Below are 144,179 nucleotides of genomic sequence, written 5' to 3'. Positions count from 1 at the left end.
GCATTGCATTTTGCGTGCAATGCATCCCGCCACTCACCACTGCAGGTATATCGCGGCAGGGGGTGTTTGGAGCAACTGGATCTTTCTCCAAGATAAGGGCAAAGAGAAGCCCATAGGCGCCTATTGGGTAGCTACACCTAAAGATGGTGTAACTCGTCCGGTCCAGACTCTGGGATGCAAAGCAGGGTGCATAAGTGTCCAAACTTTCAAAAACTGCATTTTCGGGGGCTGTCCACAAAAACAGCTTTTATGCATTCATACATAAGACACAGGGGTATATTTACTAAACCTTTTTTTTTTTTAAAGGGGGAAAGTGGAGCTGTTTCCCATGGCAACCAATCAGATTGCAGCTCCCATTTTATTAGGTAGATTTGATTGGTTGCAGTAGGTAACGCCTCTACTTTTCCTTTTTAGATGTTTTAGTATTAGGTTTTGGTTTGTATGATTTGTTTTTACTTTTTTATTTTTCAGACCTCCCAGTATCTCCCCAGTAAGAAATGCCTGCATGGCCAGGTCGGTGTGTGATTACCACTTGGTAATTAGGAAAAAAATGTATTGTAAAGAATAAAATATCTCTGACTGCAGATCACTACTGATATTAGGGATACATTTACTAAAGTTTCTTATAATGAAAATAGGAGATGTTGCGTTATCAGTTATAGGGGAAACTGACTTATGTTTGTTCAACCAATGGGAAGCAAGGCTGTTGCAGTGAGTGGCCAATAGGAAAGCAGCAATGTGAAACGCTCATCCCACTGCGCCTCACGGTGAACAACTGTGGCTGTCTCACTGCCAATGTCGCCACCCCCTTCCCCAGCACAAAGAACTAAATAATATGTCTCCTACATCAGGAATATGGTAATGGCAGACTGCGCTCAAGGTGATTGGAGTTGACAAAACGTAATCAAAATATTTTACCCAATTTACATGCAGTTATAGTTCTCTTCGAGGAACTCCGGGAAATGATTTAATCCAGGAGATACTGACTTTAGCATTTCATTTTTGGAACGTCTGAATATTGAAGAAATATACAGGGTGGGTGTTTATAAAGTCCTTATGCAATCTGAAACTGTAATAACTTGGGATATTCACTGTGCTGCATGTAAAGCTTAAACCTTACAGCACAAAAACAGTTTGATCTATATATACGGGCAGTACGGACGGTGTAATGGTTAGCATTACTGCCTCACAGCACTGAGGTCATGGGTTCTATTCCCACCATGGCCCTAACTGTGCGGGGTTTGTATATTCTCCCCGTGCTTGCGTGGGTTTACTCCGGGTACTCCGGTTTCCTCCCACATTCCAAAAATATACAGATAGGTTAATTGGCTTCCAACAAATTAACCCTAGAAGGTCTGTGTGTGTGTGTATATGTGGTATGGAATATAGACTATAAGCTCCACTGGGGCAGGAACTGATGTGCATGGTCAAGAGAATGGCAACTACAGTTTAATGCTAAAAAAGGCAAAATTATGCACTTGGGACTCAAAAACCCAAAGGCTTAATATAGTATCTAGGGTACAATAATGGAAACTACTGAGGAGGAAAGAGATCTAGGATTCACTATTTCAAGTGACTTAAAGGCAGGGAGGCAATGTAACAAAGTAATGAGGAAGGCTAGTCAGATGCTTGGTTGCATAGGGAGAGGAATCAGTAGCAGAAAAAAAGACGTAATAATGCCACTTTATAGGTCATTGGTACGACCTCATCTGGAATACTGTGTCCAGTTCTGGAGACCATATCTTTAGAAGGATATAAATACACTAGGTGATTCATCGCGCCCTACGGGCGCTCTTCACACCGTCGTAAGGGGCTGCGCCCCCTTAATTTGTGAACGTTTGTATATGAGAAATATGGTTAGAATTGTATGAAAGATGCCTGTATTGCAACTTAGGTGTCCGCGAATCGCGGGAGGGGGGGTCGCGGAGGGTGCCGCGAATTGCAGGAGGGGGGGTCGCGGGGGGTGCCGTGAATTGTAGGAGGGGGGTTGTGGGGGGGTGGATGCTGCGAATCGCGGGAGGGGAGGGATTGCAGAGAATCGCGGGAGGGGGGTCGCGGGGTGGGTTGCCGCAAATCGCGGGAGGGGGGTTACGGGGGCGGGGGTTGCGGCGAATCATGGTAGGGGGGGTCGCGGGGGGTGTGCCGTGAATCACGGGAGGGGGGGTCACGGGGTGGGGTGCCGAGAATCGCGGGGGGGTGTGTGTGTGCCGTGAATCGCGGGAGTGGGGGTTGTGGGGGGGTGTGACGCGAATCGCCACAAGAAAAAATCAACACAGAAAGGTCAACACATGTAAATGTTGACATAAGTGTGGCACTTCATTGGTGTCCATGTCGACACATGAGAATGAATATGAAAACATTCAAAAAATGAAAAAAAAAAAACTTCAAAAACTCATGTCAACCTTTTTCATTGTCGACCATAGCCATGTCAGTGTTTTCCATGTGCAATTTAATTCTGGAGCTGCCGCGAATCACGGGGGGTGCCGCGAATTGCGGGGGGGGGGGGGGTCGCGGGGTTGGGTGCCGCGAATCGCGGGAGGGCGGGGTTCACAGGGGTTCCGGTGGGGGGTTGCCGCGAATTGCGGAAGGTTGGGGGGTCACGGGGGGTGCCGCGAATCGCGGGAGGGGGGGTTGCGGGGGGGTGTGACGCGAATCGCCACAAGAAAAAATCAAGGCAGAAAGGTCAACACATGTAAATGTTGACATAAGTGTGCCACTTCATTGGTGTCCATGTTGACACATGATAATGAATATGAAAACATTCAAAAAATGAAATAAATCTTCAAAAACTCATGTCAACCTTTTTCATTGTCGACCATAGCCGTGCCAGTGTTTTGCATGTGCCATTTAATCCTGGGGCTGCCGCGAATCGCGGGGGGTGCCGCGATTTGCGGGAGGGGGGGGGTTGCGGGGGGTGGGTGCCGCGAATCGCGGGAGAGCGGGGTTCATGGGGGTTCCGGTGGGGGGTTGCCGCGAATTGCGGGAGGGGGGGGGGCGCGGGGGAGTGCCGGGGTGCAGCGAATCGCCACAAGAAAAAAATCAACACGGAAAGGTCAACACATGTAAATGTTGACATAAGTGTGGCACTTCATTGGTGTCCATGTCGACACATGAGAATGAATATGAAAATATTCAAAAAATGACAAAAAAACTTCAAAAACTCATGTCAACCTTTTTCATTGTCGACCATAGCCATGTCAGTGTTTTCCATGTGCAATTTAATTCTGGAGCTGCCGCGAATCACGGGGGGGTGCCGCGAATTGCGGGAGGGGGGGTCGCGGGGGTGGGTGCCGCGAATCGCGGGAGAGCGGGGTTTACAGGGGTTCCGGTGGGGGGTTGCCGCGAATTGCGGTAGGTGGGGGGTCACGGGGGGTGCCGCGAATCGCGGGAGGGGGGGTTGCGGGGGGGGGGTGTGACGCGAATCGCCACAAGAAAAAATCAACACAGAAAGGTCAACACATGTAAATGTTGACATAAGTGTGCCACTTCATTGGTGTCCATGTCGACACATGACAATGAAAAAATTAAAAAAATTAAAAATAAATCTTCAAAAACTCATGTCAACCTTTTTCATTGTCGACCATAGCCATGTCAGTGTTTTGCATGTGCCAATTAATCCTGGGGCTGCTGCGAATTGCGGGGGGGGTGCCGCGAATCGCGGGAGGGGGGTCGCAGGGGGGGTGCCGCCAATCGTGCAAGGGGGGGTCGCGGGGGGGTTCTTTTTGCCGCGAATCGCGGGAGGGAGGTCGCGGGGGGGGGGTGTTTTTTCCACGAATCGGGGGGGGGTCACGGGGGAGGGTTTGCCGCGATTCGCGGGAGGGGGGGTTCGCGGGGTGGTGGTTATGCCGCGAATTGCGGGAGGGGTCGTGGGGGGGGTTATTTTTACAGCGAATCGCGGGAGGGGGGGTCGCGGGGGTGTTTTTGCTGCGAATCGCGGTAGGGGGGGTCGCGGGGGTGCGGGAGTTTTTGCCGCGAATCGCGGGGGGGGAGGTTTTGCCGCAAATCGCGGGAGGGGGGCGCTCACCTGGTGGCTGTGGAGTAGCAGTGCTGGGCAACATGGGAAGGCAGTGGGTGTCTGGCACTGTCTGTGGGCTCACTGGGCTGGTTCTCTGTCACATACCTCCCAACATAACCCTCTCCAGGAGGGACACAATGCTCTGTTTCTAGACTTCCCCTTAATGTATGATTGCCATCACCTGTTTTAAACAGGTTAATTTCTCAGAAAGGTGTTCAGCACAGATGAAGGCAATCACACATTAAGAGGAAAGTCCAGGAACAGAGCGTTATAGACACAGACACCCACTTTGAGTGACAGATGTAGCCAAATATATAGGAGATTAGAGAGTGTACAAAGAAGGGCAACTAAAATGGTTCATGGCCTACATCACAAAACTTACCTGGATAGACTAAAATATCTTAACATGTATAGTTTGGAGCAGAGAAGGGAAAGGGGGGACATGATAGAAATCTTCAAATATATCAAGGGTTTTAACATAGTACAGGAGGGAAATTTTCTTCAAAGGAAAACAAGTAATAGAACACGAGGACATGCACTGAAACTGGAGGGAGGAAGGTTCAGGGGAAATGTGAGGAAGAATTACTTCACAGAAAGGGTAGTGGATCAGTGGAATAGCCTCCCATCAGAGGTGGTAGAGGCTAAGACAGTAGAACAATTTAAACATGCTTGGGATAGGCATATGAATATCCTTACAAAGGAATAAGGATTAAAAAGGGTTGAGTTTACCTAAAGGGTTAAAAAAGGGGCAGACTAGATGGGCCAAATGGTTTTTATCTGCCGTCAAATTCTATGTTTTATGTTCTAATGTTCAAATATTCTCTGTAAAGCGCTGCGGAATCTGTGTGCGCTATATAAGAAACTGCTAATAAATAAATAAATATAAAAGACAAAAAAAACCTCCAACATAACCGCTGGGATTTGTGACGCATTGTTCAAAATAACACAAAGTTAAACTTTCCTTCCACTGTCAGCTATATCCAGTCTGTTATAGCAGTGGTTCTCAACCTCAGGACCCCCCAACAGTGCACATTTTCCAGGTCTCTACACAGAATCATAGGTTAAATAATTAGATCCACCGGTAATATGTTAAAATGTGTCAGTGAATAATGAGTGCAACTGTGCACCTGCCTGGACCGAAGTTGAGAACCACTGTACTAAAGGATCATAAAATGATGTATTTATTTATTATTACCAATTTTTTTTATAGCGCACACATATTCCACAGCGCTTTACAGAGAGAATATTTGAACATTCACATCAGTCCCTGCCCCAGTGGAGCTTACAATCTATATTCCCTACCACATGTACACGCACACACAGACATTCTAGGGTTAAGTATGTTGGGAGCAAATTAACCTACCAGTATAATTTTGGATTGTGGGAGGAAACCGGAGTACCCAGAGGAAACCCATGCAAGCACGTGGAGAATATACAAACTCTGCACAGTTAGAGCCATGGTGGGAATTGAACCCATGACCTCAGCGCTGTGAGGCAGTAATGCTAACCATTACACTGTCCGTGCTGCCCGAATAATCCCCAAATGAACAACATTAAAACAGCAATCATAAATAAATAAAAATTCAACTTTTATAAGCAGTTTGCAGCATGTGTCTGTCATGTGCACATAATATAGGTTATTGAAGATGAAAGTTCTAAGGACCTTAGAACATCCTTGTATTTCTCCAGCCATCTTCTTGGACAGGTAATGCTATGACAATGTACATAGAATAACGTACTGCTACAGCATGACCTGGATCTCTGCATTGCTGGACCTCATAGTAAAATATGGGTAGTGTTAATATCTAAGCCATAATATAAACCTATGTGTGTCCCAAGCATGATCAAACTCTATGAGTCCCCACCACAACTGCTGGGATACACACAGAAATGGTGTAATGGCTAGCCTCAGGTCTCTGAGGTCTTGGGTTCCCTTCCCACCATGGCCCTAAATATGTGTGGTTTATTGCGTGGGTTTCCCCCGGGGATTTCGGTTTACTCTCATGCTATATTGTTAGGTGAAGTGGCTCCTGAGCAAAACATTAACCCTTGTGTACACGTGGCAGGACATAAAGATTGTAAGCTCTACTGCAGCAGGGACTGATGCGAATGGCCAGATATTATCTGTTAAATGCGCTGCAGAATATGTGTGCGCTATATATAAATAACCGGTAATAAATTACATCTATACACCTCTGTACCTGTTCTCTCCTATATAGAGCGTGCCCCATTTTCTGCTGACTGATAGACTGAGAAAGCCTAGGGTAGTGATACAGTGGAGAGAGATAAACTCCCAACCAACAACCAATAGCTGTCATTTTTCAAACGCAACCTGAAACATGACAATTAGGAGCTGATGGACTGTTATCTCTCTTCACTTTATCACTTAGTACAGCTGTCCCTTGTTATACCGTTCCGGTCGCATCACCTTACCTCTTCATGTAATAACCCACACTTTATTCCTCCATATAATATAAATCCCTTGGGGCCAAATGTATCAAGCTAGAAACAGTGATAAAGTGGAGAGTGATAACTTACCAGCCAATCAGCTCTCCTTTTTTTAAACCCAGCCTGTAACATGACAGGTAGGAGCTGATTGGCTGGCTGTTTATCACTCTCCATTTTAGCACTTTTTGAAGCTTGACACATCTGGCCCTAAACATTTGTTTTTCTCCTTCTGGGGTATAAAATGAATTTACTCTCCCTCGGACAAAAGACCACATTGTAGACCACAAGTGTCAATAATTGTAGACCCCATTGTAGACCCCATTGTAGACCACAAGTGTCAATAATATTTATATTCAAGATTCCAGTACTGGAACTTGATGTCCTCTGCTGGTAACCAGTCTGTTACATGTGCTATAAAGCTCTTTCTCCTCTCTAGTATTTATTCCTTTATCCAAATGGTCACCACGCCATTTTTATGGTGATCTGCGCATAAGCAATGGAGTCACACTGCTGGCAGTGTGGAAATCACTAGAAAAATGGCCGTGGAGTCATTTTTCTGAAGAACTGCACATGCGCAATAGGGTCTGTGTGCTGATGCTCGGACCCTTCTACTCCTGGTCTCCTCTTCTCTTTAAATGCCCTGCACTAAATGAATATATTGTGGGTAACAGTACCAAATACCTTGCTAAAATGTAAGGACCCCTTTTGCGCTGATCCACCCTATCACTTTTGTTTTAGATTCTATGATATCCCTTTAATCAGTGACACATATGAAATGCATAAATTTTGTTTAAGGGTCAACCAGACACAGAACCTGTGTGATTCATATGTATCCCTGATTAAACAGATGATCTAGCAACCATAATTTCGTTCCAGGATCTTCCCCACCTTCCGATCACCTGGAATTATCAATTGGTACTAATGGCGTAGTGGGCACGACTCGCTACTAACACTGTTGGCGTAACGAGCAGGACTCTTCGTTCCCCTGATGCTATCACCTCCACACCACCTGCAGACATCTTGTCCCCTATTAATTCTCTGAGTTTAAGTTAACACCTCTTATGGAGTAACTATTTTTCGGCCCACATTACGGCAGGGTGTACAATAAATGTTCTGCTCTCGCTGACTCTTTATACAGAATATAACTAGTTCCCTCAGCACCTGCAAATGCTTTGTCTCCTCGAACGTATCCCCAGTATTTCGTTTTTATTATTTCCATTCATTCCTTTGTATGTTTAAAGTTCAATAATGTGTCTGCAGGACAATGTATCAGCCTTTATTTGACTCTGCAGTCCTTTCTGTGCGATCTTTTCTGCTTTGTGTTGTTGTATTGTGTGTATTGTTTTATTGTCTGTGTCATTTCATTATACATATTGTTTTATCCTGTTTGGTCACTTTTTAGATAGCTTTATACACAGTAAGATGCTTTTTCCTCCTTCGCTGATTGCGTATTTATAAAGTGTTGGGTCGTAAAACCTGGAACTTCTGATTTTTAAAAAGAGCAGCACTTTTTCCTAGTCGTTTTTTGCTGGGTAAAATAAATATCGGGCATAAACACAACCACAAGTGCCGGGTTTTATAACCCAATGCTTCGGAAATCAACCCCTTTGTATTTCATTATGCTTATTCTGAGTGTGTTTCACTAATGTCTGGTCTGCAAAGGAGTGAAAGCTTCGCCCTTAATCGATCTCATACCTCAGTAGCTATTGCAGGCTTTCTAGAGGGGGGGTTTCCAAATGCAGTCCACAATCTTCGACGCTACAGAACATTGTAGTAAGTACGAGAGTCTGGGGGACCGGAAGAAGAACCAAGCTCTACTCTGTCCCTTAAACTTTAAGATGTGGTGGCAGCTCTTGTAATCGGATTATATACCATTGCAAGTGTTGTTATAATTTGAGCCGTTCGCCAAGTGAAAGGGAGTTTCTGGGCAAGTGGAAACCACCTACGTTTTTGTTTTGTATCTCTTTTATTAAACGTAACATGTATTTTAGGCACAGAGTCCCCTAAGTTGTGTCTATCACCAACAGTCAATGGAAGCAGCCAAGTTAGCTAGTCAAAAAGCTGGTACGCAACTAACATTACTAGATTGAACTATCCTTGAGGTTTGAAGCTTTAGAATGTGTCCTGTATTTCATTATTTCAGGTGCTGGATTATCGGCCGGCTGACGATGAAGATATTCACATCTATCGTTGAGGAACACAAGTTCTCCAGACATTTCTGTCTATTCTCTTTGAGGACTGAACACAAATGACTAAATACTCAATGCTTTGTTTCAATTCCTGACATTATAAAATGATTTCCGTTTAAAACCATTAATGGGGAGCAATAGGAACCTGGGCGGCCATGAGAGGGGGACTGATTGGACTCCAGTCGGGCCCAGGTAGAAAGGGGGCTCAGGACTGGAGTATAGCAAGTATAATCTGGCATAAACAAAGTTCACATTGCCTTTAAAGTAGAGATAAAAGCACTGTGGACACTGGGTGTCTCACCAGGCATGTTGGGGGTTTGAGAAAGGAAGGAGGCCCTGTCTATTTTGTCAGTCCAGGGCCTCACAATTTCCGATGGAAGCCCTAGTAAGACATGGACTAAGGAAAGATGGAGGCTCTCATGTGATATCGACTGAGGCACGGGCTACACAAAAATGGCAGCATTCATATGTTTTGTACAGTTGCATACTAAATGGCGGACATTGAACTTGCGCTCTTGAAACAGGATGCAGTTAAAATACCGGCAACCGAGATCCCGCCGGTCAGGATCCCGACACTGTCCAGAATCTCCACACCAGAATCCTGACCAGGGTCGGTATACCAGCGCCGTAATCCCAAAAGATGAGATCTCGATCGTCTGGCCACCAGGTGAGGTGAGTATCTAGCTGGGAATGGGGGAGGGGTTAGGTTTAGGCACTACCTAGGGTGGTTAGGGTTAAGGTACCACCAAGGGCGGATAGGGGGGTTAGGCACTAATGGGGGAGGGTTATTTTCAGGCTGCGGGGAGGGTTAGGGTTAGTCACTGATGGGGGAGGTTAAGGTTAGGCTGTGGGAGAAGAGGGTTGAGGGGTAGGGGGGATCTTACCTTCCGACCCCTGTTGGCATTGCCATTGTTCAGGATACTGGCATGTGGATGTAATTTGCCGATTTTCTGACCATCGAGAAATCACATTGATCCCCTTGAAATTTAGGAGGGGAAAAAATAATCACACAAAGTGCATTTTGCGGTTTGGGGGTTTTGTAGTGTTTATACAATGTGCAGTTGTTATCTCCGCTGGTAGGTGTCATTGTTTCGTTGTGCATTAGCCGTCTCTGTCACTCATGTTCAGGAACTGAAACAAAATAATTCAATACTCAATATTTTGTGCTGAAAAAATGTGTCTCTGTTAAAATCCAGAAACACTGTCTATACATTTACACATGAAAGGAGAACACAATTAATAATAATTTGCAAAATGTAAATTTTAGTTGCCCGATTGTTTTTTATAAAGGAAAATTTCTTAAGATTTCCGTGTAGAAATGACATCTGGTGTCAACTCATTTTGAATTTCAATTCTCTGTCAGTTCTTACCTCTGTATTGTGCTTTTTATAAATTTCACCCCCCTGGATTTCCCTGTGTGCGGTTCCTCTCTGCGGTCTATTGTACGGGTCTCTGTGAATACAATCTGTGCAGGCTTCCCAATGCGTCGGCTGTAAAATTCACAATAATTACCGGCACCTTCTATTTTTGTAAGAATTCTCCAGTCTGGTTGCTTTGTATGGAAGGTGTAAAATGTAGTTTATGCCATTTTATATATCCATTAAAAAATGCTTTGTTGAACATATATGTATGCAAAATCTAAGTAAAAATCTTCTTAAATTAATTTTATATATTATTATTATTATATTTATTTTTATAATAATAATAATTATTATTATTAATAATAATAATAATAATAACAACAACAACAACAACATCATATTAATATACCAAAGTTTCTATATTGCAATAAAAAATATATATAAATCTGGAATAAACACAATAACTTAATGTAGCATTTGCTCTTTTTGTCCTGTACCAAAACTTTTCTAAACAGTACAATGGATGGTTAAATAATGGAGAAAACAGAAAATACTCTAACATTAACAAAGATCTGTTTATATTTATCTTAATAAAGGAAGTGCAATAAAAATGCAATAATTATTATGTAGCTGTCCAGCATTGCCTCAGCTGTTCCTTGCATGCTATGCTTTGTCGTTTGAGCTTTTTGCCCTATGCCAGAACTCTTCTACACACACAATGTCATCTATAGATTAACAATGGAGAAAGCAGAAATATTCTCCACCATTAAGTAAGAATCTGTTTCTATTAATCTTGAAAAGGAAGCCAATCTAGTCCTATGTATTAATATAGGAAAAAATATTGTATTAAAGAAAAAAAAAAAAACAATGTTTCTGGAATAAATGCAATCCTTATATGTAGCTGTCCACCATTGGGAATGTCTAATCTCTGCGCTGTATGCTGTGCTTTGTCATTTGAGCTTTCTTCCCTAAAATGACAAATAAAATATAAAATACTACACCACCAAGAAATCTTTCATACATTGCATTAATATTAAAATTAAAAAGGTAAATAATCCAATCCTGGATATTAACATATACAAGTGTGTATAATAAAATAAAACACAATCAAATATGATAAATGCAGTCATTATATGCAGCTATACAGAATTGTGTCTGTTTCATGTCTGTACTGCATGCTGTGCTTTGCCATTTAAGCTTTTTGCCTTACATTATTATTATTGTCTTCTAGCAACACTATAATGGCTGATTTGGTCCCTCCACCAAATATTGCCTTTTACTTTTAATAGCTAGAATATTTAATAAGAAGGTTTAGAGATCCTCTAGTTGTATCATCGCAATACGAGGGGGTTTATTTGCTAAGATGGGCATTTTATTTCCCATGGGATGTTGCTATGGGAAACCACTATCTATAATCTTCTAGAAGGTGTTAAATAAATTAGAAGTAGATTCTGATTGGTTGCCCGTAGCAACATACCATGGGAAATAGAAGTCCCAAATTAGTAAATTAACCCCTATGACTCCAGTGCGGTTACTGAAAATATCAGATTTTGTAATTGAGGTTTTAATTCCTTAAAATCTTACAGCACTGTTATAAATTCTAACGTCTGCAGTAAACTGAGAGTAGGGAACGCACTGTCCTATGCAGAGTTCCCAAAACTCCACCATTACAGTCCAAGTTTTAAGAATAATACAGGGGCAGATGTAATAAGCCTTAAAAACAGATAAACGCAAGGGTGATAAAGAGAGATAAACGTCCAGCCAATCAGCACTGTCATGTTACATGCTGTGTTCGAAAAATTTCAGTTGGGAGCTGATTGGCTAAGTTCCATTGCGCTCAATAATTACGTATACTCTAGTACACTGTGGGGCTCATTCAGGTGTGGTGCTGCTGATTCCACAGAGGCAGCAGTGCTAGCACTTATCTGTTTATACAGCAGAGGGCACCACACCTCCTTCCGCATTACTGATCCTAACTGCGACCAAGAGTCTTCCTCCATCTTGGACTATTCCCTCCCCAAATGGTGCCGATACACCTCAGTTTTCATAAATGGGCCATTGCCACGTATCCCTGCCCCCAAATGACATCAGACTATCATATAGTATGGATGGTGTAAGGCTTAGCATTACTGCCTCATAGCACTGAGGGGATTCGGTATGAAATCCCAACGGTCAAAATCCCGACAGGGTCAAAATCCCGAATGGGTCATAATCCCGACAAGGACAAAATCCCGACAAGGACAAAATCCCGACATTTAAAATCCTGACATGGTCAAAATACCGACATATACAATGTGCAGGTGAAACTGTCAACATGGCTTTGGAACGAAAGGTCGCGAGGTTGACATGGGTTTTTTCACTGTTTTTTTTACCCGAATGTCGACACAGTCGACATAGACACAGTTGGAGGTGAACCGCAGCCGCTCGCAATGCTTCGGGCACGGTGCCTCGCTGCGCTCAGCACACTATTTTATTCTCCCACCACGGCCTAGTGGATGATAGGGCATGAAATACCGCCTGTCGGCACATATCGGCTCAAAAAACTGAAAATACCCATGTCGACCTCGCGACCTGTCGACCCAAAGTCATGTTGACAGTTTCACCTGTACATTGTATATATCGGTATTTTGACCTTGTCGGGATTTTAAATGTCGGGATTTTGTCCTTGTCTGTATTTTAAATGTCAGGATTTTGTCCTTGTCAGGATTTTGTCCTTGTCGGTATTATGACCCATTCGGGATTTTGACACTGTCAGGATTTTGACCGTTGGGATTTTGACTGCATCCCCACTGAGGTCATGGGTTTGATTCCCACCATGGCTCTAACTGTGCGGAGTTTGTATATTCTCCCCGTACTTGCATGGGTTTCCTCCGGGTACTCCGGTTTCCTCCCACAATCCAAAAATATACTGGTAGGTTAATTGGCTCCCAACAAATTAACCCTAGAATGTCTGTGTGTGTGCGTGTACATGTGGTAGGGAATATAGATTGTATGCTCCACTGGAGCAGGGTCTGATGTGAATGTTCAAATATTCTCTGTAAGGCGCTGCGGAATATGTGTGCGCCATGTTAGAAACCGCTAATAAATAAATAATAAATCACTGCCAGTCTGATGCCGGACTGCTCCTGATGTCATACATATAAACAATGACATCAGATTCCACTATATATATATATATATATATATATATATATATATATATATATATATATATAGTAACCCGCGGCAGTACCCAGCTCCGCTCGGGTGGAATTTGGTGATAACGGAAGGTGGTTACCTAGGATTTTATAGGCCGAGAGGGGTGTGCAGGACCACTCCCTGCGAAGCCCTGTCCATAGTCGTGGTGGTACCGAGCCTGAAACCTGCCTGGGAAAAATAACCTACACAAGGGTTCCATCGGTTCAGTGATTTTAGAGTTAATCGCAATCAGACAAACAAAGGTTTTATAGATAGATTACCTGTAACGCAGCCTATATATATATATATATATATATATACTATGGAAGCTCCTGTGTATTGTGCTCTATAGCAGGGTGTGAATGTGCTGACAGGATTCTATTACCCCTCACACTAAGTACATCCCACACAACCCACGGACAGGACAGAGGAGCGATTTGTCCGTCCACAATCCCAGCGCTAATCACAAGTGAGCATCACAATTACCCTCTGACTTCTATAACACCCACCGATATGGCAGGACATCTCTCTGGTCACATAACAGGCGGCTGAGGCCTCGCCTAACGCTTTGTGTGACAATTGGGCACAGCAGGTGGACCTTGTTACCTACTGCAGCCGGAAGATTGTCCCTGCCGGGGGAGGGAGTCAGGCATTGAGTACTTAAGTCCAACGTTACAAGTTGCAGCACTTATAACAATGCATCTTCCATTGTGTCGGCTAATGTTATAATTGCACGCTGCGGGGAAGACTTTACTGCCCACCCAACGCCCCCCATTCTCTGCATTCTGTGTACCTAACGGTGACGTCAGGGAATTATTGTTTATTGATTACGTCTTGCACTAATGAGGATGCTGTCATTACCTTAATGAGGCGCTGCCTTTCCGAAACACAGGAACCTGAACAATGGGAAACAATGTAACCTGTCATTATGTGATACACGGGGTCAGCACATCCCCCCTTATACCACGTTACTTATACATGGCTCACAGGAGACTTATATCAGGAAATGTCCACCAACTTATATATACATTATATATAGATAATACCACCTGGTACATAGGACAAGAGAAGTGATACTGTGCCATCACAATACATAGATAGAACATTATATATAGATAATACCACCTGCTACATAGGACAAGAGAAGTGATACTGTGCCATCACAATACATAGATAGTACATTATATATATAGATAATGTCACCTGGTACATAGGACAAGAGAAGTGATACTGTGCCATCACAATACATAAATAATAGCTTATATATAGATAATGCCACCTGGTACATATAACAAGAGAAGTGATACTGTGCAGACTCCATACATAGATAGTACATTATATATAGATAATGCCACCTGGTACATAGGACAAGAGAAGTGATACTGTGCAGTGACCATACATAGATAGTACATTATATATATAGATAATGTCACCTGGTACATAGGACAAGAGAAGTGATACTGTGCAGACTCCATACATAGATAGTACATTATATATATAGATAATGTCACCTGGTACATAGGACAAGAGAAGTGATACTGTGCAGACCCCATACATAGATAATACATTATATATAGATAATGCCACCTGGTACATAGGACAAGAGAAGTGATACTGTGCCATCACAATACATAGATAGTACATTATATATATAGATAATGTCACCTGGTACATAGGACAAGAGAAGTGATACTGTGCAGACTCCATACATAGATAATACATAATATATAGATAATGCCACCTGGTACATAGGACAAGAGAAGTGATACTGTGCCATCACAATACATAGATAGTACATTATATATATAGATAATGTCACCTGGTACATAGGACAAGAGAAGTGATACTGTGCAGACTCCTTGCATAGAGAATACATTATATTTAGATAATGCCAACTGGTACATAGGACAAGAGAAGTGATACTGTGCAGTCCCCATACACAGATAATACATTATATATAGATAATGTCACCTGGTACATAGGACATGAGAAGTGATACTGTGCCATCACAATACATAGATAGTACATTATATATAGATAATGTCACCTGGTACATAGGACAAGAGAAGTGATACTGTGCAGACTCCTTGCATAGAGAATACATTATATTTAGATAATGCCAACTGGTACATAGGACAAGAGAAGTGATACTGTGCAGTGACCATACATAGAAAATACATTATATATAGATAATGTCACCTGGTACATAGGACAAGAGAAGTGATACTGTGCAGACCCCATACATAGATAATACATTATATATAGATAATGTCACCTGCTACATAGGACAAGAGAAGTGATACTGTGCAGACCCCATACATAGATAATACATTATATATAGATAGTGCCACCTGGTACATAGGACAAGAGAAGTGATACTGTGCCATCACAATACATAGATAGTACATTATATATAGATAATGTCACCTGGTACATAGGACAAGAGAAGTGATACTGTGCAGACCCCATACATAGATAATACATTATATATAGATAATGCCACCTGGTACATAGGACAAGAGAAGTGATACTGTGCAGACCCCATACATAGATAATACATTATATATAGATAATGTCACCTGCTACATAGGACAAGAGAAGTGATACTGTGCAGACTCCTTGCATAGAGAATACATTATATATAGATAATGTCACCTGGTACACAGGACAAGAGAAGTGATACTGTGCAGTCCCCATACATAGATAATACACTATATATAGATAATGTCACCTGGTACATAGGACATGAGAAGTGATACTGTGCAGTCTTCATACATACATACATAATACATTATATATAGGTAATGTCACCTGGTACATAGGACAAGAGAAGTGATACTGTGCAGACTCCTTGCATACAGAATACATTATATATAGATAATGTCACCTGGTACATAGGACAAGAGAAGTGATACTGTGCAGTCTCCATACATACATACATAATACATTATATATAGATAATGCCACCTGATACATATAACAAGAGAAGTGATACTGTGCAGTGACCATACATAGATAATACATTATATATGTCACCTGGTACATAGGACAAGAGAAGTGATACTGTGCAGACTCCATACATAGATAATACATAATATATAGATAATGCCACCTGGTACATAGGACAAGAGAAGTGATACTGTGCAGTCCCCATACATAGAGAATACATTATATATAGATAATGTCACCTGGTACATAGGACAAGAGAAGTGATACTGTGCAGTCCCCATACATAGATAATACATTATATATAGATAATGTCACCTGGTACATAGGACAAGAGAAGTGATACTGTGCAGCCCCCATACATAGATAGTACATTATATATAGATAATGCCACCTGGTACATAGGACAAGAGAAGTGATACTGTGCAGTCCCCATACATAGATAATACATTATATATAGATAATGTCACCTGGTACATAGGACAAGAGAAGCGATACTGTGCAGTGACCATACATAGATAATACATTATATATAGATAATGTCACCTGGTACATAGGACAAGAGAAGCGATACTGTGTCATCACAATACATAGATAATACATTATATATATATAATGCCACCTGGTACATATAACAAGAGAAGTGATACTGTGCAGACTCCATACATAGATAATACATAATATATAGATAATGCCACCTGGTACATAGGACAAGAGAAGTGATACTGTGCAGTGACCATACATAGATAATACATTATATATGTCACCTGGTACATAGGACAAGAGAAGTGATACTGTGCATACTCCATACATAGATAATACATTATATATAGATAATGCCACCTGGTACATAGGACAAGAGAAGTGATAATGTGCAGACTCCATACATAGATAATACATTATATATAGATAGTGTCACCTGGTACATATAACAAGAGAAGTGATACTGTGCAGACTCCATACATAGATAATACATTATATATAGATAATGCCACCTGGTACATAGGACAAGAGAAGTTATACTGTGCAGACTCCATACATAGATAATACATTATATACAGATAATGCCACCTGATATATATAACAAGAGTAGTGATACTGTGCAGACTCCATGCATAGAGAATACATTATATATAGATAATGCCACCTAGTACATAGGACAAGAGAAGTGATACTGTGCAGACTCCATACATAGATAATACATTATATACAGATAATGTCACCTGGTACATATAACAAGAGAAGTGATACTGTGCAGACTCCATGCATAGAGAATACATTATATATAGATAATGCCACCTGGTACATAGGACAAGAGAAGTGATACTGTGCCAGGGCAAAACATCAATAATACATTATATATAGATCATGCCACCTGGTACATAGGACAAGAGAAGTGATACTGTGCAGTGACCATACATAGATAATACATTATATATAAATAACGTCACCTGGTACATAGGACAAGAGAAGTGATACCGTGCAGTGACCATACATAGATAATACATTATATATAAATAACGTCACCTGGTACATAGGACAAGAGAAGTGATACTGTGCAGACTCCATAAATAGATAATACATTATATATAGATAATGCCACCTGGTACATAGGACAAGAAACATAGAAACATAGAATTTGACGGCAGATAAGAACCACTTGTCCCATCTAGTCTGCCCCTTTTTTTAAACATGTTACCTCAAACCATATTTGATCCTTATTTTTTTGTAAGGATATCAATATGCTTGTCCCAAGCATGTTTAAATTGTACTACTGTATTTGCGTCTACCACCTCTGTTGGGAGGCTATTCCACTTATCTACTACTCTTTCTGTGAAAAAATTCTTCCTCACATTTCCCCTGAATCTTCCTCCCTCTAGTGTCAGTGCATGTCCTCGTGTTCTGTTGCTCATCTTCCTGTGAAGAATGTCTCCCACCTGTACCTTGTTAAAGCCCTTGATATATTTGAAAGAGAAGTGATACTGTGCAGTCTCCATACATACATAATACATTATATATAGATAATGCCACCTGGTACATAGGACAAGAGAAGTGATACTGTGCAGTCTCCATACATACATAATACATTATATATAGATAATGCCACCTGGTACATAGGACAAGAGAAGTGATACTGTGCAGTGACCATACATACATAATACATTATATATAGATAATGCCACCTGGTACATAGGACAAGAGAAGTGATACTGTGCAGTCTCCATACATACATAATACATTATATATAGATAATGCCACCTGGTACATAGGACAAGAGAAGTGATACTGTGCAGTCTCCATACATACATAATACATTATATATAGATAATGTTACCTGGTACAGAGAACAAGAGAAGTGATACTGGGCAGTGACCTGTGCTGTGTGATGTCATACAAACATAAATAGGGCCCATTCTGACATATACGGCTAGTTCCACCTAGTATATACAGCAAGAGAAGTAATACTGTGCACCCACCTCCATACACATGCAGAGTTATGTAAGTACACATCAACAGATGACTCCAGCTATAAGCATCTCAGTTACTGTGATAATAGTGTTGGTTTATTGCAATATAGGTACAGCTGTACTCACTGTTGTATACACACATGTTCCCATGGATCAAAGCTTCAGCAGAGTGGGGTTCTATTCAGCGGACTAACCTGTGAGTGTACGCTGCTTGCAGGTTGTGGTGCAGGATGCTGGAACAGCTTTATGCAGGTATTCACTAGGGTGGAGACTCGTGTCGCCATAATGTCTATTCTCATACCCTCAATCGGTACTAAGGAAGGATCTACAAGATGGCTGCAGTCACATGGTGCAGCATCAGGTTGAAGGACAGACCTCCCTATGTCCTAATGACCAGAATGTATGCACAGTGGGGGGCATACTGCTTCCTAAAAGAACTGGGTTTTCAGTTGGGCATAATACAAACTGGGGGTCCAAGACTGTGCTTAACATATTTGTCACATTGGGGGTACTGTATTTACACATTATACTTTTAATAACATCAACAGCATATCATATTGACAGATTTTTTGTTAGGAGCCCATACAGTTTAGTTGCCCTGGGGCCCCACAAACATTAGTCTGGCCTAGCTCGAACCTCATATCTGCCAACTCTGCCTCACGCTCTCTCCACCCATCTTCTTACCAGCGCCACTTCCACACCCTGGTCTCTTCCCCTTACATTCATTTCAAGAATACACTCAACTTATACACCCATCCTATGGAACTCATTCCCTCGCACTGTCAGACTCTCAAACAGACTCACCAAAGGGATGGCCATCAGTTATCCATAGATGGTACCATAGAAAGTATGAAACCATCTGCAAAGGAACTATCAATGGTTTCACCCACCCATTTCAGTAAGCTGCGAGACAATATTCATTGCTTGTGCATCATCTAGTTCTCCCCCATCGATGGCAAAAGTATTCAACATTGTTCATAGACTATCGATGATTTGGGGCTATCAATGGTCGATGACCACCCCCAGTCTCACAGCTTCAAACAGGCCCTTAAAATACATATTTTTATTAAAGTTCACCAGAGCTCCTTCTTGCTCGTTACTATAAATCTACTATACCCCTCTACCTGGAGCTGAAAATGTTCTAGCGCCTATTATGAGAAGTAGAGGAGGTGAGGCCAGTGCCATGTCGACATCTAGAACCCATACATTATCCCATACATACATCCTAATGTCTCCCTAAATATATAAAGTACAAAAATAGAGATACAATTTTAATGCTTATCATTTATGGCTGACCCTGTGGCAACTGGTGTCTCGTGATCATCATCATTCTGTCATGGTGAAGGACCTATTTTTATGTGGAGGCTTGGAGCTGCAGCTCTATCTGCCCCATTGTTAATATGGGCCTGTGCTCACCCCATGGCGGTACTCCCCTTACCATTAGTATACTAGGCCCGATTCAGACCTGATTGGCCAGGTCTGAAATTGGACGCTGGCCAATGTTTGGGATACTATTGCCCGCAATGCTCCTGCGCGATGCTGGCTGCGTCTACGCGGATTGCAGGGTGAGTGACGGGGGTGGGCATGGATCCCAGCTGTTTCATGGGCATGCCCGTAAAAACACGGTGGGTGTGCCCAATAAAATGCTGGGTTGCCCAGGAAAACGCAGATGTTCTTAAGCCTGCTAGGGGCAGGGGGATGACGCCAGCAGCTGCCCGGAAGCGTTGAGTAAGTCCTGTGCTATGCAGTGGCTGCGAACAGCAAAGACCAACGAAAAAGTAATTCGTTGGTGAGTTAAAATCAAATGATTTTTCCACACGGGACGTCCAGTTCCGTACACATCCAATCGCAGCCCCTGCAAACCTATTCACAAAGCGGGATTTTGAGCCCAGGTGTAAGAAAACATAGACATACAGTAGATCCATTGTTTGTGCTGGACACATCAGCAAGAGTCCCTGGGACCAACAACAATGTTGTAGCTGAGGCTTTATCTCGGTTTTGTTGGGATGAGTTTAGAGCAATGTCTCCTGGAGTCAGTCCATGTGGTGAGAGGTTCTTATCTCTGGCAGGTCATTGAGCCAGGATGGAGCGTTTTGCCAACCATCGCTTGCCCTGACCAGTTTATAGGAGCGAGGCATGAACGAGAGGATGCTTCCATAATGCAGGCACGTGCAGGTAGGAGCAGGCAACACACAAGGCTGTCTTATATTTGGCAACTCTGATTGGCTAACTGGCGGCATTCCAGGGCTACAGGGCTAGCAGGTTCTGGCCAGCTGCTGCTAGGTCGTTTGAAGACATTTCCATTTTCTCCAGTATTTTCTCTAACTTCACTAAGAGCTTTGTTATAGTTTGAGCTTCGAAAGGTTGTGCTAAGGTGTCTCCGATTGTCCACCACCAGAGGGGTCCAATTGCTTTTCCTTTGCTCACTAAGCTGCTGCAAGTGGTCCAGTTGGCGTCTTTTCTCACTTTCGAGATGTTGCTCTTAAGATTGGCCTTCGCTGTGGCTTTCTAATGGATCTTCCAGGTGCCAGAGCTAGTTTTGCCCTACAAGATGGCAATAGTGATGCTTGTCCATGACAATATCATTATCAATCAGTTGGGCAGGGATTGATGGTATTGGCTGATGCAGGTGTGTCCTGCTGCGCTGGCCCGTGTATATGCGACCTGCCGGCCAGTGGGACTTGGTTCCTGTCTCCTGCATGCCAACGGGTCTTCTTTTCTCAAATGTGCTGTTTCTCCTCGGCTTTTATCTCTCCCACAACGTTCACCTATGGGCCTTGTCTCGCGGCTTGGCCTTGGTCCCGGTTTGTTTGGTCGCACATCGCTTCTACACTACTTCCGTCTGTTGCTATTGACAAGGACCATGGCTGTTTTGAATTTCTCGTGGCCCGTGGGGGATTCATGTTCCTGATCCTGTGACCTGTTTTCACTATAACGGTATATTTACACTAGTGTTAGTTTTTAGTAGTGGAGATGTTGCCAGTAGCAACCAATCAAATTTTACCAATGATTTTTTATGAAAAAGGTGATAGTTAAACAAAAATAATCTGATTGGTTGCTCTAGGCAACATCCCCACTTCAATAAACCAGCACTTTAGTAAATATCTCTTTTGGTTCGAATAGAGTGTATGATAGTGAGGAGGGTTAATGGGTTTCTTGTGTGATCTATGGGGTGGGTTAGCGAGTGTACGGTGGTGGTGGTGTGGCGGTTCTGTAGCCGGAACTTTGGTGGGAAAGTATGGTAAGACAGAAAACAGGGTACAAATACAGTTGGGGATGTATCAAAGCTTGGTGTCAACCGTCTGCTCCTAACTGCCATTTTATAGACTGGATTTGAAAAATGACAGCAGCTGGTTGGTACTTTATCCATACCTCCCAACTATCCCCATTTCGTGGGACGGTCCCATTTTTCTATTGCTTTATTGCTCTCCACTTTATCCCTCTCCAAGGCTTAGTGCATCTGGCCCATCATGCGGAGAGATATAAAGTACCAGCCAATCAGCTCCTAACTGCCATTTTCAAACACTGCCTTTAATGTGACTGTTGGAAGTGGATTGGTTGGTTGAGTGCCGGATGACGCTCCAACAGTCAGGATTCGACATCGGAATCCCGACCATTAAATGCCCGACAGTTGGGATCCCGAATGACAGGGGCTATTCTTCCTTGTGGGAGGGTCCACAACGAGCAGCGAGAGTGCACGTGTTTCATAGCGCTTGCCCACTGTCGGAGTCCCGACAGTCTGAGCGTCATACCACGCCCGGCTGGTTTTGAGTCTGTGTGTATATGGTATTGGCGTGGTGTTATTCATTTCTGTGATTGGCCTGATGGCACATCCCTATCAGCCAGAAGTAGGTCTGCCATCGGTGTGTGTGTATGGCATTGTATGACATAAGTGGGAGTAATAAGCTATGTTTTACAGTAACTTGTACACGGATATCAGTACTATTATTATCATCACCATCATAAACTGGAAGTGTTGCTCTTTGGCTGTTGTACAATATAGCAATGAACAAAGGTGCCAGACTCCCAAACAAAGGTCTCTGAGGATATCTGGGGCATTCAGTCATTAACAGAGCTCTCGTTATAGGCCAGACTCGTCGCAGGATAAACAAGGTTCAATTAGCAACAATGAGAACAGCAACACACACAGTAGAGAAGTTTGGAAGGTGTAATTTAAAACGCTAATTGAAAAGTTAAATCCCAGATCTGTGCCACGCAACAACAGGGTCGGCTGTGCCTGGTACGTCAGTGAGCGGCGGGACGGGCAGACTGGTGTTGTTATAATGGCGGTGTAGTTTGGTCTATAGTGTAATGTGAAATGTAATACTGCGGAATGGGGCCTAGTTATAACAAACCGGCGATAATGATGATGTGTTGGGGGAGGGGGTTATTATCACATACCAAGGAGATAAGGAATAAATAAAACCCATTGCCTTGGCCACACCATAGTGGATGGTAGGGCATGAAATACCACCTGTCGGCATATGTCAGCTAAAATAAAAGGTGAAAAACCCATGTTGACCTTTTGACTGTTGACCTTCCCAATGTTGACCTAATGCATGTGTCGACCGTCCGTCCTGTTGACCTTAGCCATGTCAACCTATTTCAGGTGTTGACCTAAGGCCTGTCGACCTTTCTTTAATAGGGTGACCTAATGACCTTATCCCATGCAGAACCTGGTGCAGGTTGCTGGGGGAACATTACAGGGGTGCAGGTGCGTTTCCTGTAAGAGGAGATGTTTTTCCAGCTCCCCCAACTTACTGGTGTTCGGGCATTATCACAGTCTTGTAATGGGAGATGTTTTGTATCCTGTATTTTCTGAGTGCACCACATACGATGGTGTTTCACGGCGGCTGTTTACAGCATTTAACAAGGACAAAACAGGCGACCGTATCATCCGGTCACATATTGGGCCTAATTTGTCATAGATCGCTTATCAGAGGGTTCCAAAGTCAAGTAAATATCGCACAACTGTGCGTGTGCCAGTAGAAATAGCGAATGAATGAAGTGTATATGGATCGTAAACGCAATGTGGCCAGAGCTTGCCTGACAGGAATCCAACGTCTTGGGGTGGTAACCTGCCGTTTTCTGGGTTTGTCCAAAAAAAACGCAGGCAGGAGGAGGGTCTGTGACATCAGCAAAGACCATTCCACCCCGTCTCAGTTACAGATTAGTGGAAGCCTCCTGAGATAAGAGCTGTCCTTTGCGGTGCGGCCCTGCCTTACCCCTCCGCGTCTGTGGCTGGGACCCGCAGGTCTACTAGTCTGCGTCCCAGAGCTCCTCCTGGCTCCTTATGAAAAATGTCCCTCACAAAATGGCTGCCCCTAACAGTAGACCATTTTTAAGGATGCTAGAGGAGCCGCTAGCATCCTCAAAAAATGATCTGCTGTAAGGGGGCGGCCATTTTGTGAGGGACATTTTTCATAAGGAGCCAGGAGGAATGCTGGGACACAGACTAGTAGATCTGTGGGTACCGACTCCCAGCCACAGATGCGGCGGCAGGCGGCAGCGTAACAATAGCCCCCACAGACCCCCGGCGCCCACACTAACTCAGCACCTCTGCGGTGCTATTGTTACACCACTGCTAGGAGGGATCTGTGACAGATCCCTCACACAGCGCTGCAGAGAGAAGCCCATAGGCCTCCATAGGATAGCGCCGTCTTTTTTCCAAGGTGAGGTAAATACTGACACCTGTAAAGTTGGACACGAGTTCCTGCCCAAGAACGACGAGTGATATTTCTGTTTCCCGGATTAAGGAATCTATGTAAGCTGATCCGTAGGTTCACATGCACTCACACATTCCCATACACACATGGGCCACACAGTACACACAGATACACTAGCATACGGCAATGGTACACTATATACACACAATGGGAAGTCTGCCCCAACCGCGATGTGACAGGTAACTCTTTCTCTCTGCTAAAGCAAACATTTTTCTGACAGGAGATACTGGGAAATGTAGGATGCGTTTTCCAGCTCCGCTAGGTCATGTGAGGCGAGTACGTGACACAGCTGTGTGTGTCAGAGCGCAGGATATTAGCACAACGCAGCGGAGTGGGAGCGCGCTTGCGTCCAAATCTACAGGGCACGTGCAAACAAAGGTCTAATCGCAAAAGGTGCGCCGGACATTACACTGCGTGCTGGGTTCACGCCTTGCGCCAAAAAAAAAAAAATCCCCAAAAATCGTGCAAAAATGTACTCACTATGCACCTGAGGAAACCCCTATCAGCCCTCACAGGAGATGTACCAAGGGGTCAGATGTATCAAGCTTCAAAAAGTGATAAAGTGGAGAGTGATAAACAACCAGCCAATCAGCTTCTGTCATTTTCAAACCCAGCCTGTAACATGGCAGGTAGGAGCTGATTGGCTGGCTGTTTATCACTCTCCATTTTATCACTTTTTGAAGCTTGATACATCTGGCCCTATGTTTACGCAGCTTTAGTACATAGACCCCATGGGGCTCTAGGATTGTACTTGTTTGGGCCTCTGGGGTGTGGTATACTGTAGCTCACAGACAATGTCTAGGCTGACAGACCACGAGGTCGACAATGAGGAAATGGTACTAACAGGAGGTCAAAATGGTCGACCTTGAAAAGCTTGACGCGTGGAATTGTCGACATGTGTTTATTTATTTGGTCAGTGTCGACAGCTGTGCGGGTGGACACCGTAATAATCTACCGCCATCGTCACATGGGCTCTGTGTGCTGTCTGTAGCCCGTGACTTGGAGACCGGAGTCTGCGCTGTGGGCGGTATAAGGGTTAGAACCTTTACCGTACAGCGGCTTTGCATTGAATGAGAGTCAGGCAGCAAGTGAGGAAATTCCAGCTGTGACTTGTCGACTTTCAGTCAGATAAAAGCCACTGGCCTATTGTAATCCTGGCATGTGCCCCCCCCTGCCCCCCCCCCCCTCCCAGGAAGCTCCCTGCTGCAAGACCCCCTTGCTTGGGAGAGGTAACTGCTGTACACCTGATACACAGGCCTGGCCGTCTAGACACTGCTCACCGCAAGGATTACAGGCTAACTGCTAGTTTAAGGCTTAGGAGGAATACAACGCTCCTGGCCGTGAAGGTGGAATTGTTTGAGACAATGAAAATGTATTTCCTCACCCAGGGCAAGGTACACCTGTCACCTGGGAGGGAGACCTCCGGGGGGTGACGCCAGGCAGGCAGAAGGCGGCAGAGGTGGGGTTCAGGCCTTGGACATGTGCCAATACACCATAGGGAGCTGTGTGTCTCTGTCAGCGAGGTCACCGAGGATCCAATACCTGACTGTACCATCAAAGGTTATTGATTTCAAAGGAATACAGATAGACTTGCCAAGCTTTGTTATACATGTGACATGTTGTGGGATTGCAGGGTCTGGCTACATGTAATCTGCTTAAAAATGTCCTACCAAAAATGTCCGCCGCCTTGAATGAGACAGTTGAGAAAGAGGTCCTTCTGGGTGTCTAGCGTCTGTCAGAGGAGCGCAGTGCTGCCCGAAAGTGTTGGAACCCGGGAATGCTGGCACACTGTGAACACCTGCTTCCTGGCAATGAGTAAGAAATCCTTGCTAATGAACATGTAACCGCTGGAAATGAGCATAAACACATGGGACCTCTGTCAACAAGCGTGTAACCCATGGCAATGAAAAAGTAACCCCTGGCAATGTCACAGACTGTGTTTGAAAAATGACAGACAGGTGCTGATTGGTTGGTTGCTTATCACTCTCCATTTGATCGCTTAGTGCATCTGGCCCATTAGTCTGATTGAAGTTTATCAGCAGCCGAACAAGAACGCTGTCTGCATGTATAATAATAAATCCTTCTCAGAACAGTGGTTGCAATATCAAAAGTGCCATTTTGGGATGGGAAAGTAACTGTGGTGGAAATTTACTGTCACGAATACACATGTAATAGACTTATTCATATAAAAATAAACGCCTATTTTATACGGATTCGTATATTTTCGGGATTTACTATCAATTCGTATTCATGGCACATTCGTATTTGCAAAAACAAATGTATACGCCATCGACAGAATACAAATAGGAATCACCATTCAAAAGACTGGTGATTCCTAATTTACTAAGCGGCCGTATTAAAAATACGCCCGCTGATTAGCCGTAAACGGCAGCTAATTACTGGCCAAATATGCCTGGAAAATACACTTCATTTTCCTGGAGTATTTGGTAGAAACCTGCATGGATAAGTCAGATCCGTGCAGGCTTCAGTATAAAAATAAAAAATAAATAAAAAAATTGAAAAAACGGCGTGGGGTCCCCCCCCCCCGTGACCATAATCAGCACCAGGCTCAAAGAGCCAGTCGTGGTTTAAAAAAAATCAGGAAACCATTTAAGTAGGGGTCTCTATTTTTTTAAACCAGTACCAGGCCTCAGGGCCAGTCCTGGTTCCCAAAATACGGGGGACAAAATGAATAGGGGTCCCCCGTATTTTTAAACCAGCACCAGGCCCAACAAGCCAGCAGGGTAATATCACACTTTTTATACAAGTCCTCTTGGCCAAAGCATTCATCCCTAATGACCAGTCAGCCTGGGCAGGGGTCCTGGGAAAGTGGGGACCCCCCCAATAAAGGGGTCCCCCCTCCAGAACTTACCTGCCCAGGCTGCAGCCTGGTACTGTCCCCGCTGCCCCTGGGTTGTGTGCTTATCTGTGTGTAAAAATTAGTAAAAACCATTGGGTTCTGCATGATTTCCTATGGTATATGAATTTTTATGTGGCATAAGCCACCGATGTCAGTTGTATGCATTCATATTGAGAATACGAATACGAAAATTCGTATTCTTAGTAAATTTCTTCCTGTGACTCCATTTGTGCTCTCTGAGAACTCTGCAGCTGGGCCCATTGCAAAATAACACCTATAATTGCCACAAGGAGATAGGCGGGGAGTGATTGCCCACCACAGTAGCGGATAACAGCCGTGGGTAATGGATAATCTCACCGGCATTGGACAGTCTTTCTCTAGTTACAGCCAGCTGCCATGCTAGACGCAATCACATAGTTGCCGACTTTTACGCTGCCCTCTCCGGGAGGTTGTATGATAAATAAAGTCAAAACAGCGAAATTGCTTATTTTTGCTTAATAATGTTTAATTCGTTTTTTATTCAATGTTGCAAACGTTCACTTTCTTTTAGATATAAAAGTCTAATAAAAGTTATGTTTTAAATCATCGAATCATACAATTATTACTGTACTAGATGATTCATCGCGCCCTCCGGGCGCTCTTCACACCGTCGTGAGGGGCTTCGCCCCATTTGAAGTGGAAATATATGTGAGTGTGAGATGTAGTGTAATTTGGTGAATAATGTTCTGAAAGGGAATTTGAGTGACAGCATAAATGTTTAGAAATGAAAGTGCATATAATTGCAAAGGTGGTGTAGTCTGTGATAGTGTGGGGAGGGGGGTTAGGAGGCAGCGTTTGTGTCTTACCTGGGAGCGGACAGAGTTCGGTGTGAGCGTCAGGCAGCGGGTCCCCTGGGCGGCAGGTAGCGTTGTTTGGCTGGGAGTCAGCTGGGAGTGTCAGGCAGCGGGTCCCCTGGGAGGCAGGTAGCGGTGTCCGGGTGGGATTGTTGCTAACTCATATCCGACCAGGCTGGAGAGCATGCAATGCCATTGGGGTTCACATAGGTCAGTGTTGGCTAGTGCAAAGGGATTCTCTGGATCAACAATAGAGCAGCCCATTGGCTTCTAAGTGCTAGTGCCATCTGAAGTTCAAGATGCCATAAGCTGCTTGGTAAACCTCACATTATACTGTAGCTGCTCCCATAGAAACTTTTGGGGGCTGCTTCTGCAGATATATGCTGCAGTTACCCCTAAATGTAGATGCATCATCATACACTGAGGCTGCAGTTGCTCCAAACAGCCCTCTTGGCATATCAGGTCCTGTACTACTCGTCCAGACATCTTATTCACTCAAAATATACGTATTCCCCACAGTAATAAAATTATCAGTAGTAACAAAATTAATTTGCTACAGCGCATTGATCAGTTTAATGTGCGCCGTATGTACATATGTGTTTGAGTCTATGGCCGGGCGAAGGGGGGGGGCTCTCACGGACGGAGCTCCTGCAACAAAGCGGAAGGGGGACAGAGACGGAGCTCCAGCGCTGGGCCACGGGGGGAGGGGCGATTTTTCCTCCATACACTCGCATGCGAATGGATGTGTCAGCATACACATCCAATCTTGTGCTTCTGCGGGGATATATGGGGTGGCAGGAAGTGGAGGTTCATTTGCCTGGTGGGAGGCGTTAAGCTGACCAATAAGCAGGGAAGGAACGCTGCTTAGCAAGCAGTCCTGAATCACCCCCCACAGTACATATCAAAACACACAACAGAAACACAGACACTTACATTTTTAGAGTGCCCTGGAGGATGCCATTGCCACAGATGATCATTATTGGAGTACTGGGGAACATCACTTTTCATCATTAGGACCTGCCTCCACGGCATTTAGCCGCGAATCGCGGGTCGGCGGGAGGGGGCGGAGCCAAAGTGACGCAATTTAATGGGACCTTGTGTCATGATATTTGAATCACACCCTCCCCCCTCCCTTCACAGACCAGCGATTTACGGCATATAGCCGTGAAGGGGCGGTTCTACAATGAAAACATAATGAGAAGAGGAGCTGCTGCTGGTCAAGCACAGCAGCCCTCCTCGTCCCGCAGACATTTTTAAACCTCCCCTGCTGCCCTAACTTGCTGCTGTAGGGTCCGGGCTGAGCTGCCTGATCCCAGCCGAGCTGAGAGTCCCAATCACGACAGCCAGCCTAAAGCAGGACTGTGAGTGGATGGCAGAGGGGAAGAGTGGGCGGGGGTGATGGATGAAAAAGAGAGGATATCCCTTTCAAGTTGCCGGTGCTGCTGTCATATAGATACACTGACAGGCGCAGCGCAGCACAGCCAGTAGCAACCACGGACATGCAGCAGGCTCTGCATGTCCGTGGTTGCTGCTGGCTGTGCTGCGCCTGTCAGTATATCTATATGACAGCACAGCAGCACCGGCAGCTTCAAAAGCATATCCGCTTTTTTCCACCCATCACCCCCGCCTACTCTTCCCCTCTGCCATCAACGGGCGGTATCCAGAGGGTGGACCGGCGGGCAGGGAGTGTGGTGCCGGGCGCCCTGCTAATCTTCTGCGCCCAGGGCTGACGTTCCGCCGGCTCCACCCTCGCTACGCCTCACGGAGCTCCCGCAGCAGGGTGTAAGGGGACGCAACTCCGGCGGCCGGGCAGGGGCTGAGCTGCTGGCGGTAAGCAGTCTCTCCCTGATGGGACCCACGGGCGCCGCTCTAACATGTTGACACGGGCAGCTGGGAGAGTGCATCTTCTTATACCAGCCTGTTCCTGACACAGGCTGGCCGGGGACCACGCTGCGCTGGCTTGATATGACGGGGAGACGGGTGGTCGGGCTGCCGACGACCAGATTCTGCTTCTTCCCTCCCTGCAAAATATCTGGTCGCCAGGAAGCAGAATCTGGTCGCCGTGGCGACCTGGCCCCCGGTATTTGTCGAGCCCTGGGTTAGAGGCAGAAGGGGGGCGGGCGTTGTGTTATTATTGGTGCCGGAGGCAGGGACCGTTGTCAGGTGTGAGTCAGAAGGGGGGGGCGGGCGAAATGTCCGGCGGGGCGGTCTATGTGGGGGGGGGGGCTGGGCGTGCGGTGTGTAGATGCCCTATGGGCGGTCAGGGGATGAGTGTGTTGGGGGAGGGGTTGTGGGTGGTGAGCAGCCGTGGATGGAGTTAGTGGGCAGGCATGGGGAGTGTTGGGCGAGGAGGGGTGTGTGCTTGTGGAGAGCATGTAGGACGGAAGTGCGGAAGTGCCTTGCTTCTGCAGTGTGGCTGACGGTGGATGGGCCTGTCAATCACCCGTGAAACCCCGCCCACCGTTTGCCACACTGCGTTGACTGACAGATCTGGCCAAATATATGAGATTTAAGATTGTGCCCAAAAGACACATTTGTGTTTCTGTTTGCGTCTGTGCAAACAAACCCCCTTGTATTCAGTCACAATTTCTGAATGTTTTGGGCGCACCACCAATTTTATTTATATTGGTTCTTTCTATGAGCAACAAAAAAACAATTTTTCACTATTGTGTCTGTGCGGATCCACACACTCCTAGCTATAAGCAATCACATAGTTGCCGACTTTTAGGCTGCCCTCTTCGGGAGAGGGCAGCCTGCTCTGTGAAGCAGGGGGTGGGGCCATCGCCGGGAGGGGAAAAGGGGCGGTTTGGGGGTGAAGCCATGGATGTACTGCTCTATTGGGGGCGTGTCTAGAGCAATCGCGTCATTTTAACCCTGCCCCCCACAATACAATGCCAGTATTTCAGGCATTGCACTGCAGGGGGTGGGGCTAAAATGTTGAGATTTCATCATCTAACCCGCTCTCCCCCCCCTTGCTGATGCCCGAGGGGAGGTTTAGGAGATGGATGGCAATGCGGGATGGTTGCCCTCATTTCCGGGGGGGCCGGGAGGGGGACCCAATGTCCGGTAGGGTAGGCAACCCTGCGCGGCAATCAGCAGGAGATGGAATGTTCTAGGCTGCCACTGTCATTGATGAGAAGTTCTGGACACTTCTATGCTTATACTCTGCAGTATTTCCTTATACGCTGGCAGGATTTGTACAGCCCCAGGTAAATGAATTACCAGTGATAGAATCATCAGTGGTAAGTATGCAGTGAGGGCTATTTCTCAGAGCTACCGCCACTGCACAAGAGCTGTTTGACCCCTGATACTGAATAGGACCCTAGTTTAGAACCGGTGTGGAAAAAAAAAAAGAGAAATCAATGTGGAACATTTGAGACCAAACTACGCTGGAGGCGAATGTGTGAGATTCTGCAGCCGAATGAGGCGACATTAAGCTGAACAGCAGCTATGATGAAAGCTCTTCTCCTCACACATAATCATAGCACAATATGACAGCACCACCTGGTGGCCATTGCACTGATTGCAGCCCTTAAAGGTTAGCTGGGAGACAGTGCACTGACTTTAAGGGCCCATGATTCATGGAAATGGATGCTGCAGCTCATTTACTTTCATCTGGGAGCTTTCTTGGCACCTGCGGAAAATTGGGCTTAATCAAAGTGGAGATGTAAATAAAGTCAATTAGCATTAACGTTGTTTCCACAAACGTAGCGGGGGATGCCATGCAACACTGTGCAACTGGCAAATTGAGACTGATGGCAAGAACCTCAGGGTGCCCTTTATATGGGGAGAGGCAGCCAAAGGCAGGGACGGAGCACGGAGTGATTATATAAGTATTTTATTATTATTATTATTATTATAAGCTTAGCTTGTCTAGCTTGAGCTAATGACCTTCTTCTAAAATTATATGGAGAGCACTGCCTTAGAGAAATGGCCTGATCTACCCCCAGCAGCCTCCATGATCCTCCTTGCCCAGCTATCACAGGGATTTTTCATACAGCCATACACAATAGCACTTTTTTCGGGAGGTGGCGGGGCTAAAAAGATGCAAAACGCCATAATTGAATACTATCTCCTCCCGAAGAGCCGCGAATCATGGCATTTACAGGGCTTGGCGGGGGCAGGGCTTAGCGTTGACAAGTCCCACCCCCAAGAAAGCTGCACAGAGAGTCCATACCTTCCAACTTTTACTGTAGCCAGGGAGGGGCATCTTCGCGTGGCGAAGGCGTGCCGCTGAATATAGGCCACGCCCCCATTTCCCGCCACTGTGAGGGCATGGCTAACAGCTCTGTAAGCTGCTGGCCAGCCCCCAGCCCCTCTGCTTGCGGGAATAGATGCAGAGCACATTCGCAAAACGTCTATTCATCAGGTGACAGGGGGAACTCCCAACTGGCCCCCACCATGGGACACCGCCGGCCCCCAAAGACCGCGGAAAGAGGGACAGTTGGGAGGTATGTAGAGTCTCCTCTCCGGAAGAAGCCTGGACTCCAAAGGTTGGCAAGTATGGGGTAATGTACTGGCAGCCGCAGCCTGTATTAGTCCGGATAGACCATTGTATAGTGTACAGTGTAGTCTAGTTCTGGTGCCCATATTATGTATATACTAGGGTTTATTCCTCTTCCCAAAACCAGCACAGAGCTGGTGTACCCGGTGGAAGATGTCACGGTAAGTGCCAGCCAGGGCAGAGGAGATAATTCATCTCACAGGAGAGAAACAAACGGCCTAATTCAGACCTGATCGCAGGGCACATTTTGTTTGCAAAATGTGGACATGCAAATTTTTGTGGACAAAACCATGATGCACTGCAGATGGGGCAGATGTAACATGTGCAGAGAGAGTTAAGGGGTGCCAGCATACACACTTGCCGATGCCAGCTCCGAAGTGAGTTAACAATGCGCGAGGGTGTGTATTGTTAATGATATTGACTGAGTGTACGCACTAGAAGATAAGGTGAAAGATATCTTTATCATCTAATGTGTATGGGGCCTAATATAGAGCCTAATTCAAATATTTACGCCGTGCCCAAATAGCTGAGCATTTATCGGTAGGAATCTAGTGCTATGGATGGATAGAGGGCTCCAAACCAGCATCTTGCCTTTGGCCGCGTGGGGTCTAAATCCGCCTCTGCTGATGACCCCTCATTCCCAGGTACAGTCACAGGTTATACTAGTAGTGTACAATATACACACATAATGCCCTTCCACGCACAATACGAGCCTCCAAACTTTTAAGTGTTCCCTGAAAACTCACCTCTTCAGGCAAGCCTATCATAGTCAAGTTCTGCACGCATAACCCTCTGAGGCACTTATGTATTATATAGCTTCCCTTCTGGACCTACAGCTATGCTATTACTGGTGCCTGTCCTTGTGTTTCCCTCCTATGTCCCTATAGCTTGCAGCAGGGCCCTCCTACCTCCAAGTCAGTCTGTTGTTACCCAGTTTGTTTTATCACTGTTTACTATTGTAAAGAGCAACGGAATCTGCTGCGCTATATAAGAAACTGTAACGGAATCTGCTGCGCTATATAAGACGCTGTACCGGAATCTGCTGCGCTATATAAGACACTGTAACGGAATCTGCTGCGCTATATAAGAAACTGTAACGTAATCTGCTGCGCTATATAAGACACTGTAGCGGAATCTGCTGCGCTATATAAGACACTGTAACGGAATCTGCTGCGCTATATAAGACGCTGTAACGGAATCTGCTGCGCTATATAAGACGCTGTAATGGAATCTGCTGCGCTATATAATACACTGTAGCGGAATCTGCTGCTCTATATAAGAAACTGTAACGGAATCTGCTGCCCTATATAAGACACTGTAACAGTACCGGCTGCGCTATATAAGACACTGTAACGGAATCTGCTGCGCTATAAAAGAAACTGTAACGGAATCTGCTGCGCTATATAAGTAACTGTAACGGAATCTGCTGCGCTATATAAGACACTGTAACGTAATCTGCTGCGCTATATAAGAAACTGTAACGTAATCTGCTGCGCTATATAAGACACTGTAGCGGAATCTGCTGCGCTATATAAGACACTGTAACGGAATCTGCTGCGCTATATAAGACGCTGTAATGGAATCTGCTGCGCTATATAAGACGCTGTAACGGAATCTGCTGCGCTATATAATACACTGTAGCGGAATCTGCTGCACTATAAAAGAAACTGTAACGGAATCTGCTGCCCTATATAAGACACTGTAACGGTACCGGCTGCGCTATATAAGACACTGTAACGGAATCTGCTGCGCTATAAAAGAAACTGTAACGGAATCTGCTGCGCTATATAAGTAACTGTAACGGAATCTGCTGCGCTATATAAGATACTGTAACGGAATCTGCTGCGCTATATAAGACACTGTAACGGAATCTGCTGCGCTATATAAGAAACTGTAACGGAATCTGCTGCGCTATATAAGACACTGTAGCGGAATCTGCTGCGCTATATAAGACACTGTAACAGAATCTGCTGCGCTATATAAGACGCTGTAACGGAATCTGCTGCGCTATATAAGACGCTGTAACAGAATCTGCTGCACTATATAATACGCTGTAACGGAATCTGCTGCGCTATATAAGAAACTGTAACGGAATCTGCTGCGCTATATAAGACACTGTAATGGAACCTGCTGCGCTATATAAGACACTGTAACGGAATCTGCTGCGCTATATAAGTAACTGTAACGGAATCTGCTGCGCTATATACGTAACTGTAACGGAATCTGCTGCGCTATATAAGATACTGTAACGGAATCTGCTGCGCTATATAAGACACTGTAACAGAATCTGCTGCGCTATATAAGACGCTGTAACGGAATCTGCTGTGCTATATACAGTAAGACGCTGTAACGGAATCTGCTGTGCTATATAATACACTGTAACGGAATCTGCTGCGCTATATAAGAAAATGTAGCGGAATCTGCTGCGCTATATAAGACACTGTAACGGAACCTGCTGCGCTATATAAGACACTAACGGAATCTGCTGCGCTATATAAGACACTGTAACAGAATCTGCTGCGCTATATAAGACACTGTAACGGAATCTGCTGCGCTATATAAGACGCTGTAACGGAATCTGCTGCGCTATATAAGACGCTATAACGGAATCTGCTGAGCTATATAAGACGCTGTAACGGAATCTGCTGCACTATATAAGACACTGTAACGGAATCTGCTGCGCTATATAAGACGCTGTAACGGAATCTGCTGCGCTGTATAAGACACTGTAACGGAATCTGCTGCGCTATATAAGACACTGTAACGGAATCTGCTGCGCTATATAAGACACTGTAACGGAATCTGCTGCGCTATATAAGACACTAACGGAATCTGCTGCGCTATATAAGACACTGTAACGGAATCTGCTGCGCTATATAAGACACTGTAACGGAATCTGCTGCACTATATAAGACACTGTAACGGAATCTGCTGCGCTATATAAGACACTGTAACAGCATCTGCTGCACTATATAAGACACTGTAACGGAATCTGCTGCGCTATATAAGACGCTGTAACGGAATCTGCTGCGCTATATAAGACACTGTAACGGAATCTGCTGCGCTATATAAGACACTGTAACGGAATCTGCTGCACTATATAAGACACTGTAACGGAATCTGCTGCGCTATATAAGACGCTGTAACGGAATCTGCTGCGCTATATAAGACGCTGTAATGGAATCTGCTGAGCTATATAAGACGCTGTAACGGAATCTGCTGCACTATATAAGACACTGTAACGGAATCTGCTGCGCTATATAAGACACTGTAACGGAATCTGCTGCGCTGTATAAGACACTGTAACGGAATCTGCTGCGCTATATAAGACACTGTAACGGAATCCGCTGCGCTATATAAGACACTGTAACGGAATCTGCTGCGCTATATAAGACACTGTAACGGAATCTGCTGCGCTATATAAGACACTGGCCCTTATTCTGATCGGTGCGGATATTCCCGCTTGCGTACGGCCCGCCGATGTTTATCGTCTGCGCATGTGCAGAGGTCACTCTGCGCATGTGCAGGCGATTTCGCCGCATGGATTCTTTATACGCCGCACAGGGGGCGTAGAGGGGCGTGAGGGGCTACTTAGCCTCATTACCCTATGCATACGCCCCCCGTTTCATGGGCGTTCCCATGCAAACGCGGGGCGTATGCATGGTAATGAGGCCGTGACGCGTGGGTACGGGGCGGGCATCTGACATCGCCGGATGTCAGCTGCCCGCCCCCATACATGATTTCACACGGACAAGTGTCCGTGTGGTCTTGTGTTGCGGGACCTGGTGGAGCGTGCGGCCCTGCATTCGATGTTCGGCGACCATCGAATGCAGGGGCAGCTCCCAAGACGGAGGCGTATCCCCGTCCAATTTCATGCGGATCGCCACATATCCGCGTACGGACGGCAGGTGGCGATCCGTATGGAAGGCGGGGATTCGCCTGCACGGTTGCGGCCGCATATTCTGATCGGCCCGCACCGATCAGAATAAGGGCCAAAGTAACAGCATCTGCTGCACTATATAAGACACTGTAACGGAATCTGCTGCGCTGTATAAGACGCTGTAACGGAATCTGCTGCGCTATATAAGACGCTGTAACGGAATCTGCTGCACTATATAAGACACTGTATATAAATAAATAAATAATTGTAGGTCTATATATTGTGCTTTGCTGCCATCCAGTGGGTATTCCAGTCGTTGCAATGCCTTGTACATTTTGTGTTCTCTGCTGACATCTTGTGGAAGATTTAAAAATAGCATGAATTAGTGTTAAAAAAAAAAGTACACAAATCCTTATACACTGTATACAGGGGGTTATTATGACTGGATTGTATAACAGGTTCTGTGATCGCATTTAAGAAATACGAATGTGCTTGCAGGGTAAAATGTGGGCAGACGCGGACAGGGTTTAGAGGCGTGGTGAGTTCAAGGCATACTTGCCTACTTTTGAAAACTAGTTTCAGGTAGATTATAGTTGGTTGTAGAATTTTACAAAGCGCCCCACTGAGGGGGCGTGTCATGCACCACCCAAAGGGCGTATCTAGTTCCATATATGGAATGATTGTAAAAAGAGATTGTGAACGTGACACCTAGCGTGGGTATGTAATTTAAAATGACACATCCAAATGTAGATGAGCCCCAAAGCAGTTAGTAAGAGCTACTATACTTGGTAAAGTGCTGGGAAATGGTGATGATGATTCAATGTAACTGTATCTGATTCCTTTTTCCCCCAAAAAATGTAAGTGTAATGTGGGCAAGGGGAAATGAGGGAGATTGCTAGACTAATGAGGGAGAGAGGGAGATTGCTGCTATTTCAGGGAGTCTCCTGCAGAATGCAGGAGGGTAGGCAACTATGGTTCAAGGTCTGCGTCTGCAAAGCAGTTTCCTTGGCCTCGCATCTCCCCCTGTGACTGCGTAAGGTCAAACTGAACTGGGATTGCAGTTTACCAATCGCAAATGCAGGATGGAGGTGGTATCTAGGCAGGAGATGGTATGCACCCTATGGATTCTACCAAAAAGAGTGCTGGAGGGGTATGGGGGATGTAGGTAAGTATGTGTGAGTGTGTCAGTATGTATGTATTACTGCAGAGGTGTGCAATAAAACTATATGTCACGTGTGTGTGTACTGTGTTTATTGTAATATTTGTTCTAGAGGTGGAACTACAGGTAGCAGCAGGCCCGTTAATGACCTATATGCTGGTATTTGTGGTTCTCCAAATACTTTTATGTGGGGGAGGTTTGGTGGGACCTGTAGTTCCATGGATAAAACATATATTAACCATACCTCCCAACTGTCACGATTACAGCGGGACAGTCCCGATTTTCGGGTCCTGTCCCGCTGTCCCACCCGTGGCAGGCATTGTCCCGCTGCGGGGGGTGGCAGTTGGGAGACCCCCCAATCTAATAGAATAGACGCTGTGCGCACGCGCACAGCGTCTATTCTCGTATGAAAATGAGGTTGCGGCTAATTAGCATAAGCCGCACCCTCATTTGCATATGCCCGCCCATGAAACGCTGGGCGTTCCCATGGACATCTGACTCCACCGTCATACGCCCCAAGGCTGCTCCGCTCCGTGCAAAGAGCTCGATGACAATGCAAGTCACTGAGGCCATTCGCTCCGGGACCCTGCGCATTCGCATAAACCATTATGCACATGCACCCAAGAAAAACATTGGTCCCCCACGCGAACACGTGGGGGACTGATGTAATCAGAATGAGGTCCTTAATGCTATGGTTGCAATGACTGGTATAAAATGACCCCCGGCTTCAGCATTAGAAACATAGAAACAGAATTTGACGGCAGATAAGAACCATTTGGCCCATCTAGTCTGCCCCTTATTTATCCTTTAGGTAATCTCGACCGTTTTTAATCCTTATTTCTTTGTAAGGATATCAATATGCCTATCCCAAGCATGTTTAAATTGTTCTACTGTCTTAGCCTCTACCACCTCTGATGGGAGGCTATTCCACTTATCCACTACCCTTTCTGTGAAGTAATTCTTTCTAACATTTCCCCTGAACCTACCTCCCTCCAGTTTCAGTGCATGTCCTCGTGTTCTATTACTTCTTTTCCTTTGAAGAAAATTCCCCTCCTGTACTATGTTAAAACCCTTGATATATTTGAAGATTTCTATCATGTCCCCCCTTTCCCTTCTCTGCTCCAAACTATAAATGTTAAGATCTTTTAGTCTTTCCAGGTAAGTTTTGTGATGTAGGCCATGAACCATTTTAGTTGCCCTTCTTTGTACACTCTCCAATGTATTTATATCCTTCTGAAGATATGCTTTCCAGAACTGAACACAGTATTCCAGATGAGGCCGTACCAATGACCTATAAAGTGGCATTATTACGTCTTTTTTCTGCTACTGATTCCTCTCCCTATGCAACCAAGCATCTGACTAGCCTTCCTCATTCCTTTGTTACATTGCTTTCCTGCCTTTAAGTCACTTGAAATAGTGACTCCTAGATCTCTTTCCTCCTCAGTAGTTTCCATTATAGTACCCTTGATACTATATTGAACCTTTGGGTTTCTGAGTCCCCAGTGCATAATTTTGCATTTTTTAGCATTAAACTGTAGCTGCCATTCTCTTGACCAATTCTCAAGTTTACTTAGATCATCAGTCATTTGATTTACCCCTCCTGGTGTATCTACTCTGTTGCATATCTTCGTGTCATCTGCAAAAAGGCATACTTTCCCTTCAATACCATTTGCAATGTCACTAACAAAGATATTAAAGAGCACTGGTCCAAGTACAGATCCCTGGGGTACTCCACTGGTAACATGTTTCTCCATAGAATGCACTCCATTTACTACAACTGTCTGTTTCCTATCCTGCAACCAGGTTCATTACCTTACTGACTAGTGCAGCTCTGTTCTGGTGACTAAAATACAGGGAACCCCCACTTCCCCTATATTTTTGGAACCAGGACCTGTCCAGGAGCCCAGTACTGGTTCTTTAAATACAGAGAAACCATGCACAATTTCCCCTAGTATTTATAGATCCAGCAACTGCTCAAATAAACTAGGGCTGGTTATGCATATTAGGGCCGGCGACAGGGGGGGGGTCAAGAGGGACATGTGTGATTGGCCCCAGCAATCTGTCTGTGTCAACCCCATTGCTGCGGCCCAGGCCGCGGCAGTCTGGTGTCTGTGCTGGCTCTGTCCGGCCGACTCACTTGTGTTGTGTGCGCTGCCCCCCGGGTCTCTTCTCCTGCCACAGCACTGATTGTCACTCTGTCTGCCCGCCGTCCAGGTCAGCTGGCAGCCACTCAGCGATCGGAGGCTGAGCCTGAGTCGGCTGTCTCCTATGCAGCACTGCGCAGCGCGTCACTGACCTTACTGCGCATGAGCGGCACACTTAATCTGTGTTCCGCACTGTGGTGGCTGCCTTCAGAGTCTTGTCCTGCTGCTGTGGTCCTCCTGTGGATGGAGATTGTATTCTACTACACAGTTGAAGACTGAAGTGTAAAAGCCCCCTGGATCCTCAATGGTATAGGTAAGGAGTGGACTAAGGAGGGAAGGAGGCAAGGAACTGCCTGGAGCTCATCTCAGAGAGAGCCAGGCATGGCCGCATGCCAGATAGGGGGGGGTTGAAGGGCGGGGGGCCCCAGAAATATCAGTGTACAGGGCCCCAAGATTTCTGTTGCCGGCCCTGATGCATATGAGGGGAAACCCCATGTAGTTTTTTTAATCATTTCATTACACACAGAAGCACTGCATGGATCTGAAGGATCGGCGTGTGCTCCATGTTCCGCATGGTTTGGCTGCCGACAAGCTTTGCAGCGATCCATGACTGAGTTCACCATCAGCAAACACAAATCTTTTAATACAGAGGTAGAACTCTGGGAGGCAATGGAGTCATCTGCCGCCGGGCTCCTGTTCCCAAGGGGGCACCTCTTCTTCCCTTCAAGTTTGAATCAGTCAAATGAAAGCAGCTGATATTGCTAATGTGGTTGACTCCCCTTCTAACATCATTTTTGCAAGTGTCACACCCTGTGTTAGATCCCATGACCCTACTGGAGACAGGGGGAGGGGGGCACCAATACTTATCTTGCCTCCGGGCAACTGGGATGAACTTACGCCACTGTTTTAATAACAGACCTGTGTACATTTGTAACCAGACGTGCTGTAACTCAGCTGAAACTCGCGAGCTTAGAAAATGTACCGCTCAGTGGGGGACATTTACTAAGATGGGAGTTCTGTTTCACATGGCATGTTGCTATGGGCAACAAATCAGAATATACTTCTCATTTAAATAAATAACCTTCTAGAAGATAAGAGATAGTATCTGATAGTATCTCAGTGTGAGAGGGTCATGAATAGTAGAGAAAACCATGGTTCTCAGTCACGGGTACTTACCAATCTCCAGGAAAGCATGTAGGGCTGCAAGAGGCCTACAAAGATCAGAGTGGCAGCATGTCAGGTCATGAGAAGAAGACAATACCAGCTTGAAGCACATGACTGGAAACTGAGGTTCCAACAAGGAGGTAGTCATTATGGGAACAGATATATGAGAGCTGAGTAACATAGGAACATAGAATGTGACGGCAGATAAGAACCATTTGGCCCATCTAGTCTGCCACTTGTTTTGACATATAGCTACCTCAAACCCTAGTTGAACCTTATTTCTTTGCAAGGATATCCTTATGTCTATCCTAAGCATGTTAAAATTGCCACATTGTCTTAGTCTCTACCGCCTCTGATGGGAGGCTATTCCACTTGTCTACAACCCTTTCTGTGAAGTAATTTTTCCTCAAACTTTCCCTGAACTTATCCCCCCCCCCCCCCCAGTGTCGGTGCATGTCCTCGTGTTCTACTACTTCTCTTCATTTGAAAAATGTTTCACTTCTGGACCTTCTGAAAACCCTTGATATATGAGACAGTCTCTATCATGTCCACCCTTTCCCTACTCTGCTCCAAACTATACATGTTGAGATTTTTTTAGTCTTTCTGGGTAAGTTCTGTGATGTAGGCCCTGCACCATTTTAGTTGTCCTTCTTTGTACCATCTCTAAAGTATTTCAATTCTTCTGGAGATATGGCCTTCAGAACTGGACCCCGTATTCTAGATGAGGTCGAACCATTTACAAGAGTAGAATGTGAATTCCCTTACCTCACCATTGTCTAGCCACCAAACATCAGCCAAGGAATATTCTCTGAGTAGTGGAACACAATGGGCAGTGGGAGTAGATGGGATATCTTTGATGGTAGGGTCACTAGATCCAAACCTACTGTATTAAGAAGTGGGTCCAAAACATTGATGAAATCTCTGCTTAAGATTAAATGGCCCTCGCATTAGGTTCTATCCGGCCATCCAGGGTTACTCAGAGATGTAGTGGTGACCAGGGGGGTAATCATTAGATTGTGAATACATTTCCTAGCTATACTGTACATATCTATTCACACAGTGACTACATTCATTTCCAAGGCAAGATTTCACTCTGGCGTGGCGGCATTTACCTGATCCCTGGCCGTTGATAATTGAAATCAGGTCTGAATCAGGCCCATGGTTATAGCACAGTATACACATCTGCCACTGACGCTAAAGGTGCATACACACTGTACAATTTTTTTGACCGAAGACATTTTCCTTGAACCCAGTGTCCTGGACGAAAGATGTTGACGACAGACGAAAGACGAACGATCTAGCCACAGTTTTTAGGCTCTTTTTGAAAGATATCCAAATTGAGCTGCATGCACAGTTGACGAACAACCTTGATGAAAAACTGGCGGGTATGCGCATCATTCATCTTTCGTCGCAAACACACTGAAAGATATTTTGACCAATTTCGTTCAGAATGCCGAAATTGGTCAAAAAAGTTGGTAAAAAAAATTGTACATTGTGTATGCACCTTAAGAAACGATGGTACTTTATACTGAATTTCTCTATGAGAAACATTTGGCCTCGGGGTTCTGTGAATGAATGCTGAAACTCGAGAGCACTGTGATTCAAGAAAGGGAACCACTGGTATATAATAATACAATATATCAATACAATTATTATTACAGACACCAATCAGTGTAAAGACATAATATACTTAATTTATATTGCAAAATCTGTACTAGCTATGTTCATATTGGCCCTTATTCAGGTTGACTCGGTCGGGCGCGAATTCGCACCGGGATGTTTTGCATATGCGCATGCGCAGCAGCATTTTTGCACATGTGTATACTTTGGGAGCGTGCGAACTTGGCGCCCTGCCTTTCGAGTGGGCCCTGCACCGATCCACCACCGCCCTGCACCACCCCCCGCCGCCCCCCCCCTCACCTGTGTCCAGGCAGCACAGAGGTGTGCTGCCCGGACCTGTGACCTCCTCAGAGCCAGCAACCCCCCCCCCCCTGCAGCAGCATCCAGGCCGGGTAAGAGAGGGAGGGGGGACACGCCGGGACTCGCCGCTCATCGTCGGGTCAACGCAAAAGACAGCTCTTAACGCAAGAGCTGTCTTTTGTCATAATTATCGCATATGTTACAGCATATGCGATAATTATGTTTGCGGTAGCCGGCGATGGGCGGAGGTAAGGGAGTGCGGATGTTAGAGCATCCCCCTACGTCTTTAGCACATGTGAACGCCGGGCGTGCACATGCTAATGAATTCATGACGCATATGTGGATGTCAGCTGCCCGTCATAGTCCCTGTACGAGTGGTGTGGACCACCCTTACATATGCGTGCGCCTTCACCATCATTCCATGGTCGGTGACCATCGAATGATGTTTATGTAAAACATCCATTCGCATGCCGGGCGAACGAACCTGGGGTGCGATGGGGGGGTTTCTGGGTGTCTTGCAAGGGTGCGAATTCGCGCTTGAACGAGTCAACCAGAATAAGGGCCATAGTGTCCAGTAAGAGTAACAAGAGCAGCTGCCATGTCGATTATTCCATCTCTTGGAAAGTGTCTACAGCCAGTAGCCAGATGGGCTGGTAAGTTGGAGTGCCAGACACCAGAGTAGCCAATGGTAGGGTCTCGCGTGGTTACGCAGTGCTGCTATAGGAGATATACTGTATGGCGTCTCTGGCAGGTTGGTGCTTTGCGGCTCTTCCTGTTCTGGCCGGCAGAGTATTTATATACATCGTATACAAGTTCTTGTCCCCCACCCAGCCAGCCAGACAGATGGTGCTGACTTCGGATCACACGGAAGGAAACCGTCACTCTGGAAACGCTTCCTGGAAATTTAAATTCTAGGAAACAATTCAAACAATCAATATCTCATGGGCAAGTGTAATATCACCACCCGACATAACATAGAACATTGTCATTTCAGGGCTGGTGCAGGGTCGGAGACATGTCAGTCGTAACTAGGAGGGTGATTCAGACCCGATCGCACAGGTCTGAACCCGCTACCCCGGCCAATGGTGGGGGTTTGCACATGCGCAGTGGGCGGATGCAGGGGCCTGGCCAGCATTTTATGGGCATAACCCATAGAAACACTGGGTGTACCATTGCGAATGGGGGTGTGCCCATGCATCCTCGTCGCGGGCGGCTGATGTCACATGATTTCTGATTCAGGAGTTACATGTAAGTGCATCGAACCCACAGCAGCGATCAGGTCTGATAGACTAGTGTTCAACTCTGCAGCCAAGTCCCTTTGTATGCAGCTCGTTACTGACTAATCTAATGACATCGCTACTGTACCTGTAACATTTCCTTATTGTCCAGTTCCATTGATTCTTTGTGGGGTTTTTTCATATACTTGTCTCTGATTCTGCAAAATGTAATATATGTATATATAAGTGTTCATTATAAGTAAAACCTATGGTGTTGTAGGTGACCGCAGTGTGTAAAGGAGGTCAGTCCTAACCAGGCTTAATGTTTTTTTAACCAGCTGATAACAGGAAGCAGGATAACCAGAGACAGATTCAGGGGAAGTGGCACAGGGGGTAAGTTCTTCTCTCTTGAGGGCCCCCATCCATAGAGCTGCAGGACTGCTCTGAGAGCAGGACAAGAGATGGGATTGCGCCGTTTCTTGCAGTGACGCAGCCTGCCTCTTCCTTGCGGCTTGCACCTCCAGTGACTGATTGCTGATGTCATCAGGGGGTGGGACTTAAGGCAGGCAGTTTCAGGGCTTAAGGCTGGGAGGTGCAGTTTAAAGTTAAGAGGCATGGTCTAAGGCAAAGAGGTGGAGCTTAAAGTTGAGATGCAGAACTTATGGCTAATAGGACAAGGTTTCCTTTCCTCCTGGAATGGCCGAGAGAGTCTTGGAAATCAGGTTCTCCTCCAGGAAAGGGCAACCCTCCCGGAGAGCTGTCAGACTTTTGGAACCCCCCTCCCTCGGCGTGGGGTCCGTGGGTCAAATTACACAATCGCGTAATTTTAGCACCGCTCACCACAGTGCAATGCCTGATATAATGGACAGCCGGTGAGTAGGCAAGTATGCCAATAGGAGGAGCTTAAAGTTGAGTGCTTAGGGCCAGGGTGAGGTTATACATGGATGGGATGTTTCTATGGGCAACCAATTAGAATCTACTTCTTATTTATTTAGCACCTTCTAGAAGATAATACTTAGTAGCTGATTGGTTGGGCTACTGAGCCCTTTCAACCAACCCGGGACTACCCACCCCATTCTTTGCATTGCTACTGGCTGAAGAGGTGGGGGCAGAGGAAAGCTAACTCCCCTCAAAACACGTATAGAGCGGATTGGATGATGCAGTAATAATTTCAGAACCTATAGTAAAAAATCTAATTGTATTTGAAAATAAACGCATTCAACATTTAGCCGTGTAATTGTATAATTGCAGAATCCTTCAGAGTCCTCCCTCCTGCCACAATAGCAGTGAGAATAGACTGTCATTGTCCCAGGTGATATGGTACCAAGAGACTGGCGTATAGCAAATGTAGTACCTATACTGAAAAAAGGGAGTAAAACAAACCCTGCAAATTATAGACCGGACAGCCTAACATCCATTGTAGGGAAAATATTGGAGAGAATAATCAGAGATGGCATTTAGGATTTCTTAGAACACAAGGTGATAGGTAAAGCACAGCATGGGTTCGTTAAAAATAGATCATGCCAGACAAAACTAATTAGTTTCTACAAAGAGGTCAGTAGGAATGTGGATTTAGGGAAACCAGTGGATGTAATCCTTCTTGATTTTGCAAAGGCATTTGACACGGCATCACATAGGAGGCTGTTATTGAAAGTAGGTAAAATAGGGATGGGAAAAAAAATTGTACTTGGATAAATAATTGGTTAGACGATCGGGAACAGCGAGTAGTTGTTAATGGGAAATTTTCAAACTGGAGAAAGGTGGAAAGTGGTGTCCCACAGGGTTCAGTATTGGGTCCAACCTTGTTTAATATTTTCATTAATGACAATACAAAATTATATAAAAGTTATATTGCGATATTTGCAGATGACACAAAGCTGAGTGAGGTAATTAACTCAGAAGGGGACGTGGAAATACTACAAAACGACTTGGTTAAACTTGCAATGTGGGCAGCAAGGTGGAAGATGCAATTTAATGTAGATATATGCAAAGTAATTCATTTCGGGAGCAAAAATACTCACGCTAGTTACAAATTAAATGAGGTTAGTATTGGGAGCTCTGCAGTGGAAAGGGATTTAGGCATTTTCCTAAATGATAGAATTTATTTATTTATTACCAGTTTCTTATATAGCGCACACATATTCTGCATCACTTTACAGAGAGAATATTTGAACATTCACATCAGTCCCTGCCCCAGTGGAGCTTACAATCTATATTCCCTACCACATGTACACTCACACACAGACATTCTAGGGTTAATTTTGTTGGAAGCCAATTAACCTATCTGTATATTTTTGGATTGTGGGAGGAAACCGGAGTACCAGGAGTAAACCCACGCAAGCACGGGGAGAATATACAAACTCCACACAGTTAGAGCCATGGTGGGGAATGAACCATCACCTCAGCGCTGTGAGGCAGTAATGCTAACCATTACACCATCCGTACTGAGAATGAGTAACAGTGCACACTGCTCAAGTGCGGCAGCAGAGGCAAACATAATTAAAGGGGAATGGAATCAAGAGACGCCAGCTTGGATAGTACCACTTTACAAATCGTTGGTAAGGCCTCATTTAGAGTACTGTGTCCAGTTCTGGGCACCTCACCTTAAAAAAAGATATAAATGAACTTGAATTGGTTCAGAGAAGGGCAACTAAATTAATAAAGGGTCTAGAGTCGACAGAATATAAAGATAGGCTAACCAGGCTGAATATGTATTCACTTGAAAAACGTAGACTGAGAGGTGATATGATTAGTATGTTCAAGCACAGGATGGGAATTCATAAGGAGCTTGGAGATGACTTATTCAGTAACAGGGCGGTACTTCGGACACTTGGGCATGCACTAAGGATTAAAGAGACAAAATTTCATACGGAATTAAGAAGAGGTTTCTTCAGCGTGAGAGCGGTTAAGTTCTGGAACGCTTTGCCAGGAAATGTGGTAACAGCCAACACAGTAAATGAATAAAAAAAAAACTGAATATTTTAGTTATTTGCTAGTCTGATATAAAATTAGATAGGTTGAACTCGATGGACTAACGTCTTTTTTTCAACCTAAATTACTATGTTACTATGTATATCATAGACTGAAGGTTCTATATAATGGAGACACTATACAATACCCTGGGGAATGGAGACCCGCTCAACGGAACATTGGCGGTGACTCTACACCAGCCCCATAGGGATCAGTCATCCGTCATATAGAACCAAGACTCTGCCACCTGATGGAACTCCTCTACTGGGCCCATTAGTGGACTGATGTGAATGTAGATGCGAGATAAACTGAAGAAGCCCCTGTGCTGCAGGGAGCCCCTGAGATCTGAGTCTTAGTACTTACGTCTTCCAGGACAGAAGTACAACAATCCCGGTAACCAGCAGCAGGATGCACACTATGGCCACCCAGAAAACGATCCTATAGGGGAGAGCTTCTCCGTCTGTGTAATAGGAGACAGGAAGGGAGCGAGGATTAAAAAGTAAATTTACGTCCCGTCTTGTCAAACAGCTCATTACTACTGGGAGGAAGCATTGCAGCACCGCGTGTTCCAGCGATGAGCAGTGAGGCCACAGGATATTATTAACCTGTCCACACATGGAAAGATATTTTAAATGATTTGGCTGTTTTTGACCGATTGGAATGACCAATCATTTAAAAGCTAACCGTGTGTGGGCATGATAATGATGGAATGGTATACGGTCGTTCGGCCGACAGCACTAAGGTCGACATGCATTGGGTTGACCACTGAAGGTCGACATGAACCAAGGTCGACACATGGGATGGCAAGTCCTGTAGTGAGAGAACACTTACCCTTAACAGTGAAGACTATGGATGACGTTGCGGTGCCGATCGTGTTGCTGGCGGTGCAGATGTAGCTCCCGGAGTCCCCATCTGTGACAGCTCTTATCTCCAGCCTTAAGTGGTTGTATGACGCAGAGGACCGATACTTGTACCCCTGGCCAGCTTGTGTTAGCGCTGTGCTGCCCAGAAGGATTTTATTCCGGTATAGGCCAATGGAAGACGGGGGGTCGCTGTCCGCACCGCACAGTATGATTCCCATCTCCCTCCCGTGTGTCTCTAAGAAGGAGGACATCACCAGGTGTCTGGGGCCATCTAGAACAATAGATCTAATATATATCACAACTGTAGGTATATTGATGGGTTCTATATAGAACAATTGGCTTCATCTCTCTGATCATGAACATATTTAGAGAACACACTTTGTGTAGGTATATACCTTTCAGGTAAGTGCTATTCTAAAGGTTCAACAATGAATCTAAGTTGCTATTTGGAAGAGCAGATGCATCATCATCATTGTCATGGACATTAAACCCTGTTAGCCGGGATTTGATCAGCTATAGCTACATAGGATATTGGTGGCAGATACAAACCTATCAGATCATCTGCACTCATTATTATCAAGCACAATGGATAATCTATAGCATGTTTGTTCCATGTTATGTTGAGTTTGTACATCAGACAACTGGTTCTTACATAGGACACTTATTCCAACAATGGGGGAGACCTTGTTTCCTCTTTGGTGCATTGCCAGGCAATTGTAGGCGCCTGTGTCTGCGCTGGACACGTTGGACAACAGTAGAGATTTCTCTGGACCCTCATGGAGCCACTTGTTGTTTTTGTACCAGGTATACGTCACATTGTCCATGCTGGGGACCTCACACGTCAGATTCACTGATTGACCTTCATGTACCTTCTCATGTGGACTGACCAAGACTCTGGCAGCTGGAACACAAGAGAGGAAACCTTCAACCTAATGACCATCATGGGGTCCAACAAGGACCTTCAGTAGATGGTGATGATCGGCCCCTTAGTACTAACAGTCATCTAGTACATGGATATGTGTTTCAATCTAAAGTAGCTGCCATCATTTTCCGAGCTCATTTTCACCAGCCCAATCCTTGGCGAGAGAGATCAGTCTAAAGAGCCCAAAGTTCCTTCTACACTGCACCCACAGGACAGTTATCTGTATGCCTAGCTGCCACCCGCTTGTAGATCCTAATGGAGATGTGGTGGAGATGCATATTGCTGATGAAAATGGCAATAATCGTGCACAGTTAATAAAAATTGTGAGATCCACTCAAAAGCGGACTTGATCACAACTCTAGAAATAGCCCAGTATATAGAAAAAAACAACAACAACAACTCTATTTGATGTCCCGAACCATTAGGTACAAGGATAGAGAGTGTTTCTAAAAACTTATATCTGACACCAACTACAAACAACTACGTTTTTACTGAGGACTGATGATAACCACCTAGGTTGCTCTGTAATCGGAAATCCAAGATGGCCACCTACAGTGGTCATACTAGCCCAAATCTGATGGGTGCGGAGCCGGTTATTCCATGAAGAGATTAAATGCAATAGCCAACAAGCCCCTCCCCAAAGAGGCCACCAATCACACACTGAGGGGGAAATTTACTAAAATTTGAGTTCTATTTCACATGGGATTTTGCTATATAAATTTTCCCCTGAAAGTTCTGGGATAACAAATCATTATCGCGGGTCCCTCTAAACTAAAAGAAAGACAGCCATAATCCACCATTTTGCTCTTACACAGTGACAAGATGGCACCGCACAAGCGTTTATACCCTATCGGTCACCAAATTAGTAAAGCAATTACTTTTCTCTAACGAAACCACTTCTTGCAATAATAACCTTAATACATTTTACTTGTTCAATTGGGCTGCTGTGCTTAGAATTGGGAATAAGGGTATAATCCCCAATACTTACTTTGAACAGAGAAGTGTACGGTTTTTATTGACATTCCAAGGGAATTATTGGCCTGACAGGTATATTCCCCCTGGTCACCCAGCGTGATGTCTCTGATTTCCAGTCTCAGAGCGTTGCGCGAAGCTGAGAGTGTGACCCGTGTGGGAGAGTCGGTAGCATTGGAGGGGCTCACTTCTTCCTTCCCTCTCAGCAGGGTCATGTGTGAGGGAGGCTCACTGTCCACACTGCACAGGATGACTCCCAACTGCCTCTGCTGCACTTCTAGGAGAGTCGTTAGTGACAGGTTCCTTGGGGGATCTATCGGAAAATAAGAAAAAAGTGAAGAAAAGGCCTCGTTCTGAAATGTGAGATAAGGTGACAGATCGGAGAGCAGCGTATACCAGTATTCTGCCTAATGGGGCTCAGTTGGTGAGTGAGAAGAATTGGCATTAATCTTTAATCACTTTAATCTTTTAGTGAATGATTACTGTCTGCTGTGTATACATATGTAATAGGCTACATTAGTTATTGTGCATATGTGCTGGCCACTAGGACCCAGAATCTGCAGGGAGGTGCGACCTCCAACAGGATGTGTTACTGTACGTGTGTAGTAGGCAGCCATTTTTATTGAGTAGTGTGCAATAATGTAACCCAACTAATATTGTATTTAGAACTAAAGTGTTATTATCACTGTGTACAACTGTTTATGCCTGCGTTACCGTGGAATGCTTACGGATGGCAGGCGGTCGGGATGGGGTGTCAGATGACGCTCCGACAGTCAGGATTCCGATGGTAGTTTCTCTGACATCGGAATCCTGACTGCTAAATGCCCGACAGTCAGGATCCCAACTGACAGGGGCTATTTTCCCTTGTGGGAAGAATAGAACCTGTGGCAAGCACAGTGAGCCACTGAGCCCGTAAGGGGCTTCGATGCGCTCGCCTCCCCTGTCGGGCTACTGACCATCAGGATTCTGATATCGGAGAAACGACTGCCAGAATCCCAGATATTGGGGTGCATACCACACCTGTCGGGAAATCAACAGCGGCATCCTGATGACCAGAATCCTAACAGGGGCTGGGTAGGTACACTTACCCTTTCCTCCCTACCCCCCTACCTGATGCTTACCCTAACCCCCCCTCCCACCACCTAACCACCACCTAACCCTCCCCGTTAGTGCCTAAAAGCAGTCTAGACTACTGCAATGTCTCACAGCAGTGTATGGCTATGCAAACCCCCTTGAGCCACCCGGGAAGGTCCTTTCACATGCGATGTATTGCATATGACCCCATTCCCTGCTAACGAGCCGGTGGTTTGACCTCTGGATTTCATCCGATGCGCACAGGACCATGGGCAGATTTCTTGGCCCGATCCTTTGGGATCTGGTCAAATCTGCAAAAATCGGACTAGTGTACGGGAGCATCCCTTTTATGGCCTAACCCTACCGTCAGAGTACTCACATAGCACAGACACAGAGACCGGTGGAGACGGCTTGGAACCCTCAGCGCTGTGGGCTGTGCAGGAGTATGAGCCAGCATCACTGTTCATTACTCTCTGAAACCCAAGGGAAGCGCTAGTCCCTTCCTGGAACCATCTGCCGTTTTTATGCCAGGTGTAGACAGAACCAGCTTGGGAATCCCCCAGAACGTCACATGTCAATGTTACCGCCTGCCCTTCCTGAAGCTCGGAAGACGGCCTGACGAGGACTCGGGCTCCTGCGGAAATTTTATAAAGCAAATCCAATAAGTTTTTACAGTAAATCAACATATTGAATATATATATCACACTCCAGCAGACAGCCGGCAGGATGACTGGTGGTAACCACACTTTGCACTTGTTGAGTGGAAGAGTCAGGGGCATTTTAACAAGGAACGTGGACACAAACAATTGTTTTCTGCAACCCCCTTCCCTGTCCCGGCTCCTTAACATAGTGTTTCTTGGGTTACTTGGCTGCTGGCACAACAGGGGGGAGGCGGGGCTTCTCAAACATGGTATCTGCACAGAAGATAGCAAAGGTGCCAGGTCTCTGGCATGGGGTACCCCTTGACTCATGGCGACTGATATGTTTAGCATTATTGGAGGACCTCTGAGTCTCAGGACGTACTGTTCTTGGTTATTATATTATTGATCACCCTCAGTATATTATAAGGAATTATGCATGGCAACTACAGTTTAATGCCAAAAAATGCAAAATCATGCTCTTGGGTTTCAAAAATCCAAAGACTAAATATAGTATAAATGGCACTATAATGGAAATTACTGAGGAAGAGAGGGATCTAGGTGTCACTATTTCAGGGGACTTAAAGGCAGGTAGGCAATGTAACAAAGCAATGAAGAAGGCAAGTCAGATGCTTGGTTGCATAGGGAGAGCTATCAGCAGTAGAAAGAAAGAAGTAATAATGCCACTGTATAGGTCATTGGTATGACCTCACCTAGAGTATTGTGTTCAGTTCTGGAGGCCATATCTCCAGAAGGATATAAATACATTAGAGACTGTACAAAGAAGGGCAACTAAAATGGTGCATGGTCTACATCACAAAACGTACCAGGAAAGACTAAAAGATCTTAATATGTATACTTTAGAGCAGAGAAGGGAAAGGGGGGACATGATAGAAACTTTCAAATATATCAAGGGCTTTAACAAGGTACAGGTGGGAGACATTCTTCACAGGAAGAGGAGCAGCAGAACACGAGGACATGCACTGGAACTAGAAAGAGGAAGATTCAGGGGAAAGGGGAGGAAGAATTACTTCACAGAAAGAGTAGTAGATAAGTGGAATAGCCTCCCATCAGAGGTGGTAGAGGCAAATACAGTAGTACAATTTAAACATGCTTGGGATAGGCATATTGATATCCTTACAAAAAAAATAAGGATCAAATATGGTTTGAGGTAACATGTTTAAAAAAGGGGCAGACTAGATGGGCCAAGTGGTTCTTATCTGCTGTCAAATTGTATGTTTCTATGCACCCTCTACATCAAGGATGAGGAACTGTTGGCTCTCCAGCTATTGTTAAATTGCAAATCCCAGCATGCCCTGCAACCGTTTTAGCATTGCCAAATATCAAAACTGTGGCAGGGAATGCTGGGATAAGTAGTTCATCAATAGCGGGAGGGTCAAATGTTCCGCATTCCTGCTCTACATGTATCGTGCAGCTGACATGTCTGGCTTACCTTCAAAAGTAAAGAATACCGAGTTTTGCCCTGTCCCCTGTGGGTTACTGGCGAGGAAGACGTAGGTCCCCCGGTCACTGGCCATCACATTCCTGATCTCCAGTCTGAATGAGCCTGGAAAGAAGTAGGCATACATTCTCTTACTGGGCCTACTACCGTCCGTGGAGGAAGCCAGGAGCTGGCCATCTTTATACAGAGACATCGCTGAAGGTGGGTTACTGTCCGCGGCACCTAGGATAACTGCTACCTTGCCGTTCTCGGTGTCCAGAAACGATTTTATATTAATATTTCTTGGGGGATCTTAAAAAAATAAAATAAAGACATAATTTTAGGTATATGACCATCTGATGTAGCCAAAAAGATGATTTTAAGAACTGCTGCTTCATCTGTAGACTTCCTTTGGGTCCGATGTAGTCAGAATATCGAGGGTTGTTCGAGGGGGAGATTTAAATGCTTAAAGCAGGATTGGCCATGCCATGAATTGGCATCATCAGCCGTGTTATAGTAAAGCCTCATGCAGAGTACAGTGTATTTAATACTTCTGACATCACAACTGCAGGGACAGCAATCACATTAAGCGGTTAGATTAGGCAGAAGGCCCGTCTGAGCTTTATCCCGTCCCTTATGTTACATATTGTGCTCTAGTAATATCATATTATACACTACTGATATTGTAGTCATGATTTGAACCTCTGGCCAAGCCTAGGGTAAGGGGGGTTTCTGGGCAACTGGAACCCCCTCCTGTGTTTGCCTATTCAATAAAAGGTATTAAAATGGGTCAGTAACTTTGTGCCACTTTGACTCATTGGTTTTTTCCCTCCACATGGTCATTTTCACCTTCACAATATACAGTATTCTGTTTTAGAAGAGGTACAGAACCACTGATGAAAACAATGTATGAGGAAGGATGATGTCATAATGGCTTTATCCAGAGCATGAATAAAACAACCAATTAGAATGTCCATGAAATACAGTAAGGGTCTGATTCACTACCGCTAGCTAAGCCGTCATGACTAATGCCCGCCTCCAACACCGCCCGCATCCCCTCAATAACATGCCAGGGGATGTGTCCAAAAACAAATCCCCTCGCATGCGGCCGAAGGGGAGAAAAATAATTTGATGGTTGCCGATCATCAAATGATTTCTCTCCCTTTTGACTTTTACTTTAATCTGAGTTTGCATAAGAGGCGGCGGGAGCTGCCTTCATGCAACATGAACCACCCGCCCCTCCGGGAGGCACCGGCCCGCCTGCGTTCCCAGGGGAATGCCCAGTGTTTTCATAGGGGCCCCCTTAAAACACTGGGAATTCCCCTGCTCCTGCCCGATTTTTGCCCCCTGCCCCCCTCTGGAGCAAATGGCTAGGAGCTGCCGTTGTCTGCACATGCGGAAAAAAACGTGCATACGCAAACCTTCCACCATCGGAACGAGGCAGAATTCGGCCCCTTCCGATCAATGTTGAATTAAACCCGAAGGGCCAGATGTATCCAGCTTTAAAAAGTGATGAAGTGGAGAGTGATAAACAGCCAGCCAATCAGCTTCTACCTGTCATTTGTCAAACCCAACCTGTAATATGACAGGTCAGAGCTGATTGGCTGGCTGTTAATCACTTTTTGAAGCTTGGAGTTGAGAACCGCTGCGCTAACATATTATTATAGACGCTATTGACCATCTCCGCATTTGTTTTGATTTGGGGATTATTTTGAAGGCCTCTGAATGTAGCAGGGATACTCAGTGATTCTTGTGTGATCCTAATTTATCCATTATGAATAGAACGTAGATCTACTTAAACGGATCCCTAATGAAATGAGTATAGTAAATAGAAACCAGTTGCTTACTTACATAGGACGTTTAAAGTAACAGATTGTGAACTCTTGTTCCACTGGTGACTGTGGGCGGAACATTGATATGTCCCTCGGTCTTCACTGGTCACATTGGCGAACCTGAGAATCCTCGCCGAACCTGGCAGGTATCTGTTTCCATTTTTATACCAGGTGTAGGTTGTCTCATCTGAGGCCTTGGTGGCCACCACACAGGTCAGGGTTACATCCTGACCTTCCTGGACCAACGAAGATGGACTGCAGACAATTCTGGTGGCTGTCAATGAAAAAGAGAGGAGAATAGGGCAAACGTGCAGTTCTCGGGTGTGCTGTGCCTTTGATATCAAAGTTGGGCAGCACAGACGGTGTAATGGTTAGCATTACTGCCTCACAGCACTGAGGTCATGGGTTCAATTCCCACCATGGCCTTAACTGTACGGAGTCTGTATATTCTCCCCATGCTTGCATGGGTTTCCTCTGGATACTCTAGTTTTCCTACCACAATCAAAAAATATACTGGTAGGTTATTTGGCTCCCAGCAAATGAACTCTAGAATGTCTGTGAATATAGAGTGTAAGCTCCACTGGGGCAGGGACTGATGTGAAATTTCAAATATTCTCTGTAAAGCGCTACGGAATATGTGTGCGCTATATAAGAAACTTAATAAATAATAATAATAACAATAAATAAATAATTAACAGTTTGTGGCCAAATGAAAGAGTGGTACCAAATGTGATACCACTTGTGCCCAGGTTGTCTACTATTGAACCTACTAAGCAAAAACCTGGAGCAAGTCTTCTCTCTTTCCCAGGACACTACCTTAACTGGCACAGAGAGAAAAGGGTCAGTCCACAGTACATGTGACCTGGCTGGCCTGGAGGTCCAGGGTTACAAGGGAGGCATAACCTCTCCCCCAACATGACCATGCCCATCTCTGTGCATCCACACATGCTGTTGGCCTGGTATTCTCTAGAGTCATGCGCCTTCCCTTTGTCAGAACACCCTCTAGTACTGCAGCTCATTGGCCATGACTATTTTGTCTAGTTACGATGTCCAGCTGTGGACTGTGAGGTCTCTGATGAGAGTGGAGGGTTTCCTGAAGCAACACACTGACTATGCGCAGTAGAGCAGATAGCCAAAGCCACCCATCGGGTGAAAATAGTCAGCAATATATCCCTCTTACTTTGTGTGGTGAACGTTACTGTTGCTTGCGACTCCCCGATGGAATTAGCTGCAGCACATAAATATGAGCCCTCGTCCTCCAACATCACATCTCTGATCTCCAACTTCAGCAGGTTCTGGGATGAGGATATTGTCATTCTGTGACTGGTGGTTCCAGAGGAATTAGAGGAACCCACCAACTGGTTTCCATAGTACAAGGCCAGCCTAGAGGGTGGATCGCTGTCTACCATGCACTGGATGATGCCAGTCTGCCCGCCTTGTGCTTCCCAAAATGATGACATCACTGGAATCCTAGGAGCATCTGTGAGCCATACAAGTCATTACTTAAAACTAGAAGGACTAACCAACAATATATACTTATATATAACAGTAAAAGTACAATATTACGAGTCAAGATAAAGAAACATCCCTGACTCAATGCAGAAGTGGTAGAAATGATGTGCAAATTAATTATTGTCTCATTCCATCTCTGGTACCTACCCGCTGGCGTCTACTGTCTGTGGCTCTCATGTAGGGTTGCACAAATCTAGGCATTTATTTTATAGCTCTCCCGATAAGAGATGTCCTTCGTGATCACTGTTGGTCACTGGACTTCCCAGCAAACTCAGGAGTGTGGCGACCACAAGGGGCGCTGGGAGCTATTCAATTAGATATCCCACAAGCTTCTGCAAGGCAATAGCAGCAAAAGCCGCCGTTAATCTCCGCATTCTGGGCTTAGTACATATAGGAAATGTGGTCAAAGCTGGAAATTGGGCTTTTGGCCACATCTCGCCCTACAGATGTAGCGCCGCTCATCCAGCGCCGGGGCTCGCCAGACCATGCCCACTGGCTAGCGGACACTACATCTGACTGGGATGCACAAGTGTCCCACGCGCACACGCGTCCCAGTTTCCTGTCGGCAGGGGACGGGAACCCGGCCCATCTCTGCTTCTGGGAGACAGGCAGGGTTAAGGGGGGGGGAGTGGGGATGTGGGGGATGGTGATGGGGACGGCGACGAGGCGGAGGGGACTCGGGGGGAGCTCCGGTTGAAGGGGATGCGGATGTATCTCATGCACGCGCATCCCCTTCCGGCTGCTGGCGGGGGCTGGCGACTGGCGAATCTTCCACCAGCCTCTGCCTGAATGAGCCCGGCTCCATCTGTAAGTCATTTGAGGTCAACACATGGAGAGATGTCTGGGCAATCCATCATAACAGCCCCATGTGCAGATGCAGTTACTTTATTACAGAGGGCCAGTTGTACAAAGCTTCAAAAAGTGATAAAGTGGAGAGTGATAAACTATCAGCCAATCAGCTCCAGTTATTTTTCAAACCGAACCTGTAACATGATGAACCTGTTAGGAGCTGATTGGCTGGTATCTTGTAACTCTCCACTTTTATCACTTTTTGAAACTTTGCACATCTGGTTCAGACAGAGACAAGGAAACCCATGTGTTACATGTTCTGTGTATAGAGGAGTTACATCTACTGTATATGAATGAGCTAATGTGAGGCTGTTCTTGTGAAGAATTCTAATTAATAGAGCTCCTACTTTTCATTTATCTACCACAGACTGTAAAGACAGTGGCCCTTATTCTGATCGGTGCGGCAGGATCCGAATATGCGGCCAGGACCGTGCGTGCGAAACCCCGCCTTCCATACGGATCGCCAACTCTGTCCGTACGCGGTAAGAAGCTGGCCGAACGGACCGCACGTGTATTTTACACGGAATACGCCTCCTCCATCTCAGGGAACCTCCCCCATCATTCGATGGTCGCAGACCATCGAATGCAGGACCGAGTGCTCCACCAGCTCCCGCAACCTCAGACCACACGGACATTTTTCCGTGCAAAAGCAGGGATCTGGGCGGGCAGCTGACATCCGGCGATGTCATATGTCCGCCCCCTACATGTGTGTCACGGCCGCATTACCATACGTACGCCCAGCGTTTGCATGGGAACGCCCATGAAACGCGGGGCGTATGCATATGGTAATGAGCCCAAATAGCCCTTCACGCCCCTCTCCACCCCCTGTTCGGAGTGTTCACATTTCATGTGGGATTTGGCCGTACGCCCCGCTCGCACATGCGCAGACACAAAACATCGGCAGCACGAACGCACGCGGATATTACCGCACCAACCAGAATAAGGGCCAAAGTTATTATCCACTACTTTATCTCTGTCCAAGGGCCATGTGCTCTAAGCTTCAAAAGTGATAAAATGGAGAGTGATAAACAGCCAGCCAATCAGCTCCTACCTGCCATGTCACAGACTGTGTTTGAAAAATGTCAGGTAGGAGCTGATTGGTTGGTTGTTTATCACTCTGTCCATTGGAGATGCCATGAAAGGTTCTAGCACGTTTTATTGAATACCTAACGCACCCCCCTACTTACAGGACACATGCAGTGACACGGATGGGGAGATGCTGCTGTCTTCCGAGTCCCTGGCGACACAGTGATAATACCCAGAGTCCTGATCCTTTATACTATGGAACACCAGATAGTTGTCGCTGGTCTTCTCCAGTAACTTGCTGTTCTTGTACCATATGTACTCTGTCCCCTCTCGTTGTGTCTTTGTTGTGTCACATGTTAGTTTCACCTGGGCGCCTTCCACGACGTCCGTGGACGGAGTGACCAGAACTCTTGCAGCTAAAGTAAAGAGAAGACTTTTTTTTTTTAACTCCACAATCATAAAATGACGGACCCAGTGGCTTGGATACTGTATATCATTTTAATGGTCCCTTAGGGCTTATTTAATGGGTGCACTAAAACAGAGGAACCAATCAACATCCTCCAAGTGAAAGATATTTGCAAAAACAAACTCCTTCTTTAATGGACCAAACCATGTGCACTGCAGGTGGGGCAGATGTAACATGTGCAGAGAGAGTTACATATGGGTGGGGTGTGTTCAAACTGAAATCTAAATTGCAGTGTAAGAATAAAGCAGCCAGTATTTACCCTGCACAGAAACAAAATAACGTACCCACCTGCAGTGCTTTTGGTATTGTGCATTAAAGAAGGAGTTTGCAAACCAACCTGAATCACCCCCAATGTAAAAAAGTGCTAGGAAGCCAGATTTTAATACAAATTCTGCAACTCATTTAAATGTTTGTAAATTGGTCTCTCATCTGCTATTCACTGTCTAATAAATTGGCTTCAATACAGTCTAATCGGCCCACACATTGAGCCTGATTCAGTCCTGCTCGCTAGGCTGCTGCTGCTGCCTAAATCTGCTGACTAGCATGCGAGCGGAAGCATTCACAAACACATCCGCTCGTATGTGGCCGCATCGTAAAACAAGCATTCGATGGTCGTTCACCATCTAATTACCCCCCCCCCCCGTCTGCTTATAAAGTCATTGTGGCCAAATTCGGGGTGGGCGCTGACGTCATGTGACATCAGCCGTCCACCCTAAGCAGGCATCAGCACGCCTGTGTTTGCATAGGTACGCCCAGCGTTTCTATGGGCGCGCCCAATGTATAACGCTAGACGGACACCTGCGTCCACAATCTGAAACTCGCCGAAGGCAAATTCGGGTCTGAATCGCCCGCATGGTCACTTTCTTGAATGGATTTTGATTTATTTTAGCGATATAAAATTCAAGATCTCAAAATTGACAATTTTTTTTTGCACCGATACATGCAGTAAGACCGACATAAGACACCTGGAAGCTATAAAAAACTTTCAAGCGTTCCCTGAAAACTCACCTCTTCAGGCAAGCTTATCATATTCAGGAACCCCACATAACCTCCAGTAGCATTCATATCTTTGACAAAGCTGCCTGGAGCAGCGAAACCGGTTAGGATTTCTCACCAACCTTCCCAGTTACTACACTTTTACCAACAGGAGACCCTGGGACTACCAACCCGCTTACCCTCCATCCAGATCCCCGTCTAATTTGGATACAAATACCCAGCTAAAAGGGAGAGGTCGAGGACACCAGCCCGCTGTACTCCATCAAAAGCGGAGGGAGTTGGTTATTCGAGCCAACTTGGGCCGCTCCTGGACACTTTATCTGGTCCTCCCTCCCCCCAGCTACATTGGGGACACCACCACAGCTCCATCCAGACCTGTGAGACCATGTAGGTCACTACATCTTCTCAGCTGGTTGGAGACTCTGGGACCATCAACCCACTTATCCCACATCCGGACCCTTGCCCTATTCGGTTACCAACACCCAACAAAAAGGTAGAGGTAGAGGATACCAGCCCGCTGTATTCTATCCAGCGGAGGGAGCCGGTTATTCGAGTCAACTTGGGCCACTCCTGAACATCACATCTGGTCCTCCCTCCCTTTAGCCCAATTGGGGATACCATCTCAGCTCCTTGTGGACTTGCGGGACTATCCAGGTTACCCGATCGCCTTGGTTGGTTGGTGAGACACGAACATTTTACCCATGTTTTTATGATTATGATTATTCATGTACTCTGGCTACATGTTATTCCTATTTTAGATTAATAAAAATATTTTTTGTACTAGATCTAACTAATCTTCATTCATTTTATAATACTATTGAAATATTACCCTTCTAGCGCTGCTCAAACACCCCCCACTTTCTTTTAGCATTCATATCTAATTGCATCCCATCAGGACTGTCCTGTAATCTGGTGGGACTGCCATGCTATGGAATTCTATCCTTATGTTTCCCTCTTATTATCCCTATAGATTGTAAACTTGCTAGCAGGGCCCTCCTACCTCTATGTCGGTCTGTTACTACCCAGTTTGTATAATCACTGTTGTCTTCAATTGTAAAGCGCAATGGAATCTGCTGCGCTATATAAGAAACTGTAAATAAATAATTAAAAATAAAAGGTGCACTCGTGTTAACTTACTCTGCACTTGCAGATAGAGGGACCCAGATGTTGATCCAATTCGGTTTCGGGATGTACAGTTATATTTCCCTTCATCTTCCAGCTTTAGGTTTTTAATATTCACTGTCAGCTCATTGAGGGATGAGGAAACCCCGTAGCGCTCATTCAGAACATAGGAGTCTCTGCTGGACGCCACCAGCTGGTCTTCTCTGTAGAGCCACATCGCAGCCAATGGGTAACTGTCCACCGAGCAGCGGATAAATGCCGATCTCCCTTCTCCGGTGTCCCGGAATGACATGATCTGGGTACGCCTTGGGGCATCTGTGCAGGACAAGCAGTGATATAGCATTTTGGTACTTGTGTATTATCACGGCGCCCCTGATGTTGATCACGCAATGTTTTCATCGCATTGCATCGCATGCCATGCACCCGATGGCATGCGATGCGACGCGATTTTTGCCCCCTATACGATGAAAAGTTGTATAAGCACCCTAATGGGTGCTTTCAATGTTAAATGTACCCCCACGCCACCCCCAAGTATAAACGTCAACCCTGAAGCGTGGTGATAAGTGTACTAGGCATCCATGTGGATCTTTGGTAAACTTTTACGTACATGTATTTGTATATTTATTGTACTACTAAAAAGGTAATTATTTACTGTACATACGTTAGGTAATGCTATGCCACGTAGGAAGTGATAAATAGATGGATAGATAAGGAACATTAAAATAAACCTATATTGTGGCAGGGACTGCATCTTCACACCTGAGGATAATGTGGAGGATCCGCTTCAGGTTTTGGAGCAGCAGGAAAACTGATGTGATCAGGGTTAGGCTGATTAAGCAGCACCTGTGCTCTCCTGATATAAGTGTTTTCAGGGCAGAGGTGCATTGCTCTTGATGGTGGAATGGCTACCCAGCGGGTGGCAACTACCTGCTCTGAACATACGCAGCCCAGCGACCACGTCTGAATTAGGCCCAAAGGTTAGAGAAAGAAGATCAAAGGAGAGGCCATCACACAGAGTAGGAGACTGAAGAAGAGGTTTACAAGGCTAATTCAGTGGCAGAAGACTGTGGATCAGCAGCCAGGATCCCAGAAGATGATGGCGGGACATCAATTAAGAATTAAGAAAGAAATAACTGCATGATTGATAATCGGAGGGGGAGGCGGTAATGACCTGGGTAATATGGATGACAGTATGCGCTGCGGCAGGGTACAGCAGTACTGTATGTTGCAAGTAAGTTAGAACAGTGTAATTGTGGACAGTGAGTAGGGTTATTACCACCCGTCAGTGAGACAATGAGCAGCAAGAGACAAACGCTAATAAGCAAAAGGAAGCAATGGGATATAAATTGAGGGCAATTGCTTTGGGGTCTATTGATTAGCTCCTAAGTGTAATTTATCAAACTCAGCCTTTAACATGGCAGTTAGGAGTGGATCGGATGCTACATCGCTCTCTCTGGGTGGGATGTACTAAACAGAAAATGCGCTATAAACCCCTTTATCTGGCTCTTACCCCCCCACCGTGCGCCTCCGCACACTACCCACGCCACCCCCCGCACCTGTGTCCGGGCAGCCTCCTGCTGTGCTACCCAGACCAGTGACCTCCTCCCTCCCTAGCACCAGGACATCCCCCTTCCGGGTCCAGGGAGGAGGCGGAGCCTGGCAGTCCCTGCAGCCGTCTGAGCTGGAGGCTGCCGGGCACAGCAGGACAGAGGGAGACTCGGTGACCCGCTCACCCCCGCCAGCTGCTTCGCAAAGGGCAGCTCTTATCGCAGTACAGTACAGTACATATGCGATTAGTATCAATGCTAATTGTGGCGGATGCAATGCTTGGTACATCCCGCACTCTATGCCGTCACTCTCCAAGGCTTAGTAAACAGACCTAATAATTACTTTTTGGATATGGTAAAGAAGGATGGATGCTGGTGAGTTCTCATCACTTCGCAAGCCTGGCTGTCATCCTACATTTACATACGACAAGGGGCATCGCCAATGACCCAATCATTATTGGTGTAGGGCCTAATTCAGACCCATTCGCAGGGCTGCGAATTTGCAGCTCTGATGATTATCGAACGCCCGGGCATGAGTGTGGTACAAACACAGTCAGCAATGCCTAGCCACCTCTGGCCGTTCACAAGAAGGCTGACAGCCATTTGTGGGAGACAAACCAGTATTTTTCTGGGAAAACGCAGACATCAGCAGCGGGCTCCATCTTCCCGTGTCCATCGTCGTACGGTGCCTCGCGACGGGAAGCAACACTGGTGGGGCAACGTGCCTGATCAGGTCTGAATCATAGTGTGTACACACTAGACGATATTAACGATATTATTATCCAGCATATCATTAAAAAAATAAATAAATCTATAGGTGCAGAGAAGGACGTAATATATGAAGTATACAGAAGGCCCTGATTCTGTGGTACTGCACATTATTACTGGTGACATGGGGCAGCTCCATAGGTGGCGCTGTAGCACAGTCCCAAATTCAAATAGTCTCACCAACAGTCACCGTAAACATCACCGGCAGTTGGTGTGGCCGCACTATTTGAATTCTGGACAGCACTGCCGATCCTCCCCCCCTCTGGAGCCACCACTGGGACTATTTCTTTACAGATTCATACGCTCATTAGGAGGAAACGGTACAATAGATCATACTCACAGGTGACACTAAGATGGACTGCGGCAGAGCTCGCGGCACTCTCGTTGTTCCACGCTTTGCAGTAATAAGGTCCAGACTCTGAGCTGGTAACTTGCGGAAGCTCTAAGAGGGTTTCGTGTCCTTCCATGTACAAGACACTGTTCCTATACCAGCTGTACGTGTAGTTTCTGGTGTTGTACACGCTGTTTAAGGAGCAGGTCAGGGTAACGTTGACTCCTTCCCGTACCTCAGCGGATGGAGACACAATAACTTTTGGAGCTATTTCGCAAAGAGAGGAGAAATATACAGATGTTATGGAGCTTTTCTCGGTCTTATCAGGGATCGCACAGTATGGAACTACCCACCTGCTCATGAAAATAAAGGGGACGATTCAGCAGGACACTCGCTGCCTGACTGTCAGGCAGGGAAAGTTCCGGGGTGAAACCCAGGGGCCAAATGTAATAGGGTGAGAGTTTCAGAAATTGAGAGATTTTGGGAGAGTTTTCATGGGAACATGGGAAAACTCTCCCAAAATCTCTCACTTTCAGAAAACTCTCACCCTATTACATTTGGACCCAGGTGTTCCATGGGCGTGCCCACAAAATCAGGGCCCCAGGGAACGCAGGCCATGTAATAGTCATACTGGAAGTAGGGATGGCCATCTTTGCTTTTTCATCAATGGTTGCCATCGATGGGAAAAAGTGCAACTGGCCATCGATAGTGTATTACTATTCAATGGATGACCATTAATGTTTTTACATATTGATGGCCATCCAATTTTTTGTTTTGATTGACCTGTGGGCCAATCAAAATACAGGGGTGGGGCTTTGCAGATGTTGGGGCGGAGCTATGCTCCGCGTCCCTGTCCCTTGGGGAAAAAGCAAAAACAAAACTATTCGTTTAATCTTGACATCGATGGTGGGAAACCATCTTGTTCTAACCATCGATGGCAAAACTATTCGACATCGGCCATAAATCATTGATGATTTCTAATCTTCAATGGTCGATGACCACCCCTAACTGGAAGTAGCTATATTCCACGTAAGCCACGGCTTGATGTGCTGCAGACCGGACTGATACCATGCTGGGAGTTGGTCTTTTCTTACCTGCTGCCGTGAGCTGTAACGAGTCAGTGCTGCTTCCATATGTATTGTTAGCGAAGCAGGTGTACATCCCCTCGTCCTCTATCACCGGATCCTGGATTTCCAGCTGTAAGGAGTTAGCAGAGGAGGACACTGTATATCTCTTGTTGGGAAGAGCTAGCGTACTTGAGGCCACCATTGTCTCTTTCCTATACAGGGCCAGCTGCGAGGGCGGCTCACTGTCCACTGTACATAATATCACTGCTATAAACATTCCCTGACTGGGCAGGAGTAATGTCAGCGAGAGGTCACTCGGCGGATCTGGAAGAAGAATACAGATTAGTTTAATGCATCGAAATGAAGATAAAGATCCTCACTTATATGGACTGATAATAAAATTACAATGGTTTGCAACCGCCAATGCTCCTAAGCTGGATTCGAACACACAGCGACTATTCAGCTAAATGTTGTACCGAAATACAGTACAGGCTCCAGCAGCCAATCAGCAGTAGCTTCAACAGACTTCATTCACAACTTGATGCATGGGCAGTGCAGTTTAGGAAAAGCGACATCTGGTGGACAGAAGATTCCATGTTGACACAACACACACACAAAATATATTCCAATATGAAAATAAGTAACATTGTCCTCTATACGTGTGGTTCTTGGGGTACCTACGCAGACTGCAATGCATGTATATAATTATATAGCTATAGGAGTAATATAACAGATCTATATACGTCACACCACTGCCTGAGCCCTGGAAGCCCAGTCTCTGGATTGTGGTTTCCCTGTGAGGCCATTTCCTACATTTATGCCAGTGAATAGCAGAAATGAAACTCACACAGCACATGCACGGTCACCGGCGGGGAGATCCTGCTGCCCCGGCTGTTCTTGGTTTGGCAGTAGTAGGAGCCAGTGTCCTGCTTAGCCAATCTGTGGAAGACCAGCTCCTTCCCTTCCAGCTCCTCCTTCAGCCACCTGCCGTTCTTATACCAGGTGTAAGTGGTGCCACCCTGAGAGCTCTGTGCTGCCAGACAGGTCAGCGTCACCTCTTGTCCCTCTTCTACCTCAGAAGACGGCGTCACCACCACCCTGGCCGCTGGGAGAATACATCAAGGAAGCTTTAGGTGAATAGTGAATTGAGGTTTACTATAAGCAAGACTCGATTTACAAGGGACACTGACGTTTACAAGGAGCATGTTACAAAAACATCTGATAATATCACTAGTGTCAAATGTGACCCTATGGGTCATGGGTTCCATTCCCACCATGGCCCTAACTGTGCGGAGTTTGTATATTCTCCCTGTGCTTGCGGTTTCCTCCCACAAAAATATACTGGTAGGTTAATTATTTTTCAACAAAAACTTACCCTAGAATGAATGTGTGTGCGTGTACATGTGGTATGGATTAAACGATTGTAAGCTCCTATGGGGCAGGGACTGATGTGCACGTTCAGATATTCTGTATAAAGTGCTGCGCATTATGGCCTTTATTCAGATCTGATTGCAGTACAAATTTGTTTGGAAAATGGGCAATTAATGTGCACTGCAGGTGGGGCAGATGTAGCATGTACAGAGAGTTGGATTTGTGTGAGTTATTTCAGGGTTGCCAACCCTCCCGGAATGGCCAGGAGGATCCCGAAAATCGGGTCCCCCTCCCGGCCCCCCGGAAAGGTGGGCCACCCTCACGGATTCCAGCAGACCCCCTTCCGCCCTTAACGTACCTGGTCGCACAAGCTTTAAATTGACGCGATTCGCGGCTTTTCGGCGGAAGGGGGCGGGGCTAAATATGCGAATCATGCATATTTAGCCCCGCCCCCTCACAGGAGACCCACATATTGCGGGATTCGCATTACTGGGGGTAGGGACTGATGATGTCTCCATTAGGCCCCGCCCCCAGAAGTGATGCTGACAGTCTCCTCTCAGGGCTTCTCCCGGAGAGGAGACTGTAAAAGTCGGCAACCCTGGGTTGCCTACCCTCCCGGAATGGTCGGGAGGGTCCCAGAAATCGGGTCCCCCTCCCGGCCCCCTGGAAAAGGGGGCAACCCTCTCGCATAAACCCCAATCTCCCGCGATCCGCCCCTCGGCGGGGGAGTCCGTGGGTAAAATTACGCGATCGCATCATTTTAACCCCCCCCGCAGTGCAATGACTGAAATACTGGCAATGCACGGCGGGGGCGTGGCTAAAATGACACGATCACTGTAGGCACGCCCCCAACAGGAAAGCCCATCTGTGGCTCCATCCCCAATCCACCTCTTTTTAACTCCCGGCGATGGCCCCGCCCCCCTGCATAACAAGCTGGCTGCCCTCTCCCGGAAGGCAGCCAGCAAAAGTCGGCAAGTATGTCTTACTAATGCCTGGTACAGACCAGGGCGATCCTGCTCGTGAGCGGGTCGTCACAGGAACGTACAACCCGCTCACGAGCTGACGGAGCTGCTGACCCGCCACCGACCGGCACAGAAAAAGCCCATAATCGCGACCCGCACCAACTACAATGGTCGTTTCTGAGATCCTACCTGCTGCAGGTAGGATCTCAGAAAAGACCTAACGACCCGCGGGGCCGGGCATCGGATCGGGATCGCATCAAAAGGGCAGCGAAATGGCCCAAAGCACGGCCGATTTACATACAATCAGTCGAGATTGTATCTAAATTGTCTTGTTTTGGGCCATATCGTCCTGGTGTGTACCCCACATAACTGCTTTGGGGCTCATCTGCATTTGGGTATAAGCAGGGCTATTTTTGTGCAGGCTCCAGCAGGAACTGTGGCCCTTATTCTAGTTCACTCTTTCTGACAAAATATTTGTTAGATGGACAAAACCATTTGCACTGCAGGTGAGGCAGGTGTAAAACCCCACCCAAATCTAATTATCTCTGCAGTAACACCTGCCTCACCTGCAGTGCACATGGTTTTGTCCATCTAACAAATATTTTGTCAGAAAGAGTGAACTAGAATAAGGGCCACAGTTCCTGCTAGTGCCTGCACAAAAATAGCCCTGGGTATAAGTTATTTTAAAATATACAGTACCTCTCAGAAGTTGCAGTACAATGCCACACACTAGACACGCCCTTTGGGTGGACCATGACATGCCCCCTCATTGGGGCGCTGTGCAAAATTCTACTACCAACTATAATATCCCTGAAACTAGTTTTAAAAGTAGGCAAGTATGAGTTATTTTGTTTTTGTGCAGTGTAAATACTGGCTGCATTATTTTTACACTGCAATTTAGATTTCATTTTCAACACACCCCACCCAAATCTAACTCTCTCTGCACATGATAAATCTGCCCCACCTGCAGGTGCACATGGTTTTGCCCATTTTCCAACCAAATTTGTACTGCAATCAGATCTGAATAAGGGCCCATGTGTGCGCTATATAAGTAACTGATAATAATAGCGGCTTTCATACCTTGGATAAGTGGCAGACACTGAGGGGCAGCCATATTAAGCCCGGTGAAGTGATATAGTAGAAGGGGATAATGCAGCAGCCTTCCCAGCGGATCGCATATGATTGATTTGCATACGATTTGCGTGCTATTTGCATACGATTCGATATGCGGTGAGATTTAGCACATCCCCATTATCCACATCAGCCCGAAGCGTGGCAAGCATACGCGGTACGCGTCCTCGGGTTCTGTTCATACCCCACTATTCATGTTGGTATGGAGTTGATTTTATAAAGTGTGGCGAGCCCGAAGCGTGGCGAGCGGACGCAGATAACGAGCCCGAAGCGTGGCGAGCGGACGCGGAAAACGAGCCTGAAGCACAGCAAGCCCCGCGAGGGAACATAGATTACTTGACGTGTATTCCGCGTCCCCTTGCCACGCTTCAGGCTCATTTTCCGTGTCTGCTCGCCACGCTTCGGGCTCTGTGGCTCGCTGCGCTCGCCACACTTTGTAAGGTCAACTCCCTGCCGACGTGGATAGTGGGGGTATGAACACGTCGAGAGGACACGTACTGAGTCCGCTCGCCACACTTCGGGCTGACGTGAATAGTGGGGGTGTGCTAAATCACATCGCAGATTGAATCGTATGCAAATATCGAATGCAAATATCGCATGCAATTTGCATACGGTTTGCATACGATTTGCCTGCGATCCGCTGGGAAGTGGCGCCTTGAAACTACACAAGTACCCAATCATTACCTACATTATGTGTGTGCCTGATGGGTATGACCTATGTATGTGCCTGAGGGGTATGACCTATGTATGTGCCTGATGAGTATGACCTATGTATGTGCCTGGGGGGTATGACCTATGTATGTGGCTGAGGGGTATGACCTATGTATGTGCCTGAGGAGTATGACCTATGTATGTGCCTGAGGGGTATGACCTATGTATGTGCCTGGTGGGTATGACCTATGTATGTGCCTGAGGGTTATGACCTATGTATGTGCCTGATGGGTATGACCTATATATGTGCCTGATGGGTATGACATATGTATGTGCCTGATGGGTATGACCTATGTATGTGCCTGAGGGTTATGACCTATGTATGTGCCTGAGGGTTATGACCTATGTATGTGCCTGATGGGTATGACCTATGTATGTGCCTGATGGGTATGACCTATGTATGTGCCTGATGGGTATGACCTATGTATGTGCCTGATGGGTATGACCTATGTATGTGCCTGAGGGGTATGACCTATGTATGTGTCTGATGGGTATGACCTATGTATGTGGCTGATGGGTATGACCTATGTATGTGCCTGAGGGGTATGACCTATGTATGTGCCTGATGGGTATGACCTATGTATGTGCCTGATGGGTATGACCTATGTATGTGCCTGATGGGTATGACCTATGTATGTGCCTGAGGGGTATGACCTATGTATGTGCCTGATGGGTATGACCTATGTATATGGCTGAGGGGTATGACCTATGTATGTGCCTGAGGGGTATGACCTATGTATGTGCATGAGGGGTATGACCTATGTATGTGCCTGATGGGTATGACCTATGTATGTGCCTGAGGGGTATGACCTATGTATGTGCCTGATGAGTATGACCTATGTATGTGCCTGAGGGGTATGACCTATGTATGTGGCTGAGGGGTATGACCTATGTATGTGCCTGAGGAGTATGACCTATGTATGTGCCTGAGGGGTATGACCTATGTATGTGCCTGGTGGGTATGACCTATGTATGTGCCTGAGGGTTATGACCTATGTATGTGCCTGATGGGTATGACCTATATATGTGCCTGATGGGTATGACATATGTATGTGCCTGATGGGTATGACCTATGTATGTGCCTGAGGGTTATGACCTATGTATGTGCCTGATGGGTATGACCTATGTATGTGCCTGATGGGTATGACCTATGTATGTGCCTGAGGGGTATGACCTATGTATGTGCCTGATGGGTATGACCTATGTATGTGCCTGATGGGTATGACCTATGTATGTGCCTGAGGGGTATGACCTATGTATGTGTCTGATGGGTATGACCTATGTATGTGGCTGATGGGTATGACCTATGTATGTGCCTGAGGGGTATGACCTATGTATGTGCCTGATGGGTATGACCTATGTATGTGCCTGATGGGTATGACCTATGTATGTGCCTGATGGGTATGACCTATGTATGCGCCTGATGGGTATGACCTATGTTTGTGCCTGATGGGTATGACCTATGTATGTGCCTGATGGGTATGACCTATGTATGTGCCTGAGGGGTATGACCTATGTATGTGCCTGAGGGGTATGACCTATGTATGTGCCTGATGGGTATGACCTATGTATATGGCTGAGGGGTATGACCTATGTATGTGCCTGAGGGGTATGACCTATGTATGTGCATGAGGGGTATGACCTATGTATGTGCCTGATGGGTATGACCTATGTATGTATGTATGTATGTGCCTGAGGGGTATGACCTATGTATGTGCCTGAGGGGTATGACCTATGTATGTGCCTGAGGGGTATGACCTATGTATGTGCCTGAGAGGTATGACCTATGTATGTGCCTAAGGGGTATGACCTATGTAAGTGCCTGATGGGTATGACCTATGTATGTGCCTGATGGGTATGACCTATGTATGTGTCTGATGGGTATGACCTATGTATGTGGCTGATGGGTATGACCTATGTATGTGCCTGAGGGGTATGACCTATGTATGTGCCTGATGGGTATGACCTATGTATGTGTCTGATGGGTATGACCTATGTATGTGCCTGATGGGTATGACCTATGTATATGGCTGAGGGGTATGACCTATGTATGTGCCTGAGGGGTATGACCTATGTATGTGTCTGATGGGTATGACCTATGTATGTGCCTGATGGGTATGACCTATGTATGTGCCTGATGGGTATGACCTATGTATGTGCCTGATGGGTATGACCTATGTATGTGCCTGATGGGTATGACCTATGTATGTGCCAGATGGGTATGACCTACAGCATGTATGTGCCTGATGGGTATGACCTACAGCATGTATGTGCCTGATGGGTATGACCTACAGCATGTATGTGCCTGATGGGTATTACCTACAGCATGTATGTGCCTGATGGGTATGACCTCTCAGGCACACCAGCGCTGCACCTAGGTAATTGTTACTAACTTTGTACAGTAAACTGAAGGCTCGATGTAGAGTTTCCAATAGAATTCTTAGCAATGCAGCTGTAGGTCCCTTCATCGGACATGTCCACGCTCTGGATCTCCAGCTTTAGGGAATCTCGCGTGGAGATGACCTGGATCCTCTGAGTGGGCGCTCCATGTGAGGTGGTGCTTGCTATAAGATTTCCATCCTTGTACAGTGTGAGTTCTGAGAACGGGTTGCTGTCCACGATGCAGTGAATGATGGCCAAGTTCCCCTGCTGAGTCTCCAGGAACGAGGTAAGTGTTGGTGTTCTTGGGCGGTCTACAGGGTTGGAAATACATTCAGTTACACAGCATGGCCAACATCAGAGGTACTCAGCTCCAGTCGTCATTTACTGTACCTCAATCAGCTCATTATACATATTTGTTTGGGTATGGATTATTGGGTAGACAGCAATTAGGTCAACACCACTAGGTCGACAGGCATGAAGGTCGATATGACTGAAGGTCGACATGACTGATGGTCAACGTGTCGACCTTCAGTCATGTCGACCTAGTAGTGCCGACCTAATGCTTGTAGACCTAGTGACCGTATCCCATTTGTTTAACTTATTAGCACCTCACTGTGGGGGAGATGTACTAAGCCTTGAAGAGGGATGAAGTATAGAGATATAAAGTACCAGCCAATCAGCTGCTAACTGCCATGTTATAGGCTGTGTTTGAAATCTGACAGTTAGAGCTGATTGGATGGTGGTTCATGATGATGCAAGGACTCCATCTGGGATAATGACAGGGTTTAATGAGTAATGTAACTTGCAAGAGCCATAAAATGGGCAAACTTGTAGGATTACTTTCCACAGTAGAAGTAATTGACAAAAGAAGTGGATCCGGCTGGAGCGTAGAATGAACCCCAGGAGACCACAGACAGTAAATGGGCTCCTTAGGATCACTGTGGACAACAGACTGCACTTGGCTCTTGTGGTCTACTAAGATCCAAAGCTGGCAATCAACTTCCAAAAACAAGTCCTATTCAATACTGACGGTGGCTCTGACTTTTGCAGAATTTTGTTCTATATAGACCCATATGCTACCTCATTCTTTATATCCCATTTCCCGTAATGGTAAGTTAGAATAAACATACACACAATGTTTAAGATGACAGGTGGGGAGGTGTCGCTGCCTTTGTCATTCTGCACCTTGCAGTAATAGAAGCCGGCATCATGGGTCGTAGCTTCCTGGAAGAACAGAGATCTCACAGACCCTTCCTTGATCCAGACACTGTTCTTGTACCAGCTATAGTGAACCTCATCAGGTGTGGCCCCAGGGACCTCACAAGTCAGGGTCACAGACTCCCCTTCTCTGATATCCCGGGAGGGACTGACCACCGTTTTAGCAGCTGTGAAAACAAGAATAAACTCTCTGTTACGGGACAGTGTACAAAGACATATTTATGTGTAATAAGCAGAACAGATGGACAGAGCTTTTTGTTGGCATAGAGGTCAAACCATTGGAGTATAGAGAAGTACCGTTATTTCCTTTCTGCCGTTCTCTACCTTCGAGCTTAGTTCACAGAAGGATTAGTTGTTCTTAATAGGGTCCAACACAACACTTTATACCCGTTTGAAAAATGACAATTAGGGGCCTATTGGCTGTTGCGTTATCACCTTCGACTTTATCAATCTTTGAAGATTGGTGCATATAAACTGTATGATACGAAGAACCGCCATATGTGCACCACCAAAAGGTTCCCCTTTACCGTTGTTGGTCTAATGCAACTAAAGAATAGTTTGAAGTAGCTAAACAATGGTGGGTCCTCTCAACTTTTTAACCAAGAAAGTATCTATCATCTTTTCAAATGCAGGACACCAATCACTGGTGGATCTACAATGGGTTCAGGCTGTGCGATAAATACTGGCCCCTGGGTGCAATGCACAGCATCAATCCACAACAGAGAGCATGTTCCACTATGCATTGGTTCCAGTGATATCTTTGGAAATAAGGCTTCGGCACCATTTTTTAAAAAGTAATCCCTAGAAAGACAGTGAAGGCATCATGTCTATGAAGATTGCCAGCACCAGTTATTTTTGCAGAGGTGTCTGCAGATCCCCACGCACACAGGCTCCCTGCAGTTATAAACCGCCCTTATTCAAACACTCTAATGATATGCATACGATAAGCAAGGTTCAAGTTTATGATGATTACTGTACATCTCCCCTTTATTGGTGAAGATAATTCCACCCAGGGCCAGATAAAGTCTTCGGGGGGCCTGGGGTCACTTTAGACAAGGGGCCCCCTCCCAAACTGCAAAGGATAAATTAACACTGTCAAAACACAGAGTAAAGGCAGTATAAATTTGCTCAATGGGTAACTGCGGGGGGGGGGGGGGGGGAAATAATATAAACATATATATATATATATAGAAAAAAATAACAGTGCGCAAAAACTTATGAGAAAAAAAAAGCCAGTGTCCAAATCTGAACAATAGTACCACAGGAGTGTATCCTCCACACAGTCTCTTTCAAATGCACTCAGGTGTATATAGCCCGGCAGCTTAAGCTCTTCCTCTCATGGAGGTAATCCTGAATCCACAGGTGTGTTTTGTCTACAAAAGAAACGATAAGAGCAAGCGCACTATAGTGCATGAATCAATTTTAAACAATTTATTGAAGGGTACACAGAAGATAAAACAGGTAGCGGGGGTCACGTACCACAACAAGCGGCACTAGTCGCCGCAGTAGAATCGCATAAACTGCTTTTCCCAGCAGTGGTTTGTAGGAGAGGTTACACTCAATTGTGGCATCCACAGCAGCAGCGGTTGCAGTCTCACACCCCACAGGTTCAAAGTTCTTGGTCAGAAGGCCTAGCATCTTCTCTGACCAAGAACTTTGAACCTGTGGGGTGTGAGACTGCAACCGCTGCTGCTGTGGATGCCACAATTGAGTGTAACCTCTCCTACAAACCACTGCTGGGAAAAGCAGTTTATGCGATTCTACTGCGGCGACTAGTGCCGCTTGTTGTGGTACGTGACCCCCGCTACCTGTTTTATCTTCTGTGTACCCTTCAATAAATTGTTTAAAATTGATTCATGCACTATAGTGCGCTTGCTCTTATCGTTTCTTTTGTAGACATATATATATATATATATATATAATACCACATGAAAAGCCTGTGGTTGTCCCTCTGTACTTTACTCTGTAGGAGCCCTGACAGGCTCAACGCTGCCTCTAATTAAAAACCCTCCCATGACAAAGCCACCGCTGCTGCTGTCCCCCATGGGCCTGAGAAGCATTTGTTGAGCTCCACCAAGCAGAGCTTGCTGCTGTGGGGGAATGGCCAGCAACTTTGAGAGCTGCTGGCCATGCCCCAGCCCCTCTGCCTGCGAGAATAGACTCCCAACTGTCCCCCCTTCACCGCGGCACACTGCCAGCCCTGGGCGGGATGCTGCCGGCTCAGGGCAGGGTGCTGCTGGCCCCAGCGAGGACATGGGAATGTCCCCAAAAAACTGGACATTTCCGCTAAAATTGGGACAGTTGGAAGGCATGGTAAAGGTAAAGGGGGAACAATAAAATCAAATACAGAGGGGGAAATTTACTAAGATGGGAGTTCTATTTCAGATGGGATGTTGCTATTGGCAACCAATCAAATTCTGTATGCATTATTATCTTCAAAAAGGTGCTAAATAAATAAGTAGATTCTGATTGGTTGCCCATAGCAACAGCACATGTGAAGTAGAATACACATCTTAGTAAATTTCCCCCATTAGTTGCTGGCAGAATATTACACTTGCTTGATCCCCTGTATGTGTTATTATGTATCAATTAGAAATTGCAAATCCCCCCTCTGTAATTGCTACAATGAGATAGAGATGGATAGAGTTATATAAGCGACCCCCAAAGTTTCATTTCTCTCTGTTAATGTATAAATGTATAAATGTATTATTTCATCATGAAGGAATGGGACTTTCTAAGCAGCAGTTCCACTTCCCCATTTCTCAGTGTGAACCCTACACATGGAATAGTCTCACACAGGAAGCAAATGTTGCCACTTGTCTATACAGTATGGGATGAATTCCATCATTAACTTAGCGTATAAGAAACAAGCTGCCATTATTGTCCATGTTTCACTTAGGGCGGTATTCAATGCGCCCAGCGAGGAGGTTTTTATGTCCAGAATCGCCGAAAACAAGCCAACCTCGCCATGTAACCCCCTCACCGGCTGCTCGCCCTATTCTATGTTCCGTGGGATCCTCACCATCGGGAGGACAGAGATAATCCCTCCGAACGGCGAGGTTCCGCGCCGTCAGCGAGTCTATTGCATATAGCGGTGACCCTCGCCATTTTGATGGCCGCACTCAACATTTCCACCTCGCTGGAAAAACCCAGTATGGGCACCGCTCGCCATAGGCATTGAATACACCCCACCGTGGTAAATTGGCTAAAATGTCTTAAACAGAATAGTGGTGGAGTTTGGGCCTTATTCTGTTTCATACGCTCCCCCCCCGCATGTTTGTCTTCCTTATGTGCATGCGCTGTCCCGTTCTCACCTATCAGTGTGGGTCAGGGGCGTGGTGTGGCGGAGAAAAGGAACGTCCAGCATTTCATGGGTTTTCCCATGAAAACGCTGGGCGCTCCAATGAAAACTAGCGAGCCACTGTGCAAGTGACGGGTGGCGTTGAATCCACATGCAGCACTGCAAATTTCAAAGCATTCCGTGTGGACCAAAATAAGGTCCTTGTCCCACATTTTGTAGAATGCATTTGAGAGATGATAGTTACTAAGGGCGATATCACTGTTTCTGTCTGTTTTAGAAACTTTAGAAAATCTACCTCTTAAGGTGCCCATAAGGTGGCCATACACAGGTCTGATGTGGCAAGTTTTCATCCAAAACGGATGGATTGGTCCGATATATACAGTATTGGATGAAACCTGGACAAATCTGAGGTGTTTGACAGCAGGTCCGAACCAATACATGTTCCCTTGGGCATGAAAGGCTCATGTGATAATGGCTCATGTTTAGGGGTGTGGCCAGAGGTGTTCAGAGGGGTGTTGCCAGTCTTCAGAGGGGGTGTGTGACCTGTCTTCAGAGGGGGTGTGGCCAGTCTTCAGAGGGGGTGTTGCTGCTACAGAGGAATGGCTAACCCCTAGAGATGATTAGCATTTTAATGTACCAGTATAATTTAAGTTGAGTCCCCAGGCAGTGGTACACACTGGTGGTTTCCCTATTACCCTGTGGGGCAGTCTAACCTTGACACTGACATATCAGTAATCAGTTGTATGCAATGCATGGGCCCCTGGATAATATGGGAGCCCCAGATTGCAAAACACTACACACCCTGCACCCCGAGCACTATGCCTGCAGCAGGTTCTTACTTTCATGTCATCTTTCACGGTCTACTTCCATCGATGGGGAGAACCAGAGGGTTTCCTGCCATCAATGGTACAGAACCACCCAATTTTTGTTGTTGAGTTTGTGCGTATAGCCCCGCCCCAACACATGCAAAGCTCCACCCCCAGAGGACCATTCGTGGTGAAACCATTGATGGTCATCCATTGCTTAGGGTTCAACCATTGTTTGGCACTTGTCTTTACACCATTATTGGTAAACACCAATGACCATTTCTATATGTGGCAACTGCTCTGGGCATGCAGAGTGCAAGATACAATACCATATCTCCCAACATGACCCTCTCCAGGAGGGACACAATGCTCTGCTCCTGGACTTTCTTATTAATGTATGATTACCTTCATCTGTGTTGAACAGGTTAATTGATAAGAAAGGTGCTTCACCATAGGTGATGGCAATCATACATTAAGAGGTAAGTGCAGGAGCAGAGCATTGTGTCCCTCCTGGAGAGGGTCATGTTGGGAGGTATGCAATACACTAAATGACATAGTGCCTTTATAAATCATTACTAGACACTGCACTGCTGCACCAATGCTTACAGCCCGTGAGCCACTCAAAACTTTGGGGCCCCTCACAAGCTTGGGACCCGGTACAGGTGTCCCCTTTGACCCCCCCCCCTGTCGCCTGCCCTGAGTACATCTACCCTTCTCTGTCCTACAGCCTCTTCCTCATGTTATTTTGCTGCTGAGCTCCAGTACACCTGACCCCACACTAGCCATTTATCACTATTGCCTTCAGTACAGAATGACTCACAGAAGACGACTAGTCGGGCGGATTCGGAAGATCCACTTCCCATAGCATTCCTAGCATCACATCGGTATTCTCCATGGTCCTCTCTGGTGATGCTGTGGAAAGTGATGACGCTCTCTGAATTAAATTGTTTCCCATCCTTGTACCAGGTGTAGCTATGAACTCCAGGGTTGCTGCTGTTAACCTGACAGACTAGAGTCACAAAATCACCCTGTTTGATATTGTCTCGTGAAGGTCGGAAAATGACCTTTACTCCTTTAGGTGGATCTAAAGACACAGAAATTGAATATAAGTCACAAGTGATTCACCGGAAATGGAAAGTATTATCTAGGATGAACCCACCAAGCTCTACATTCAACGTAATCTGATTATTGAGAACTTGGTATCTATATAATAAGTTGAAGAATCTGTGTGTGTGTGTGTGTGCGTGTCCGTCGCATTGCGGACACACCGTGGCACTCAGAGACACCAAATTCGGCAACAAGATACCTCTGGACCTGGTAGTGTGCACCTCGAAGCCGTTTTTGGGAAATTTCACTTAGAAATTTAAAAAACACTAAGTTTTAATTTACCTTCATTGATGTTCTGGGGAAAAGATCGATGATCTGGGAAACCGTTTGCAAAGGAACAACTCCACACCTGATTTCATTGCTGTCATTGAGTATGAATGACACATTCTAACATTATGGTGAAGGCTTTAAACAATTATCTATATAATAAGTTGAAGAATCTGTGTGCGTGTGTGTGTGTGTGCGTGTCCGTCGCATTGCGGACACACCGTGGCACTCAGAGACACCAAATTCGGCAACAAGATACCTCTGGACCTGGTAGTGTGCACCTCGAAGCCGTTTTTGGGAAATTTCACTTAGAAATTTAAAAAACACTAAGTTTTAATTTACCTTCATTGATGTTCTGGGGAAAAGATCGATGATCTGGGAAACCGTTTGCAAAGGAACAACTCCACACCTGATTTCATTGCTGTCATTGAGTATGAATGACACATTCTAACATTATGGTGAAGGCTTTAAACAATTATCTATATAATAAGTTGAAGAATCTGTGTGTGTGCGTGTGTGTGTGTGTGCGTGTCCGTCGCATTGCGGACACACCGTGGCACTCAGAGACACCAAATTCGGCAACAAGATACCTCTGGACCTGGTAGTGTGCACCTCGAAGCCGTTTTTGGGAAATTTCACTTAGAAATTTAAAAAACACTAAGTTTTAATTTACCTTCATTGATGTTCTGGGGAAAAGATCGATGATCTGGGAAACCGTTTGCAAAGGAACAACTCCACACCTGATTTCATTGCTGTCATTGAGTATGAATGACACATTCTAACATTATGGTGAAGGCTTTAAACAATTAGGAAATAATTGAGGATATACATAGACCACACAACACACACACACACACACACACACACACACACACTACACCACATACGCGCACACAGCACACAACACACACATTTATACGTAGAGCACCTCACACACTTACACATTGGACAGATACACACACACACAACACACCACATGCAGTACAATACAAATCCATACACACTACAACACACACCCAAAAACAGTACAACAAACACACAGAACACACACACTTAAACATTGCCAGGATACGCAAAGCATACTACACACACATATATACGTAGCACAAATCACAAACTTACACATTCGGCAGATACACACAACACAACACTCACAGTACAACACACACCCACATTCACTACAACACACACCCAAAAACAGTACAATACACAAAACACACACTTAAGTATTGCACAGATACACACAGCACACTATACACACACAGATTTATACATAGCACACCTTACGCACTTACACATAGGGCAGATACACACAACACACACACACATAACATACCTCTAACAGCACAACACACACCCACATTCACCACACACACCCAAAAACCAGTACGACACACACAAAACACACACTTAAACATTGCACAGATACACAAAGACACAACACACACATACTGTATATACGTAGCACACCTCACATACTTACGCATTGGACAGATACATACAATACAACACACACAACCACATACACTACAACACACACACAAAAACAGTACAACACACACAAACACACAGAACACATAAAAAATAATTTGCCATTTATTTAACCGTCTGTACCGGCAAATAAAAACTGTACCTAATGTACCGTTTCTACTTTGTTCCCCATATCCGTCTCTCCAGTCCTCCAGCCTGTCACTGTCCCCGGCCAGTTGCACTGAGAAATCTTTGTCCTGGCCAATGCACCCATTGATCAATACAAAGTGGGTACACTGCACTCACCCTGTTAGTCAGTTGGATATCAGGCACTGCTCTGCCTTAAGGGTTTCCCAGACTCTTTTGGCTCATAGATAATGTTTGGTCGATGGGCATGAGCGCTGCATGTATTTGTTTGAATGTTATGAGTGTAAGAAGTTGAAGAATAAGACTGAGATGAAGATTTGTCACGTTATAGTGTACAATTTACTCAATAAATCGTGAAAAAAATATGTGGACATAGAAGTACAGTACAATCAAGAAATGAAAGTAGGATTAAAAAATAAATTCTGATTCATACTGATAATTCTTTGGATGGCGGTGGGTTGCGAAACAAATCTATAGGTGTAGGGGGTATGGATATTGTGGGCATAATTGGTGTTTGGTACACCTACAGGGGGTCCCCAGTTGATGAGAAATTCTCACTACAGTGTCACCGTAGGGGGATTTCCAATTGGTGGTCTTTTAGGGACCCCTTAACAATCCCGTTGGTCTCTTCTCCTGGAGCCTACGGTCTCCCTCAGTGATTGACTATCATTAAGGGAGACTGTAAGCTCAAGGAGAAGAGACCTACAGGATTGTAAAGGGTCCCTAAAAGACCACCTGGACCCCAATTGGGAATCCCCCTATGGTGACACTGTGACCGTGACACTGTAGTGAAAATCCCATCAATTGAGGGCCCCCTGTAGGTGTAACAAACACCAATTATGCCCACAATATCCATACCCCCACCTATAGATTTGTTTCACAACCCACCCCATCCAAACAATTATCAGTTTGAATCAGAACTTATTTTTTAATCCTACTTTCATTTCTTGATTGTACTTCTATGTACACTTAATTTTTTTTCACGATTTATTGAGTAAATTGTACACTTTGTAACATGGCAATTCTTTTTCTCAGTCTTATTCTTCAACTTCTTAAACTCCAAACCTTATCAATGCATCCATTGATGATTGTGATGGCTGGATCAGTGGATTGTCCCGGCGGGTGTAAGGAAGAATTTGGCCCATTGCACCCATTCCCAGTGGTGCATTGCAGTGGTGCGGGTAGCGTGCGTCGCGTCATGACATCATGTGGCCAGGCCCGCGGACCTGCTCCCACACTCAGGGGCTGCCCCACTGTTTGGTAGAGATGCTCGGTGCATGTGCTTTACAGATCCCCAGACCTCAGAGACTGCTGCAGGCAGGTTCGGTGAGGGGAGTGGCAGTGGCAGGGAGCAGTGAATTTTTAATTAATTATGGCGCGGTAAGTAACGCCCACACCGGACCCCACGCACTCAGCGCCTGTAATTACACACCCTAGAAACTGTACCATTGAAAGTATAGAAATTGAGGTGTGGACATGTCCCTTTCTGATTTTGTACCGATTTCGGTACTTATGTAATATCTGGACTCCCGTTTTTCTTATGAGACCGCGGCCCCTCGTGGGGCTCGCTGCGCTCACCACACTATATAAAATCAACTCCATGCGTAGTTGGATAGTAGGGGTATGAAAAAATGGGGTGCATTTAACATGGGAGTCCAGATAATACATAAGTACCCCGATTTCTGACCCTCAGATGTTGGAGGATATGTCATGCAGTAGGTGCTAAATCTCAGGAGTGGATGTGGAATTCATCAACACATACAAGTTTTCAACTCAGGAGCGTTGTGTTTCAAACAACAACACCACACCTGATTTCATTGCCATCATTGAGTATCAATGCAAACACATTCTAACATTATGGTAGAATCTATAACAAATTACAATCTTAGGTCTTTGTCACAGCATACTGTAAGATGACATTTTTCAGCAATTTTGGAAATAAAGAAACCCCAAGGTTTTCCCGGGCAACGCCGGGCGGGTCAGCTAGTATAGCAATATAAATATTGATACATTATTTAGGGGAAAATGCTGATTAATAATATAATACGAATGAAGGCCAGTGTAGCGGAGGGTACGGCGGCTCATCTCAGTTACGTTACCAGTCGGATGTGCCAGAAGACTGTAGTGGATATGATATGGAATTATCCTGTTCCTGAAACTTATAATAAAAAATTATATAATGCTGTTGACAGAGATGTGTGAAACATTGGGGCTTATTTGGAGTCAGTCTGGAACAAGGTCACAAAAAGCTTCTTTAAAAAAAGTTGGACCTCCAAATAAGACCTCTCTTGACTACAGGCCCCTCCCTTTAGGTTGTGGTTTACCCTCCTTGGCTATGGCTCCCTCCCCTTAGGCTTTGGTTCACCCTCCTGGGCTATGACTTCCTACCCTTAGGCTGTGGCTCACCCTCCTTGGCTATGACTCCCTCCCCTTCTACTGTGGCTCACCCTCCTTGACTGCGGCTCCCTCCACTTAGGCTGCGGCTCAAACTTTTTGACTATGGATCCTTATCTTTCGGCTGTGGCTCGCACTTCTTAGCTGCTGCTCCCTCTCCTTAGGCTGTGGCTCACCCTTCTTGACTATGGCTCCCTCTCCTTAGGCTGTGGCTCACTCTCCTTGGCTGTGACCCCCTCCCCTTCGGCTGTGTCTCACCCTTCTTGGCTGTGGCTTACCTGCCTATTCTATAATTGATTTCTGCTGCATTTATGCTGAGTAGGTGTCCTAAACATGCAACCCCATTTTTTTCTTAGATTTACAGTAATAGTCTCTGATTTGTAGATGTGTTAAAGAATTTTAAACTCCACGATGTTGTCCTTGTATCAATGGAGTCTCTTTTATCAAGTTATCTGTTAATCTGTGCCAGTTCAAATTAGATGGTATATTGTATAATGCCTAAAACTTCAGTGGTATGGCTGGAAATCTTCCGGGGCCTGCTGCACCTCCGACACTGGCCAGGGATGCCATTATGAATTGCGGGACCCGGGGCTAGCAAATTAGACAGGGCCCTTTTTCCTTTCTCGAACACCTTTAATGCCTTGTGAGGGAAATGTGAACTTTGTTTATGACAAATTATACTTTATAAATAAACTCCAGTCCTGGGACCCCTTTTTGTCTGGGCTTGTGTCTGGAGCCCCTGCAGTCCCCTCTGATGGCTGCCCTGACACTGGCCACCTCAGGTGATTTCCATGTATACTGCTATAACTAGGTGTGCACCAGCGGTACCTTGCTCACAGGGCATCTGCATTGTGGGAGCAGTGCACCCGCCACTTCCCATTGATCGTCTGCTGTTTCCTACCTGGTGACACACATTTCAAATATGGCTCTGGCTCAGGATTGCGATTGGCTTCCGGACCATGAGCTTTGATTGGCTCACGAGTCAGCGCCATGTTTGAAATGGCCACCATAGTCAGCGAGAAGTGCAATCTCTGTCTTCCTCCCTTCAGAGATACAAGGAGCTGGGCAAAGTGCCTTGCTCTGGTATAGCTGCACTCACCACAGGTTTCTGCTCCTGACCACAGTCCTTGTGGATACTGAATAAAGCAAGGTTTGGGAAAATATGTGAAAAGAAAAACCAAATGACTTCTGGAAACCATTTCTGTCTTCCATTGTCATATAGCCCTTTTGTAGCTGTTGACTTATTGCATATCCACTATATAGTGTTTACCTATTGACCTTCAATCCATAGTCGGCTACACCCGCGGCCTTTAATAAAACTGCTGTGATTGCCAGATATCTAACACAATATCATTAACGTTAAACTCTAAGTGGTGTCGTACTACCAATCCTAGGCTTGGGATTAGAAAACTCATAGTAAAGTTTTTGGTAACTTTAAAAACCCAAAACAAAACAAAAAAAAACAAAGCATAAAAAGACCACTTACATGTAACATTGAGGGGAATTTCCCTGACTGCTTTCTGAGCTCCAACGGAAACTACACAGTGAATCTTTTTCTGGTTTTCCATCCAGGTGAAGCTGGTGGTCAGGCTCTTTGTGACAAGAACACCACTTGTGTCCATCTGCACATTTGTAGATAGAAATGACCTGTCTGGGACGTGGTCCTGCCAGTCTAGTGACACCGAGCCATCAGGACAGAAGTATGGTGTGGAACACTGAAAAGTCACTGAATCCCCTTCGGGAATATGTGTTGGATATACAACATCTGGGGTGAGGGGCTCGTCTGTGGAGACAGCAATGAAAGGGAGATATGTATCAAACCATGCAGAGAAATAGAAGGGAGTTAATCCTCACCATTGAACTACACATCCCAGCATGCCCTGCAACAGCTTTGGTATTTGGCCATGCTAAAACTGTTGTAGGGCATGCTGGGATGTGTAGTTCAAGAACAGCTGGAGAGCCGAAGGTTCCCAATCCCTGGCCTAACCCCACACTGTCGCATAAACCTAAACCCCAGCCCTGCTTTTTCACAGTTTTTTGAGAGTCGACATGTGCCGACAGGCGGTATTTCATGCCCTACCATCCACTAGGGCGTGGTGGGAGAATAAAATAGTGTGCCAAGTGCAGCGAGGCACCGTGCCCGAAGCATTGCGAGCGAAGCGAGCACTGCAAGGGGATGTGGGTCAAATAACAGTGAAAACCCCCATGTCGACCTTTTGACTGTCGACCTAGACCCATGTCGACCTTGTCCCATGTCGACCTAGAAACATGTGGATCTAGAACCATGTGGACCTAATGGTGTCGACCAACTTGCTGTAGACCAAACGATCCCAACCCCTGCAGGCTAACCCTACCACCCAACTCCCCTGCAGCTTAACCACAAGTCCCAACACTAGTGCCTAACCCCCCCCCCCCCCAATACTTGGCCTAAATCCCTCCTCTGCCCCAGGAAACTTTTGTTCGGGATGTCAGCTGTTAGTATTCTGGCGTCAGCATTCTGATATTTCTATGTAAAAATAAATTTACCGCTCTGTAACACATTGGTGGAACCAGTGCTAGTCAGAGGAACAGGACATTACATCACAATCAGTGATGGTCCAGAGGCGGGACTGTAATGAAGTCCAAAATTCAAATAGGGGAACCACACCAACCTACAATTGAGTCACAGCCGGCAATTTTTTACAACATTTATTTATGGAGGTTGGTGTTGCTCCCCTGCAGGCCCACTCCTGAATCCGCCACTGGTAACAATCATACAGTACTTATCTGAGTATCACATTTCTAATAATCATAACAACCACAACATTGTACAGACCACACAACGATTCTGCTTCTCAGTTAATATATGAAATACATAAATGCGCCTGAATTTGAAGATGCTCGCAACGCCTGTACCGTAATGTGAAGGAATCTGTCATATTCAGAAAGATTTATTTGACGATCTGTGTTGCCAGTGGGTTGCGTACAATGAGTAGACTTACCGGTCATTTCTAGGGTGACTCCAGTCCTGTCTGCCCATTTATTCACATTTATTATCTCAAATCGAAATTTAAAATTTCCTGCGTCTGATTTCTGAAGGTTTTTTATAAGGATGCTGCAGTTTTTTGGATGCAAACTCTCCGAGAATTCCACCCGTCCAGCGTACGATTCGTCGGCTTGATTGGTAGAATGGTACACCAACTTCTGATTCCCGTTATACCAGATGTTATTAATCCCTTGGTCGGGCTGGATATCGCTGGGGTAATCATAAGTACATGGAATAAAGACACATGATCCGGGGACACTTTTCATTATTTCCGGGCACTTTACATTCCAGCTAGAGTTAATTCCTATGGGAAAATAGTCATGATCATTAACACATATTTAAAGAATGCCAATTTTTTTAAAAAGTGCTACCATAAATATTACAGTAAACTATAGCCTAGCGAACGGGTGAACGCCGCCCATCGCCTCGCCGAACAGCCGCCCGCCTGCTGCATGAATCCCTGCATTAGCATAAGAATGGATGTGTAGGCTTACTCATCCGCTCGCATGCGGCTGCACAGGCAAAAAAATCATTCGATAGTCCCCTCTAAACTGACTTTGATCATGGTGGGAGCTGACGTCATGTGACTTTGGCCACCGGCCCAGAGCTGGCAGGGGCATGCCTGCGTTCTGATGGGCCCGTCCAGCAGGCCCATGAAATGCTGGGTGGAACCTTCGGAAGGCCCCCTGTCTGTTACTCCGACTAATGAAAAATTAGCCGAATAATCGCACATGTGCAGACCCCCACCATCGGCCGGGGAAGCGAATTCAGACCACAGCGTGCAGCCTGAATCACCGCCATAGTGCCAACAGCGACGTAGATTTACAGTAATCAGCCTCCAATCTCTGCTCTCAATTCTGCTTGACACCATATTCTCTAGAGTTAGAACTTGTCCTCCAGCTTTACCAGGGCCACATGGGAGTAGAGGTAGTCTAGAACCTCATGGTCCATTTCTCAGTCATCTTTATTTGAATCCCACAGTTTGGTCAATGGTGATGCCATTTGTGGTGTCTCCGTCTATATCATAAGCCTCTCCCCAGCTGAAAATTCTGGGCAGCATGAAGATAACTACTGAATACTACTGGAGACTTCATGGCTGGGAAATGTGTTCCCTGTAATCGGCCACAATGCCAGCCATGGCCCACTAAAAACACACGACAAATTCAAAAGTATTCACTAAAGGTGCCCATACACTGAGGCGATTTGGTCCGATTCCGTCCGATTGCGACCAATCGGCCAGTTAAATTGGACCAAATCGCCTCTCCCTGACATGCATTGTTTCTTTTGATGCTTAAAACCCCCATGTACAGATGTAGCCACGCTCACCTATCCCCGATCATCACCGCTTGCTGACGTTTGTTGTGGCTAATTGCACCCGCATCTCGAAATTGCCACAATATGATATTGCCTCTCACGGGAGTGAACTAGAGGCACGCGCATGGCGTAGGGATTGGACCAATGGCCACAAGAGTCGCACGTGGTGAGTGGTGTGAGAAAGATGAATGCATCGGCTGATCTGATTTCCTGGCAAAACCGTTTTTAAGTGCGGCCCTGTCATGTCAGTCCTTACATTTCATCAAATCCAACATAAAATATTTCCACGGCCATTAAATCTTCCTGTTTCCTGAATACTAATAACTTTAGACAAGGTTATCCAAACCCAGAATCTCCCTTCTAACCTCCCTGAGCTCTCCTGTCCTCTACACAGATCACACAAAATTAACATGTGTTCTCTTCTCCTATCCATGCAACTTTCCGCTCCCTGGGATAACATTTCTTTTTGACTGGATCATAATGCACATGATTATTACTGTTTTCTAGCTGACCGGCTACTGTGCATGGAATATTTATCACAAAACCTAATGTGCATTTCTATACTTCTTCCTTATAGAGCAAGAGCTGGTGAGCAGGGCCCTCCTACCTCTCAATCTCATTTTATTATATAAAACACAATGGATTATGTTATATAAAAACAAAAATGAATAAATTAGTAATCTTTTTGTTTTACTTTCCCACTCTATATGGCAAACGTTTGCAGTGACATACTGTATGACTTTAGGCAAGTTGATAATGATACTTAATCATTTTTATTGTTTTTACTTTTACAGTAACCAGTAGCAAGAACAGGAAATATACTGTACCTGGAGCACAGAGAACCGCCAGGAGATAAACCTTCAGCCTCAACAATTCCATGTTTCTGTGGAGGAAACATAGGGTGAGATTTAATAGGATGAGAGATTCAGAAAGTGAGAGATTTGGTAAGAAATCTCCAGTTTTTTTAAAGCGGCAATCATTTACACTACAAAAATCTAATTGGATTTGCAGTGTAAATGATTTCTGCTTTAAAAAAAAAAAGGCGATTTCTTACCAAATCTCTCACTTTCTGAATCTCTCATCCTATTAAATCTCACCCATAGAGTCAGTGTAATTTAATTTCACAATTCTCTAAGTGATAGTACTTTTTTTTTGCTATTATTCATTAACGTTTACTTACTCAGCTTACTCAGTCTGGTTGCGACTGCGGACACCTGGGTCCAGTAAGTCTGTGTCCGACAATGCAGATCCCGGATCTGGGTGCCTATAAAATGGGGTCTATACTGGTCATTTACAGTAACTCTTTTTAAATAAGACCCTATGGAGATATTCAATTAGCCGGCAAAAAATGAGGGCCACAAATGAGGGAGTTTTCATCAATTTTTATTTCCGACCAATTCATTTATGCTCCATTTTACAGTATAAACCTAATTTTTGTTTTATTTGTTTCATTTTTAGGCAAAAAAACACATAGAAGTTCCCAAACCTTTGTGTTTTTGGGGTTGATGATTGTGAAAATGGGGCATTTTATCAGGGATTTTTCCGCTTACCTCTGGCAGGTGAAATAAAATCCCTGATGAGTCCCAGTCCCATTTTTTTCAAATGGTAACACAATCCTCTTGTGGTCCCGTACCATTTCTCCACTTGCTTCCATACGGTGAATTGCTGTCAGCACTCTGAACGGTGGATAGCTTCAAACATCCACCAATCAGAATGCTGATAGCCATTCACTGTCTGGCTGCAGGCTGGGAAGCAGGAAGAGAATGTTGCCTGGTCACTCTAAGGGTGCATACACACTGTGCAATTTTTTTGACCAATTTGGTTGAAAGACATTTCCATTGAACCCAGTGTCCTGGACTAAAGATGTTGACGAAAGATATTGACGACAGACGAAAGAAGAAAGATCTAGCTACAGTTTATAGGCTCTTTTTGAAAGATATTCAAATTGAGCTGCATGCACAGTTGACGAACAATCTGGATGAACAACTGGCGGGTATGCGCATTATCATTCATCGTTTGTTTGTTGACAATATCTTTTGTCAACATCTTTCGTCCAGGACACTGGGTTCAATGGAAATGTCTTTCAACCAAATTGGTCAAAAAAATTGTACAGTGTGTATGCACCTTAAGGGAGGGACGTACTAAGTGAAAATTGCGTTAAAACCCCATTTTCGGGGGTTTTACCACATTTTCAAATGTACTAACACCCGGCTGCCCCTTTTTTCGCCGGGCAGGGTATCGCCACCCACAGGTATAAAAGGCTACAGGCTTCTATCGCCACCCGCTGCAACCCGTCACCTCCGCCGACCCCTGCCGCAATTACTGACCCCCTGGCTTACCTTCCTCCAGGAATATTACATACATATGTGCTAGCATCGCTGCAGTCCAGTATCAAGGGGTGGTGATGTATTTTAATACATTCCGCCCTAATTGTGTGTAATTCACAATCAGAGTTACTAGGTAGCATTCCCTACCTGGCTCTCAAGACGCTCAGGAGGCAGATGCCCACAACCCAATACGCCCCAGAGTGAACTACAATTGGACAGTCCATACAAACCATATGTTAAGATGTTAAGAAGGCCCTGTATATATATAATATTAGGAGTTGGAGAACATGTGACATGTGAACGACATCTCAACCTTGTCTCTAAACAAGGAAGTAACAGATTTGTCATATTTGAATCATTGCTGAGGTAAAATTAGAAATGGAAATTGCGGTTGGGAAGTCACTGAAGAAAACATTGCGTCTCCAGATCTGCATGCGAAAAACATTAGGATTATATAACTTTAAGAATTCTACATATAATTATCCAAAATCTATAAACAGAAAATTCAGCAAATACCAGTTTTTTTTAAAAATGTGTTTCTTTAGTCTGCTATAAATTTTTAACGCTGCAGGATGTGTATGGTTAAAAAAAAAAAAAGGGGGGGGGGGGGGGCTCTGGACCAGTGGTGGATTTCCCACAAGGCATGTGAGGCTTATGCCTGGTGTCGGCACTCTCTAACTGGGGTGGTGTGAGGGTGGCATACAGTGCCTACATACATGAGAGTCCTGCTATGCTAGGCAGATGGCCAATGAGGTGCTACCTTGCTGGTACATGTAGTGCACACTCTAAGCACTAAAAACACTGGTACTCAGAACAGTTCTAATAAACTCTACAAATGGGTATGGGACACAGGGCCGACTTCACTAAAGTCAACACTTGAAATAGGTTGCCATGGCTAAGGTCGACAGAAACATGAGATCGACAATGGGAAGGTTGATAGTCAAAAGGTTGACACAAATTTTTCCACATTCTTTTTGTCCTAATGCCGACTTATTCTTACCACAATCCCCCCCCCCAAATGTCGGCCCACATACCACAGCCAGGTGGCCTGATCGCCAATGCTTTATCACCTCCAATGGCTGCGACTTCATGCACAAGAGTCTGATCTCATTGGGCATCTTACTGCAAGCTCTGGTGGTGGGGATATTTGCATATTTTCGCACAGCAGCTGAGGGCTGAATCCCAGCTACAAAATCATTTGTCTACATCTCTGAATCAGGCCCTTAGTCAATTACATTGTATTGAATGTTTCCTTTCACTTCGTCGCTGTGTAAATGTATGAAGCTTAGAGAAGTGCTCTCTATCCCCATAAAGCAAGCTATGTGCAAGGTGATGATGCACCAGCCAATCAGCACCAATATGTAAATTGACAGTTTGATGCTGATTGGCTAAAGCATTATCACCTTGCACATAGTGGGGCGCAGCTATAACACTTCCTGCTTTGCCTCATTAACGAGGCGACGCAGGAAGGGACATCGACAAGATGCATTAACATCTTGGGGGAGATGCCCTTACATTCGTCTCGCTATGTCTTTTTTATCGCCATTTTTTCACATCAATTTTGCAACGTTATGCTTTTCACAATCACTTTGCGGTATAGGCACCCTGGCGCGATGTCTGGCAGGGCCTGTCAACTGCGCATGCGCCCGCTATGTAGTTTGCGCAGCAGCTTTTCCCAGAGTGGTTTATTTGGCCGGAATGGCATCTTTCTTGTGGAGCAGTTTATTTCCTGGGGGGATATTTTTTATATACTGTATATATATTGTTATTTTTACATTTAAAAGAATGCTTTTTTTTATTTATTTTTAATTAAAGATTTGTTTAGTGGCTTTACAGTGTGCCACTGGTGGCTAAGTGGATGACCTTTTAGTTTATATTTGTGCCTAAAAAAAATCTCCCCCTTAAGTATCCCCTAATATTTATACCTCAGCAATGCAATACGCAAGCTTGGGGAGGCGAATTAATTTGCAATGTGAAAGCCCGCGGCGTGTCTTAGAGAATACAGAAGACACGGGAACTGAAGTGTGGTGATCGCGCTTCGGGTAAAAAGAATACAGCCTATGCGAAGGAGATAACAGCATAGAAAAAGACCCTGGAACGTGACGGTAAGCCTTACTGCATCCCGCCCCTTTTCTTCCGAAGCGGGGGAGCGCAAACTCCCCCCTCTGGCAATTTCCCCCTCCATAATGACGCGCTGTCACCTTCCCCCCCGGCTGGCTGGATGGTGCATGCGTGGGATTTCGCTACTCACAGGAGATCTCCAGTGCAGCCCAGAGCCAGCAGCAGGTACAGTGCTGTCCCTGCTGTGGAGATAGGGCTTCGCCACCCTGCTGTTGGCGAACCAGTCTTTATCTTTATCTTAGCAGTCAATTAACCAGCAGGAGAATCATTTGTGCAATTAAGCACTCTGGTATAAATATGAGCACTGAGCTCACAGACTGACACTTGCTCCTGAGGAAGCCGGAGTTCTATTGTCTGGGGAAAGGCGTTGAGCTGTTTATCATCTTTATCCTTGCTGACAACATCTGGATCCATCATCTATGGCAGGTGTCTTCAACCTTTAAGACAGCGTGGGCCACCTAAAAAAATCCAGTGAAGCCCGAGGGCCACTAAAATCGCCTACGGAATTTCGGACAGCCCCATAGAATCACAGCTCCCCTATAATGTCAGCACAGTCCTTCATAGATAGTTGGCACAGCCGCCCATACTCAGCACATAACCCCCCCCCACACACACACACACACACACACACACACACACACACACACACACACACACACACACACACCCTAATAGTTATCAGCAGCCAATTTGGGTTCCAGTGCAAACAGTAAAATATGTGGCCCCCCCCATATATAATTTGATATTGAATAAATTGCACGCGCCGTAGGTGCGCTCCCAAAAACGGGTGTGACCTAATTATAAGGGGCGTGGTCTTATTATAACGAGTGTGAACTAGCAGGAAAACAATTACCTGACACCTCTTTTGCAACCTGCATGACCAGACATTGGTTACCGCAGGAATGGTCGTTGTCCTCACACGCTTAAGTTGACTGAAGGCTGCACAATGACATATAAACATGAAGGCCCACACAGTGAAATAGTATGCCTCACAGATCAAACCCAAACAATGAAAGGCTACTTAAATCAATATACACTGTTACACTGTTTATCCGTAATGCCCATTACACATTGTGCATCACACCATAGTGTCCATTAGACATTATGCCACACACCGTAATACCTGTTGTACATTATGTCATACACCATAATGCCCATTACACATTATGCCGCACCGTGATGCCCATTACACATTAATCCACACAAAATTATGCCCATTGCACATTATGCCCCACGCTGATGCCCATTATGCCACAGACCATAATGCCAGCAGTACTCCTGCTTATACATATGATCAGGGCTATTTTTGTGCAGGCTCCAGCAGGAACTGTGGCCCTTATTCTAGTTCACTCTTTCTGACAAAATATTTCTTAGATGGACAAAACCATATGCACTGCAGGTGAGGCAGGTGTAAAACCCCACCCAAATCTAATTATCTCTGCACAAGTAACACCTGCCTCACCTGCAGTGCACATGGTTTTGTCCATCTGAGGAATATTTTGTCAGAAAGAGTGAACTAGAATAAGGGCCACAGTTCCTGCTGGAGCCTGCACAAAAATAGCCCTGCATATGATGCCCCAGCAGTGCCCCTCACCTAATGCCCCAGCAGTGCCCCTCACCTAATGCCCCGGCAGTGCCCCTCACACAATGCCCCGGCAGTGCCCCTCACACAATGCCCCAGCAGTGCCCCTCACACAATGCCCCAGCAGTGCCCCTCACACACAATGCCCCAGCAGTGCCCCTCACACACAATGCCCCAGCAGTGCCCCTCACACACAATGCCCCAGCAGTGCCCCTCACACAATGCTCCAGCAGTGCCCCTCACACAATGCCCCAGCAGTGCCCCTCACACAATGCCCCAGCAGTGCCCCTCACACACAATGCCCCAGCAGTGCCCCTCACACACAATGCCCCAGCAGTGCCCCTCACACACAAAGCCCCCAGTAATGCCCCACACACAATGCCCCCAGTTATGCCTGCAGCTTTGCCAGGTCACCTGCTCCCGCCAGATGTACCTCCTCATCCTGCAGCTTTGACGGGTCACCTGCTTCCACCATCCATGCCTCCTCCTGCAGTTTCGCCGGGTCCCCTCCGCCAGCTGTGCCTCCTCCTCCTGCAGTTCCAGTGCCGGGTCCCCTGCTCCCGCCAGCTGCGTCTCCTCCTCCCGCAGCTTCGCCAGGTCCCAACTCCCCAGCTCGTGACCAGATGTGCCTCCTCCTCCCTCAGCCGCGCTGGATCCACTCCTCTGCCCTGCCTGCAGCCAATGGAAATCGGGTAGGCGGCACCCAAGGGGACTCCATTACACTGCCTCCCTCGGCAGCATTTTCTTTTACTTTAAAAAAAAAAAAAATCCTGTGCATGGCGGGCAGGGGGCCACTGAGATCAGCTCCGCGGGCCACTCGTGGCCCGCGGGCCATGGGTTGAAGACCCCTGATCTATGGGATTCTTGCCTTGTTCTTAAAATATCCAGCGAAGGAGGAAATCGTCCTAGTGGGAGGCTTGAACCCTTGAAATTATAGGGCAAACCAAACAGGACTCTTGAGTCATCCAATTTGGACACAACATCTACCAGGATGGTAATATGATCACATTGTCAGCATTATAATCCTTTGAAAACTACAAATGGATAAAATATCCCTGAGATATAATTTTTATTACCTTTACTGACTTTTTGTTCTATGATTCACCCATCACGGATTCATAACCATTAGTCATTTTATTGCTTTTTATATTGTAATAAATTGAATAATTTTTTGAGAACCGTCTTGCTAGATTATTGGATCAGCCAGCGCTGACACACCTCTTTTTATTTACTAGCAGCTGTTGATTAGCGCACCCCACATCTCTCTTGTATATACCTTACTCATAGAGCCATTAGTTCCTAGTTTTGAAATTAAAAAAAATATTTATATTATACTTGTATAATTACAGATAGAATTTATCTATCTATACATACATTCAATCTATATGAAATCATTTCTAGCCTAGTTTTTCGAGTAAGAAATGGCTCACTTGTAGTTATTTGATGACATTTGTATACGCACGGACCTTTTATGTTAAAATAACCTAAAATTAGCCAACAGAGGTTTAGCATGTTATCTGATATTTTAGGACACTGTGTCATATCTGAGGTAAAACCAACAGTAACTCTTGTTTGCTTAAAAGCTAACCAGACTTGTTTTTATGGACTCTGAACGACAATAACAACACATTTCTTAAAATAACGGAATTACAAATATAAGGAAATTGTGTTAACATATTCCACTGATTGGGACCACGGGACCTGATTCTGGTTCACTTGCAAAAGCAAATTCTCTCTCTAATGGACAAAACCATGGGCACTGCAGGTGGGGCAGATGTAACATGTGCAGAGAGAGTTAGATTTGGGTGAGGTTTGTACTTCAAACTGATATCTATATTGCAGTGTAAAAATAAAGTAGCCAGTAATTATCCTGCACAGAAAGAAAGTAACTCACCCAAATCTAACTCTCTCTGCACGTTACATCTGCCCCACCTGCAGTGCAGCATGTTTTTGTTCATTTGCTTTTGCAAGGCTCCAAACAAATTTTAACAATGCATACAAATATTTATATAAGGCGGTGTGTGAGGGGGGGAGCACTAATATTTATTTTGCTTCCTGGCAATTGAAACAAACGCCAATGGAAAAGGGTATTGAACCAACAACTAGATACCTGGCTATATATTGTGTCATTTAGAACTTCTTCTGTCAGAGGCTTTGCAAGCATTGGAGCCCCTGAGTTTGGTGAGTACACAGACACAGATGGAAATAAGGTTTAGTGATACTTCTGCTTTTTGTATGCTGGAGATCTATCAAACCCCTGTTGCTTCTATATAAGCATTGTAGGAATGATCAGCTGCTGGATGCAAATGAGAGTATCACAAAAGAAGATACAATTGTAACATATAGAATAAGTGTGAATGTCATACTTGCTACCTGACCTTCTCCATGAGGGAGAAAAAGCTCTGTTCCTGGAAATCTGTGGTAATGTTTGATTACCATCACCAGTGGTGAAAAAACATTTTCTCCCTCATGGAGAGGGTCAGGTAAGCAAGTATGGTTAATGTTAAGATTTGATTCTAGCAAGGGCTATAGCAAATTGCTGCTTATTATGTATCAAAATGTAAAACAGTCAGGATAAAGTTGGTAATAACGGTAAATTCAGCACAACCGTCTGGTATCTCTGCCTGTCAGCAAGGCTGTATTTTTATGGGCTATCTGTACACAAAGGGCAGTATTCAATGAGAAAAATTCTCCGTGCATGGCGAGAGATTTTTTCTCTCGCCATGCACTCGCCCTGTTCCGGAGGGCTCGCTGAAACTCCTGCTCCCACTATTCAATGTGGTTAAGACTCGCCGCCACTCGCGGCGAGTCTTAACCCCTGCAGCGGACGAGCGTCCGCGGCAGGGAGCTGGCAGGGAGCCGGGGGACGGTGGCAGCCAGGGAGATTAAAGTCTCCCTGGCTGCCCCAGAACATATGTGGAGGGGAGGAGGGCTCCCCGGGACCCAGGCAGCACAAGCTGCCCCCCCCCTATAGCCAGCGGGGGACCCAGTATTCACTGCACCCGATCGTGCATATGTAATGATCAGGTGCAGTGAATATATGAATATCTAATGAGCAGCTCGAGAGCTCCGGCCCCCTGCTGGCTGCTCTGTGTAAAAAAAAAAAAAAAAAAAAATTTTTATTAAATATATATTCATGTGCTATAAGCACATGAATAAAAAGAACATGCCCCTTCACAGAAAAAAATCCTGATTTTTTTACACCAAAATTAAAAAAAAAAAACTTTTAGTTTAAAAGTTCACATTCCAGTTCTCCATGAAAAGATGGAGAATTGCTACACAGAGAGACACGGCGAAAATCATTTAAAAAGACGGCGAAAATATCACATTGAATAGGGTGGTTCACTTTTGGAGAGCAAAATGCTCCTTCCAACGCGAAAATAGCACAAACTCGCCATAAAACAAGGCGAATTTTTCTCATTGAATACTGGCCAAAGATTGACTTAACAGATGTTAAGCTTACGTAGAGGTACTTAAACCATACTTGCCTACCTGACCCTCTCTATGAGGGAGAAAATGATCTGTTTCTGGACTTCCCTGGAAATGTATGATTGCCGTCACCTGTGGTGAGCTAGTTAATTGATGATTGGTTTTTCACCACAGGTGATGGCAATTATACATTACCACAGAATTCCAGGAACAGAGCATTTTCTCCCTCATGCAGAGGGTCAGGTAGGCAAGCATGACTTAAATGCTTGGCTGGTAATTACATATCTAACTATCAAAAATCAGAATTGAATTCATAATATTAATCCAGCGCCTCTGTATTTCTGTGAGCAGTTGTATTCACAGTTCTGCAGTGTGAGATAATACATTTTTGGAAACATACTTAATGCCTGCATGTCCCAAACATTCATAAATGAAATCCAAGGTGACACATAATTCTATAATTAATTCATATATAGCTTAGGTCATTGTAGGTGAAAAACATCCACACACAACTTTCAAATGATTTTTAATTGAGCAACTCTGTGGCAATATCATAATACCAGCAATCATAATACACCAAACATGTACAAAGTGTGATATGACAGTCTAGGGTTAAGACCATATACGTAATGCCTGTGTGCATATCATACAATTTTTAAGCTGCATTGTAGCTCAAAGGAAACAGTGCTGTAGAGGCTTTCGCTATATGACCTGTCGTCGGGTAGTGCATTCCATTACCAAGCATGTCTGCATTGTGAATATTCTATCTCTGGTCTAGAGGTAGAGGCGGGAGACAGCTATTACACAAAACTTCTCTCCCGCCCTCAGAAAAAGGGGCAAGGCCAGACGTACGTTTCACCTCAGAGCTTGTTCACCAAGGTCATCCCCAGGTGAAACGTATGTCTGGCCCCACTCCTTTTTTGGTGGACAGGAGAAATACTTGGGTGTACTAGCTGTTCACACCCTCATCAAAGTAATAAAGTGGAGAGTGATAATGTACCAACCAATCAGCATCTAATACCCCTTTCACACTAGCACATAAATCCTGTGTTTTTCACCTCAACCTGGGATATCTGCATGTGTGATTGAAAACAACCTGGAACTAAATCGCAGGTCCATGACCCTCCACCTGACCAGGATCCTGGAGCTAAGACCCGAGAATTTGCTGGCTGCTAGACCAGGCAAATTCCTCTCTTTTAAGTCTGAGACCGCCATGAAATATGACAGGTAAGAGTTGGCTGGAACTTTATCTCTCTCCACTTTATCATGCTCCAAGATTTGATATATTGAAATTGTATTTCAATCATGTCACTGCAATTTCTGAGGCTGGGCTGTACATGACAAGCCATAAGGGGACATACTGTATGTGCAGCTCAATTTGGCAAAAATAGCCACAATAACAGCAATACCTAAACCATGTAGAAACTGCTAAATCCACATGATTCCCGATGACAGATGGGCTTGACAAATGCAGGAATGCTAAACCTGTAACTCTCCAAATCCTGGGTAGCTACTAGTATCGTCCAGGTATAGTGAAGTACCACAGGTTTAATGGGCCTACACACAGGGAGATTTTGCTGAGCATTCTGAGTGAGGCTAGATCGCTCAGAATGCTCAGCAAGATCACTCAGCACACAGTGCTTCACAGCAATGTGCCAGCGATGTGTGCGGAACGATCTGTCGGATTGGTGATTTAACTAGATTTATCCAGCATGCTGGATACTAATTGCCAGGCAATAGTGATGCGCGGGTCCACGCAATGCTCTTGCTATGCCCTTATACCCGAAGCAATGTAGGGGCATATTCTAAGCGATCTAGTGACATCGCTTAGAATATGCATTGAAATTACCCCATTTGTAGGCCTCATGAGACTCACAGTTAGACAACAGGTGGAAACCCATAGCTTACAAAATAGGTTTGGTACCAAATGTGTCTATACAAATACTGTATATAAAATTCAGAAATTTATAGTGCAAATTGTAATAATGTCAATTACTGTATATGCTGCAAAACCTGTAGCATAAAAGAAGAATATATACATGTACAGGAAAAAAAAATAAAAAAAAATCCTGTCAAATATACTGTAAAATATATCTGCAATAAAGATTAATAATAAAATCATAAGACATTGTCAAAATGTCTGTAATTACCTTTATAGGCAATCCAGGAATCTTCACTACAGACGTTTATGTTGTTCAAGAATCCGGTTGATTCTGTAATGTAAAGATGTCCTTTATATATATTGACTGCAACATTCAGTAAATCTACAGCTTCCTCTTTTAAAAAAGGTTTTGAAGAAAAGTTTTGGGTCAGCGTTTTCAGGTTCCGTTCTTTAGTCGGGAGATGAAGAAGAAACGAAAATGATTCTGGTGAAGCCACTAAAGAATGTTGTGACATCGGGTTCTCCAAGGAAATCATTAATTTTTGGGGTTTTGTTGGTTTTCCATTTATTATAAACTTATTTTAATACAACTAGTTCCAAATCTCTCTTTTTTTTAAGAAAAACAAACAAACAAACAGTTTTTATTGAATTTTTACAAATATGCACTGAGTACAATGGAGCAAACAATGTACAAATCAATAGCAGTTGTACACTTCGGATACGGTAAAACAAAAGTACAGAAGGTTGTGACAATGCAGAAAAATGCAGTCATAGGCAGTTAAAAGAGTAATCTTTGGCCTAAGGTATCACAGGCAACTTGATATCAATCCAAAATCACTGCAAATATTGACAAGTATAAATGGGAGAGAAAATTTGTAGAATAGACAAAACAAAAGCAAGGTAAGACAAACAAGGGAAGGGCAAGAGGGAAGGGTCACAAACGCAATGTCTGACATACTGTAGCCAGCTTTATACACTAGGCCATATTCATTGCGGCCGTCGAGGGGGTTAAACGGCGAGGATCACCGAAAACAAGCGACCCTCGCCGTTTAACCCTCGCACCAGCTGCTCACCATATTCAATGTTCTGGGGGAATCCTCACTGTCAGAGTGGGTCCACTTCCGGCGGCTGGCTGGAGCTGGCGGTTGGCGACCCTACCACCAGACCCATGCTAGAAGGGGTGCCGGACTGGGCCCCGACAGTCAGGATCCCGACAGTCATTAACCCGACGTCGGGATCCCGACTGTTAGAACACCGCCGGCCGCCGGCTATTTTCCCTCGTGGGGGTCCACGACCCCCATAAAGGAAGAATAGAATAGGTAGCTGGCGTAGCGAGCCACCGAGCCCGCATCGTGGCGAGCGCAGCGAGCCCGCAAGGGGCTTTGTTGCACTGGCCACGCTGTCTGAATCCAGGCAGTCAGGATAATGACTGTCGGGATCCTGACTGTCGGAGAAACATACCACACCCGCTAGAAGAGAGGCCCTCCATTTCTATATTAAACGCCTTATTCACAAAAGTAACAATTATATTTCAAAACACGGCATTGCCAGAAGTTATGAAAATAATGGGCTTCTTTCGCTGAGCATTTAAGGCATTCGCCTGTTTCCTCAGGTACTATGTCTTTGAGCTTGTGACACGTGCTCTATGAAGGAGTTTTAGATGCATCTCCTGCAGAGGCAGAATTGAAGTACTTAAAAATCTTCTGGTTATGTTTCATTAGTGTGTGTTCTCCAGGCAGGTCAGGGATGTCCCTTTGCCATGCCAAGCCCTGGAATATTAGACTGAGTCACTGTCATACAATAATACCATAGCCTAAAGGTGCGATTGTGAGACATAAGTAGCAGGGAATGCAGCGGGTCATATGTAGCATTTGGCGGCATTGCAGCCGGCAGAGTTTGTATGAAGTGTCGCATCTGTAAATACATATAGAATTGGCCATTTGTAATAGGGAATTTTTCTTTCATGAAAGTGAAGCAAATCACCCCCACCACCACCGGGGTCGAAAACATCACAAATAGAGCTGATACCAACATCATGTGTTAAATGTTGAATTATGAAGCCCTGGGATAAATTGGGGGTCTCCCTAAAAAGTGGTAAAAGAAGAGGAGGAAGGGCTTCTCCCCATTTTTTTTATTGGTGCACAACCATGCTAAATATGTGCCTCTAAATAAAATGTTTTCCAATACATGTGGGGGCATCTGCTTTTTTGAGGGGGTATGTAGAAAAGCAATTGGTGAGAAAAGGGAGAATATTTCTAGGTCATAGCTCACAAATGCAGCACGCTTCCACAACCAATCTGTGATATATCTGAATGGAGTGGCAGTGGCGGAACTCCAGGAGTCATCTGCCGCCGGGCGCCAGCCTTAAAGGGGGCACTGGCTCTATTGCCCCCGGTGGTACCCTTTTGTATGCAGCAGCACCCCCCATCACCCCCCCTCCTCCCTAAAGAAGCATAAATCCGTCTCTGAGAGCAGCATGCTTGAAGCTTCCAGCAGCAATGAGCAGCGAACAGGTCCAGCAACCGTGCGGTGTGTGCGTGAGCTGCCTGGTGTCAGCCTCCCGTCACCAGCAGTGATTGAGGGCCCCCGGGGAGAAGCATCCCCACGGCGCCTTCCCCAGACACTGCCATCCAAAGTGTGCAAATATCCTTGCCCCCGACCCCCTTCCGCTCTCTCCCCAGCAGCTCATCTGCCAATGCCTGCGGAAAAGCGCCATGCTACAGCCGCTGCACAGGGCCTGCCGAGGCCGCTACCAAAGCCTGGATCGAAGCCTGGAAGCAGCGAGCAGGACTGATTGAGGCTCTGGGGGCATAACCCAGAAACATGCACCACCATCAGGAGAATCTCGGGAGCAGCAGCTCAGCGAGCCCAAGGACATAGAAGGTACCTTTACCTGATTCCCCCCTCTATCTCTCTCTCTCTGCCTAACCCCCCTCCCACCCAATCCCTCTCTACCAGGCCCCACTGTCACCCATCTCTCTTTGCCTGACCCCCCTCTCTCTCTGCATGACCCTACTGTCACCCATCTCTTTGCCTGACCCCCCTCTCTCTGCCTGACCCCAGTGTCACCCATCTCTCTCTGCCTGACCCCACTGTCACCCATCTCTTTGCCTGACCCCCCTCTCTCTCTGCCTGACCCCACTATCACCCATCTCTTTGCCTGACCCCCCCCTCTCTCTCTCTCTGCCTAACACCCCTCCCACCCAATCCCTCTCTGCCAGGCCCCACTGTCACCAATCTCTCTTTGCATGACCCCCTCTCTCTCTGTCTGACCCCACTTCCATCTCTCTCTGCCTGACTCCACTGTCACCCATCTCTCTTTGCCTGACCCCACTGTCACCCATCTCTCTTTGCCTGACCCCACTGTCACCCATCTCTCTTTGCCTGACCCCCTCTCTTTCTCTGCCTAACCCCCTCAATCCCTCTCTGCCAGGCCCCAATGTCACCCATCTGTCTTTGAATGACCCCCACCTCTCTCTGCCTGACCCCACTGTCAACCATCTCTTTGCCTGACCCCCCTCTCTCTCTGCCTGACCCCACTGTCACCCATCTCTCTTTGCCTGCCCCCCGTTCTCTCTGCCTAACACCCCTCCCACACAATCCCTCTCTGCCAGGCCCCACTGTCACCCATCTCTCTCTGCCTAACCCCCCCACCCAATCCCTCTCTGCCAGGCCCAGAAAGTAAAGTGATATTGAGCGCTGATTTGATAATATAAAACACTGCAGCTGTTACCTAAAGGGGATTCCAAACCCCTTAATAATAACGGAACAAAAAAAAACCCAAGGCCCCACTGTCACCCATCTCTCTTTGCCTGACCCCACTGTCACCCATCTCTCTTTGCCTAACCCCCTCTCTTTTTCTTTCTAACCCCCCTCCCACCCAATCCCTCTCTGCCAGGCCCCACTGTCACCCATCTCTCTTTGAATGACCCCCCTCTCTCTCTGCCAGACCCCACTGTCTCCCATCTTTCTTATCCTGACCCCCCCTCTCTCTCTCTGCCTAACCCCCCTCCCACCCAATCCCTCTCTGCCAGGCCCCACTGTCACCCATCTCTCTTTGCCTGAGTCCACTGTCACCCATCTCTCTTTGCCTGACTACACTGTCACCCATCTCTCTTTGCCCGACCCCCCTCTCTCTCTTTCTGCCTACCCCAATCCACTGTCACCCATCTCTCTCTGCCTGACCCCACTGTCACCCATCTCTCTTTGCCTGACTACACTGTCACCCATCTCTCTTTGCCCGACCCCCCTCTCTCTCTTTCTGCCACCCAATCCCTCTCTGCCAGGCCCCACTGTCACCCATCTCTCTTTGCCTGACCCCCCTCTCTCTTTCTGCCTAACACCCCTCCCATCCAATCCCTCTCTGCCAGGCCCCACTGTCACCCATCTCTCTTTGCATGACCCCACTCCCTCTTTGCATGACCCCACTCCCATCTCTCTCTGCCTGACCCCACTCTCACTCTCTCTCGCGCATAACCCCCTCTCTCTGCACGACCTCCCCTCTCTCTTTGTATCTGACCCCTCTCTCTCTTACACTTAGATCCTCTCACCCCCTTCTTTCTATCTCTGACACCCTCTCTCTTCCTGACACTCTCTCGCTCTCCCTTCTAATTTCCTCAGTTTCCCTGATGCACCCATCTCCCCCTGACATTCTTTCTTTTTCTCTGACACTCTTGTTTCTCTCTTCTCCGTGATTCTCTCTCTCTCTCTCTCGCTTGCTTGCTCTGTCTCTTGCTCCCCCTATTGATCATTGTCCCTCTCTCTAGCTATCTATGGGGGGCACCAACTTTTATCTTGCCTCCGGGGACATGGACAAACTTACGGCACTGTGGAGTAGCCCTACTGTACATGACTGGGTCAGGGGCAGCCAGTCCACCCTCCTGTTTAGCCAATTTCAGCTTATCATAGGCAAACCTAGGTTTTTTACCGGCCCATATTAATCATTTAAAAACTTGTTCCACCTTTAGTCTGATCAGCTTTAGATAACACGATGGGCAACATTTGCAGGAGGTATGTTAGTTTAGGGAATCTGATTAATTTCAAAACTGTTATTCAAGGTGCTCATACACGCACCGATTTTGCTGTGCGTTTTGTGCTAAATCACATCGCATCGCATGCGCTTTGCGTGCGATGCGATCAAAAGACAGTACAAAAAGTATGTACAGCACATACTTTTTGTACTGTGCGATGAGATGCCGCGGGAGAGCACATCTCATCGCATAGCATCGCACCGGGAAAATCGGTGCAAGTATGGGGTTGGGATCATTTGGTCTACAGCATGGTGGTCGACAGTCATTAGGTCGACATGGGAAAATGTCAACATGGTTCTAGGTCAAAAGGTTGTTAGTTCCACATGTCATTAGTTCGACAGGTCATTAGTTCGACAATGTCTATGTCGACAGTCAAAAGGTTTTTCACTGTTTTTTTTACCTGAATGTCAACAGAGTCAACATGGACACAGTTTCAAGTGCACCGCATCCCCTCGCAGTGGATGGTAGGACATGAAATACCGCCTATTGGCACATGTCGGCTCAAAAAACTGTGGAAAACCCCATGTCGACCTTTTGACTGTCGACCTAGACATTGTCGAACTAATGACCTGTCGAACTAACGACCTGTCGAACTAATGGCCCTTTGACCTAGAACCATATCTACCTTTCCTAGATGCATGTCGACCTTTTCCCATGTCAACCTAATGGTGTCGACCTAATGACTGTTGACCATCATGCTATAGACCAAATCACCGCATCCCCATGTATGGGCACCTTCAGCCAATCAAGGATAAGGGGGAATCCTTCCAATTAGAGAGAATCTGTAGGACAGAAGTCACCACAGGTTTAACATTCCGTTCATATATCATTTCTAACTTAGCTGAGATATGTATTCCCAAATACTTCAGCGCTGTTGTCGCAATAGGGAACTGGGATAGGACTGAATGGGAGACAAACACCCTAGTCCCTCCACTAAGCGCAAGTATTTCTGACTTAGCATAATTCACCCTATACCCTGCAAAAGAGCTGAACCCTTCTATTTCTGCCACTATGGCAGGTACCAAAACTGAAGGGATGGAAACGAGCAATAACATATGGTCCGCAAATAGGGTGATTTTACATGGAGTCCTGCCAACTGTGATACCAGTAAAGGAGGGAAGGTTGCTTAAAGCGACCACCAGGGGCTCCAACGCCAAAGCAAACAGCAGTGGTGAAATGGGACAACCCTGGCGGGTACCCCTCTCGATGTTAAATGGGGAAGATAGATATGAGTTACCTAGAATTTTGGTCCTGGGGTTGGAATACAGATTTTGGAGTAATGTAGATGCACAAATTCCAGGGATGCTCCGAACCTCTCTAGGGTAATAAATATATGATCCCAGGTCACCAGGTCAAATGCTTTTTCCATGTCTAAACAACATTAGAGGCATTGGACTCAGAAAGCTCTAACCATTGCCGTATGGTCAGGACCGTACAGATATTAGTAATCAACTGACAACCCCAAATAAATCCGGTTTGAACCAGACGAATCAGGGAAGGCATTATCATCTTTAGTCTATTAGAGATAATTTTGGTGAGCATTTTGTAGTCCGCATTTAGCAACGATATTGAGCAATAGGATGCTGGTAACTTGGGACTCCTCCCTGGTTTAGTAAGTACTTTAATAAGTGCTGAATTATAATAGGAGGGTAATGGTGTACCCGACAAAATGACGTTATACATCCCCTTTAGTGAGTCCGCTATCTTGGGTGACAAGATCTTATAGAATTCGTTGGAGAGGCTGTCTAATTAATTAACTAATTGAACTTCCTCAGTCGTTATGGGGTAGGTTAACGAGGCGACCTTGGATTCAGACATTTGGGGAAGAGATACTTTGGACCAAAACTGTCACTTATTAGATTTGTCAATTGTTTGATTAGAATACAGTTTAGAGTAGAAGGATTTGAGCAGGTCTGTAATCTGCCCATTAGATTTTACCAGATTACCCTGCGGTGTACGCAGTGCTGGTATCACGGTGGTTGGGCACCACCTCTAAGTAATGCGAAAGGAGTCTGCTGGACTTAATACCAAAGTTATAAAACGCTCTATTTTTATGAAAAGTATATCTATATCTATTTTTCATTTTGGTCATAATATTGTCAAATAACATTTTATAAAAGTAGTAAGTTTGTCTCGAGGAGTGGTTGGGTTTCAATGTGAATTTCTGATCAGCATCAGTTAGTTTCGATTAAACCTCTAAATATTCTGAGTTATTTTTTTTATGCAATGATTTACAGTACAAGAAATTTACACCCATAATCACAGGTCTGGCTGCCTACCAAAACAATACAGGGTCATTGAGTTCACGCTCTGCATTATTATGTTTGTAATCCATCCACGCGTCCTCGAGCATATTCCTGAATTTAAGGGAGTTAGCCAGATGTGAGGAAAATCTCCACTGGCGCACAGGGCCTTTGTCCACATGTATCTATCACAACTGCCGGCCTGTATACCCACATCTGCCGGCCTGTATACATCAGGATAAGTGGATGGCCTCCATTTTAGCATCGCTAATTCTGGAAAACATACTAGGAACAGAGACCATTCCATAGTCTAACCTGGAGAGAGTGCTATGATCAACGGAGAGACACGAGTAGTCCCTCTCCAGCAGGTGGCAAGCTCTCCACACATCTACTACATGTATTTACTTTAGTAACTCATTCCCAAACTAGGTAACCTTGTCCCTCAAGCATGAGGGGTATTTTGGTCCATTGTGTTGAAAGCCACCAGATTAAAGTCTCCGCCAAGGATCGGTGGGGGCCTGAATGACAAGATAGCTTTGTCAAAATAGTAAGGAAAAAATCTCATGAGTACATGGTAGGTGCGTATATTTATTATTATTTATTTACAGTTTCTTATGTAGAGCAGCAGATTCCGCTTGAAAGTTTGGAGGCTAGTGGAGAGTCTTATTGTGCATGGAAGGGCATTCCATGGGGTGGGAGCAGCCCGATGAAAGTCCTGTAATAGTGAATGGGAGCTAGTGATCTGTGCAGAAGAGAGACGCAGATCTTGTGCAGAGCGGAGTGGTCGTGATGGGAGATATTTTGTGATAAGTAAAGAGATATAAGCTGGTGCAGTATGGTTAATAGCTTTATATGTGAGTAGAAGTATTTTATAATGAATACGGTAAAATACAGGCAACCAATGGAGGGACTGGCAGAGCGGATCAGCAAACGATGAGCATCTTGTTAGGAAGATCAGCCTAGCAGCAGCATATAAAATGGATTACAGTGACATGAGTCTGTTCTTGTTAAGACCAGTTATGAGACTATTTCAATAATCAATGTGGGATACAATGAGTGCATGGATACGAGATTTAGTAGTGTCATGTGTGAGGTCGTATTTTATGTTAGATTTTTAGATGCATGTAACATGATTTGGAGACAGATTGAATGTGGGGAACAAAGGACAGTTCAGAGTCCAGGATGATCCCTAGGCAATGAGCTTGTGGGTAGGGTAGATTATAGAGTTGTCAACAGTTATGGAGATGTCAGGGTCAGGGCCGGTGCAAGGCACCGGAGCGCCCCAGGCGAGTCGGGGTGGGGGCGCCCCGGTGCCGGGGGGGGGGGGGGGGTGGGTGGTACCTGTCCTGCGGCGCTGTGTTTTTAAATCTGGCGGCGGAGGCAGCGGGGGTCCCTGCAGTCCATTAGAAATCACGAGCGCTATCCGCCGGGCTATGCGGAAGCGCTTCTAGTGTGAAAACACTGGCAGCACGCTGATTGGCTGAGATCAGCGTGCGCCGTGCTGCCAGAGTTTTCACACTAGAAGCGCTTCCGCATAGCCCGGCGGATAGCGCTTGTGATTTCTAATGGACTGCAGGGACCCCCGCTGCCTCCGCCGCCAGATTTAAATACACAGCGCCGTAGGACAGGTACCCGGGCGGCACAAAATGCCGCCCTCCAGTGGCCGGCGCCCTAGGCAAATGCCTAGATTTGCCTAGTGGTGGCGCCGGCCCTGGTCAGGGTAGTAACTGTTCTAGGCTGGTGGGTATATGAAATAATTCCATTTTGGAAATATTGAGCTTGAGATGGCAGAGAGGCATTAGGAGACTCTGCCCAAGACCACTGATGACAACACTGGGGTTGATAGATAGATTTGCATCTAGTACGCATACAAGTGATACTGAAATCCGAAAGAGCTGATGAGTTTGCCAAGAGATGAGGTATAGATTGAGAAAAGCAGAGGACCTAAGACTGAGCCTTGTGGAACTCCAACTGACAGAGGTAGTGAAGTGGAGTCAGAGAAGCGAACACGGAAAGAGCGATCAGATAGGTAAGATGTGAACCAGGAAAGGGCTGTATTAGCACAGAAGATAGTTTTAATGACTTGTGCAGGTATAGGATCAAGAGGAGAGGTAGCGGAGTAGGAGGATAGGAAGAGTGTGGATACTTCATTTTATTTGTGGGATCAAAAGTACCAGAGGGTTCATGTGGGGAAGAAAGTGGGTTAGAGGTTGTGAAAGAGCATACTATTTCATCTCTGATGTTATTTATCTTGTCCTGAAAGTGGGAGGCAAGTTCTTGTGCACTGATGGTAGCCGGTGGTGGAGGAGGGGGAGGGTGCAGAAGAGACTTAAATTTGTTAAAAGTGGCATGAGAAGAGATGATAGATTAGAAATACATTTATATGGCAGTGTCCAAAGCATTGCAGTAGGAGTAGTAGATAGGCTTATATGTGAGGAAATCAGTCAGATTACGAGATTTACACCATTGGCGTTCTACTTTATTTGACAGATTTCATAGTTATCTTGTTATTTAGGAGTGCCACGGTTGGCATCTAAGCCTGCGTGAGGTGTAATGGGTAGCTGGAGCCGCTTCATCAAGGGCTGTTTCAAGAGTCTGGTACAGGTAGGAAACAGCAGAGTCAGGAGAGGTAAATATAGAAATTAGTGAGAACTGTTGTTGCAGAGAGGTGGAAAGTTGTGGAAAATTAATAGCATTAGTATTTCTGCCGGTTAGAGTAGACTTGCTTCCACTCCCTTCCCTCTTTCTGATCACAATCTCATTACCCTCTCGCTGTACTCCGTTACCCCAAGCTCACTGACAGACAGCATGCTAGGCCCCCGGGCCATACCAAGCTCCCGGGCCCCATAGCAGTTGCATGCCCTGCACCCTCTATAGTTACGCCATTGAGCTCAAGATTCTAAGTGAAGGATGGAAATCTAGGTGCAAACAATCAGGATTCATCCTCATGCAGACACATAGTAACATATTAACATAGTAATTAAGGCTGAACAAATACATTAGTCCTTCAAGTTCAACCTATCTAACTTGAAACTACTGACCTGAGTAAGAGGGCCACGTAGAGGGCCAATAAATCTTGGAGCCAAATTATTAGATCTTTGATTTGAGAACCTTTAATTATCTCCAACTTTGAGGCAAACATTATTTTATGTTTATTAACTGAACCTTTCATAGGATTAAGAGGAATGGGAATGTAAAAATATATAGTTCCTTTATTGGAGTCATCATTTTATTACATGTGAGCAGGGTCGTTTCTAGAGGCGGACAAGCCGTGCAGCAGCCCGGGGCGCCGCACGGCTTGTCCGCCTCTGTTAACAGCTAGGGCGCCCGGCAGCTCCCCCCAACGCTGCTGCCGCCACCTCAATTCCTCCCCCTCTCCCCGGCCGCCTCGACAAGATCAGGCGCTCACTCACTGATTTCCCAGGGGAGGGGAGAGGAGCGGAGCGCATCTTGCGTCTCTCCTTCCCCTCGCTCACTGGGGCCTGGCTGTCAGCCAATCAGAGAGCGCTCGCGGGCCGGCAGCCAATCAGGAGCCAGCCCGCGAGGCATGAATGGCTGGCGACTCAGGGACAAGGGGAAGGAGAGACGCACGATGCGCTCCCCTCCCATGGAAAGAAGAAGCAGCATCAGCAGCACCACCACCAACACCAACATCAGGCAACGGCGGGGGACTGGAGGGGGAGACCCAGGGCCACAGTAAGTTGTGGCACTTTGGGGGCATATGTGTGGCACTGTGGGGGCATATGTATGGCCCTGTAGGGGCATATCTGTGGCACTGTAGGGGCATATGTAAAGCCCAGTAGGGGCATATCTGTGGCACTGTGGGGGCATATCTGGCACTGTAGGGGCATATGTGTGGCACTGTGAAGACATATCTGTGTCACTGTGGGGGCATATTTGGCATTGTGGGGGTATATCTGTAGCACTGTGGGGGCATATCTGTGGCACTATGGGGGCATATCTGGCACTGTAGGGGCATATGTGTGGCACTGTGAAGGCATATCTGTGACACATTTTTATTTCTTTGCCCTGGGAGCTAAATTGTCTAGAAACGGCCCTGCATGAATATACTGTGATTATGATAACGCATCAGTACACTTTATTCACTGAAACGTTGGATGGATCACGTGCAGTATACGGTCATTTTTACTTTATTGAAGTTATTGGAATTCTTCAAGACTCATAAGTCTCATATATCATTTGTTTCCTTATTGTGTCTTATGCTTATACGACACTAAACTGGACACAATGGCTATTTATTTACAGTTTCTTAATAGCGCAACAGATTCCGTTACAGTTTCTTATATAGCGCAGCAGATTCCGTTGTGCTTTATAATAGTAGACAGTGATAAAACAAACTGGGTAACAACAGACAGACTTGGAGGTTAGAGGGTCCTGCGTGTAGAACTTAAATATGATAGGCTTGCCTGAAGAGGTGAGTTAATGTATGATAGGCTATGATATAATATTTTTTAATGTCAATAATAATAATCATAATAACAACAACAACAATCCCAGCTCTGTCTCTTCAGTTGCTAATAGAAAAGCATTCATATCTGCATTGCCTGTACTTGTCTGCTATTACAGTATGTCTGAGCAAAAATTATAACCTAACAAAATAAGAATTAAGCTCCTATTACAGGATATTAGGTAATATTATTTACCTAATAAATAATATTACCTAATGCACATAATATCTTTTCTGTCCCTCTCTGGTCTCATCAATATATTGTAGCATTTAGGGAAAAATATACAGCCCAATATCCCAACACATGAGGCTAATATAGCAAACACCTCTACAATGATGATCTGTTTCCCCTTACTGCTCAGATAGGCCGGGATGGCACAGACCCACACACTGCAGAACACCAGCATGCTGAATGTGATGTACTTGGCCTCATTATAGATGTCAGGTAATGTCCTCACCATGAAAGCCAGAACAAAGCTCACAGCTGCCAGGAATCCCAGGTAACCCAACATGAAATAAAAGGCCATCACAGAACCCTCATTACATTGGATGATGATAGTCCCAGGATATGTGTCCATGTTATATTCTAGATACGGAGGAGAAACTGACAACCAGATGACACCATTCAATACCTGGAAAGAGGAGCAGATCACAACTAAGGAATTTGGTAGTTTGACTCCCACCCATTTCCTCCAGTGGCTTCCTGGTCTTGTGGCCTTAAAAGCGATGCAAACTGTGATAGTCTTGGCCAGGACTGAGGACACAGCGACAGTAAATATGATTCCAAAGCAGATCTGCCGCAGCATGCAGGTTATATCCACTGGGCGACCAAGGAAGAGAAATACACAGAGTAAACACAGCTCTAGAGAGATGAGGAGAACAAAGCTGAGATTCCGGTTATTGGCTCTGACAATCTGGCTGTTCCGGTAGGAGATAAATATTCCAATTATGAAGACAATTCCAACAGAAAATAACAGAGCAACCACAGAAAACCCAGAAGATATTATGTCCGTTTCATATGATAGAAACTCTTCAGTTTTGGCAATACATTGGTTTTTTGCTTGGTTCATCCATTCAGTCTTTGCACATTTCACACAATTGTCACCTATGGGAAAAAAGTGACAAAAATATTTATCAGTTACGTTTGTCTAATTCTCTTGATACGTTTACAAAGAGATAGATGTTCTATTGAAGATGGGATGTTGTTGCCCATATCAACCAATCCGATTCTACTTCCTATTCATTGGGCACCTTCTAGAAAATGATAGCTAGAATCTGATTTGTTGCTATTGTTACATTCCATTTTTAGTAGAGCTCCCATTTTAGTAAATTTACCGATCTCCTTTTCTGTCTTTCTCTCTCTTTCTCTAATTTTCATATACATCTTACTTCATGCCTCTACTGTCCTTCTTCCTTCATTTACATATTATATGTTACACATCAATTCTTTTTGTAGCAAAATAAATTTAAAAAGTGCAGATTATTTAAAAAAAAAAGTTAAGTTGTTACAACATTTCCTGAAAAATGTCTCTATGGCTGGAGCCAAAATGCCTACATTAAATAAGCTTCCTGTGGCTTGGCGAGTCTATACAAGAGATCTCACCAATCACTGATAGCCAATAACTAAATAAAAGCTGATTATTAAATAAAACGACAGCTATCATATTGATGATCTGATAAACACAGCACTTATGGTCATTATATAATCATCATCATCATAAATGACACAATATTATTAACAGCTTTGCCGCAAATAATGAGCGGGAATCCTCATCTGCATAGACATTATAACAGCAGATAATGATTCTCACTCATCGTCCATGTTGAGTGGGATCCTGATTCCAGAGATGTAAATAGCTACCCCACAAATCCATGCACTGGAGTAATTTTGGATGCTGAAGGGGATTTGTATTTAAACTATTGGTTTTGTGTCCAAACCTGAACCCAAGCTTCTGTTCCCATGGACCTGACAAAGAACACTACTTAACAACTTTTTTAGCTTTTGCAGATTCTATAATTCAAAGCAACATGGACATTGTGACCACCAGGTTCCAAGTGTCATTTATTCTGTAGTTAGAAATAAAGATCATGTCAGACTCTACTATGCGCTGACACATTGGGTCATGTCCCATAATGTTGTGACTAAGTAAAGCAGCTTCTTTATCAAGTCTAGGTCTAAGTAAACTAGTGCACAGCTTGTCTTTTTAAATACAGAAATAACTTGGTTCTCAATCCAAACCAAGCATGCTACAAATATAAAAAACCCCAGAAAAAAACAGAAGAAAAGTCTAAAACATCCACCACACTTGCCTAAATAGAGGGCATTGTCCAACCAACAGCTGTCACCAGGGCTATTTTTCAGCAGGCTCCAGCAGGAACTGAGGCCCTTATTCTAGTTCACTCTTTCTGACAAAATATTTCTTAGATGGACAAAACCATGTGCACTGCAGGTGAGGCAGGTGTTACTTGTGCAGAGATAAGATTTGGGTGGGGTTTTACACCTGCCTCACCTGCAGTGCACATGGTTTTGTCCATCTAAGAAATATTTTGTCAGAAAGAGTGAACTAGAATAAGGGCCTCAGTTCCTGCTGGAGCCTGCTGAAAAATAGCCCTGGCTGTCACACAGTATAGATGTTTTTTTTATAAGCTCTTGGTTAACTTATCTACAAGAGTTTCACTCTTCTCTGTTCAACACAACACGTGTTTCGCACTGTTTTGCTCAATTTGAATACCTAATATTATTGGCTAGATCATATCATAACCTTTTAGAATGGCTGTACTTGCAAAACAAAATAGTAGAATAATGTACAACTACAGTACCATTGGATATTTCTCCTTCAGAACACTGCACACAGTCATAGCAACAAGAATGGAATCCTCCCTTTGGAGCTGGTGTAAATCCATAAAGACATTTTTCAGAACATTGACCTTGGGGCATCTGTTTAAAAAAAAACAACAACAACAACAACAACAACCCAAGATACACACAATAATTAGAAGCAAACCCTATACAGCCAAAGGGACAAAATAAAGTGCCTTTTAGGAATTAAATACATTCATGCATTAACAATACTTGCTATCCACTGACATGTGGATTTGCAAACTCTCTCGTATACCAAATCATGTTGAATTAAATTAGACATCTTCAGTTTAATAATTGTACCACTTTTCTTTTATATCTAATCACTAAAATACCATCTGTGTGTACATGTATGTTTGTATGTATGATTTTAACCCCTTTATATTCACTGACGCCTCTCATTATATATTATAAGGGAGTTTTATAGTATAATATAGTTTTAAATATTAAAAGTTACATTTTTTTTGTATACTTTGTGTCCAGTGCGTCTCAAACAACAGTCCCTTTTCTCTCTTGTTGATGCTATGTTCAAAACCATTGACTGTTGGGAACTGCACCCCCATTAACCAATGAACAATTATGGGGAACCGATCTAGAAATCAGTAATACATTTTAGTGTGCAGGCATACTTCCAGCTCTGCTAAGGAGCAACCTATCTATAAAAAATTACACACATAAGATCTATCATGAGTCTGGGAAGCTGCTGGGGAAATTGTGACACAATCCGGATCCCATAACAATGGAAGAGAAAAAAGGTGAATCAGTTTGACTGGGATGCACTCCTGTTCCACAGTAATAAAATATTATTTTTACCTATAAAAGGTGTATACTTTATTTGTTGACGTATTTGATTATTTTTAGAAGTTTTATTTATTAAACTTTATTAAGAGCTAGTAGGTCATCATTCTGTAATGGTGCTGGATAATACAGTTTGTCAATGATATGAGACCTTAAGGTAAGTAGCGAAAATATTAAAACAAGATATAGATTTAAAGAGAAAAAGAAATTTTAAAGATTAAAAATCACTCTGTGAATATTGTAGCTTGAATATACTTATCTAGTTACTGCTTAAATTCCACAGAGTGATAGTGGATTAATGCAGTGCCTGTGTAGGGTGTTTGATTAACACGGTGATATTCTCACTGTCTGTTGTCTAATCAAAGCAATGTATTGCCCTCTGCGTATATATTCCTCAAATGGGGTTGATTCTGCCCACGATAGTTCTATCTGAACCACTGCATATGGTGCAGATGTATAATCCGTACGGACAGGTTTGTCCTACACTAGTACTAGTGCTCACAATCTGTCAGGCAGAGTCACTGGTAATTGTCAAAGGGTGTGCACTCAATTAGTGCCGTGCACACTGTGCGATCTTCCAATTGGATCTATGCTGATCCTATAAGGTGCTCTACATACAATTCATGTGGCACATATACGTGGGTCGTACACACTGTGCAATCTTACGATTGGATCTGTAATGATCCTGTACTTCTGAGCTTAAATAGCTGATGTGCTTTATGGTGCACTACATACAGTTCATGTGGCACGTATACATAGGTAGGAACAGTACTGATGGTATGTTATGCACAGTTTAATGAATCACGTGTTCACATACATGCATTTCTTTATTGGGCAAGATCACTGGTAGGCTGCCAGTACGAATGTGTGATCTCTGAATGTCATACACACTATGCAATCCTCAGGTTGGATCTACACTAGCATTGTGTTTTTGTGCTAAAATAGCTACTGCATTTTATAATGCGCTGTTAACAAGTTAATATATCACATATACATCAATGAAAGCAAATGCCAGTGGTGTACTGCACACAGTGAGTCACTGTTAACTGCCAAGATGGATCTTCAATCACTGATTGCCATACACACTGTGCAATCCTAAGATTGGATCAACACTCGCACTGTGCTTCTATGTTTTGATAACTCATACGCTTTCTGATGCGCTATTAACGAGTTCTGATATCACATATACAAGAGTGAAAGCCAATACCAGTGACGTATTTGACAGGCTTAAATGGATTATATGTGCACAGCAAAACAGTTCTCTAACGGGCACAGTTACTGGTAGCTGTCGCAATAAATGTGCAAACACTGATTGCCCTACACACTGTGCAATCCTAAGATTGTATCCCCACTGGTGTTGCGCTTCTGTGTTTTAAATAACCAATGCGCTATTAAGGGTTAGTATAACATATATATGTGAATGGAACTTGTGTCAGATCGTATACACTAGATTCTATGCCAGGATCTCCTTTACTATTGACAGTGATCCATTGCCTGTGTAGGGTGTTTGATTAACACGGTGATATTCTCACTGTCTGTTGTCTAATCAAAGCAATGTGTTGCCCTCTGCGTATATATTCCTCAAATGGGGTTGATTCTGCCCACGATAGTTCTATCTGAACCACTGCATATGGTGCAGATGTATAATCCGTACGGACAGGTTTGTCCTACACTTGTACTAGTGCTCACAATCTGTCAGGCAGAGTCACTGGTAATTATCAAAAGGTGTGCACTCAATTAGTGCCGTGCACACTGTGCGATCTTCCAATTGGATCTATGCTGATCCTATAAGGTGCTCTACATACAATTCATGTGGCACATATACGTGGGTCGTACACACTGTGCAATCTTCCGATTGGATCTGTAATGATCCTTTACTTCTGAGCTTAAATAGCTGATGTGCTTTATGGTGCACTACATACAGTTCATGTGGCACGTATACATAGGTAGGAACAGTATTGATGGTATGTTGTACACAGTTTAATGAATCACGTGTTCACATACATGCATTACTTTATTGGGCAAGATCACTGGTAGGCTGCCAGTACGAATGTGTGATCGCTGGATGTCATACACACTATGCAATCCTCAAGTTGGATCTACACTAGCATTGTGTTTTTGTGCTAAAATAGCTACTGCATTTTGCAATGGGCTGTTGACAAGTTGATATATCACATATACATCAATGAAAGCAAATGCCAGTGGTATACTGCACACAGTGAGTCACTGTTAACTGCCAAGATGGGTCTTCAATCACTGATTGCCATACACACTGTGCAATCCTAAGATTGGATCAACACTCGCACTGTGCTTCTATGTTTTGATAACTCATACGCTTTCTGATGCGCTATTAACGAGTTCTGATATCACATATACAAGAGTGAAAGCCAATACCAGTGACGTATTTGACAGGCTTAAATGGATTATATGTGCACAGCAAAACAGTTCTCTAACAGGCACAGTTACTGGTAGATGTCGCAATAAATGTGCAAACACTGATTGCCCTACACACTGTGCAATCCTAAGATTGTATCCCCACTAGTGTTGCGCTTCTGTGTTTTAAATAACCAATGCGCTATTAAGGGTTAGTATAGCATATATATGTGAATGGAACTTGTATCAGATCGTATACACTAGATTCTATGCCAGGATCTCCTTCACTGTTGACAGTGATCACTGAGTGTACACGTGCTGCTAGCGCTGTCAGAACATGACACTATGCGCTGCTGTACACGAGTAATGATTGTGGCTATACGCCAGTGTGGGCAAGGACGCTCACTCTCCTATTAACGCCTGTTGCCAGGGATGTAATCCCCTTGGCCGGCGTGTGCTGCTGCGCCTCAGCGCTACTCGCACAGGAGCTGCTGAGCTAACTAAACAGAGGTATTTTTACATGAGACAAACAGACATTACATAATTTAACAGGCTAAATTGCTACAATTTCACAGAGGAGGGCTGCCAATGCGCATTTCGCTAGGTAGCTTTTTCAAGGCTATCACCTAAGTACCTGGCCCCCCCTGGATTGGTGATATTTATGGGATCAGTCTAAAATGGGCGTATTTTGCTTGGAGCCAATGGTAGTCCGTTTTTTCACTATTCAAAGTGGACTTTGGCATTCTAATTGGTTGCTTGAGCTTCCCAGGGAATGGGGGAGGGTTTGTCTGATCCATCATAGAATGTGAGAGAAGTCACATTGCATCATTTCTATACAGATATGGCAACACATTGTACAATGTTATTGCAAATTGTTGCATGGTAGAAGTAACACATTACCAATGTGTCACTATTAAATATATGGTAATTAAGGTTACCTGGTTTGTTAACTGCAATTAATAAATGCAAATGGTGATGCTGCCACTGTACTGTTGTCGCTTGTTTATATATATTATTTTGTTATATATTATTTTACCATGTTCATCCCTAATTATATTAAGACTCCACTGGGTCCTATTATAAATTCATAAATGCACTGATATGTTATGTGCATGTTGTGGACTGTGTGTGGTGAAAACTATGCTGTTGCTGAGCGTGGAATGTTCAGGCATAAATAAATAAAAAAATGTAAAAAATATGACACACGAGTGGTGAGACACACTAAAAATAAAATAAAATAAAAGTGATAGATAAAAAAATGTGCTGGTGACAATGCCTATTAAATTAGTTGTGCATGTACAGGGATTAATATTGATTACCCTGGAAATGAAATTCCTAAAGAAGTTTTTTAGGGAAAAGATAATTGTGACAATTGCTCTGAATAAATAATTAAAAAGTGTTAGGTGTTATACTGAGATGAGTTTACCCACGGTGCTGATGAGGCCAACAGTGATTTGACCTTAATGTTGGTGCTGGTTGTGAGAGTATTAAGTGACCAAAATTATACTACACAATAACGTGTCTGTGAGAGTCTGTGGTATTGAATAAAGAAATATTGGAACAGTATGATGATATTTTACTGTGCTGATCCATCCCTCTATTGGGTCCCAATTGGTGTACAGTGTCTGAATAATTGGTGGAGTACCATGATGTGGAGAATACTGTTATATGACAACTCGTGGTGTTTTTGATTAGTCCGGGAGAACATGTGTAGAAGTAATGGGTATAGTAATCACGAACATAGTACACCGGCATGATACATTTGTTGTACTAATTGCTGGATATTTAAGGGCAGTGGGGATACTGGCCTTTGAGAATTAAAAGACATGTAAAGGTGTGTGACTGTGCTTTTTCAGGGGGTCCCAAGGGTGGCCTCCACCTCCAGCACAGTACACAAATTTTTATTTTACAGATAAGCAGAGTAATGGATTTCTTCATTCAGACCATGTGGTTTGAGGCTATCCATTAGAAAGATGTATCTGGATTCTTTCTTCAGAAGTTCGAGTGTAATGTCCCCACCTCTGATACCCAGTGTAATTCTCTCCAAGGCAATGGCCTTCAGACCTTTGGGGTTACTTTGATGGTACTTCCTGAAGTGCCTCGCCACACTGGTGATTTTTTTCATTTTTTCCCAATCTTTCTCTGCATTTTTAATGTTTCCTACATGTTCCAGGATTCTTTTTTTCCACGATCTCTTGGTCATTCCTATGTACTTTTGTTCGCAAGGGCATATTAAACAGTAGATCACTCCCATGGATTCACAATTGATGAAGTCCTTGATCTTTATGACCTGGTCGTATCTGTTCTTCATTTCTTTAGTGTTGGATACATATTCACAGGCCTTGCATCTGCCGCATTTGTAGCAGCCTACTGTGGCGGGTGTCTTCTTCAATTTTCGCGTGAAGTGACTTTTTGTTAATTGGTTCCTCAAATTGGGTGATCTCCTCCAGCTACTTTGAATGCGATCCCCAATGCTGTTTTTGAGATCTTCATCCGTAGTGAGGATGTGTTGGTGTCTTGCTAGGATCTTATTTATTTCTTTCCAGTCCGTGCAGTACGTGCTAATGAATCTGGGGATGGAGTCATCACTCTTTTTGGCCTTGGGTGTGAGTAGTGTCCTCCTTGGCATCTTCTTGGCTGCTCCGTATGCCTGTTTTAGTAACTTGTTACTGTATCCCCGAGACAGCAGTCTCTGTCTCAGTTCTTTAGCTCTCTGCTCAAATGTATCGTCTTCCGAACAGTTACGTCTTAGACGTATGTATTCCCCCTTAGGTATTCCTCTGAGGGTTGCTGGAAAGTGTGAGCTGGTTTCATGTAGTATACTGTTAGTTGCAGTGGCCTTGCGAAATATGTCAGTTGTCAACTTGTTTTCGTCTGTTTTTCTTATTTTTAGGTCCAGAAAGGTGATTTCTTCATTGCTGATGCAGGAGGTAAGTTTTAAATTCAGTGTGTTGGTGTTGAGGTTGTTAATCATTTCTTTGAGTAGGTCCATGCTCCCTTCCCATACAATTAAGATATCGTCTATGAATCTGTACCAGCCTACTACACAGTTGGTATATCTCTCATTTTCAGCTCTAAAAACCCACTCCTTCTCCCACCAGCCAAGGTATATGTTGGCATACGTCGGGGCACAGGTACTACCCATTGCAGTCCCACGGACCTGCAGGTAGTACCTGTCATCGAAAGTGAAGCAATTGTGGGTGAGGACAAATTCTAGTAGCTCCAGTGCAAATTCATCTATTTCCTCAAATTTTCTCATTCTGAGGAAATATTCGGTGGCTTGGATACCTCTCTCATGGCTGATACTCGTGTACAGTGATTCTACGTCGAGTGTACAAAGCAATGTATTTTCCAGGACATGCACATCCTCTAGCTTCCTGAGGATGTCCATAGAGTCTCTGATGTAAGATGGTAATTCTACCACAAATCTCCTCAAATGGTGGTCTACAAATGTGGATGCTCTTTCTGTTAGGTTGGATATTCCTGAAATAATTGGCCTTCCTGATGGGTTATTTCTGTTTTTGTGGATTTTGGGTAGCATATAAAAGGTAGCCATTTTCGGGTTAGTGACCCCTAAATATTCCATTTCAGTCTTGGAGATGGTACCTTTATCATATGCAGTTTTTATCATCCTTTCATATTGCTTCAGGAAGTTGGCAGTTGGGTTGAAGATGAGTCTTTTATATGTTGTGGTGTCCAACAGCTGCCGATTCGCCTCTTTCAGGTAGAGCTCCTTATCCCACAGCACAATATTACCCCCCTTGTCGGATGATTTGAAAATCGTGTCTTCCCAAGTTTGCATCTCCCTCAGAGCTAATTGTTCTTCTCTGCTGATGTTATTACAGCACTTGGATTGTTTGTTATGTAATAATTTGTCAAGGTCCCTTGACACCAATTCCGTGAAGATGTGTACTTGAGGGCAGATTTTTGCATCGGGGGTAAATGTTGATTTTTTCTTAAGGGGTTTTAGATTAAGATTATACGGTTCTTCACTATCCTCTCGCTCTGCTTCCAGATCTTCCAGTATTTTTAGGATTCGTTCATCCTCTTCTGTGAAGCTATTGGAGGTTGGTTCACTATCTCCCTCCTGTTCCTTTTTGGTAAATAGTTTTTTCAGGAGTAGTTTTCTAGCGTATAAATGAACATCTTTTTCAACCGTAAATCTATCCATATGGTGGTCTGGTGAGAAGCTAAGTCCCTTAGAAAGGACACTGATTTGTGAGTCTGTGAGGATTCTTTTAGTGAGGTTAATGATTTGTAATTCGTCCTTACTTAATATCTCTTTGCTTGACGTCTGTTTCTCTGCGGGTATCTCTCCCACTCTCTTCTCTCTCTTTTCCTTATGTTTCTTCCCTCCTCTTCGGATTTTCTTAGGCTTTCTGGACCTCGATCCCCCTCTCGGGCTGTGCCCTGTCCTAAAAAACGGGCCCTTTGCCATTTGTTGGATGAGGCCAGATTGAGTTCTTCTCCATCTGAGGATTCAACCTCTGAGGTGCTGATATTAAAGGAGTTATCAGGATCTTTCCGTTTCTGCCTAATATTCCATTTGTATACCGTGTTTTGGGTATAGTCCCCTTTATCTCTGTGAAATTTTGATCTTTTCCTTTCCAAAATAGTTTTTTCAAATCTATCCAGATCTTCCTTGTATTTGCTATACATCTTTTGGAATTCTTCCTCTTTTTCAGACGATTTGAGTTTTTCACTGATTTTATCAATTTCCACCGTGTACTTCTCTAAATTCCTTGTGTCGTGTTTTATAAGAATCTCTATGCATTCTTTGGAACATTTGAGGAGGACTGTCTCCCATTCTTTCCTCAGATCTTCATCCAATTCGAAGGATGGGAATAGTTTGGGTCTCAGTCCTCTCGGTGTCATGTCAAATTTAAGATAATTCTCAAAGGTCACCTTATTCCAATGTGCCTTCGTTTGTTTGTATAGTAGATTCTTTAAATTGGTTAAATCTGTACTCCAGTGATTGTCCTGGATCATTGGTTGGTTATCCCCAAACAAACTACCTGATGCATCATTCCATCTCTCCCTTCTGTTCCCCAGCTCTTGGCTAAGACTGAAATTGCTCATAATGATGAGGGTAGGTACTTTGTCAGAATAGGACCTACTAAAAAGTAGGGAATTGATTTCGTTTTAGTTTCTTGTGCAATGATGCACTGTTCGCGTTATGTGCAGGGTCTGGAGTCGAGTGGTATTATCACTCTTAAGTAAATGCGAGAAGAGAAGGAGTGGAGAGACCCGCACCATAAGGTGCTTTTGAAGCAATGTATGGTATCGTGGAATAATTGTGCTTATATTCGCTGGAAATTTTTATAAATATCTTCCCTGGCAATTTAGGGTGCTGATCCCCTGATTCAAAAGTGAGCAATAACAATGGAAGAGAAAAAAGGTGAATCAGTTTGACTGGGATGCACTCCTGTTCCACAGTAATAAAATATTATTTTTACCTATAAAAGGTGTATACTTTATTTGTTGACGTATTTGATTATTTTTAGAAGTTTTATTTATTAAACTTTATTAAGAGCTAGTAGGTCATCATTCTGTAATGGTGCTGGATAATACAGTTTGTCAATGATATGAGACCTTAAGGTAAGTAGCGAAAATATTAAAACAAGATATAGATTTAAAGAGAAAAAGAAATTTTAAAGATTAAAAATCACTCTGTGAATATTGTAGCTTGAATATACTTATCTAGTTACTGCTTAAATTCCACAGTGTGATAGTGGATTAATGCAGTGCCTGTGTAGGGTGTTTGATTAACACGGTGATATTCTCACTGTCTGTTGTCTAATCAAAGCAATGTATTGCCCTCTGCGTATATATTCCTCAAATGGGGTTGATTCTGCCCACGATAGTTCTATCTGAACCACTGCATATGGTGCAGATGTATAATCCGTACGGACAGGTTTGTCCTACACTAGTACTAGTGCTCACAATCTGTCAGGCAGAGTCACTAAACAATCCGGATCCCAAGCTGCTCATTCTGATGTATGGGCAGGTTAACACTCTGTAACACTTTTTTCCCCTCACTCAGATCATCACGATGCCATGAAATAAATCTAAATCTACTAATTTTTTTGGGACCGCTGGCCTTTTGTAGGGTGATTGAAAGGTGTCTAGTGGTGGTAACGGCCCATTTTGTGGGAGTTTTATGGGAAATGCTAGACATGACCAAAAACACGTCAGCAGTGTCTGGGAAAAAAAGTATTTTAGTGGTGGTTGTGTAACATCAGCTCCAGGCCGAAAATACCTGTTTTCATCGCAGCTGCCCTGTAAGTCCTTGGCTACTAGCCTGCGATGACGGGTGCCCAGTGTAAATATAATTTGATGATGAGCCTCTTTTGAGTAGTTTTGAACATCGATCTGCAGTCGTACACATATTTTCGCACAGCGGGATTTCACTTAAGTGGGGCAGTGTCCACCTGAACGCTGGTTGTACGAATATGGTAACCGTGTGATCAGGCCTGAATTATCCCCATTGTCTGGTAGAGGAGCCACACCCAAAAAATGACAGTTTAATCATTTTACAGTTTGAACATTTTCTGTATATGTAACATTGTAGTGCAGCTTACCTTTCCATTTCTCCAAAGGATTTTCTCTGCGACAATCGTTATCTGTTGTCCATCAAATATTCCTGTTTTTGGACAATGTATAATGTATTTGTCTTCACCAATAACAGTCACCCAGTTTTCAAGGAATAAATAAGAAGATATTTCTCCTTTTTCATTAAAATGTATTTCTTTACCATACGGATCTATATACGTAACCTTTTTTATGTAATTATGGAGCTTTAAAGAGAGAAATTTAACGTTAGAGATAAGAATTTTACAGCAAATGTATATAATACATGTATATACTGTATAATGAAATAAAATCGTGAACCGGTGCGGCAGATACATAACACAATAATGATACAGTATTAAAGTAACTCCCCTTTAGGCCGGGGATGGGAAACTCCTCCAGCCATTGTTGAACTACACATCCCAGCATGCCCTGCTACAGTTTTTCTATTTGGCCATGCTAAAACTGTTGCAGGGCATGCTGGCAGTGGCTAGAAACTAGTAACTAGAAACTTTGCTCCCACTGCCCAAATCCTGGCACCCCCCCCCCCACTCCCATTTTTGGTAAAACAACACATTGACACCCAGAATGAACAGTACCTGCACTGCTGGGATGTGGAGAGGGTAATGCATGTAGAAGGGGGGGGGGGGGGGGTATGTTTAGGATGTGTGGCAGGGGGTTATGGTCAGGCTGTGGGGTAAGGCATGTAGACGAGGGAATATGGTTAAGCTGTGCAGGAGGTTAGATGGTGGGGTACAGGGCCTAGGCATATTAGCAGGGAGGGTTAAGGTCATGCTGTGGGGTGGGGAGGGTAATGCATGTAGGTGAGGGGTTATGTTTAGGCTGCAGGACAGGGGGTTAGGGTCAGGCTGTGGGGTAAGGCATGTAGAAGAGGGAATATGGTTAGGCTGTGCAGTGGGGGGTTAGGTGGTCTGGTACAGGGGTTAGGCATTAGCAGGGAGGGTTAAGGCCAGACTGTGTGGTGGGGAGGGTAATGCATGTAAAAGTGGTTATGTTTAGGCTGTGGGGTTGGGGTTGGGGTTTGGGGATCAGGATCAGGCTGTGGGGTAAGGCATTTAGAAGAGGGAATATGGTTAGGCTGTGCAGGGGGTTAGGTGGTGGGGTACAGGGTTTAGGCCAGGCATGTTCAAACTATGGCCCTCCAGCTGCTGTGAAACTACAAGTCCCATCATGCCTTGCCACAGTTTTGCTAATAGGGAATGCTGAAACTATTGCAAGGCATGCTGGGATGTGCAGTCTCACAACAGCTGGAGGGCCAAAGTTTGGACAAGACTGGCTTAGGCATTAGCAGAGAAGGTTAAGGTCAGGCTGTGGGGTGGGGTGGGGAGGGTAATGCATGTAGAAGGGGGGTTATGTTTAGGCTGTGGGGTTAGGGGTTAGGGTCAGGCTGTGGGGTAAGGCATGTAGAAGAGGGGATATGACTAGGCTGTGCAGTGGGGGGTTAGGTTGTCTTGTACGGGGGTTAGGCATTAGCAGGGAGGGTTAAGGTCCAGCTGTGGGGTAGGGAGGGTAATGCATGTAGAAGGGGGGTTATGTTTAGGCTGTGGGGTTGGGGTTTGGGGGTCAGGGTCAGGCTGTGGGGTAAGGCATGTAGAAGAGGGAATATGGTTAGGCTGTGCAGTGGGAGGTTAAGGTCAGGATGTGGGGTGGGGTGGGGAGAGTTAGGGATAGGCTGCTATAAGGGAGAGTAAGGGAACTTACAGAGCCCCTGTCAGGAAAGCATACCTCACAAAAGTCCCGAAAACCGCGGGAAATGTCCTGGTTTTCGGGGACATTCCCACGTCCCTCCCACGGCCGCCAGTGTCCCGCGGTGAGGGGGGGCTGTTGGGAGTCCCCCCTGTCAGCTGCTGAGCAGCGGTGAATAAAAGCTGTGCGCATGCGCACAGCGTCTATTCCCACAGCCAGGGGGCTGGGGGCATGGCTATAGGCTCACAGAGCCTCTGGGTCATGCCCCCATAGCGGCAAAATAGGGGCGTGGCCTCGTGAGAGAGCCGCACGTATAGACCACGCCCTTTTAATTAGTCCCTCTGTCCCGCCTCCATCTCCCTGAAAGTTGGGAGGTATGGGAAAGGGATATGGTCCACAAAACGTTTGTGTTTGTGTGTCTGTGTTGGAAAATGCATGTTATATAAGCATATTACTTGTATTAAGTTAGTACTTATGGACAAAGGCGTAACTACCATAGGTGCAAGGGGTGCAGCTGCTATGGGGCCCAGAGCTGAAGGGGGCCCATCTTTCCTGTCTAAGTAATATGTTTTACATACATTTATCACCATTAGTTGCTAAATAGGGGGCCCTTACAAACTTTTGCTATGGGGCCCACAAATATGTAGTTACGCCCCTGCTTATGGAGGTTATTTTGGTTCATTTGCAAAGGCAAATTCACTCTCAGATGGACAAAACCATGTGTACTGCAGGTGGGGCTGATGTATCTTGTGCACATAGAGTTATATTTGGGTGGGGGTGTACTTCAAACTGATATCTATATTTCAGTGTAAAATTGAAGCAGACTGTATTTACCCTGTGAAAAAAAAAGAACAAAAACAAGCAGCGCTAAATTGTCCTAAATAAAAAGAGATAATACATTTGATGATCTTTACATAATCATTTAATGAGAGATACAATTAATTAACAACACTTAATAGAAGACCATGATGAGGTAAATTAACAAAATAAAACAACAAGCACCCACTTCCTCAATTTAGCAGCAATAGTAGAGAGTCTGTTCCTACAGTATTTAGACCCTAACAGGATGACAGATATTGTCACAATCCTGCCTGAACTTTGTGTGTTTGTCCTGTCATACCTGCTGTTCAGTCCTGTATATCCCAGCCTGCTACAGCTAGACCATCATGTGTCCTGAGCCTGTGCTAGTAATGAGCACCTGGGTGAGTTCTAACTCAACCATTAACCCCGTAGTTACCGGTGGGAGTGGAATCATGCAAGTTCCCTGTTGGCCCCATTCAGAGACTGTTCCAGGTTTTGGTATTCCCAATCACCCTGCTGCCCAAACAGTGCTGCTCTAAGGGGTTATCCTCTCAGACCTGGAGGCACACCTTGCTTGTGCATCATCGCTACTAAGGTCCATGCTGTAGGAACTCTCTCTGAACAGGTGCCCAAGTCCTGAACCACTCTGGCTGCAAGCTCCTGTGCACCCTTGATCTGCACCTGGGGTCACCTGTTACCTTTACCGCTGACCATCAGTTACCTTCACCTATGGTCACCTGTTAAGTGCACTGCTGACCTTCAGTTACCTGCACCTGTGGTCACCTGTTACCTGCACCGCTGACCTTCAGTTACCTGCACCTGTGGTCACCTGTTACCTGGAGTGCTGACCTTTAGTTACCTGCACCTGTGGTCACCTGTTACCTTCACTGCTGACCTTCAGTTACCTGCACCTGTGGTCCCCTGTTACCTGCACCGCTGACCTTCAGTTACCCGCACCTGTGGTCACCTGTTTCCTGTTCCAATGACCTTTAGTTACCTGCACCTGTGGTCACCTGTTTCCTGTTCCAATGACCTTTAGTTACCTGCACCTGTGGTGCTTCTGCTGCATTATCTCTGTGCTTCCTGCACCTGTGCTTCTGCTGCATCCTCTCGGTGCTTCCTGCACCTGTGCTTCTGCTGCATCCTCTTGGTGCTTCCGGCACCTGTGCTTGTGCTGCATCATCTCGGTGCTTCCGGCACCTGTGCTTCTGCTGCATCCTCTCGGTGCTTCCTGCACCTGTGCTTCTGCTGCATCCTCTCGGTGCTTCCGGCACCTGTGCTTGTGCTGCATCATCTCGGTGCTTCCGGCACCTGTGCTTCTGCTGCATCATCTCAGTGCTTCCGGCACCTGTGCTTGTGCTGCATCATCTCAGTGCTTCCGGCACCTGTGCTTCTGCTGCTTCAGTCCCAGCTGCCAGCACCCATGTTCCTCTGGTCCTCAATACCTCTACACCTCCAGCTACTACTTCCAAGTGTCTGATCCAAATCCCATGGTGACTTCTCCCAGCTCCAGTCATTACCACTAGCTTCCCCAAAGACTATTACAGACTCTATTACTCATCCTCAACGTAATCATCTGTACCATTATTCCTATTGTGCAATAACCTTCCTTCATCATATTTATGTGCCTCTGAGATCTGTTTCCATTGGAAGTCAGCTAGCCACCCAGGTCACTCCCGGGTCCACCAATACCCAGTCGTGACAGATATTAATGAGATAGTTACCGACCCTAGCTGTGTTGTGTCCAGGTGGTTGACCCAATGTTGGCAAAAATCACTGATATCCACTGGAAAGATGTTAGAGGACAATTAGATGATGGATCCCTGAGTTCCCAATATAGCAGGCATGTCCAAACTATGGCCCTCACACTGTTGTGAAACTACAAGTCCCATCATGCCTTGCTATTGGGGAATGCTAAAACTATTGCAAAGCATGTGTGGGTTTATAGGATATGAGGCAGAAATCCTATAGTTACCAGTCACGCTCAAGGTAGTTTCTCCAATGGCTGTTTATGTAATCCTGGTATAATCGCAATTAAGTGTCCAGGTTGCAGCTCCCCTTCTACCAGAAACAAGGGTTTTCAGGATGGAGGTAGCTGCAAAGCTGCCTATCAAAACAGCAAAATCCGGCGCTTATATGTTGTTAAGAAATGGATTTAAAAAGCGGTGCAGGTAACAGGTGACCACAGGTGCGGGTAACTGAAAAGTAATTACCAGTATTTATCCACTGCTGCTGCAGGTTATGGGGGGGGGGGGGGGGGATCTTAGAATGCACACCCGATTTACATGAGGTGCTATCATGCTGGGACTTGTAGTTCTGCAAAGAAAGACATGTGGTGCAGATGCACACTCCATATTATTAATCAAAATCAATCAATAATAGAGGTTCTTGGTATATTCGTTGGCCAAGAAATATTTGCCCACCAACCAGCTTCACGGTAACCTCATTTCTGGTGGGTCCCTAATACTAAGAATCTGGGGCGCGGAACCCCAAAAAGGCCAGTATAAGCCAGTCACCCCAGGGCAGCACACAAGTGAAAAACTAATCTATAAATGTGTGTTAATAAGAAAGAAGCAGGAGCTAGAGGTTAAAAAGTGTAGTGCTAGGAAGTATAATATTAGTGAAAATAAATAGTGCTAAGGGGTCTGCTAGTACCCACACAAGGAATTAGAACAAATGGAACACAAATAACACCATGCACTGCTAGGTTGGATGTGTGTGATTGCCTTGCTGAATAAAAATGTACACTGGACACACTGTATGGTTATAAAATTATAAAAAGTAACATGTAAAGATATCATTTAATAAACACAAAACATAGATATAAATTGCAATTGTAGCATATTAGTAATGATTAAAATAAAGCACGTTGAATACTACTCCATGGGTTCGAATAAATTGTCCAGTGTGAAATCACTGTTAACCGTGGGTATTGGTACAGAAATTTTCCAAGTAGATTAAGAGCATAAATATGTAAGGGTTATCAAGCAGCTCTGTAATGCTGGAAAGCAGTTTGTTTAAATATCAAATGCTTTTACAACTGGCCGAATTAGCATGTATGTAGTCCACGCAAATCAGTCCGTGGGCCTGTTGGTGCAGATGGATACAGCGTGATAAAAGATGTTTTAGAGTATCTCACCCTTTAATGTCGGTTATTGAGTCCAGGGTTACAGAGGAGCCCGATGTATGGGGGCTCAACCCCGTTCAATTGATGCTGCAAGGTCTCGGCTAGATACGCCCGAGATTGTATTGCAGCGTTCAGGCGGCTTACTTGTGCTGTTGGCGGTAGTGACTGAAGGGTGAATAGCCGGCAGAGCGGCTTGGCGGCTGAGCGGCTGCACGTGGAGCAAGGTGCAGCGGCAGATCAGCTGTTGGATCATGAACCAGGAGTAGTGGCGTGCGGCAGAAGTACGTCAACGCGTTTCATTTCCGTAGCAGCCGGAAACTTTCTCAAGACGGATACAGGCTTCTGCTAGTGAATGCTATTTAAAGGCACACAGTAATCTCCCCAAAAATCAGTCCAGAGCACAACTCTGGTAGAAGGCGAGCTGCATACCTGGACACTTAATTGTGATTATCCCAGGATTATACAAACAGCCATTAGAGAAACTACCTGGAGCGGGACTGGTAACTATAGGATTTATACCTCATATCTTGCAAATATATGCCCAAAAATGACAGCCATCTCTAGCCTCATATATAACAGCCATTTATGTTATATGTTGTTTGCCTTGTTTGTCTATATATTATTTAGTATGCACTTTAAATAATGTTTTATGAAATTTCTTTTTAATTGAATAAATTGTTATATATGTCTAATTTGCTATCTGCCTAACTGTTTCACTGAGTACAGCTGTGCCTCTAATTAGTGACTGTGAGCTGTTGCCACAGAAACTATAAACCCCAGCAGTTTCGTTTGAGGTACACACCCTCCTGTAAGGGGCTGCAGCAGTACCCAGTTTGTATAATTGATATTACCAATAATTGATTGGTTATTACTTTGAGTGTATATTCAGTTTTTTTTTCTAGTATTGCCAACCTTCAATTTGGTATCATTTGAAGTGGACATTAGAGCCAGCGCTCTTGTGTGACCTAGGTCACAATTGTGTAGTCTTCCTTTGCAAAGCATGCTGGGATGTGAAGTTTCACAATAGCTGGAGGGCCATAGTTTGGACATGGCTGCAATACAGAAATAAATGCCTGAGGAGCGGTAGCTGTTGTTGTCTGTATAATTTGTAGAAATGATGGAAATGGGGAATCTGGGAGGATTGGTTCAGACTACAATCCAATGGGTTTAGTAGTGGAAAGTGGGTGTAGCAGGAATCACTGACATGTTTTGCAACACTTGGTAGCTTTATCAAAGGTGTAGAGCTGCTTCATAATGACTCAGTGTATATTCCCTAAATAGTCAGGTCACATGATCACACAATCTGGAATAGTCATCCAATTAACTAAATAACATAAATTAATAATATTGTAGAATAGGAGGCAGAGACTTATAGAGATACATAAGTAAATATAGCACATAAAAAGCATATACAATCAAATCTAACTTTCTCTGCACATGTTACATCAGCCCCACCTGCACTGCATATGGTTTTGTCCATCCCAGAGTGAATTTGACTGTGATGTGATGCGATCAGACCCAATTTTTAATTGTACAGCCACCCTGATGGGTGATTACAATGTTAAATGCACCCCCATTGTTAACGTAACCCCCACTATCAACGCCAACCCGAAGCATGGCAAGCGCAGCAAGCCCGTGAGGGGCTGCGGCATAACACCCGGGAATTTCACAAAGATCCTTTCACACTGAGACAGGACACTGGAAATTACTGCTTGCCCTGGCAAAAACCCAGTTTTTTGCGGCAGTGAGAACGGGGTACAATTTGCATTGTTTTGTGACCAGGACACACAAGGAGCTTCCAATGATTAAAATGATATGCGGCATGCCCATATTCTGTGTGCGACTGTGGCTGGACCTGCATACGGAATGCTATATTACAGTGATTTCCATGAATACACTATTTCATATGCAGATACAGCCTCACTCACACACAGAATATAGGCATGCTGTATATCATTTTAATCAACAGAACCTGCTGGTGCCCCTAGGTATTCCAAATGCCCTAGGCATTTTCCTAGTTTGCCTATACCTAGGGCCGACTCTGGCCCTTAAAGCGCCTTCTCTCCCCACCACCGCTATGGCTGCGGAGCCCTAGTTACTCCACTGCATGCTGGGATATGTAGTTAAACAAGAGCTGGAGGGCCAAGGTTCCACATACCTGCATTAGACAAATTAACTCATTGTAACACACACAGAAGACAATACTCTAGTCCAGATTCACCCACCTACATACTGTATGTCAGGCACAGCCAAACTAAGGCCCTTTTGTGAAACTACAAGTCCCATCATGTCTTGCCACACTTTTGCTAATATGGAATGCTAAAACTATGGCAAGGCATGGTGGGATGTGTAGTTTCACAATAGCTGTAGGGCCAACGTTTGGCCATGCCTGCTGTATGTGAATCTTTACAATATATTATAACATTTCTCCCAGACAGGACCACTCCGAATTAAGGGAAATCATGAAGAATGTATGCAGATGTCTCTAAAATTGTCTGTCTCTTTGAGCCATGTGTGTACATTCCAACATCTGAAGTCCAGATAGAGGGACTTGGCCCCTGCTTCGCCATGGGACATGAATAGCGGCCCCCAACCACTCTGTCTCCAGGAATAGTATACTTACCAATTTTGAAAGTTACCTCTGGGAGAAGCAAGAGGAGACCCAATGTTGCACGATGTCACAAAGTGCCAACGTCAATCCACACAAACTCTGAGAGTGGACAGGGCTAAAATGATGCGGAATGATGCGGTTTTCGTCATTTAAGTCCCGTTCCCTCCTCATGGACCCACATGTTCTGGAATTTGTTTCAGTGGGTCTGGGGGGTGCGAGGGCTTTGGGGAATGGAACAAGACAGTTGGGAGGTATGGATGTGTGACAACCTGGTGATGTTACTTTTGCTTACTTACCTTACCTTGGTCGGACACCTAGGCAACAATAGTCCAATTATCTCTATTAATAATAATATACATTTCTGAAGATTACAACAAGAATTACACCTCCAAGACAAATTAACATTTTATTATTCTGCAACTCTGGTCACTCAGGAACCACCAAACTGAAAGAATCTGCTGTTACAAATTGCACAAAGAAAACATACATATTCAACTGTGACAGTCAATTTGAAACAATGTATATAAGATACCTACTGTACTATAACACTAAAGTATCTCCCTGAGTGTAATTTCTATTCTAACTGGCGGTGGCTGAGTGTCTTAATAGGTTTAATATTATTACCAACTATTGTCAGAGCAACTGGGAATTAATCTGCAGTACTCTTCTTTTTTTTATAGATCTATATAAAATAGTTATAAACTAATAAACTAGTACTTTTTATACAATTGAACTAGTTACATCTCAGATTATTGTTACTTAACCTACACATGCGTATTTTAGTTAAATTTGAGTACTCAGTGGAGGGGCCTGTTGGAGCACAATTTAAAGAGCTCTATTTGTAATCCAAGCAAATCCTATGGTAATATCACTGTGCTGTCCCTGTCTTAAAAAAAAACAGATGCTTATCCAGAGTGACTTATACCTACGATAATAGCTATCTATAATAATATTTACTGCTGACACCAGTAACTGCTGCTGTAACAATGAAGGTTGAACTTCTAGCACAGTACCTGACTATATTACTCACTGCTGGTGCTTGTAACTGATACAGTAAATGTGAAGACTGTAATATTCCTTGCTCTATTATGCTCTATATATCCAGTATACTTAAAAACGGCTTAAGCCCTGTGATGTTAGGGCCCCTGGAGAATACGTGACTGTCACAATATTTCTCTTCGACTCCTGCCCAGGACCTCTTAATGCTTACTGAATGCAGTCTATATATGAGTCTAACTACGCATACTGACTGTAGGTGAGTTCAGACACCGGCTGGGTGATAGCAGTGGAGGTTGCACTATAATAACCACTATAGGATGCAGGAAGAGCAAAGTCCAGAAAAGATTGGGAGCAGATATTTTCTCTATTTCCCTGTTCAGTACCTTTTAAGGTCCACTGATGTGGTATACATTGGCTGCACAATCTCGGTTGTGTAAATTACTGTTTAGCTGGTTCCTTCTATCTATTTAATTGTTGGGTTAGGGGTTTCCCTCATTTCCAAGATATAACAGTCTGTGTCACCTCCAGAGAGGGCTTACCCCAGCTGCATCAGGATCTGATAGGCCTGGATATCACGGCTCCAGCTGCAGAGGAACCGACTCCCACTGTGCTAACTTAGCATCTCTCCGCCCTCTCACCACCGATAACCAGGGACTGCTGCTGAAGATCTCAAGCTTTCAGTGCCTGATGTTCTCTACAAAACAGGTAATCTCATGATCTCCTTTCTTTCCACGGGTTCTGCTACACAGTGCCCTTCTGCCGCACTTCAGCTTTCCTCAGCCCCTCTCCACAGAGCACCAACTGCTCTTTCTACTCAGCACCTCTATTTATAGTCTCTGCTCTGGGGTTTCCTGTCTGGCAGGGGATCTGCTAACTGTCAGAGTTTCTTTTCCTTTCTAGAATGTTCCTTACAGTTCTTAACTTTGAAGCAGGGTGTATGGTATAGTCCCCTCTAATGGGCACAAATCCATTGCCAGTTCAGGAAAGGGAAAAACAGTGTTCATCCCACAATATTTGAATACTTTAATAAGGGGTATTAACCCATTAAAACCTTTCCTAAATAATTTATTAACTATTAATATTACATAACATATCCTCTACATTTACTGTATTACAACCATTTAACATTTATTTAACTATTAGATGGGGTATCACATGTCTCTCCCTAGAAGGTTGCATGTCCCCACGCAAGCATTTCAAAGCATAACCCTCCTGACTTCCAAATCCCATTTGTTGTGCATGTACTTGTACCATGTAACATTACATATATAAACATAATTTTCACATTACAAGTATTTCACTCTCTGTATCTTAAAGGCGGAATGCCTCTGGTAGTAAGATTAGACCTTCTTAGCTAGGAGACTTACTCTCCATGTATCTAGCCATTGTAGGAGAGTCAACTCTGACCTCGGTAAGCCTTTCTACTGCAGGCTCTGAAGTTACAATCTGTACCGTATGAGTTGGAACTAAACTACAAATGAACATTAAGAGTTCCACGGGGCCATCGAGTGGGATAGCTATCACCGATTCCCCTTTTTCTATTACAGGTACATCATCCTTCTGTGACACACATATTTCAGAGGTACATTTTTTTTAATTTGTCTCTAGACACAGTGCTAACTTGCCCATCTTGTTTTTGCTGAACTTGATAGGCATACAGGCCATCACTAGTAATGCCAATAACTGTGTAGGGTACAATTTCCTACATATTGTCTAATTTGCTGGTATGAAGATTTTTCTTTTTCCACACTTTATCACTGACCTATAATGGTGTAGACTGAGCGTGAGTATTGTAACTCTTTTCTTGTCGTTTGTGCGCTGCGTACATTTTCAACTCTACACACCCAGTCGGACTGATAGATAATAGGCTCATTCGATACAGGCATTAGTACTAAATCTTTTTGTAATTTACCTTGTCAGCCAAATAGCAATTAGAAGGATGTGAACCCTGTTGAGCCATGTTTGTACAAATAGACCAACTCCAGTGGAAGTGTTGGCCAATGGCAGCGTTTTTCGGCTGGTAGACTCTGCAACATTCCAATAATGGTCTGATTGGCCCTCTCGCATAACCCATTCCTTTGTGAGTGATAGGTTGTTGTCCTCTTTGTCTTACATCTGTACAATGAGCAAAGTTGTTGAAATAACTGAGATTCGAATGCTGGGCCCTGATCTGTTAGGATTTGTTCAGGGTATCCATATTGCCAGGCAAAATGTCTCAGAAACAATTCAGCAGTAGCTTTTGCAGACAGGTCACATCTGGAACAGTGACTAAGAATTTGCTGAAGTGGTCGGTGATGGTTAGGGCATATTGGAAACCACTGGAGCTAGGCTCAAGTTTAACATGGTCCAAGGCAGTGTTCCATCCTGCGCTGGAATGTGGCAGGAGCATTGCTGAGTCCGAATGGCATCCAATTAAATTCAACAGACCCATTGCAGTGGTAAAGGCCATCTTCTCCCTGTGGGCTCTGCCTCCCAGTATCCACTGTAAGTGATTGGCTGTCCATTATTTGCAAATCCAAGCATCTCTCTTGCTTGGATTGCCTGCATAGCTGCCTGCAAGCCTAAAGCATATTCTCTCAATGACTCTTGAGGTTGTTGTTTTCAGGAATAGAGACGACTCTTCACAGGTGATATGGGAGACAAAGATGTATTCCAATTTTTTAAAGATGCCTTCCACTTTTTTCTGTTGTTCCTCTTCTGACCAAGCCTTGCCTTCTTGTAGGGCTGTCCCCTCTAATTGCCAAATCAGTATTTTAATTCTCACTGTTCTTCACTGAGCTGATACTGTGTGAACATTGAGTGCATCTTATACTTAAAGTCTTTAAAGGTATAGATACCCTGTGTTTTCTTGTCACCGGAATACATTGGTAACAAAGCTGCACTAAAATAATATGGCATGGTGATGGTGGATCCAAGAAAAAAATGTTTTTTGTGAAGTGCAGTGGTACAAAAAATTAAGGGGTTGCAGTCCACTAAAAACAAAAAAAGGAGGTACACCACCTCCTATGCAATAAGACCAGATAGAAACAATGTTTTCAGTGTGATGCAACCCTGTGTTATTGTATCCACGGTGTTTGGAACATATGTTTAATATGTTCCAAACACCGTGGATACAATAACAACACAGGTTTATTAGATATTACAATTTACAAGGAAAAAAATGAAATTAATGAATATACTTATCGTACACTTGTCGGATGATATCACACTTTTAAGGAGACATTAAGTGATGGATTATTGACCTCACCATTAAAATGAGTTGCAGTGGGCTATACCTCCATAATAGGTCTGTGTCACCACCGCAGATGGCTTGATGTTTACCGGTCCCCAAATAAAGTGCAGTTACATCCAAATAAAGTGTTTAGTTGCTTTCAAAGTGCAGGGCTCCAAAAGTGCATGAAGTGGTGTCTGGAAATATTTAGTGGCCAATGGAAACTCTGCGATTTTCGAGGGCCAGAAGTGCCGTGCATTCCACACGGCACTTCTGGTTGCGTTCCATCCGTCGTTTCTGGACTTCCACTTCCGGTCGCAGATGTGGCCACGATAATTACATGTAATCTGTCATTTGCACCCAGTCAGCCCTGTTTTTCCGATACTTTGTTCTGCCTGGATTGCATCCGCCATTTTTGATTTGGTCAAAGATGAGGGCAATTCCATACTGCCATTTTCTCATGGAATATAACGAAGAGATGGCCAATCCTCCTATATGTTCTATGCAGTACTTTGTATTACTGCAAAGTCCATCGCTGCTTACCAGGAGGGCCATCCCTACAACATTAATATTCCATTGTTTATCATAGATATATGTAAATAAGAGAGAGGTAAAAAAAAATATGATATAAGTAACAATGAATAAAAACATTTGATAAAAAAAATTTCATAAAAACATTTAGAACACAACGTGGTTATTTAAAATTATTCTAAAAACCACTTAAGCTCAAAATCAGCATTATGACCATTCGGACAGAGTGTGTCTAACATCAAAATCCATCTCATTTCACTTTTTGCTAGTCGATTCTCAAGATCTCTATTTTTCTAATCTTCTGGATCCATAAAAATCTTTTAATGGATCCTTCACATTTTTTATGGTGTTTTAAAAAATGATCTAAGAGTGGATGGGTTATACAGCCTTTTTTTATATTGTAAATGTGCTCGGCCAATCTTAGCTTTAAATTCCGAGTAGTTTTCCCAATATATATAATATTGCATTCACATTCAAAAAGGTAAATAACATTCTCTCAAATGACATGTTATGAATTGATTTATTTTGTGCCTAACCCTATTGACCTCAAATGAAGTGGCTTTTTTCTTAAATGCTTTTTTGTTAGTAGTTTTACACATGAGCCAGGATCCGCATCTATGAAAACCCTTATTGTGGTCACTGCCTCCTGATCTCTCCATTCGGGCACTCTTCACCAATAGATTCTTTAGGGATGGTGCTCTTCTATAGATGAATCTGGGTTTATTTGGTATGACTTTTCCTAAAACGGGATCATCTAACAAAATCCTCAAATTTTTATTTATTTATTGCTTCTACCTTCTTATAATGGGATCCATATTGGGAAAAGAAGGCCCAGTCCGTTAGATTGGAGTCCTTCTTTTCAGCATCTTTTGGCTTAATTGTGAGCAAATCATTTCTATTCATTTTGTTGACCTTAGATTTCGCCCCTTGGAAAAATAGTGTCCCCTAAGCACAATTCCTGAGGATCAAACGTAATTGTAGTGACAACAATGACTACTGGCGACAATCACAACTCCTCTTTGATCGGTTCCTCAAAAGAGGATATAAAAAGGAATTTATTGACGAAGCAAGATTAAAAGCATCCTCGAAAGAAAGAAATAGTTTATTATTAAAAAAAGAAAGACCCAACATTGAATTACATCAAAACCATAGCCCTATATAAATCCCTGGGATCCAGAGACGGAATCATTCCAGCTTTGGATCCCAGCTTGACACATCCCCACAGAGCCACTGTAAGTACTTTTTTGAACCTTTCTTTCTGCTATGGATTCACCGCTATATACATTTATGGACTGTATCTGAACTGAGTTCTGAATATCTGTGAACTTTGAATTGAGTTGAATAAGAGATCCTGGTTTCCAGCCCCTGGTGCCATTCATATGCCTTGCATTACCGATTGACTTATCCGCCCTGAACTGCAGCCCATTCTCCCTGAGACCTCACTTGTGTTACGCATCTCTGTTTATTGCCCAACCACAGAGTGCACCATTCCACCACATATACCTGCCCATCTGTATCCACCTGCAGGTATCCCACACCAGTCAGCAGCAGACACAGCTGTAGCTAGTGAGAGCTGCACACACTGGACCACCTCACCATATACCATTTTTTACACAGTTTTTATGGTATTATATACCCATGAATTGGTATACCGATATACTTCTGCACTTTAAATAAAATTATTTTACAAACCTGCTGATGGACCATTTCCATCTATCTGTAATACATAAGGTGTACACCATTTACATCCAACACATTAGAAGGTGAGCGCAGGGCTATCACCATCATTTACTATACGTCTAGGAGTGTGGACACACTCCAGCTCAGCAGCCCCTTTGAACATTTGGCTTTCTAGTTGCAGACAAACCAGCACCTATTGCTAGGCACAGAGCCAATTCATTCAGCAAATGTGTAGACATTGGACGATCAAGCCATATATTGGGGTTATCCTTTATTAAAGTTTGCTTGTAAGTCAGGAATGAAACTTGGGAAGATGGCATGTTGAGATGTCGAGTCAAACATTCTTTAAGTGAACATGTACAACTAGGAAGGAAGCCCCTGGTTTCCATGAAGAACAGGTATTCATCTCCTACCTGTGTATCAAAGACATTGCAGAACCACCCCATATTGGTGGGATGAGACATCCCCCAGACAGCGAAAGTCATGGGCCACATTTATAATGCTTTTGTCTTCAAGCACCATTTGTAGCCCATTTCTGAAAACTCCAGGCCCCAAGAGAAGGACATCAAAAAGATAAATGCATCTTTTCATAGCCACCTGCAGCCAGCACAACTTTCCATGGTGACATAAGTTCAGTCCCACTGCACCTTAGCTCAGGACTTTCTGGCTCTGTAGATGTCGAATTGCAGGACCAAGCATAGGCTGAAACTGGTCTATCACAACATAGTCTGTCTCTTCATCCTCAACTGCCAATTTAATGGCCTGTAGGATACTGCATCCCATGCGGTGCAGGTAGATCAGGCTCTCTCACTTCCCCAGCAGGTTTCCCAGCATCTTCAACGCTCTATTGTGATAAGGTTTTATCTCTTTCATTAGCTGTATTTTCTGGTTCTTGACTTGAAGGACCAGACGATTCTTCTTGGTTCCACTTCCAGAATGGTATGCCCAAAGAGGATTTTTGTTCTAGGCACTTTTTTCCCAGTTGCTAAATCCTTAACTTTTCTTAAAGTGATTGTACGGCTCGCATTAATACTCATTGGCATGCCCTGAAAGCATCCATTGGTGGTTGTAAATTGGATATTCTTCCCAATGACCTTAGTTAGGAAGCTTGTATCAGTTACTATGTCCATGCTAAATGTATTACGGCACAGGACCAAGCACAGCACACACCGCCGGCAGCAACTGCTAAAAACCACACCTTCCTAAAGACATTTTATCACAAATCCCCAAGGAGAGTCAAAGGGTGTTGGTAGTTGTGATGCCAGACCTTCCCATCACTGTGGAGGAGGATTACTTTGGTGACAGCATCCAAGTAGAAATGTCAGACAGTCCTTACCTGTATTGGCAGGACAAAAAAGGCAGTTTGGAAGCCCCTGTACAAAGTCAAACTGGCTCTATTTAACCTGAGTTGTACTCTGAAAGAGTTTTTAGTGCAGCTGGGAACCTGGTCAGTGAGCAGTGCAGAAGGTTGCTTCCGCAGAATGTGGAGAAGATGATGTTCATCAAAATGAATTGGATGAGGATGAGGACTACATCTTGCCTCTATAGAGCCAGTATGTGCATGGAGAGGTGACTTGCTTCTTTTCTTGTGGGGCCCAAACAAACCAATAATTTCAGCCACAGTCATGTGGCAGACCCTTTCACTGAAATGATTAATTTGTTAAAGTGTGCATGTCCTATTTCAGCAACATAAGGGTGGGTGAGAGGTCCCAAGGACAGTTCCATCTTGCCCCTTTCTTTGCCATTATGTGCTTTTTGGGGCCTAGTTTTTTAAACAGCCACTGCAGTGCCACTCCTAGATGAGCCACATGTTTGTGCTGCCCACTTGTGTGGCTTAGAATAGTTATCCAGCTACCTCGGTGCAACCTTTTGCCCTAAAGACAATATTGTGAGGTGTTCAGAATAGACTGGAAATGAGTGGAAATGAATGATATTAAGGTTAATAATAGCGTAAGAGTAAAAAAAAACTACAAAATCCTGCAATGTTAGGAGTATTTATGCTTTTATTTAAAAAAAATCAGAAACCAAACCCAAAACCCAAAACACGAAACACGAAAATGGTGGTGTTTTAGAATAAATCCAGATCCAAAACACTGCCCGAGATACAGACCCAAAACATGTTTCACGGAACAAAAAAAGTTCCCAGTGCACATCCTTACTTAAAAACCATCTGATTTCAACTCGATTTTGCTTCTATAAGCAAAATCAAATAAAAAACCTGTCAAAATTGAAACGTGTGTACACCCCTTAATACTAATGTTTTAAAATAAACTTAAAAGTACTCTTAATCTTGCATTATGTAACAGTGGTAATGTAACAGTTGAGAATCCCCCTGCTAAGCAGAACAGGGGTGAATGGATGTTGTGGGGGCATGCCAGCAGCTCACAGTGCACTGCCCCATATGGACAGATAATGGGGGTGTGACTCGTGACTGCGGCTTTTTGCCAAGGGCACGCCCCTTCTCAAGAATGCACTGCAAGCTGTGACCAGGAGTCTCGATTTCATCATTCTAGTTGGGAGGTATGGTGTATTAAAGCAAAGCATACTTTCAACTTTAGAAGCATGTACTGTAAGTCGGGACTCCCACGCACCCAAAAGGCGACTGCCTAAAATTTGACTGACTCCTAGGCATGAAAAAATTACATAAGAATGAGTTATACTCTATTTTTCTCATGTCAATTATTAAGAAAGTGCTATCTTTAGCCACTAGGTGGCAGTAAAGTCTTAGAAACACAAGATTATTTATCATTTGTGGTGGGATGTATCACAGTCCAAGTTGTCTTGAGGTGCCGGATGCCGTTTTTTTTTTAAAGAGGCAATCATTAACAAGACATGGTTTGCTAATACATGATTGCCCCTTTAAATTAAATTCTATATTTGTCCAGAATCCAGCCCCTCTGATTAACTCAGACTGTATTACAACCTGCCCATATTGTGTATGGAGAGTAATGAAGGACAGGATGCTAAATATTAAGACACTTTGCACAGTACCAGACACAAATTTTAATCATACCAGCCAACTAGCCCAGTAGCCCTATATTTCTAAATGCAGATTCAGTTTCCTTATCATTAGTAAGTTTTCCTCTGTCATAAAAAAAGTTTTCCAGTTAGTAGTAAAACAAAATTGAAATTGATAATAAGTATAGCAAATGAAAGCCCATCATTTCAGTTTATGTAGAGCAGGAGCATCAAATCAAACTAGTACTATCAGCTGCAGAGGTCAATCTGCAATCAACCAGATTGAAGTAGCGCAATTGTGCTTCCGATTGTCATTTCTATCGATGCTCCTGCGTCTGCATCCAGTTCAAGCTCAGTTGCAATTCTGAGAACATTTATTCCCTCCCTTCTGTATGTCACTATGGAGTCACATGCCACTAAGATTGTTGGTGCACTATATACTCACATTGTATACATTTTTGTTTAAAAAGTTTATTTTACCATTGTTGTTAAAAAATAAATACATATCATGCAAAGCTTGAGCCATAGAGAAGACAGCCAGGTACACTCTGTAAGGAAATACATCTTCCGTAAACTTTACATGGCTTGGAAAATCTGATTCTGTAGTGCAGTTAGTTATGGGAATATCACTTATTTTTTGGATAAGTAAATTTTTTAGTTTATTTTTAGAGGTGCAGTGAAATTCAGTTATCCAGATATCTTCCATTAATGGGTCAAGTGAGTCACTGGATTGGTTCACATTATCTAGAAATGTCTGTGCTCCGGGGATGTCATATTCAGGAAGTGAGAACACAAGACTACAGTTAGTTGGTAACCCCCACTTTTGGGGAAATGCAATCTCTGTTACTAGTGACCATGAAGCTGGAACAATAAATGTTTTATTAACAAGAAATTGGGCTATTTTTACTATAAAGTTTAGAAAATGAAGAGAATTTGTGCCACAAATTATAATAATCTCAGCAGTTGAATTCAGAACGACATTATCATTGATCCTCTTATATGTGTCAGGTATTTTCATCTTGAATTCCACACATATCCCATTTGTAGATAATTGTCTGCTAATATGTTGGAGCTCCCGTTCTCCACTATCATCATTGGATGTTATGATCCCGACCCAGTTCCACCCAAACCATTTCAATAATTTTACAATTGCCAAAAATTGCATCTGGTCATTGTAACTTGTCCGAAAAAAATGTGGATAAAGAATTCTGTCACTCAGCGCCGGTTCTCTCGCTCCATAACTGATCTAGAATGAACAATTTTACATTTAGATAACAAAATGAAAACAAAAAATTATTTTAAAACAAATACTTAAGAAAAACCAACAGTATGACTGTATACTAGAAATAAAGAAGTTGTGCCAGCGCTGGCTTTACCAATAATTAAACCACACTGTTCTCCAATAAAAAATAAGCATACAATTGAATTATAATAAAATAAATAATAATTAAATAAGTGAATCGTTAGACATTAAAAAGTCTAAGTGCACATATATTTCATTGAAAAGTTGTATCACAAGGGTATCTTGCATATTATTTTGCTTGTAAGGTATTCCCAATAAAACAATGCTGACAATTTGCTTTTATATTACCATCCGTAATGTTCTGGTGGGATTGTATCCAGGTTGTAGTGACACAGTAGTCCTCATTTGCCCTTTAATTTCAAGGGCTCAAGCTTCCCAACATGACGGTCTTCCTCTATGGGACTTTCGCAAATTATTATGCAAGGACTTATTGTTTCATATTATTTCCACGCAAGAACTTATTGCTTCTTATTATTTACTATGCAAGAACTTATTGCCTCATATTGTTCTCCTGTATACCTCAAAAAAGTATTTGAGTGATTTCCGTTGTTCCCCATTTATGAAAAAGTAATTCATTAAACCTGCTCGTTTTACTCCCACTTCTTCTGATTCATCTGTGGTCCCTGTAACTCACACTACTCCATCAGATCCTCCATCCGTGACACTTGAGCCCTTGAAATTATAGGGCAAATCAGGACTACTGTGTCGCTACAACCTGGATACAATCCCACCAGAAGATTACGGATGGTAATATAAAAGCAAATTGTCAGCATTGCTTTATTGGGAATACCTTACAAGCAAAATAATACCCTTGTGATACAACTTTTTAATTAAATATATGTGCACTTAGACTTTTTAATGTCTAATGATTCACTTATTTAATTATTATTTATTTTATTATAATAAATATATATTGTTATTATATTGGAGAACCGTGTGGTCTAATTATTGGTACAGCCAGCGCTGGCAAAATTTCTTTATTTCATTTTTGACAACCTTGTGCCAGCAGCTGTTGTTTTTGCGCACCACACACCGAATGGCTACGAATGCAGAAAATAAACCTGGAAAATGCTCCTCATTTTCCATGCATATTGGGCAGAAGCCTGCATGGATCAGTTAAACTGCGTTCAGTTCCCCCCTGCCTGGCTCTAACCAGCCCCTGCTCATTGAGTCGGTCCTGGTTCCAGAAATACAGGGGGGAAAAATCTGGGGAGCCCTTGTATTTCTATAAACAGCACCATGGTCTTGGCCCCATCCTGGTTCCAAAGTATGGGAAACAAAATGACTAGGGGTCCCCTGTATATGGTAATCCAGCACCGCGGGCTCAAACAGCAAGATATGTTATGTGATGTCCAGGGGACACCATTGACACAAACTCCCTCAGCCAAAACATGATCATTGTGGCTGGTCAGCCCAGGCCGGGTCCCCAGGGGGAGTGGGTTTCCCACCAATAAATGGGTCCCACCTCCAGAGGAACCCTTGCCCTGGCTGAAGCCTGGGGCTGCACTTGGTACCCAGTGGCTGTGAGGGCTAGGCTGATGTGAATGAAGTGTGTAAAATATAGAAGAATAAACTATTGGGTTTTGTTGTAGAACAACAATTCTTAGCAAGCTTCCCACCCTTGCCGGGACTTGGAGAACCACAAGTCCAAGCATACAGGGAATTACTGGGCCCAGTGGTTCTTGCAGTTTCATAAAAGAACCAATAGCCCAATAAGTAACACTCCGAGAAAAGTTTAATTCACACAACACACACACATACTCCCCTATCTTGCCACATAGGTTCGATCCACTTGTCCAATAGAATCCAAGGTGGTACCTGTTAAAGGAAATCATACTCTCCAGCTCCTCTGGCAGAGATCGTGTTCTCTGTAGGCATCCACGGGTAAAAAAATTACAAACCCTTGACCAGAATCCAAATGAACCTTAGGAGCCACAAGTTTGTTTACAAGTGCAGTGTGTTTGCACTTGCAGCTCCTCCCCGAGAGTGAGGGATTCCCCAGAGATGTCATTCACTGTGTCCTCCCTCAGCCAATTGGGGAGCTCTGCGGCTGATTGGCTCTGCACAGCTCCATAGATGACCATGTTAAATCTTTAACATGGGTGTCTATGGTAAGAACTGTCCATAGATGGCCATATTAAACTCATAACATGGGCATCTAAGGAGTCGCACATAGCCAAAGAGGCATGGAGCTCCCCGTGGAGCCAGCTCCTGATTGGCTGAGGGAGTGCCCGCTGAATGGCAGGGAAACCTTCAGTCTCTGCAGGATCTGCAAGTGTAAACACACTTGTGGCTCCTCATGTCAATTTGGACCAGCCAAGGTGATTATGTTATGGCCGCTGGACCTTCTATATATAAAATGTCACATCCGGGGGGACCCCTACTCTTTTGTCCCCCATATTTTGGAACCAAGACTGGGTCAAGAGCCTGGTGCTGGTTATAGGGATAAAGGCGGACCCCAGCTATTTTTTTATACATGGCAGCATGGGATGTATCTACCTGACCCATGACACATCGTATGTATTTGGCTACAGGTAAATATGGCAGCCAAGTATGATCCATTGGAAAATACAAATGCAGAGAATATGGCAGCTTACTAAATTTGCCATATTCTTTGGTAATTTTTCGGCCGTTTGTGTCAGATCCCGGACATACCCGTTCGTACACGAGATAGGCTTTAATTTCCAATCTTAGTAAATGTCCCCCATGCTTGCATAAAAGTATAATAAGTAAAATTCGCTGCATAAAAATAAATTTCAAATATCCCCAGGAGCGTTCAAGTGTGGTAAGCCATTGTACAATGATGTCTCTCAATTTTACTAAGTTTCTCTGCTTTTTCCACTTACTGAAACTGGTCATACCCAGCGTAGCCTGACTTGGGATGAGATGGTGTCTGTGGGATACTGCTGCTGCTGTTAGCTGTGGCGTATTCAGGGGGGGGAGCACCCAGGCACGTGCCCCCCCAGCTGAGGACCGGGGCTTTCCAATGAGCCTGGACTTGCGCCACTAGCCCCCAGGAACCGGAGATACCGCTGGGCAAATCTGGAGTGTTTTCCCCATAGGATAACATGGGACCAACTAATTCCGACCCCCACCTGGTTCCGATGGCTGCCAGGTCCACCCCCACATCACTGAAGCTTGTGGTTGATCTTAAATCGCTGGTACTTTAATCTGATACCAGGCTGGTCCAAATGGGTCATTCGGTTCCAGAGATGTTTTTTATTTCTGAAATGTATTTTCATGGCTGTTCATGTTGTTTGAGGGCAGATTACTCTGGAACCAATTCGAAGCCCACTCAAAAGTTCTTCAATAAGATACTGGTCTCATGTAAATGAGTCAATTGGTTCCGAAGATATAGCCAGTTAAACGGTATAGCTGGTTAAAGGGGGGGGGAGGGGGTGGTTTTCTCTCCCTCTCACACCAGAAAATGCAGGGACTAGGCTGGTGTGAAAGGGGCCAATCTAGGAATGTCCCTGCATGATCCTGGGACCCTATTCTCTGTTAAATCCCTGCATTTTCTTGTGTGAAAGGGGTATTATTTCAAATAGCCGGGAC

At 44.6% G+C, this 144,179-nt stretch overlaps 1 protein-coding gene and 1 long non-coding RNA gene across 3 annotated transcripts; one reads left to right on the top strand and one right to left on the bottom strand.

Annotated features, from left to right (window-relative positions):
- Positions 1 to 42,490: 42,490 nt before the first annotated feature.
- On the bottom strand, positions 42,491 to 97,837 carry SIGLEC1 (sialic acid binding Ig like lectin 1). 2 transcript variants are annotated; one of them, XM_083186383.1, is made up of 23 exons: positions 97,623 to 97,837; positions 87,194 to 87,277; positions 86,841 to 86,896; positions 84,656 to 85,003; positions 83,161 to 83,457; positions 77,110 to 77,373; positions 72,095 to 72,349; positions 70,976 to 71,275; positions 65,255 to 65,512; positions 64,435 to 64,731; positions 63,350 to 63,607; positions 60,710 to 61,009; positions 58,272 to 58,526; positions 55,904 to 56,203; positions 54,743 to 54,997; positions 52,904 to 53,203; positions 51,192 to 51,446; positions 49,755 to 50,051; positions 48,497 to 48,745; positions 47,813 to 48,115; positions 47,345 to 47,441; positions 44,160 to 44,229; positions 42,491 to 43,705 (listed from the first exon to the last, which is right to left on the bottom strand). In XM_083186383.1, the coding sequence occupies exons 3-23, from the start codon at positions 86,890 to 86,892 to the stop codon at positions 43,673 to 43,675; spliced, it is 5,043 nt and encodes a 1,680-aa protein (XP_083042509.1). In that variant the 5' UTR covers positions 86,893 to 86,896; positions 87,194 to 87,277; positions 97,623 to 97,837; the 3' UTR covers positions 42,491 to 43,672. The 2 variants fall into 2 exon arrangements, with proteins under 2 accessions (XP_083042509.1, XP_083042463.1); XM_083186337.1 differs by lacking the exon at positions 87,194 to 87,277.
- Positions 94,129 to 97,944, top strand: LOC146079795 (uncharacterized). The gene is made up of 2 exons (XR_014474754.1): positions 94,129 to 94,224; positions 97,631 to 97,944. It is a non-coding gene; the product is annotated as an uncharacterized LOC146079795 (long non-coding RNA).
- The last annotated feature ends 46,235 nt before the right edge of the window (positions 97,945 to 144,179 follow it).

Source organism: Crinia signifera, chromosome 1 (genome assembly GCF_055691185.1).
Source record: "Crinia signifera chromosome 1, ASM5569118v1, whole genome shotgun sequence".
Classification (NCBI taxonomy): Eukaryota; Metazoa; Chordata; class Amphibia; order Anura; family Myobatrachidae; genus Crinia; species Crinia signifera.
This window is presented reverse-complemented; position numbering and strand designations above follow the sequence as displayed.

Coding starts and splice junctions, on each gene's coding strand:
- SIGLEC1 (XM_083186383.1), bottom strand. CDS start 86,892: ATGGAATTGTTGAGGCTGAAGGTTTATCTCCTGGCGGTTCTCTGTGCT. Junction 83,458..84,655: donor AGTCACCCTAGAAATGACCG/GTAAGTCTACTC, acceptor CTGTCTCCACAG/ACGAGCCCCTCACCCCAGAT. Junction 71,276..72,094: donor TGTCATCTTAAACATTGTGT/GTATGTTTATTC, acceptor CCAACCCTGTAG/ACCGCCCAAGAACACCAACA.